Source organism: Betta splendens, chromosome 9 (genome assembly GCF_900634795.4).
Source record: "Betta splendens chromosome 9, fBetSpl5.4, whole genome shotgun sequence".
In the NCBI taxonomy this organism is placed as follows: Eukaryota; Metazoa; Chordata; class Actinopteri; order Anabantiformes; family Osphronemidae; genus Betta; species Betta splendens.
The window spans coordinates 2,724,434-2,863,361 of record NC_040889.2 but is presented as its reverse complement, the minus strand read 5'-3'; the positions used below and the strand labels follow the sequence as shown (position 1 = coordinate 2,863,361).

The 138,928-nt window shown below is 44.3% G+C and overlaps 12 protein-coding genes, 1 long non-coding RNA gene and 1 pseudogene across 31 annotated transcripts in view; 7 read left to right on the top strand and 7 right to left on the bottom strand.

Annotated features, from left to right (window-relative positions):
• Window positions 1-6,057, top strand: part of scaf11 (SR-related CTD-associated factor 11) — a 9,175-nt gene extending 3,118 nt beyond the window's left edge. For both annotated transcript variants that reach the window (XM_029160356.3, XM_029160355.3), the window contains exons 8-15: window positions 152-222; window positions 343-453; window positions 681-781; window positions 2,002-4,176; window positions 4,322-4,653; window positions 4,742-4,909; window positions 5,000-5,119; window positions 5,228-6,057. In XM_029160356.3, coding sequence (XP_029016189.1) covers window positions 152-222; window positions 343-453; window positions 681-781; window positions 2,002-4,176; window positions 4,322-4,653; window positions 4,742-4,909; window positions 5,000-5,119; window positions 5,228-5,323 — 3,174 coding nt within the window. In that variant the 3' untranslated portion in view covers window positions 5,324-6,057. The remainder of the gene's footprint in view (window positions 1-151; window positions 223-342; window positions 454-680; window positions 782-2,001; window positions 4,177-4,321; window positions 4,654-4,741; window positions 4,910-4,999; window positions 5,120-5,227) is intronic.
• A 673-nt stretch (window positions 6,058-6,730) lies between these two features.
• Window positions 6,731-14,604, bottom strand: slc38a2 (solute carrier family 38 member 2). Of its 3 annotated transcripts, XM_041072136.2 has the most exons (16): window positions 14,259-14,603; window positions 13,027-13,104; window positions 12,874-12,946; window positions 12,671-12,786; window positions 11,475-11,548; window positions 11,300-11,392; window positions 10,872-10,947; window positions 10,239-10,321; window positions 10,095-10,153; window positions 9,882-9,986; window positions 9,715-9,794; window positions 9,520-9,620; window positions 8,958-9,085; window positions 8,727-8,871; window positions 8,537-8,634; window positions 6,731-8,427 (listed from the first exon to the last, which is right to left on the bottom strand). In XM_041072136.2, exons 2-16 carry the CDS (start codon window positions 13,101-13,103, stop codon window positions 8,278-8,280), a joined length of 1,458 nt encoding a protein of 485 aa, XP_040928070.1. In that variant the 5' UTR covers window position 13,104; window positions 14,259-14,603; the 3' UTR covers window positions 6,731-8,277. The 3 variants fall into 3 exon arrangements, with proteins under 3 accessions (XP_040928070.1, XP_040928069.1, XP_029016284.1); XM_041072135.2 differs by having other exon boundaries at window positions 9,882-10,153; window positions 14,259-14,604; XM_029160451.2 differs by having other exon boundaries at window positions 9,882-10,153; window positions 13,051-13,104.
• Window positions 14,605-23,956: 9,352 nt separating this feature from the next.
• Window positions 23,957-25,330, top strand: LOC121202440 (uncharacterized). Its single transcript, XR_005898031.2, has 2 exons — window positions 23,957-24,627; window positions 24,805-25,330. It is a non-coding gene; the product is annotated as an uncharacterized LOC121202440 (long non-coding RNA).
• On the bottom strand, window positions 24,633-41,933 carry slc38a4 (solute carrier family 38 member 4). 3 transcript variants are annotated; one of them, XM_029160429.3, is made up of 16 exons: window positions 41,748-41,932; window positions 36,587-36,689; window positions 35,044-35,242; window positions 34,838-34,928; window positions 34,575-34,690; window positions 33,640-33,713; window positions 33,371-33,545; window positions 33,124-33,206; window positions 32,539-32,597; window positions 32,056-32,316; window positions 31,311-31,390; window positions 31,125-31,225; window positions 30,887-31,011; window positions 27,632-27,776; window positions 27,083-27,180; window positions 24,633-26,960 (listed from the first exon to the last, which is right to left on the bottom strand). In XM_029160429.3, the coding sequence occupies exons 3-16, from the start codon at window positions 35,166-35,168 to the stop codon at window positions 26,856-26,858; spliced, it is 1,638 nt and encodes a 545-aa protein (XP_029016262.1). In that variant the 5' UTR covers window positions 35,169-35,242; window positions 36,587-36,689; window positions 41,748-41,932; the 3' UTR covers window positions 24,633-26,855. The 3 variants fall into 3 exon arrangements, with proteins under 3 accessions (XP_029016262.1, XP_029016263.1, XP_029016264.1); XM_029160430.2 differs by lacking the exon at window positions 36,587-36,689 and having other exon boundaries at window positions 41,748-41,933; XM_029160431.3 differs by lacking the exons at window positions 36,587-36,689; window positions 41,748-41,932 and adding an exon at window positions 41,196-41,682.
• Window positions 41,934-52,222: 10,289 nt separating this feature from the next.
• Window positions 52,223-55,727, top strand: LOC114861344 (amphoterin-induced protein 2-like). Its single transcript, XM_029160453.3, has 2 exons — window positions 52,223-52,546; window positions 53,174-55,727. Exon 2 carries the CDS (start codon window positions 53,266-53,268, stop codon window positions 54,781-54,783), a length of 1,518 nt encoding a protein of 505 aa, XP_029016286.1. The 5' UTR covers window positions 52,223-52,546; window positions 53,174-53,265; the 3' UTR covers window positions 54,784-55,727.
• An 8,735-nt stretch (window positions 55,728-64,462) lies between these two features.
• Window positions 64,463-84,440, bottom strand: LOC114861299 (anoctamin-4-like). 4 transcript variants are annotated; one of them, XR_003786776.3, is made up of 29 exons: window positions 84,001-84,440; window positions 82,731-82,805; window positions 79,689-79,913; window positions 76,224-76,424; window positions 75,866-76,014; window positions 75,616-75,765; window positions 74,949-75,049; window positions 74,820-74,864; window positions 74,605-74,736; window positions 74,264-74,370; window positions 73,310-73,365; window positions 73,093-73,214; window positions 72,884-73,018; window positions 72,271-72,367; window positions 72,008-72,068; window positions 69,181-69,263; window positions 68,920-69,060; window positions 68,625-68,789; window positions 68,424-68,460; window positions 67,756-67,867; window positions 67,533-67,590; window positions 67,139-67,236; window positions 66,916-67,058; window positions 66,657-66,809; window positions 66,433-66,580; window positions 66,230-66,349; window positions 66,010-66,115; window positions 65,421-65,679; window positions 64,463-65,303 (listed from the first exon to the last, which is right to left on the bottom strand). XR_003786776.3 is itself a non-coding variant. In XM_029160361.3 (29 exons), exons 1-28 carry the CDS (start codon window positions 84,224-84,226, stop codon window positions 65,482-65,484), a joined length of 3,444 nt encoding a protein of 1,147 aa, XP_029016194.1. In that variant the 5' UTR covers window positions 84,227-84,439; the 3' UTR covers window positions 64,463-65,303; window positions 65,457-65,481. The 4 variants fall into 4 exon arrangements, 3 of the variants coding, with proteins under 3 accessions (XP_029016194.1, XP_029016195.1, XP_029016196.1); XM_029160361.3 differs by having other exon boundaries at window positions 65,457-65,679; window positions 84,001-84,439; XM_029160362.3 differs by lacking the exons at window positions 79,689-79,913; window positions 82,731-82,805; window positions 84,001-84,440 and adding an exon at window positions 78,333-78,922 and having other exon boundaries at window positions 65,457-65,679.
• Window positions 84,441-87,653: 3,213 nt separating this feature from the next.
• On the top strand, window positions 87,654-93,875 carry LOC114861332 (NXPE family member 3-like). The gene is made up of 7 exons (XM_029160425.3): window positions 87,654-87,808; window positions 89,045-89,193; window positions 89,721-90,164; window positions 90,245-90,537; window positions 90,752-90,819; window positions 92,370-92,573; window positions 92,644-93,875. The coding sequence occupies exons 2-7, from the start codon at window positions 89,086-89,088 to the stop codon at window positions 93,195-93,197; spliced, it is 1,671 nt and encodes a 556-aa protein (XP_029016258.1). The 5' UTR covers window positions 87,654-87,808; window positions 89,045-89,085; the 3' UTR covers window positions 93,198-93,875.
• Window positions 93,876-100,083: 6,208 nt separating this feature from the next.
• LOC114862663 (NXPE family member 3-like) lies at window positions 100,084-103,789 on the top strand (annotated as a pseudogene).
• Window positions 103,790-111,290: 7,501 nt separating this feature from the next.
• On the bottom strand, window positions 111,291-116,560 carry LOC114861377 (angiopoietin-related protein 5-like). 2 transcript variants are annotated; one of them, XM_029160505.3, is made up of 7 exons: window positions 116,464-116,560; window positions 116,254-116,321; window positions 116,114-116,135; window positions 115,909-116,000; window positions 115,314-115,431; window positions 114,743-114,928; window positions 111,291-114,663 (listed from the first exon to the last, which is right to left on the bottom strand). In XM_029160505.3, exons 2-7 carry the CDS (start codon window positions 116,314-116,316, stop codon window positions 114,344-114,346), a joined length of 801 nt encoding a protein of 266 aa, XP_029016338.1. In that variant the 5' UTR covers window positions 116,317-116,321; window positions 116,464-116,560; the 3' UTR covers window positions 111,291-114,343. The 2 variants fall into 2 exon arrangements, with proteins under 2 accessions (XP_029016338.1, XP_029016339.1); XM_029160506.3 differs by having other exon boundaries at window positions 116,254-116,337; window positions 116,464-116,504.
• A 633-nt stretch (window positions 116,561-117,193) lies between these two features.
• Window positions 117,194-119,384, bottom strand: LOC114861391 (stonustoxin subunit alpha-like). Of its 2 annotated transcripts, XM_041072143.2 has the most exons (3): window positions 118,896-119,384; window positions 118,545-118,591; window positions 117,194-118,310 (listed from the first exon to the last, which is right to left on the bottom strand). In XM_041072143.2, exons 2-3 carry the CDS (start codon window positions 118,555-118,557, stop codon window positions 117,751-117,753), a joined length of 573 nt encoding a protein of 190 aa, XP_040928077.1. In that variant the 5' UTR covers window positions 118,558-118,591; window positions 118,896-119,384; the 3' UTR covers window positions 117,194-117,750. The 2 variants fall into 2 exon arrangements, with proteins under 2 accessions (XP_040928077.1, XP_029016369.1); XM_029160536.3 differs by lacking the exon at window positions 118,896-119,384 and having other exon boundaries at window positions 118,545-118,875.
• A 3,926-nt stretch (window positions 119,385-123,310) lies between these two features.
• LOC114861304 (zinc finger protein 585B-like) lies at window positions 123,311-128,566 on the top strand. 2 transcript variants are annotated; one of them, XM_029160371.3, is made up of 9 exons: window positions 123,311-123,593; window positions 124,010-124,212; window positions 124,302-124,385; window positions 124,564-124,659; window positions 124,942-125,052; window positions 125,285-125,408; window positions 125,494-126,604; window positions 126,746-126,792; window positions 126,952-128,566. In XM_029160371.3, the coding sequence occupies exons 1-9, from the start codon at window positions 123,560-123,562 to the stop codon at window positions 128,199-128,201; spliced, it is 3,060 nt and encodes a 1,019-aa protein (XP_029016204.1). In that variant the 5' UTR covers window positions 123,311-123,559; the 3' UTR covers window positions 128,202-128,566. The 2 variants fall into 2 exon arrangements, with proteins under 2 accessions (XP_029016204.1, XP_029016203.1); XM_029160370.3 differs by having other exon boundaries at window positions 124,564-124,713.
• Window positions 128,306-131,093, bottom strand: apex1 (APEX nuclease (multifunctional DNA repair enzyme) 1). 2 transcript variants are annotated; one of them, XM_029160498.3, is made up of 5 exons: window positions 130,954-131,093; window positions 129,937-130,086; window positions 129,703-129,866; window positions 129,406-129,598; window positions 128,306-129,297 (listed from the first exon to the last, which is right to left on the bottom strand). In XM_029160498.3, exons 2-5 carry the CDS (start codon window positions 130,019-130,021, stop codon window positions 128,783-128,785), a joined length of 957 nt encoding a protein of 318 aa, XP_029016331.1. In that variant the 5' UTR covers window positions 130,022-130,086; window positions 130,954-131,093; the 3' UTR covers window positions 128,306-128,782. The 2 variants fall into 2 exon arrangements, with proteins under 2 accessions (XP_029016331.1, XP_029016333.1); XM_029160500.3 differs by having other exon boundaries at window positions 129,958-130,086.
• osgep (O-sialoglycoprotein endopeptidase) lies at window positions 131,072-134,499 on the top strand. Of its 7 annotated transcripts, none has more exons than XM_029160485.3 (12): window positions 131,072-131,205; window positions 131,559-131,678; window positions 131,805-131,924; window positions 132,005-132,180; window positions 132,293-132,400; window positions 132,482-132,531; window positions 132,645-132,723; window positions 132,815-132,880; window positions 132,978-133,068; window positions 133,343-133,418; window positions 133,493-133,591; window positions 133,767-134,499. In XM_029160485.3, exons 1-12 carry the CDS (start codon window positions 131,193-131,195, stop codon window positions 133,804-133,806), a joined length of 1,038 nt encoding a protein of 345 aa, XP_029016318.1. In that variant the 5' UTR covers window positions 131,072-131,192; the 3' UTR covers window positions 133,807-134,499. The 7 variants fall into 7 exon arrangements, with proteins under 7 accessions (XP_029016318.1, XP_029016321.1, XP_029016317.1 ...); XM_029160488.3 differs by having other exon boundaries at window positions 131,163-131,288; XM_029160484.3 differs by lacking the exon at window positions 131,072-131,205 and adding an exon at window positions 131,230-131,362 and having other exon boundaries at window positions 132,293-132,388.
• On the bottom strand, window positions 134,181-137,263 carry si:ch211-214j24.10 (uncharacterized protein LOC558894 homolog). The gene is made up of 4 exons (XM_029160504.3): window positions 137,106-137,263; window positions 135,217-135,993; window positions 135,097-135,129; window positions 134,181-134,986 (listed from the first exon to the last, which is right to left on the bottom strand). Exons 1-4 carry the CDS (start codon window positions 137,119-137,121, stop codon window positions 134,937-134,939), a joined length of 876 nt encoding a protein of 291 aa, XP_029016337.1. The 5' UTR covers window positions 137,122-137,263; the 3' UTR covers window positions 134,181-134,936.
• Between the last annotated feature and the right edge of the window lie 1,665 nt (window positions 137,264-138,928).

Sequence of the window (138,928 nt, the reverse complement as noted above, 5' to 3'; positions counted from 1 at the left end):
TTTTGTTGTTTCATACAAACTAGGCCATCTACAAACCTACTTATGAACCATGAATATTCAGAGCAGAGCAAATTTTTACCCAAAAGTGTCAAGTGTCATTTGTTTAATTGGTTTAAATCAGTTTTATGGTATTTGCTATGTTTTTCAACAGATGAGAGGAATCGAGTGCTGTGTGTGGTCACCGTCTTCCTGTGTCTCAATAACAGCCCCGACGCAGGATGGGTAAGTTGTGTTTTTATGAATTACAGTATACCAAATTCTTGCTTTGTGACCCTGTCAGGAATAGATAATGTTTTTGCTTTGAAACTTTAAAAACAATCGTTGTTCGTTGTCGTCCTGCAGTGTTTGGGTGACAGAGGACATAACATCAGATACTGCTCTCAAAGAATGTAAAGCCCAGATACAAGAATGTCCGTGGCGCTTTCTTGCTGCCCCTGCTGATGGCATCTTAAGGTAACAAAGCCCCAACTGACTACTAAATGTGTGAGCTCTATGCCTACAAAGCGTGTACTATTATACATTTATAGCTGACTACTGACATCACTTTATTTAATCCTGAATAGAACTTACAGACGCTTAGTCTTTTTCTCACACATTATGATTAGATTAGGTGCAAGGTCTGCTACTCAGAATTCAGGCGAACTCTTAATAGTGTTCTCGCCATGATGATGTTTTTACAGGCAGCATCGCAATCCTACAACTTGGAACCACAGCTCATTTTCATTTGGACACCTTTCATCTCCCTTCACCTCCAGCATACTGTTCGGCCCTGACCATTTTGGTGAGTCGATGATCCTCATGATTGTGTTAACTCTATGATGAAGGCAGGCATTAATGTTACTATATTCTAGTGACTAGAGTCTAGTCCAATTTATGGTTTCCACACTTACATGTCTATGACTGTATTTGTTTATTGTAGTTATAGGCATGCTTATCCTATCCTAATCTGTGGTATAGATTCCAATTAGGATTCAAGTCACTGTTCCTACAGTCTTAATTATTTGTTTCCATTACCAGATGTTAAACAAAATTAAATCATTAAAAGGTTAATTAGGCATTAAATAAAGATATGTGCCTGCTAAAGCTGTAGCATTAAAACCCTCTACTGCAGCGGTCCCCAACCTTTTTTATGCCATGGACTGGTTAAATGTCACAATATTTTAACGGACTGGTGTTTAATAAAATTTTATATTTTATTGACAAAAGATTGTAGCAATTAGAGGAAACTTATTTGGTCCTTATTTGCTTTTAGCTACTTCCACATCTACAACACGAGTAACGATCAAACTCCGTCCGATTACGGCTTGTAAAACTGTAAAGACTGTTTAGATCATGTACAGACGACAAAACATTGCCAAGGCATCGACCAAGTCAGCTAACTCGTTTTTCCCTGCTTCAAATATCTGCTGTAACTAAGAGCAATCGGTGTGGCCCATGTTTCAAGTAGGACTCCTGATATTGTGTGTTACATGCCGCTTTCTCTTTTATTTGTATTTGTAGGCTGTTCTTCTGTCTCCCTGGATCTTTTACGCTGTGCAAACACTTGTTTGCTAGCATGGTTTTTTTTTTTTTTTAGCAGTAATGTGTTACGTGTTACCGACCAGAGCAGCCCCTTAACGAAGGTAGCAGTTGTAAGACACGTGACCGAGACATGTGTCAAGACCAAGTCTTAGACAGATTTAACCAAGAGATTCCAGTAATTTTCCCAAATAAAACCGTTCAGAATTACACAAATAAAACAGACATAATGTGAGTTATTTTTCTTCTTTCGCGGTCCTGTGCCAATTGACTCACGTACCGGTCCGTGGCCTGGGGGTTGGGGATCACTGCTCTAGTGCACTAACTTGTTTTCTAAGCCAAACCTTTGATCCAACTGTATTCCATCTTTCACATGCCCTTGTAGCTTGTAACGCTAGCCATACACACTCTGTTGTATCTGAAAAAATGAGCAGCATTTTGGTAACTAATGAGCAGAACCACAACTAAAGGTTCTCCCCACAGTCTTTCAGGGTGTTGTCTGCGCTATCACATGCCCCAAAGGAGGGGAGAAGCGAGGTGGCCGAGCCTCAACCTCCAAAGTTCCTCCCAAAGAGGCCGAGTCTCTCCCAACCAGGCGATCTGGGCGAAATAGTAAAACCCAGGAGGAGACCCCTTTGTCTGATGCCTCTTCGCCGCCTCAGTCGAATTCATCAGATTGTGACTCGTCTGCCAAATTGGGCAGGACTTCTAAGATGCCAGCCAGAAGGAAAGGCAAGCAAGTAACAAACCGAAAAGCCAGTGGTAAGCGGAAAGCTACAGTGAGGAGAAAAAGCTCTCCTGAAGTTGTCAATAGCTCGTCGGCAAGTGAGGAAGAGGGTGGCGGAGGTGATGATGATGAGGAGGAAGAAATAACAACTGCACAGAATATAAGCAGTGATCAGCAACAGACTGATGATGAAGAGAGCCTCAATGCAGATCAAGACGACTTTGTTGATGAGCAAGATGGCGCAGACAGTCTGAATAATAATGTGGCACAGGACAACGTCAGTGACACCCAGGAACAATCTAATGAGCATGCAGAAGAAGACAAAACGGATGAAAGACATGAACTTCCTGGTCTTGCAGCTGCTAACAGTCCTGGTCCGTGGTCTGGAGGCAACCAGAGCAAAGGAGAGGAGCAAGACCCAGCCAGCCCTGTTTCTTCTAGCGGCAAGGACTCTGAACGAAACTCACCAGTACCCTCTGACTCTCAGAGTGCTCTTACAGAGAACCCAATGTCTCCACACTGTAATGATCAAACTGAGCAGGATGCTAACATTTGCATGGAGTTAGAGGAGGTAAATTATGAGTATTCTTATGGGGAAATGAAGGCTAAATTGTCTGAGAACTTGGCACAACCCAGTTCTCCCTCTGCTGGAAAGGTAGAAGAAAATGTAGCTGACCCAGACACAAAGAGTTCTGAGGGCACCCATGTAAAAGCACTTGGTTTACAGGAATCTTCAGCAGGGGAAGTAACAAAGGATAATGATCTATCTAAGGACGATAATGAAGTTATCCCCATGGATTGTAGTTCACCCACAAGCGAGCATGGTAGGAGTCCTATTTCGGAGCCACTAAATGACTGTGGTGATGCAGTTGCCACAGGACCCCCTCCCTCTGAACAGCTGCTTGCCAAGGATGAGAGTAGCAGCGCTCAAGAGGAGAGAGAAAAGAGCCAAGAAAGGAAGAATGGCAGGCAGCGGAGGTCTCGCTTCCACTCCCCTTCCTCCACTTGGTCCCCTAAGAGGGACTCAAAGCGAGATTCATCCAGACGCTCCAATTCACGGTCCAGAGAGCATGACAGCAGCCCACCATCGAGCCGCTCTTCACGGCCTCGCAGCAGAGAGCGAGGCAGGGCCCGGGACAATGATAGAGAGCATTCCAGGCGGGACCGTAGTCGTGAAAGGAGGAGATGGCGATCCAGAAGTCACTCCAGATCGAGGTCCCGCTCCCGGTCAAGGTCTCGTTCCAGAACAAGGTCCTACAGAAGAGGACCCAGCCCTGAACAGCGTTCTTCCAGAGAGCATTCTCCTCAGCGGAAGGAGCGTCGGGGTGGATGGAGGTCTGGCCAGGGTAGTGGGTTTGGTGGCGAGGGACGAAGGTATCATGGAGGCGCTGGCCGCTTTGAAAATGGTGAGCCTACTGATAATTCCCCTGACCGCCAGGGCTGGTCGGAGAATCCAGACTGGGTCACAGAAAAGACTTCTGGAGAATCTGAGGGCAGGAACAAAGACGTTAGCCTCAGTGGCAGCTCACGCTGGGAAGGTCATCGCAACAGTGGTGGGAGCTTGGCAGAGCCAAGGGGTCAGGGCGGCCGTGGCAGGGGGGCAGGGCGGGGCGGGGGTACCCGTAGCTTCTACAACCAGCAGGAGGAAACATCGGACAACCGCTGGCAGGCCAGAAACAACTTCTCAGGTACAAGCAACAATTCAGGGAATGACTCTTACAGCCGCTTTAATGAAAACCGAGGTGGGGGGCGGAGGAAAGAGTCGGAGCAGGGCGACTCTATGCTCGACCGGTCTGGGTGGTCCTCTGCGTCTAGCTGGGCCGTCAGGAGGACGCTGCCTGCCGATGTTCAAGACTACTATTCCAAGAGGGAGAGAGGAGGCCCAGGAGGCTGGAACCGACAGGAGGAGGAACAGCAGCCAGCAGCAGGAGGTTAGTCCTGTCTAGCCTACATAACTGACTGTCATCACAAGTCCCTCTTTTTGTCTTTTGTTTTTGGAGAGAATGATGATGATTTTTTTGTTTGTATTTAGATACAGTTTAAGTTAATTTCATGGTTTCTTTCTCTCCTCTCCAGATCCCCCTAAAAGCGAGCCTCAGCCCCAGGCAGTCCCAGGAAATGCTCCGGTTCCTGTCGTGAGCGTGATCCCCCCTCACCCCCCTCAGCTAAACGTTCTTCCCCATCACTACCCCATGCAGGGCCCTCGAGGAGCCCTGCCAGTCACTTTGCAGCCGGCAGCCCCATACGCCATGCCTCCTCAGGTTCCTGTGCACCTTCACTCGGCTGTGCCACTGTTTCAGATACCTGCTGTCGGTGCTCAGGGTCTGCCGCCCCCTCCCCCACCACCTCCACCCATGCAGCAAGGCAGCCAGACAGTAGCAGGTCAGGCTGAAGGCCACACCACTCAGGTACAGTAAACAAGCATGTTGAAATACCAACCCAATCAAACAATAATAAGCCTGAAACAGTTTCTAATGAACCTTATTCTTCTCCTAGATGGGAACGAACATTGTGAGCTATGGGAAACCCGGCCTTCCCACTCTTACCAAAGCTGGCATTGCTGCAGTGACCCAGGGCCAGCCAGCACCATGTCAGGCGCTTCCATCCTCTACAACTCAACCTGGCCACAACAAGGCTCAGGCTGACAGCTCCAAAAAAGAAAAGGTGATTTGCCACATTCTTGCCTATCTGTCACTCAAACCTTGTTGGAGTTGGATTTTTTTTCCAAAAATGAAATATCTTTATCTGCTGTAGAAACAACAGATCCAAGAGAAAGCTATAAATGAAGTGAAAACAGCCATCAAACCTTTTTACCAAAAGAAGGAAATCACCAAGGAGGAGTACAAGGAAATTGTGCGCAAAGCAGTAGAGAAGGTAAAACCTTGTAGAGCCAGCCAAAACAGTTTTCACAGATCCATGATGTAATGTTTTATGTACTTCATGGGCCATTAACCTAATCGATTGTCTGACCCATCCGCTTAGGTATGTCACAGCAAAAGTGGTGAGGTGAACTCAAGCAAGGTGGCCAACCTGGTGAAGGCCTACGTGGACAAATACAAACATGCCCGCAAGAAATGAACCCGCGCCCCGCTGTGGGCGGGGGGGCCATACCCTCATAGACCCATTCAGCTGCTCAAGTGCAATTTCCTCTCGCTGGACTCCAGCCTCCCCACATGAAAAACGATGGAGAGCTGACATTTTTGTTTTTTTTTGATATCTCTACCTTTTTATTGAATAATTTTTTTTCTATAGATTTTCATATTTTGTTAGAAAACGAATGACACAATCAGAAATTGTAATGCAAGAGCCCTTTATTTTGCATAGCTCATGTGACTACTGTAAAGAGCGCAGGGTAGTGTTGAATGGTCGATATTCAAGATGTAATGCTCAGTGAATGAAACGTCGGCACACAGTGGAGTCTCTCCCAGAGTATCGGCTTGTACCACGACTTTTCTCTTCGATGGCGTCCTGATTGCATAGCTTAATAATTAAGTATTGTCAATGTTTTTTAAATATTATATTTCAGATGAACGCCTAGTTTAAAGAAAAAAAACTGTGCATTGCCTTTATTATTCTCTGTGGGCCCCAGTGATGGGCTAGGATCTGACAAGTCAAATTGTATTCAGGGCCCTGATTGGTTGAGGAGACCCAGTGTGGGACGGCCAATCAGCAGTGAGTGTGAAATGTGAGGCGCAGATCAGATGAAATAAAACCTCATCGCCTGCTTGAATGTGTAATAAATGTTAACGTGTGAACATGAATTGTGTATAAAGCATCCAGAGAGTAGTTAAAATAAATAGCTGCTTCCTGAAGTGCTTTGTGTTTGTCGGATGCCTTTTGTGTAGGTAGCAAAAGCTAGTTTGTTTTTAACAGCTTGTGTATATATAGAGCTGGAGCGAAAAGTAATTCTTCAAGGTTATGTCCAGCTATTTTGCCAAAAAACAAGTTGACAGTGAATAAATCAGGCAGTGCTCTGGGAAATAACAACCAACCTGGGTGCGTGGTTAGTTGGTGTATTTGCTCCAGCTGTGTTGATGCATCTGGTCACCGCGAGGGGGCAGCAGTGTCTAGGGAACAAATGGTTTGTCCTTGAAACGTTTCAAACAGGCCACGTTCAGTCTGTCTATCTTCACTTGTCAGAGATGGGGAGTGACTGTTGAAACAGTTTGCATTTATAAATTATGGCAAAAATCTAAAAAGGTTTTTACTCACAATCAGTTCTGTGTACTGTAGCAATGCTATACAGATAATAACTTTTTTATATACATTACAAGAGGAAAAACTTACTTATTGTGAAATGTTTGGCGGTTGCCTCCTGGTGGTGTTAGTTGAGTTTATTAATTTTGACAAAGTCAAAGACTTGTGCCAAACGCAGTAAATATTGTAAATATTGTATATATTGTTAAAAAAGGAAAACAAATCATTTGTCTTCTAAAATACTCAGTTCAGACATCATATGTTTCAAAGAATACCCAGATCCAACACTTTAGGTTATCTCGTTTTAATTGGACATTAATTACAACATTTACATAGTGTTTCATTGAAACAAGTGGGTAACACTGGTGGGCAAAGCCCTCTTTGCTCCTGAGGTTAAGAGTTGCCTGATGTACTCTAACCATGACAGGTGAAAGTAACAGTTCGTAGGGGGGAGGGGGAGAAAGCAAAACTGCTGCCACGCAGCAACCTCGACGTGTAAAACCGCTTCTACAGAATCAGCAGTGGGACAATAATTCAGTCAGTACTAAAGGAGATGAGCAGTGATCTCAGAGCAAACTCACCAACTCTGTGGTTTTAATTTGCTCTCTCGATCCACTGCTGTACTGTTAAAAAAAAAGGAAATCAAACCAGAACATATGTACAGTGAACTCAACATATATATATATACACATATGTACACATAGACTATAATATAAATATAGTAAAAGTGATAACATTACATCAACTCACGGTCTTCCATAAATAGACAATATCAGTGTGTGATGAGTTAGGATAGTGTTGGAAGCACAGCGCGTCTGAAGATGACAGTGTCATGGCTCCGTGGGGGAACGAGTCCCCCACCATCGAGCTCTGGCTCTGTGCAGTCGCACATCCAAACACTTTGTGTACTGTGAGAGAAGCTCTCTGATGACACTTGGTTGTTCACGGCAACGAATACATGTAGTCTTTGCAAGTTTTCCAGGTAGTACAACCACCGCATGTGGTCAAATTCATAGTATTCTTCCGGTTAGAAAAACGCCCCGTGTTTGTAGCAAGGCGGGGGTCATCAAGCAGTAGTGTGGATGCTGTGCCAACATCTTCAGCAGGTTATCAAGAGTAAATACAGTTTTGGTAAGAGATTCTCTGCAGCTCCCAGTGTTGAAAACGCAGGATCTGTTTGACTTACACTTTTAGATGTCACAAGAAAAGCAGACGACAAGAAGCAATTTACAAAAAAAAAACCTTGGTGCGAGTATTGAATGAGCCGCGTAGTCTGTGAAAACCGACAAGTGTGCTGAACAGTAAGTGCTTTTTGATTCAAAAACACACTTAAAATACATTTTTGGGTACGTTAAAAAAAATCTGGAAGGAACTTAATCTTCCTTGAGGAGAAGTTTTTCAAGTCTCGAGCCTCTCGTCGGTCAGAGATTTGCACGCTTTGCTCAGGAGGGTTTGTTGTCGCTCGGCGCTGAGGTAGCAGCCACACTCAAAACACTGAAACCGTACCTGAGTGTAAGCTGCGTTCTGATCCCTAAAGACTAGCTCATCTCTGCTCTGAGGCACCTTCAAATATTTGTTTTCAGCTGTACCATGACTACAAAAAACCCCACAAACAAAGTAAAAATAAGCAAAAACTATTTACAATAAAAAAGGAGAAGAAGCAAGTAAAATGCCATCTTGTGGCCTATAAAAGCGTACTGTACAGTGTTCGGATACATTCTCTGGGAATGGCATGGTCCGTTGCTCGGCCCCCGGCGTGAGTCCTCGCGTTTTCATCTTCTCATACAACAGGTGTCCGGATCTTCCGCTCAGTCACAGTTGCCTGAGGCAGCGCTCTAGTGCCCGTGAGCCGGCGTGGTCGTGGCGTTGACTGCCGGGTGGCCGACGAGCGCCGGTCCGCTCTGGGAATTGTGGATCCAGTCCAGGATGATGAGCAACGTGCTGCCGATCATGACCACGAAGCCCAGAATTAGGAAGAGAGTGGCCTGGGGGTTGAAGCAAGCAAAGACAAGGGATTACAAAATGTGAATGTGCTTTTGTGATTTTGATATTTTCTTTAAAAGTCTAAGATCTAAGCAGGTGTTAAAGCCTCACCCCAATCTTCTGAATAGACTTCATGGACTCCTTCTTGACCAGTTTGATGTAGAAAGCTGAAGGCAGGATGAAGATGAGCATAGCAGCAGCAGAGGCTCCTGTGGACAGAAAGTGGACATTTAGGAATTATTTATATAATATTATTAACTGGTTGCTCCTTAAGGCCGTGCTGGAAGTCTTGAAAGCTCACCGATGATGCCAAAGATGTCCTTGATGTTGGGGGTGAAGATGACCAGCATGTTGGTGCAGCCCAGCAGGCTCACAGTGATGATGGTGTGGCGGAGCCAGCTGAACTCCTTGGAGGCGCAGAAGAGGTGGTTGACGGATGTGCGGATCTGTAATAAGACAGATGGAGAAGAGGTTACATCTCATGCGGTTGTCCTGAGACCCGAGGCCAGCTTGTGGGGGGGGCTTCACTCACGGGGAAGAGCACCACAGGGATGGTGAGCGTGACGGCGGTCAGCACGGCTAGGCGGACGATCAGCAGGACCACGTCGAGCTGGCGGTAGACCTTGGAGTAGGTGTGCAGCAGCTCAGACTCCACTCCAGCTGTGGGGGAGAGGAAGGGGAAGGGGATTAGTGGAACAACGTCTCCGACGCTTGGATCGTTTATGCCAATGTTCTGGCAGGACATCAAACCATTAAACACACCTAGTGATTAGTCACTCTGACTCACTCCCAGCTCTGTTACCATGGCTGACTGTTTTTTTTGCTCACTGTTGTATAACCAGTGTAACATTCCAGGAAAGTGTGTGTATATTCACCCAGGTGTTCCTGCCACGGCAAACAGGAACACAGCCGTGTTGGCACAGAGCGAAGTTGGGCGGGTGGGCGTTCCCCCCCGGCCTTGAGTCCTGTCCTGCTTCTTCCCTCCCCTCTAAAACCCAAGGCGCTGACCGCTTGTAACCCAGCGCCTCTACTGTACGATCAGCCTGGCATGTGTGCATGGGAGAGGGGTGCCAATAAACACATGTCACACTCACAGTTAAAGGTGAGGTATCCGAAGAGGGCGGCCAGCAGGTACATGATGAACATGGACAGGAAGGACACGTTGGCAACGTTCTGCATCTTCTTGCGGGACCGGCTGCGTTGAGAAGAGGGAGCGTTGCATTTACACACCCAGATCACGTGGTTTGGGGCAAACGGGGTAAAATTGATGAAGAAGAACAAACACTCACTCTTTGAGCTCCTCATACATGGGCAGGATGGCCGGGTGGCACACGAAGGCGAAGGTCAGGATGGGAACGGCGTAGACCGTCTGAGCCAAAAGAAAAACAACATGAGCTTCTGTTGGATTTGCCACAAATATCAAACGTCCATGTGTTCGCGCGTTGCAAAGCTTCACCTGCGAGTTGAAGACAAAGTATTGTGGCGTGCACTGGTCCGAGGCCTTGGTTATGTTTGCCTCCACTAACATATTGCACGTGATCTGGAACTTCTTGATGATCACCTGGAGGAAAAGACAACAACATTCAGGATCCGGCAGATATTCTGTTTCTTCATTCCAGGCGTTTCCTGGAAGGAAAGGAAGACGAGGAAGCAGGGCGCTGACACTCACCACAATCACGAAGAACACCATGCAGAGCAGGGACAGGCCGCTTGTGTAACCAAGGTAACCTGCGGGACGAGGGAACGACACATGAGCTACTGCTTCTCCGTTTCTATGAGAGACCACGGAATCCTGAGCGAACGCTCAGCTTACCCAAGTTCTTGAGCAGTGAGAGGGGCAGGATGATGGCGAGGGTCACAAGCAGCATCAGGTAGTCTCCGTTAGTGTACCATTCACTGAAACATACACGATAGCGTTTATCAAATTGTGTTCCAACACAAAACAAGCTCATCTATGCAGAAACGTTGCTTTAATGTGTTTGAGCTGCAGCTTCTGCACCACCCAGGACTGTGCCTCTCACAGAAATAGACTCAACAAAGCAGCGCCGAGGAGCCCGTCCCCATCAATTTTTTAAAACTCGGGACAGAGGTCGTGGTGAGCTCATCCCCTGCGCTCTCGTCTCGATGCGGCACTGGCTGCTATAAAGGGATCTTTGAAGGGGACGTGTGGAGGCTGAGGACTGCTTGTCCCTCCACAGACCTGCCTACTACCCCCCCCCCCATCTGATCTAATCCAGCAGAAGGACAAAGCCGCCGTTTCACCTTCTCCGACACGCTGCACTTGACAAACAACAAGCAGCCATTTTGCTTGATGTGCCACTTCACCCTAGGCGTCTCTACCAGCTGTTCATGCTTCTTTCTTTATTTTGGTATGTATTTATTCACTTTATTTATTTATATTCTGCTACATCGCAATACAATTACAAGATTTTATCAGGTCACTTACTCATCGCTGGATCCCAGAAATGCTTTGATGACGGTGGGTAATTCATATTTGATGATGTAGAGGTAGGTTGACATGGCTGTAAGAATAATTAAAAAACTGCTGGTTAGTGCCTGGTCTTCAAAAGGAAGCAAAGACTTGACCATGTAGGAAACTTGGCTGTTTAAATGGTGATGTGTAATAAATTGTTAGGGGTCAATGTGTTCCATGAGAAAAAAAAATGTTACACATGCTTGTGGGATGACTCAAGTTTATACTGGATGGTTACTCTACATTCCAAAACACAAGCCTGATCCTAAACGTCAAGATTTGTTTCTCCTCCCTCAAAAATGCTTCAAAGCTTTGTGGAACTAAACTGGTGGTGGATAAATATAGAAAAAAGAGGAAGCTGATGGTTACATAATGGTTAAAAATAATCTTTCTTTGCTGACCTCCGATGTTCTGCATCGTGATGGAGCAGGAAGCGGCAAGTTTGCCAGGAATCCCAAAGGCCTTGTAGCCGAGCTGCTCGTACACACGCGCACCTTGAAAAGAGAATTACAACTTAGAACACAACAAAACTCCATTGGCTGCATGCAGATCGCACACCTCAGCCCAGGAACTCACCTCCTTCATTGGCCGTCTTCAGCAGCAAGTGGACAGAATACAAGGAGAAGATGGCGACTGCCACAAGGAGCATCCTGCAAACAGAGAACAGAGGTCTTCTGTTAATTCAGACCTGTGGTGTGGATCTGAACCGTGATGGCCTTCTGAGACCAAAGACCTTGAACGCAGCATCGAGTTTTTCTGTACAGGATCCTCCTGGGACGCTGCACAGCCAGCAGCAGCAGAGTGTGTGTGTGTGTGTGTGTGTGTGTGTGTGTGTGTGTGTGTGTGTGTGTGTGTGTGTGTGTGTGTGTGTGTGTGTGTGTGTCCATCCGTTGGTATTAATAGTACAGGTGAAATTAATCTCAGGGCGATTTGGTTCATGGGTCTCTGATTCAGATGACCTTTCATGGCGAGTCAGTGGGTTTAAGTTCTGTCTCAGCTCTGCCCGCTACGTCGGTGTTGGGACGCTTTTGCGATCTGCTTCCCGTGGATTTGTTCACCTTCATTCATTATCTGCCGTGAGCGTACACGAGCTCCTCATTGACGTAACCCTCGCTCAGTTGGAACAGGATTAGCTCGTCTAAGCTGCTTCACCCGCCACTCCCTGCATTTGTAAACGGATGTTCTTTACAGCAGCACCCACTCCATGCAGATTTTTTTTTTTAAATCAGGTACTTTTTCATATAGAAAAGCACTTTCTTGGCTGCGGAGTGCGTCAGGTTCAATGTCAGCGACAGTAATCTGCTTAGGGATCAGCTGCCTGCGTAGTAGTCAAGTCTTTGGCCTCGATGGAGACTCTGAGACAGAGGCAGGTCTACAACCCCCCCGAAATACGAACAGTGTTATCTACAGTAAACATGACAGTCCGTACTTAAACATCAGTGGCGAGGAGCCAGCTCTAAACTTTCGACCCTTGTGTAATCTGCAGCTCAGGGTCGAGCGTCACAGAAAACACGCACACCCACACAACACTGGCAGGAAATCTCACCCTGAAGGGCTACAGGACAACATGACCCCAGACCTTGATGCAGCAGACAACATCGCACCTGCCTACGATCGCTGCCATCCACTATGCAGCATTAAACAGAAGCGTGCATGCCTGCGTCAGGCGGTGGTTTGCCTCTAATTAGAACCTCGCCCTGTTTCTTGTACATACTTCTCAACTATTTCTGACGGATGTCGCAAATGATCGCTACGGCAGAACAGAAACTTACACAAACAATGCGATGCCAGTGTTGGCCATGGCGTAGGACAGACCCAGGATGCCGCTGCCCATGATGGCGTTCCCCAGGTTGAAGACGGACATGCCGAATGAGGCGCTGCCCTGGTGCTGGGAGGAGAGTAAAAAGGATGAGCATTGAGGGATCTCTGAAGAACGATGCATCACCCAAAGGCCTGAGATGACTGAAGCGCTTACATATTCTGCCTCATACTTCTTCTTGCCCAGGTTCTGCTCATGGAGGAACATCTGGCTCTCTGGATCCTCAAAGCTAAAAAATGAAAAGAGATGATGATCAAACAGATAAAGGGATGGAACATCTGGCTTCAAAAAAACAGCATCTTAATTGACCTCCTGCTTTGCAGTCGGACTGACCTGTCCAGCGGGACCTTCTTGGTGTCAATCATTTCACTCATTTCAGTGGTCATGCTGCGAACAAAAAAACAAAACGCGACAATCTTTAACAACAATTTTCACACACCTTCACTTTGCGCCGTGTCCCCTCGCCGTCGTATTTATTTATGCGCGTTCACGTTGCCCAATAATAATAACAATAATCAGTGACGCCGCCGCAGCGTCACGTGACACTAGAGACGGAAGGCGTAGAATAAGGGGAAGGGGGGGGGGGGGGTACTTTTCCACTGCACCGGCAGTGGAAAAATACCAGAGCGCCGTCCTCTACTAAACGACATCATCCTTCCTCAAGATGATGAGAGGAAAAAAAAAACAAAGCTTACGCATTTCCTTTCATTTTAGTGAGATTAAACAAATAGATGAGATGTCCACTAAATCATTATGGAGGTGACACGTCATTTTCATATCTTTATATAGTTTACCTGTCCCGGTGGACGATTCCACTATTTATTAATTGGAGCTCTCGCAGTTTTGACAGCCCCCCGTGTTTGACTTGGCATCTCTTATAAAAACCCTATTATAAAGACTTTGTCTTGACTGAATCGTGCGCACTTGTAGATCCACATAGAGCTGAAAAGGCGTAACCCAAGATCCATTATTTCCATGGCCGGCTCCGATGGAAACAATGGCACGTGTTGTCCGTGTATGGGCATGGCCCTCGGTTTTGCGCAGCGATTCTGACTCACCCTGACTCGGTTTGGATTAAATACGCGTACAGATTACCCACCCAGTTAAACATTCATCCATTTATTCATTCATCCATTTGGACTTTTATCTCTCGAGTTTGTTCATCGGCCCAAACTGCTGCATCACAGTGACACTGCTTCATCTTTTATTTACTCGAACCGGGGCTGACCTGGTTCGAAACGACGCCTCTGGCTCCTACGATGGAACATTTCTGGGTTTTCAGATCACAGTCACACATTTGATGTGACAGGAAATAGTCTCGATACTGATGTATGAACCTATTTCAAAGCCGGCTTCTGGTTTTAGTTCAATCAATAAAGTACAAACAGATCTTTATATCACATATCTAACCTTTAAAAACGTTAAATATCTTAGAATTAACCAGAAATTTGAATATTAAAACGTAAAACAAACACTCTGCCTGCCTACATCCGGTTATATGGCCCGAGACAGTAAATGATGAAACAAGCCGGCGGTCTTACCTTCTGAAGAGGTGCAAGGAAGCGTGTTAAATCCTCTCGGTGAAATTAGAAACAGCAAAAACGCGGGTGATTTCTTCTTCACAAAACCCTTGACTGTACTTCTATTCAATCGGCACAGAATAAATATTAATGGATCGGCGTGTCCCCCAGAGAGGATAGGATGGGATGCAGATCTCTAGATAAAACAGTTCAAGTAATAAATATTAAGAATTGATGTTGTCAGAACAAACTAATCGACTCAAACAGACAAAAAATAAACACCTACAAATAATAACTAGCGAAAGCAAATTCCCAGAGATGTGGAGCGCTCGATAAGAAAACCCTGCTCTGATGGAGGAGGGGTGAGGCTCTCCCTTTTATAAATCAACGTTGCATCAGCCAGCACCAGAGGAGAGAAGCGGAGTGGGCGTGGCCTGTGGGCGCTGCGTGACGCGTGACGTTCTGTGTACAAACAACGTTGACCCAGAGCGGAGCTGACCACAGGAATCCTCCCGCAGCAGGTTAACATCAGGTGGACTGTCGGGAATATAAGTGTTTAGGTGGTGGTCAAACCTGCACCAGAGGAAGAGAATGTTCCCCTTATAATATCTGCGTTAAATATGAATCAGACTCGTTTCTGGTTGGTTTCATTTGTTTATAGAAAAAAAAAAACAGAAGGAGGCATCCACCTGCCCAGCTAAACCTCAAAGAACCGCACTCATCACACGGGCCGGGCATGTGTGTAGGGCTCAGAGTGTAGGGCACGGCTTCAAAGCAAGACCTCCCCATCTGAAGGAGATTACGCACCAGCGCAGTCAGGTGACGGCGTTCACACAGTTGGCTTTGCTCATCAGGTCAGATGTGTGTGTGTTGGGGAATTAAAGTATTAACTACCTTCCTTATCTTCATGCCTTACGTTTAAATCTGTATTTCCTGATCATGGTAATGATTCAATAAACTTCCTTTCTCTGATGAGGCAACATTAGAATGTAAACAAATCCGTGCATATCTTGTGTTGTTTCCTTCACTTTCCTTATTAAAGATGCATAAACATTCAGTTGCAGCAGAGCCCAAATAGAGTAGCGTGTCCATGCAAAGCCCCCAGTGTCCACTCGTTCTCCAAGAAGTGAATGATTCTCACGGGGTGCATGCACAAGTGAAAGGATTATTCTTCTTCATTCCCTGTTCCTCATAATCTCGGCCCTGCAACACACACTGCATATTCTGCTGCCCGGCGTTTGTGTGTATGAGCCTTTGTTTGAGGCTTTGCCTTGACCCAGTAGGTCTAAGAGGGATCAGGCAAGTGGAGCTGGGGCAAGCGGTGCTGGACAGGACCCGGTCTAAACACCGGCACCCCACCGGCACACGCACATAGAGCAAAATGTACTTATTAACGACTATGACGTGTTTGAATGAACATCTATTAGCACTTCTGGATAGTAAAAAAACTCTGATGCATACCTGATCTATTTGCAGGGCCACAACAATGACACCGAGCAATTTCACAAGGGCGTGTGAAAGTGTGTGTCAAGGCTGCCTCGTCAAAGTACAGCCAGTAAAAATTTACCAGTACACACCTATCCAGAAAGAACATGAAGCCTACAGTGGATGTACTGTAGCTGTAGGCGGATCATAACCGAGCTTGTCACAAAAAGGAAAACGTTCTGTTACATTGTCGAAAAAGAAACCACAGGTTTCTGAAGAAACAGGAAGGAGATGCTGTAAGACGAGGCCTCTGCTTTGTCTGGGGGTTCTCTCTGCTCTGTGATCAATATTTACTTGTGTCAAACCCCAGCTGGTTGAACTTGATGAGTAACCTGTTTATCATGTAGCTGTTAGGATTGGGAATACATGCAGTATTCACCGGTCGTCTTCATATAGGAGCCACCAGTGTTTTCTGGGTGTGACCTCGACCTACAATTGTTGCACCCGATCACCCCCGGAGCTAATCGCCTCCCCGGCAGCCGCCCATGTCTTGCGTAAGCCCACTTTCCCCCCGTGGTCGAACGAAGACCACCCGGGGGGCACTGCACGTAGCTGGGCCCGTCTCCCACCAAGCTCCCCTCATGTCCGGATCGCTAACACGACCGCTCCCCACCTGCCCCCTCGCCCCCACAGCCTACACTTATTATGTTTTCATTTCCACTGACTTTAGACTGGGGATTTTCTTGCTCCTCAAACCCACTCACCCCATCCCTACTGCGTGGGTTCTCAGAACAGTCAACCTCTGAGGAGGATCTTTATTACTATATAGATGGAAGACCCTTTTTTTGGTCCAAGGAGGATTTCTTGTGATCGGCTATGCTTTATTAGGAAAATAAAGGTCACTGGGTTTTTCCCTGCTGGTCTTAGGTGTGGACAATAAAGGGGGGTCAAATGGTTGAAGGGTTAGAAGGTTTATCCACCACTAACAGAGAAGAGTACGGGATACGGTAGAATAGAGGCGCTGCAGGAGTCGGAGCAGCCTCTTGGATCCTCACAAGCAGCCGGGAAAGAAGTGATGTACGTTTGTTCCTGGAAATCAGGGTCAGAGGAGAGTTCACCAACCTTGTCGAAGTCTGTGGAGCACCAAAATGACCGATACTTCAGCTTGCATTCCGTCTTAATGCACATGTCCGAGCGTATGTGTGGGTCCTCCTGTGATGAGAGGCCGCTGGGTGTGTGAACGCGGCCGCCATTTGACGCTGGCGACACAAAAGAACGCCGGTGTCCATCAGACTGAAAGGAAAACACGTCGCCAGAGAGGAAGTCAGTTATTTTTTTGGAAACCTCGTCGTGTTGGGGGGGGGGTCAGGGCTGATCCCGAGCGGACATGAGGCCTGTGACAGGGCGGGGGGGGGGTCACAATGTAAACACTTCCGAGCTAAGCGCGACCTCCTAACACAGTGGGAAAACTCCCAGGGCCCTCAACCGTCGCTGGAGTTCAACCATGAAGCCAATTTCTGCATCGTGTCTGCTCCCATGAGGATGTGTTCACTGAAAAGGCCACTTCCTCATATTTCGTTTTTATACCTTCATGGCAAAGGTATTTCAGTTAAACCCAGAAGTGCTGCAAATGACAGCCATCGTCAACGTCAAGATCAGTGCAAAGAATGTCTTGTCTCCTGCTACTGGCATCTTTATACCAAATGATTCCTTTCAATTTCTAGATGTACCAGAGCATACCTTGATTCTGGAGCATTACTTCAGTAATCCTCTTAGTGGTGGGAAAGTGGTTTAATGGGCGCATTCTTTATGACCAGGGCACAAATGGAGGGGGGGGTGATCGCGTTAGCCCCAGGAACCCCAGAGGGGAGGGGGAGGCCCGTTCTTCTCGCTCTCCCTAAAACTTTCCACCCAGGACGGGCCTTGGTCGGCCCTTGTGAACCCACTGACTCACCCCGTCGTGACACCGGCGGCTAAGTGGACGTGGGAGACACGGAAACGAACAGACGCCTACAGAGGGAGGAGGAACGTGTCAGAGGTCACACGGGCGCCATGGCACCTATCGAACGCATCGCTCCGATTACAGATTGCTGCAGAATCTTCAGACAGGGACCCCAGTGCGTGTTACAACATTAGAAGTAGCTATTGTCGAGTGAGCGGTGTGAACAAATACGGCTGGGTCCTGCTTTGCTTATGGTTTGAATATACGACCTTAAGCCTGTTTGTGCTTACCTCTTTGTTGAAAGGTGAGGTGACAAAGCAGTCGGTCTTGCCTGTGCAAGTGTCATAATCCTTCAACTTTGAAGGACATCCACTTCATTTGTTTAGCTTGGACTCTACTGTGCACATTTTTACAGTATATTATTTTGAGACTTTCAAACAAGGTGGATACATGTCAGTTTTGCTTTTTTATTGAACTCAAACTCTTTCTCAACATTCTGTAAAACAATACTGAAAGAATCACTCAGTGTCCAACTGTTTCTTCCCCTTAAAACAACTGTTGACATTTTTCACTTAGCCGTTTAAGGAACAGAAGCTCGGTCGGTACTTGATAACCCAAGTTCCTCTATATCTGCTTTGTCCCCATATGGTATCGTGCCTTTCACACAGGAAGCTGAGCCGAAATGCCTACGCTGTGACGGCTTCCTGTCTGCAGTCAGAGGTGAGGAGGACGTGGACAGTGTCGGGAAAAGGCGTCCCCATGCAGCTGTCCTGCAGGGGAGGCTTGTATGGGCGGCCTACATGTAGAGTGCCATGTAAGAATAGAAAGGATGGCGTTTGGCAAGAGCTGCCTAACGTGGCTAGAAATAGGACCAGATATCACGTCCCCCTCCCTCAGCTCACTCCGTTTTAAAAATATTACCAAAGCCTTTCAGGTAGAGCTGATGAAATTATATGTGTGTATTAAGTGTTGATGATTCAATGGTAACCATTAGAAAACTGGTTTGAATAAATATTGTGTAATATATACAGCAAAATATCTAATAATACAAAAGACAAGATAGCAAAAAAGGAGAGCATCCAAAGCACTCAAACCTTTGCACATACAACAAAGGTTCAAAGCATCTACACAATACCAGAAAATATGCAGCAGCTCCACTGAGACTTGTTGCACCAGCCGATCTAGTTCTAATAGCTAATGAAAAAAATTAGACTCAGTCACAAAATATTTCAGCCAGCTGGTATTTAAAGAACGTTAGCTAGTATTAATTATTGTTTGTTTCAACGTACCCCCCCCCCCTTTCCAGATGGTAAAACTAAAAACTATTAATGTTTTTTTATTGCCTCCATTACTCTCAATCAGCTCAGTTAACGGGGGACAGGGTGAACCGGCCAGCAAGCCCCCCTGCGGTCCACCGGTTTCAGATCACCTCGTCTCCTGCCAGCTCTGTGTATCTACCGGCTTTCTCAGGTCAAAGGTCACGCCATGAGATATAAACTACACGGCAATTGCAGGTCTTACCTTACTGAGAGTTAATACTGTGAGGAAATGTGAGCTGTTCTATTCAACTATCTCTTAGTTGGAGGTAAAGTTGAAACAGAACAGAAACATAGAGAACAAAAAAAGTGCTACACTAACATTTTCTTGTACGCAAGAATAAACTGAAAATTTAAGGCAAAGTGCGATTTGGAAACAAAGGGCTTTGCCTGCTCACTCATGCTTTGTCATCATGCCTTGCTTGTGTAATCCTAGATTTCAGCAAGTCATGTTTGTTGTTAATGGGAGGATGAAACACCTGAGGCCGACCTCACAGACCTCGCCAGACCGGAGAGGAGGCTTTTCAAAATAAAGGTATGATAGTTCTGACACTTTCTCATTTGTTCTTTCATTTGTGGCCTTGTTTCCCGTTGTTTACGTCACTGTAAAATATAAAGCGGGCCAAGGTGTGGAGACATGGAATGAGACGGCAGGTGCAGTGAGTAATGGGGGGGGGCAACCAGATGCTGAGGAGACGTTTATGTAATACACAGGCAAGCTCCTGGAATTTGAAGCGTAGTCATCAAAAACCTGGAGCCACCTGCCACAGCGCATCCATCACCATCTCCTGTCTGTGAGCGCCGTGGGAGGACAACTGGTCCACTAGGATCCATCCAATTAAAAAGTTCACTTTTGCTTTTTTTACTTATAATCCATTCCTGCGGGCCTCTGCCGAAGCAGGACCGCGGATCTTGCAGACGTCGGCAGCGGTTGAACCTTGCTGTTCTTGTCGCTTTATTAGAAATGCTCACTGTACTGCGCCACAAACGCGACCTTCCGGTAGCCTGCAGGCACAAATACCCAGGCTCAGGGGGGTTTATACATACCTTTGTATATATAACTGCATTTACAGAACAAGTGAGATCCAAGAAAGAATGGGATTTTTATAAACGATTAGCTTTTGGGCCAAGCATTTCAACCCCTTTGACTACTTGGTCTCAAATTCTTCTCAAGTGCGGATTTAGTTCAATAAATAACTACTCATAATGAATGTAAAGTGTCGAGGAAAAGCCAATAGTGTCCATCTGGTATCGCAGGTCATCTTGCTCAGTCACTGCTCCTGAAATTTTTGATTTGCGGGTTTTTTATTAGTAATGTTATAATTAAAAATGTCCAAACTTCTAAATATTAAATGCATATTGCAACAACTGTAATGCACCTGCATTAGAGCCTTGTGGCATCAAGAATTGGAGAACAATCTAACAACCTCTTTTTCATTGTTGTTGTAGCCATAATAAACACAATTTACGACTTACAGGGGAGGAGCGGTGCTTTGTTGCAATTTAAATATTCACAGCGCCTCTGACGGTTGGTTATATGACACTGGGTGAACTGTGCACACTATTACACAATGTACGGTGACAAAGAAAGGCAAATGAGGAGGCCGAGCTGTACAATAGTTTTTTTTTTACAACTTATAGTAATTTGCGTACACTCCTTTTTACAAATGGGTGTTTGCCAGCATGGTGACGCACAGGTGATGTAGTACATTTGGACCAATTGGTAAGTGGAGCCCCACAGAGCATTGATTCTTCTGATTTATTGTGGATTTCCTTTAGTTTTTTTTTGGTGTAAATCATTACACCATTATATTTTGAAAAAAGCTGACTAAACAAAAAGTCTAAGTCTGATAAATAGACTTGAGCATCACTTGGTTCTGAATTAAACAAACGTGGGAGTTAATAAAATCTAGCTTCAAAATACCAAATTATGTTCAGAAGGTTCCTTAATAAAGTATCATCACAGACAGAGTTGCTCTGTGGATTTATATTTATAAATTCCACACTGACCTTGTCTGACTATGTCGACATGATAACTTACAGATTTCCCGCTGGCTGCAACAGTCTTTGTCATGAAAGCAACACAACTAAGCCTTTTTAAATGACTGTACATTTTGGAATTTTCAAAGATATTGCTTGTGCAAATAACAGGCTTTATGATTGTCTCTGTTCTCTGGCTACTACAGGTAATCTACAGCAACGTCTGGACAAGCCTTGGAGTCACATACAGTGGTATTAGTGTATTATGTCTTTTGCAATTTTGCCCTTATTGACAGAAAACACAAGGAGAGGAAGACAAAGCAGGTGCAACCTGTAACAAAAAGCCCACAGCTGGAAGTGAAACAGAGGCGTTGGAGCGGTGTACTGTGACCTTGTGGTTACCATAGTAACCTAGCTCCTTTAATTCATTTCAAGACATATGTAAGGCTAGAATGAGTTCAGAAAAGACAGAGGGAAAGTTTTAAAGTGAAACAAGGTTGACACCCGTTCTGCCTTAATTGATATAACTTTGAAATTAGGATTTCATTACCTCATCTATTTTCTCCATAATTTGAACTATTAAGCATTATTTATTACACATTTAATTACTGTAAGTGAAAAAAGATTGAGAGAAAAAAAGAGAAAAAAAAGAGAAAAGAAGGGTAAATGTTGAAATAGATGTGTCATGGGGGTCTCGCCACACTATGCACACTTGTTTGCTCACTATGTCTCACATGGACACCCAAAGTTTTTGTTGTGGACGTCTGCATTCACAAACATAGCCAACGTTATAGGGTTTTCCTGGAAAAGATGTTCTTTGACTGGAACAAGGAGGCAAAGCATCTGGAGCTGAGAGCTTTGAAGGTACAGTTGAAAAAAAGGAAAAAAGGAAAAAAAATCTTTCCCCCGATCCTCTGCGATTTAATTAATTATTAATTATTTTTAAAAAATACATTTTAAGAAACATCTTATCCATTTTTCAAGTTTTATAAAATACAAAGACTCGCTCACCGCTAGCTGAAAAATGATTCTCCTATCTTCGAATCCTTAGGAGACTTATCTGTTTCTGTCCCAAGCTTCTAGCACAGGTGATACATCTGAGGAATGAGCTTCTGCAGTGTTACTGTCTGACATGTATCACACACTGAGATGTCCTCAGACAGCATGGTGGCACCCTCGCACCAGAACGTGGTTTCTCTCACTGTTTTGACATCTTCGCCACCGCTTTCCTGTATTATAGCGCGAAAAACAGCCACGCGGCCAACTCTGATCTCTGAACCTGGAGTGAGCCTGGGCGGCAGCCACGCGCCTGGTGGGAGCCAAGCTAGACACAGGCCACACTAAAACACAAATCAAATAGATGGCATCATAACCTGAATACTGAAAAATATGTGACTGTGTACGGAGAGAAAAGATGATCCCAGAGGTCACAGGGTCAGATGACCACACCCGCCCTGAGAAGAGCCGTCAGCCACCAAACGTGATTGTGGTCTTACGTAATCCCCTGCCAGGACACGAGTCCAGCACACACTCACACACTCAACATGGTTCAAATTGTAAACCCAGGTCTCTTTGTGTTTTTTTGGAGAGTTATCAAGGCGCTTTTGACTCCGCTCTCCATTTTCTCCATCATCGAGGCCCTCCAGGAGGAGATGGACAGCATGGCTGGAGAGAAAGTAATCTGCTGCCGCTGCTGCTCCATAACCTAGATCTGTCATCGAGGTCGAAACGCAATCAATGACAGATCAGTCTGTCTGCCAGACTGGTGCCTTTTAAAACCGTTACAATCAATATATTTAAACAAAAAACATCCACTGGCCCAAGTCATAGTGGGAAAACCCATTAATAATCATAAGGCCATAAGATATGTTGCACTCTCCCACGATCAACCAAAATGAGAACTGTAAAGCGCCTGACTTGTGACAAATGTGAAGACTGGAATAAAGTCCAATGGTGTAATGGAATAATAAAGTCACACAGGAAAAGTCACACAGGAAAGTAAGACCTGTTATGATATCTGCTCTATTATGTTTTTGAACCTTTCACATAATCTCCACACTGCTCACCAGTTTGTTTTGGATTGCCTGATCCTCTATTGTTGACTCGGCCCGTTTGTTAAGGCCCATCAAGCTCATTCTAACTTACTGTACGACCCCTCATCGGCTGAACTCAGACCTCGCTGCACACTGGCCCTGCTACGGCTTTTTTCCCACACAGATAGTAAGTTATTCACGGTGGCCGTATTCGTGGAATTCAGTGGACTGTACAGAGCGGAGCGCTTAATCCTCGTGAAGAGAAGATAGCTGAGAGTAAAAACCACAGGGAGGGTAGGGGCTTTGGAAAAGGGTGTGAGAGGCTGGGGGGGTGAAGGCAAAGAGGGCAGTAATAATCCATTGAATAAAGAAGAGATGAGTAGTGTCTTCACTCAACCAGACCTACTCTTCACTCACAGGCTTGTTAGTCTGAACCAGTTTGAATGATGATGAATCTAAAGCTCCTTATCTTATGAGGGAAAATACTTAATCATCGGCTATTTATTTAACACTGATGACTGAGTATGCACAATATGTTTTTGTCCACTATGAGTCACACTTGGGTTGGACACATCCTGTTAAACATATGCTAACTATAGAGGAATGATACAGCAGGTTATCACCCAGATTTGATGTAGTCTGGGACACATGCTGATCTTGCGATGTCTGGCAAATACACACTAATCAATCACACCCTCTCAGCCGCAGCCTTGGCCAATGGAACATGTCAACCTAACCCCTGTTGCTCAATGTGCGTTTGCATTGCGAGTTGTTTTTTCACTTGAACTTATTACAAAGAGAAAAATCTGAGCACTTTTCTTGCTAGGAGATATATAGGGGGAGCCCAGGCGGCCCAGGGCGGTCACCGGGCCATCGCAGGGCCTACAACGCACAGACAAACCAACTGGTGTGACGTCCGTGAGCATATTAGTCACATATTAATCTGGGAGGAGGAAGAGGGAGGGGGGCTGGAATGTAGCAGAAAGCTGACATGTTGGGAAAAAATGTAGAGGAAATGCAGGGAGCACAGGTAAATGTTTTTTTAAAAAAAAGGTATATTTTTTCTAAATCATTGATGAACCAGACAGAGACAACACGTCACAGCAAGGGGGCCCAAAGTCGGTGCTGAAGGAGGTCATGCAGCTATGTGAAGTATGGTCAAAGCAACATTAGCCAAAAGGCTGTGTCCAACTTGTACTTAAACAACTCAGCAGGGGACTAAATAAGACAAACATAGACATAACAGAGATAGGAACAGAAAAACACTGGAGATTATTTAAGTTCTGCAGCGTAGAAAGGGTGAGACAGTAATATGAAATCTATTTAATGTATTCAAGATGCTTTATAAACAAGCATTTAACTTATGAAGACATTGTTTGAAATATAAATGATCAATATAAATTCAAAATTCAAAATGTTACAGCCGGACACGACACAAATCCCTAATTGACCTCTCAAGGCTCATTGTGTCCGGCTGGACTTCTGACCTGACGAAAGAAATGGAAAGGAGTTATGTAATTTCTATTTGCCAGCTGTGGTTTAAATAGTGTGGGAATCCTACAAGCTGGTGCTACATGTCAGCACCAGATGCTACCTAGACAGGAACATGTGGATCTGTTTTTTTTTCTAGATGGTCAAGTATCATCTGATTGTGACGCCAGAAAAATGTCATTCCTCTCCAAATAAAGACGGTAGTAAGTAATATTTCATTTGGCATTTTTATTTTTCTTCATAATGAAACAGCATCACTGATACAAAAAAAGAAATCAATTCCCTTTAGGGAGAGTTACAAACATGATTGAAATTAACTCATCCATCTGTGGCCGAGGGTTCATAGAAAAATGTCTCTGCCTCAAAACTGTCTTTATTAGCTGGTGATCCAACGACAACCCGTGCAATATATGACAGCTCCATGCGGCTCGGCTCAATCATGCAAAAGGGAGGTGACACGCGTTCAAATGGATCCAGACGCGCAAATCGTCAGATTGGATACCTGAGATGCTAAAAGGGGCAGAGGTGTGGTGTAAAAAAACAGTCTTACACAGCGGGCAAATGGGCTCGTGCAGCACCGCAGAGAAGAAAGGTACAAACAGGTTTGTACGATTGTCCGTCTACGTGATTCTTAGAAAAAAAAACAATCTTGCCTTGCTTGAAGATATTATGCAACTGTAAAAAAAATTCAGCTTGTATGTGACTTCTGGGACAACGTGAAACCTGCATTTTGAAGTAGGTCGTTGATTAAATCATCCTGATATGACGAGTACATATTATAACAACAAAATGAATATATAGAAACCAAATTTTCTACAAATATACAAAGGAAAAAAACCTACTGTCAAACAGCAAGAAAAAAAGTCTAAAACATAATATATATCTATTTATATATATATATATATATACTAAAACAAATGGTTGATTGCAGACGACTAAGGCAAACCCCTCCAACCACCCACTTCATAGACAACAAGTCAAGTGTACCATAAAATATAGATTATTTACAGAGCATGTACAATTGTCCAAAAAGACCATGTTTGTAATCCAAAAACATGCACAATATACACTATTTCATTTGAAATATCTATTTTCTTTTTGTATGTGGACCCGTAAAGGATCTATAAATGTTCGTCGCTTTGGCTGGACGTGTTCATGACACATAACGGCAGCGGCGAATGGGTGAAGCTACCTGGAACATTGATGTCATCAGTCGTCCGAGGAAATGCACCCGATTCAGCGTCTGATTCAGAGTTTACATAAGAAAAAGCATCAATTATGTTTAAAAAAAAAAGCGAATTCAACGGTAAGAGAAACAGATCAGGTGACCATGTGTTGAACCTTGAGCTTGACAAAGCTCAAGTGTTCAAAGACACTTTTTTTTGGAACAACAAACATGTTCTCCCCTAAATAATTGAACTTTGACCATTTGGCAACAGATGTTCTAGAGCTTAAATGGAAAGAATCGTCGAAAAAGATGGTTGATGCTAATTATAATAAGGCCATGCAGATTTGGAATAGTTCCAAACTCTCTGTTCCAAACTCTTTAGTTTTTTGCTCAATCCATCAGCAGGACTAAAATCTCTCAAATCATCAAGCTGCTATTTAAAGCTATTTGGAGAAGGTTATAAAATGCATACTTTCGTGCTTTTCATACTATGACTTTTTTGCTAATATATCTGATTTGACAGCATACGTGGTCATTTCATACATCCCAGCTCTTTCAAGTGCCTAACACATCCCAGCAGGTGTCGGTAATGGTCGCTGGACTTTGTACAATCTGAGCAGGAAATGAGCCGCACGAGGTCACGTGAGATAGTATGTACAGCGCTCGTTTCTTCAGTAGAATTGCTTGTTTATGTACATTCACACAGCTTGCATGTTCGAGTCCCCCCTGTGACAGTAATACTGAAAGGGTCGCCCTCACTTCACGAACACAGACGGGACTGAAACCAGCCCAAGAGGAAAATCCACAATAGTGCGGTAAGTGATTGATTTACTGTTTGGTGGTTTTGATATGGGTGTGCGTGTGTGTGTGTGTGGTAGCTCTTGGCACATAATGCTGAAATGTAATGCTGGAAGTGCTCGTTGTTTTGTGGAGGACTATGCCCTCGACCTCCGCATGTCCTTCAGGCGTGCAGTGTGTTAAGGGGAATTGTCTTTCCAGTCCCCACAAAAACTGCAGGCCACAGATCCACGTTAGGTGAGGGGGCTGCCCAAAAGTCTGTCCTCCCTTCTCCTGGGTTTGTGTCACAGCACATCTAGGCCTAAAAATGTTGTCACATGGCTCATGGAAATATTTCTCCTGTTTTCACCCACATTCAGTCCAAGTGGTAGGTTTTGTGGTCATTGTTTGGGATTTGCAGAAGATTGTCCAGATGATAAAGGGGGGGGGGGCACCTTATGTGGATCCGAGGAGGGGGAAATGGGCCTAGTGACTGCCACCAGAGCCTGGGGGGTTGTGGACCCAGTCCAAGACAATGAGCGACAGGCTGCCGATCATGAATACGATTCCCACCAATAGGAAGACGAACGCCTGGAGAGAGAGAAAAAGATGACAATGAGAGACAGGCAGGTTCTGGAATGTGCTGTGATTCTCAGCCGGGGTCCGGGTTACGTTTTGACAAAGTTCTTTTTGCCTCAGGAGGAGACACTTACCCCGATTTTCTGCGGAGAGCGAAATGGCAGCGACTTGACCAGGCGTAGGTAAAACGCAGCGGGTAGGATGAAGATGAGCATGGTGGCTGCAGAGGAGCCTGCAACACAAGAAAAAGACGACCGATTCAGCCAAATCAAATACCAGCCCTTAACATCTTCAACATTTTAAGGAATAATAAAATGAACTATAAAACCTACATTTTTAATTTTTTTTTGCTATCGCCATGCTCTATTGTGCCACCTACTGGCATCTCTTTGTAGGTCAGCTCGTACAGAAGTGTTTGTCATTGTGAGAATCCAGTTTTGCATATACTGTATACATGTACATCAGATTCAGGAATGAGAGTTTTACATCCCGTGGTCACACACGGCTCACGCGGTGCTTTAAGCTGCTGTATTTCCAACGTCTTTACCTAATAAAATGAACTTTGACCTCCAAGTGCTAATCAGGCTCTGACTGCTGTTTGCTCCTCATTACTTTTTTTGTGACTTTTCCATTTTTTGTATCGTCCAAATAAATCTACCGCAGGAGGAAGTGACGGCACTCACCGATGAAGCCAAATATGTCTCTGATCGTGGGGACGAAGATGACCAGCATGTTGTTGAAGACCAGGATGCTGGCGGCAATCAGCATGTGGCGAATCCAGCTGAACTCTCGATTGCTGAACAGCAGCGTGGTAATGGAGGAGCGGATCTGGAAGAAAAGAAAAAAGCCAAAGTCAAACGTAGAGTTTCAGTCTGATGCAGCCACGGAAATTAACAATAACTAATAATATGTTTTTGAGACTTTGAGTGTGAGAACATGAAAGGCCCAGCTAAGACATCCAAGTCAAGCTGCTACTGGGTGAAAGGTCGCTGGCGATCAGGAGAAATCTGAGGTGAGTTGAGCTCACAGGGAACAGTTGGGGGGTGGGGGTTTTGTTACGTTAAGTGGTGCTCTCAGTCGTTCAGAAAGACAAGGGATTATCTCCAGCAGAGCAATGGAACTATGGGATTGCATCAGCCAGTAGCGAGAGGGCGGATTTGCCTGCGGGGGGGAGGAGGAGGTGCGTTTTACTGCTGTCAGTCCCTGCTCTCCATTACGGCAGAGATAGGTCGCCATAACATTTAACCGCAGTTGTGGCGCTGACGCTCTGAACACTACAAAGAGAGCGATGTGGAGGAAAAGAAGTTCAGAGAACACAACTTTTTAACAGTATGCCAGCTGTTGCATAATTAGCAGAATAGTTTTGGAAAACTTGAGCCTTGGCGCTGCATTTCTCTCCCAGGTGCCACGCTCTTCAGCATCCCGCTGTGAAATGACAGAGGACCTTTGAAGTCCCTCTGTCAGACACCATCACACACACGCATGCGCACACACACGCATGCGCACACACACGCATGCGCACACACACACACACACACACACACACACACACACACACACACACACACACACACACACACACACACACACACACACACACACACACACAGGTTGTGTATGCAGCCCGATTCAAGGCAGCAAACTTTAGTTTACTTCAGTTAAGGCCTAGAAAGTCTGGATAAGAGACAATATAATGCAAAAAAAGTTGTAAGACTTGATTTAGAGTTAGGCGCTAAAGTCCAAGATTAAAAGGTGCCCTCAATCAACTTGTCCTCGTCGCTCTCTTCATGGTCTCCCCCGCTGCAGCCTGAGAACTGGGGCATGTTTGACTCCACATAAAGCCCTTTCATTATACACTGGATCCTGCCAAAGACCTGTGTGATCAAGCTGTTAGCATCCATCCTCCACGTGACACACACACACACACACACACACACACACACACACACACACACACACACACACACACACACACACACACACACACACACACACACACACACACACACACACACCCTCTGGTCACCTACAGTCTTGGCCCACTGGAGCCAAGGATGGCAGCAGACAAAGCTAATGTTAATCTCCAACTGAAGGTCAGCAGCATATTTAACGTTGGGCGGACTCGAGGCGGGATTCAGGGAATCTTGGCTGAGTCGTTCCCTTTGGGCTCTTATTACATCAATCCTTCAAGCAAGCTACTTAAATAAACGCAAACAACGGTGATAGTGACAGTCGGTTAATTAAACATTCCCAAACCACGCACACACACACACACACACACACACACACACACACACACACGCGCGTGCAGCTCTTCGTTCCCAGTAGCATCTCCCAGCAATAACCTGCAGTGACTCACGCTCTTTCATAGGAACCCCAGCAGGTTTACACAAGCATAACCTTCAGAGAATTTGCCAAATTATGCTACATAAAACAAACAAACACATACAGCAGCACACTGTACTATTGTTATGTGTAATGCTAAGAGCTTTTATTTTATTCTGGCGGGGGCCACGCCAGCAAAAAAGACACAGTGTAAGCAGTGTTTAGTGAATGTTCCCAGGCGTCTGCTGACTTACTTTGGCAAATTGCTTTATACTGTCCAGAGCAACAGCTGTTGCTAACTAAGGCTTCATGTCATACATAAAAAGCACCATTGCACTAACTTCTATGTCATATTCTTCTTGCCGTCCCCATAAGCAGCTTCCCACACTAGAAAAAAAAAAGGTTTGAAGGCCAGAGTTGTAGTCATATGTAGTCCCAGCTATCACTGGTTAATAGATGGTTCCATGTGTAACCATAGGTTTCAACTGGCACACGTGTGAAGATCCTGCGTGATTTGACAGCTTTTTTGTCTTTCTCAAGCCACACCCCTTGTCCCCCAACCACACCCCCTTCCATCCAGCCTCTACATGACTTTACCCCTCTGTCTTCCATCTCACCTGTGCCAGCCCCACCCTGCCTCAGTATACAGATGCCACCTCATCCCCTCCAGCCCTGTTCCAGGTCACGTAATCTTGTTTTTGGAAAAACCTTTGCTATAAGTATTTTTGATTCATAGGGACTGTAACAGGTGTCCCATTCTCACATTTCTGAGAAAGCCATGTTTTGAGATTCTAATGTGCTCCCACAGTCACCACAGACATCATGGGATTATTTATCTATCTTTGACAGGGATCTAGGTACAAATTCTTAAATATCCACGTGACCCAGATTTTATGTTCTTTTCTGCCTCCCCTGGCAGCTCACCCCCCGATTCTGCGGCTCCGCCCCTCCGTGTCCCTGACAGTAATAGGGTTCAGGGTGAGGGATTTTCCACTGTCCACCCTGAGCCTGTAAACTTCCACTGCAGAGAGAAAGAGAGAGAGTGGGGGATCCACTGTCACATTCTCTGTGACAGAAAAAAAACAGCTGTGTCTGCTGAAGGGGAGGGAGGGTGGATGGGAGTGTGTGTATTTTAATCGAAGGGATGTACAGAGAAAGGAACCTCCAGTGTCTGATCCAAGATAAGGCCTCAAAATATTCAATAATGTCTGTGTGTGGGCTCGTGACAGGCAGCTAATTTAAAAGAATGTACACTATATCCTTTAAATATTTTTAAATGTGTGTGCATGTGCTGCATCATGCTCTGTCAGCACTTTTGCAGCATGACCCCAAACACCCATCAACAAAGTACTCTGCGCCCTCTTGTGGTATTTTTGTGTAAATACAACAGATTTTCTTAAATCACAAAACAATACAAACAAAAAAAAAAACAAAAAAAAAACAGCTGTTTTGTCTTCACATGAATCCAACTCTGTGTGATCCTGCGTGTTTATAAAAGATGAAATGGCAGCATGATGCCCCCCTCTGGCCAGCAGATATTAACTTCGCTTGTCAGATTTGTTCCATGGAGAGAGCGTGAACGGTGTGTGTGTACAAGCTGTGGCTGCACTCACAGGAAACAGCACGATGGGGACAGTGAGGGTGACAGCGGTGAGCACAGCCAGACGCACCAGCAGCAACATGGTGTCAAACTTATAGACCTTGGTGAACGTGTGAAGCAACTCGGCTTCCACGTTATCTGTGCAAGCAGAGAAAGAGAAAACACAACGCGTGAACTTAGGATAACAAAAGATAAATAAGTGGACAGTCTTGTACTCATTTGGCACAGTATGCATCCTGTGTTGCCCTTACCGTAAAAGGTTAGATAGCCGAACAGTGCTGATAACATGTACATGATAAGCATAGCCAGGATGGACAGGTTGGACACATTCTGCATCTTTTTCCTGCTGCGACTGAAGAAGTGACAGGCAGATGTACAGTCAGAGGGGGACAAGACACAGCAGCGAACCAGGTCATGAAGAGAACGAGCACACTCACTCTTTGAGCTCGCTGTAGATGGGCAGGACCTCGGGATGACACACGAAGGCGAATGCCAGGATGGGCACTGTATAGGCCGTCTGCGGACCCAAGACGCACAACGCACAAGTCAGTCAACTGAAGGGAGCAATTCTGCACCATCGAATGTGTAGTAGCTCAGATGTGAGACAGATGTGAAACGTGTTGCAACATTGTGGCCTTGCTCCTACTTGCAACGTGTGGGGTTTTACTGGAGCCAGAACCAGAAATGCTTACTGATGACTCCGCTCCACACGTTTGTTCAGTCACACGCCCACATTTAAAAATCTGACGCATTGCTAATGTCATACATTTGAAAGCAACCATCACTGTGGCATGGCTTGCTTTTATAAAAACTCTGCTGGATTAGAGATGCATTGAATTCACCGCACGCAGGCACACAGCATAATGCACAAGCACACCAGCGGTGTGTTGTACTTTTTAAGTGTTTGTTTAGTCAGAACTAGTTCTTCTTTGCACTTGCCAGTAAGGTTAGTCAAACTACGCCTTTAAGATTCTCTGAGGCTGTTTAAAAAACTTAAACAAATCCAAAATAATAAATATTAAAAGATACAATGACTATTAGATCGACCTGATCCCTCAATTATCTGGGTTAATACAACTCAGTGGCAACATGTCTCAGCACACAAGAGCCTGAACACGCCCTGAGCCCCCCCACCGCCTTCACCAAACAAGTCTCTGCAAACCTGCAGTCCGCCCGCTTTACCTGCGAGTTGAACACAAAGTATTTGGGCGTGCACGTCTCCTTGTCGTCATCGGGGCGGGGCTCGTAGTAGACACCCGCGGTGCGGTGAGCGTCCAGGCTCCCCTGGGCTGCCGGAGAGATGTCGGCCCGGGAGAAGTCCATGGGCGCCGAGCGGTTGTGCAGCGCGTACATGCCCGACATGTCGGAGCCGTTGGTGCTGAGGTTGGAGTTGTGGTGCAAGAACGGCAGCGGACACGGCAGCTGGGTTTTTTTGTAGATCACCTGAGGATGGGACAAAAAAAAAAACATTGAGTGATCTCATCGCCGAGTTAGACATTTGCTAAAATGTAGCTTATTGACACATCCAGTGGACACAGAGTAACATGAGCCTGAATAATAGGTCACCCAGCTCATTTATTGGCACCCGGTTCAACTTGACCTTTTCACGGCTCGGGATCAATGAGAGCAATGAGATTGATCGAAAACATTAAAAGCCGAACGTACCACACCCAGGAAGAAGACCATGCAGGAGAGGGAGAACCCACTGGTGTAGCCCAGGTAGCCTAAGGGGGAGAACACATAAGGAAGTTTAGAAACATACAAACAAACACACAAACAAGCAAGCAACAAAACAACTGCACTAGCGACAATGTAAGATATTGTTGGGCTACACTTCTGTCCTTTTTTAAGCTTTCAGCTCTGCCATCGACTTAGAACATGGTTCATGCCTTAGAGAATTTGATATGTCCCACATCCTAAAATAGACAAGTACATCACCTATGGCAGAACTTAGCTGCGGTGTAACTGATGCATGAAGACCTGAGCAGACCATGGAATAATCGCAACACGCTTGAATAGAAACCAAATCCAAATGTGATAAATCAGGCTCCTCTCAAAAGTAAGTTCTTCATCTGTGTCATTACATGATCCCTCTGACTCTCCCCATAAAACCCGTCAGGGCGACAGAGCTGACTACGGGCCTAATATCAGTGTCATGTTACTGTAACTCCAAGTTGCCAGGATTAAACTGTTGTTGGCGCTGGAGAAAGATGGTGAACAGTGAACAACAATCAATACTTGAATACATACCTAGATTTTTAAGGAGAGACAAAGGCAGGATGATCCCGATGGACACGAACACGACCAGGTAGTTTCCGTTCATGTACCACTCGCTGCAAACCCAGACCAGAGGTTAGAGTCAGAGGAGGTGACACACAAACCTAAAGGTGTATATCAATAAGAAAACACACACACACACACACACACACACACACACACACACACACACACACACACACACACACACACACACACACACACACACACACACACTTACCCGGAGTTTTCTTGTAAACCCAAGAAGGCCCTGATAACCTCAGGCAGCTCGTACTTGACAATAAATAGGTAACTAGACATAGCTCCGATGTTCTGCATAATTATGGACCCGAATGCCGCTATTTTCCCTGGCCAGCCAAATGCTCGCTCTCCCAGCTTCTCATAAATCAATGACCCTGTGAGACAGAAGATTTCAGACTCAGACTCAGAATCAGCGGCACAACAGAGTGTGAGAATCTGAGCGCCTCTGTATAGAAGTGAAACACTAACCTCCTTCCTTTGCTGTCACAAGGAGCAGATGCACAGAATATAAGGAGAGGATCGCCACGGCAACTAGGAGGATGCTGCGCAGAGAAAAAAAAAAGTAGGCATTACAATTAAGCCGTGATTGGAGTGAAACCAATAAAACAGGCATGAGAGAAAATCTGGAATAAGAATAAGAAAACCATTATCAGTCCAACAGTGGGAAAATTGCATTTAACAACAGCAGAGTACAGATGAAGTATGTGAAGGCCAGTCTGGCCAAAAGAACATTTACTAAATGGAAACAAAAGGAAGCGCTAATAATCAAATCAAATCAAGTAAAGTTGCATATAGACAAAGTGTTGCACTGGTTATAATGGCTAGTTTTACAACTGATTCTAGTGAGTGAGTTATGGTAGGTGATCATTGTAGAGTCAGTTTGAGGCAGGGAAGAAGGATCTGTGGAATCTCTCACACAGTGAAGGTAGATCAGTCTGACAATGATAACGAGGAAAGGGACAGGAAGAGGATTTATGGTCTCTTTAGCTCTTTAGTTTTGTTCTTTGACAAGTAACTCTGACTCACTGCAGCTGCTTAAACCTGTGTGTGATTTCTAGCATGACCAGCGCAGCCTCGCGTCTGGGTTTCGGACAACCGATACTGTCTACGTGTGGAGCCCCTGTCATGCTCTGAAGCCTGGGGTGGCCATGCAGCTGGGGCATGGGCGATAGGTGGGACTGACTAGTGTAAAGTGACAGCAGGGGGTGGTTTTGAATGTTGGAAGGCAGCCACGAATGCTGAGCATGCCCACACACGAGACAGACTAATGGACGGCAGGTGAACTGAGGGCGCCGAGTGCAGAGGTCATGAGGGACACCTGCCTCATTCTGTGCTAAACTGAATCCATGGGTTAAATTAGTGAGTACACTACAATTATGAATGCATAGTCAAACAGGACTCACGTGAAGAGCACGATGCCCGTGTTGGCCATGGCGAAGGACAGGCCCAGGATGCCGCTGCCCATGATAGCGTTGCTCAGGTTGAAGACGGACATGCCGAAGGAGGTGTGGCCCGGGTGCTGCAAGACGGACAGTCAAAGGCGTTGTTAGCAATGTTAGCAGTGCTCACACACACACACACACACACACACACACACACACACACACACACACACACACACACACACACACACACACACACACACACACACACACGTCGCTCTTACATATTCTTCATCATATTTCTTCTTCTTCATCATCCCATTACTTGAGAGAAACTTATGGTCTTCCATGTCGTCGTTGTCCTCCATATACTGGCTGCAAAGTCCGGGAAATACAAAGGTTCATAATTAGCAAATGCACTTGCTGTGGGAAGTTCAGACATTTTTTATGTGACGTGACACGTGATTACAGGTGTGGAGATCGTGCTGACCTGTTAATAGTTCCCTTCTCTGAGTCCATGGCCTCTGTGTAGCCGTCATCCAGGCTGTTGGTGCTGTCATCATCGGCCTCTGTCGGGACTTTGCTCAGTTCCATACGATCCACAACTCCCGGCATGGTTGCACGCAGCAAGTCAGGAGGAATGCAAGGTTTTCAAGGCTCGCTGAGTTGCAGAGTGGTGTTGGTGGGGTCTATGTCGAAGCAAAACAATGGGGAAAGAATGAGAGAAGAAGGCCACCTAGAAGTTTCCAGCAGTAGGTTTCCTGCACAAGTCAGCCTTGATAAAACAAACAGTCCAACCTATTCTTGGAACCTGAGGGGCTGCGTTTGCTGTGTTACCCTGAAAAAGGAGCGGTGACGTGTGATGCAACCGTATCAGCATTTCCTTTTGTTGCAAGTTTGCAAAGCAGTTAGGACAAATGCCTCTAAATAAATATAGCTTATAATATGAACTGTACTTCTAGCGGAGGGTTTCAGGGCAGTTTTGGCTAGCAGTGTTAACATGCACAGAGAATGGTGACTGGAGTTAAGTCAACAAAACCCTGAAACTAGATCAAGGATGTGACAGGGTTCACCTGACCACCGCCACCAACTGGCTCGTGTTTAAATTGGATTTACTCAGCCGCAGCCAATAAAGGGGAGGTGGCCAGCGGTGGCACACAGGGCCTCACACTTCACTTTCCAGCTTACGCAAGAAGGAGCTAGAAGACGGCGAGCATTACCAACGCCACTAACGTCTCAATTATTTAAGGGGGCTTGTTTGTCACACTCATACAAGGGCCGCATTGACGGAAAGATCCCAAGTGTGACGCGTTGGCTGACTAATAACTATGGCAACGGGTATTCAAGCACCAAAACAGAGGTGTCGCTCAAAATGAGGAACCTGTAGGAAAAGGGAAGCGCAGACATTCTCTTTTAAAGGTTTGTTGAAGTGTAAAAAAGTGTGGCCAGAAAAGACACTTAGGTGCAAAGTGATAACTGCTAATTCACCAGCCAGATTTGAGTCGGTGCGTTTACGTGCACCGTAAGAAAGCACGTTCCAGTGGATTCTGTCAGGTTAGGCGGCTTCTCAGCTGTCATGTAAATAAGAAAAGTTTCTGTAATGGATGAGAGTTTACAGAAAGCCAACAATTGTGGGCAGATCCGCCGCATACACGTCCACGCTGAACAAAATTTGCACAAGAAAGCAGCCCAAGTCTGAAAATGAGAGGCAAATAGTTGCTGTATAACTTCACTTGGCTTAATCGTCTTTAAAACACAACAGCACAACAGTTGCATGTCGCATAAGAACCATTTGAAACGTATTTTGAAAATAAAGCTTTCCACCCTACACCCTAATTCCATACAGTCTCCACCTAAACCAAGTCCTCTGCTTTACCTCCCAAACACGCCCTGGTGCAGCTAAGGAGGTATTTCATTCCAGTGACCAGAGGCGAGGAAACATTGAATTTTGATAAAAATTTTGCTATTTTTGGACTTTTACTCTGAAAGGCAGGAGACTTATTTACATTACCCAAAAAGGTTCAGGTACTCACTTTTACAGGACGGTTCTTTAAAGGCGTTCCAGGACTTGTCCTTTATTTATGACTGACAAGGCAGAGAGTCGGAATGAGGTGGAACTTTTGAACTCAGATGGAGCTTTAAAGAGAGGAGGGAGGACCTGTGTTAACCAATGAGAACACACACTCGCCCCTCCTTAGAGCATCAAACTATGACACACGCATGCTCGCTCGCACACACATAGACGTAGTTAGACACATTAAGATATACTTAAAACTGAGATGAATGTTGACTACATTAGACTCATTATAGTCTGATGGTGGCAGGCACCAGTGCAGTTAGTGACCATACAGTTTTAAATTACTGCTAAATATGTGTGCATGTGATTCTCTGGAGGACCATGGGTGGATGCACATGTTTCAAACGACTCAATTCTAGTGTCACTATGGGCAACCGTTCATCGTTCCAAGGTAGGCTGTGCCCAGCGTGCGACCAATCCGGCTGCGCTTTGCGGGACGTCATCGTACCGAAGGTCACGTCCATGCCACTGCCCAAATGGCGAAACGCACGCGGATCCGACGGTTTCACCGCATAGCGCTGTCGACTGTTTATCCAGATCTTCTTCAGTTGGAGGGTTCAAACAAGCTAAACAGAGTCAAGGGTAAACCATAGAAAGCCAAATTCACACTCAGTTAAACCTTCGACGCCATCCACTGTATAGCTAAAGCGGCATTCCTGCCTCTGTGTGCATTACCTGTGGCTATAGAACCATCTCCAAGCCAGTCGTACCACATACCAAACAGGGGTGGGGTCAACCTTTTGAGGGGTTTTGAGGTCAAACGACTAACGAGCAGCGATACTTAAGCGACCGTGCTCATTGTTTTGGGTGTAGTTGTAGTTTTGGATTTTGGGTGACTGGTTGAGGTGAAGAAACATGATATATGGTTTCGTTAAACTTGTTGACGAAGGAGAAATGACATTAAAGGATTTTGAATGACAGCAAAAGTAATAATAAAAGTAGGAGAAAATTTATATAAATTTTTATAAATTTATATACATTTATATAAATGTTTTATATTATGTGGACAGTATAGCTCTACATTTTGTCTTGTTCATTTAAATTCTTTCCAGGAAGTGATAAAAAGACGGATGGGTTTTCAAGAGAGAAGCTGCACTGAGGTGCCTTCACAAATTTGCTCTTATTAAGTCCTAAAAATCAAATTGAAACTCTTTGTTCACAACATGCCAGTCCGGCTCAGTTTTCAGTTTTCTTTTGAGTCTTACCAGTAAATGTTGACCACGTTTGCCATGTGAAAAAACACACCCTGTTTCCAAAACACACGGCGGGAAAGCTGTCCCTACCTCTGGACTTGCCAAAACACCACAGGGAAACGCTCCTTTTAGGTTTTGTTATTACATAGTATTAGATACAACACATCCCAAAAACATACACCATCTTTGGCTAATTTATAATTAACTGAATTTCCCAAATGACCACAGTAAATGTGGTCATTTGTGCAGCACGTGAATAACAAACAATATTGACATCTCTGCAAGAGATGTCAATATCATGGGGGGGGGGTCCAATGGGGTTCCATTGTAGATCAAATGGGTTTTTTCCTTTAATTACCAAAACAAAAGAATAACAGAGTTGGAGTTGCCGCAGCCACTTAGTCACTGATTGTATGTGGGTCTAGAGCTTGGTATCCCTCAGCTGTGAAGTACATCATGCAGCCTGTTGGTGAATCATTGGCCCAGGTGACAAAATATGACTTTTCCCTCAGATTCAGTCTACATGTGGCAAACTCTGGGAAAAAAACATGAATGCATCACAACAGAAACAATGACACGAGCTCCTTTAAGGATGCTGCAGCAGATTCTGGCTGTGGTGCGAAAGCACGCGGGATATTACACCAATAAATTTCATTGGAAACTGTTCCGACATTTGCGCTTTTGTGAATATACAAGCTAAGCTAATCTCCAGGCCGTGGATTAATTTGTAATAGCGAGTAAGAGAGAGGGGGTTTGAACTTTCCGCTGTGTCATCGTTGTGTCACATACAGTACGTGGTGGAATCTATGAAGATGCATAAACTGATCAGCCTCCCGTGGATGACCCACTTTGTGTGAACTTCCACATTGGATGACTGTATAGCACTGTATGTGGCATGTTCAGACAACTCCCTCCTGCCTTTCTTCTTCTTTTCCTCCTTGTCCCATTTTGCCTACTTCAGACCCTTCTACTTATTAGAAGTCCTGTTATTGTATTTCATGCAAAAGTTGCACTTCTCCCAAAACCTTTTTAGTGATCCAACAACATCACTTTGACTAAACCACAGTTTTCCCAGAGAAAATGCAATTTCTTTTATACTATACTGGTTCAGAAACAAAGGGGCCTTTGTAGAACTGTAAAAATCAGGCCCGTACTTTTAAATCCCCCATAATAACTCAAAAGGTACAGAAAAAAAAACTGAAGGAACAAACTGCATAGAATTCAAAGCCCAAAAAACCTATAGAAGTAAGTTGAGCAAAATGAAAGAGTGTATTCAGCAAACACAGTGTTGACCCTTTGAACAACGCGCCCTGGTGTGTCCTAACCCTGTTTGTGCACCCACCCCTCGGGGACCCCTAGTTTATCTTATCAGCGTGTATTGATTTGCAAACCCGTGTGTGCTAACGATGACGACGGCAACTGGCGACGCAACAACACGAGACGCTGTGCAAGCTCAAGGTCTCGGCCTTGGCTTCTGGCGAACGTAGGCCGACGGCGATGTCCGAAAAAAGAAGTTCTTCAAATGAATTTAAACTTTCTTTTGGCCATTTTTCCCACACAGCGTGTTAGTTTTTGATTTATAGAAATTTTAGAATTAAACAGCTTGTACTTTCCTTTATTTATTTGGAGCTGGTTTGCAAACGTACAATGACGTTATTGTTATCTGGAGACTGCTTGCTCAGCAAGTCTTTGCAGAATATAAAGTTCTCAGAAAATCTATGCCCAATGCCCAGACTTCACACCGAGTGTGAAACACGTTTTCTGTTGCATCAGTGACAATGAACCTGATGTCCTCTGATTATCCAGGGGCCCCCTCGCGGGATATTTTGGCAGTGGTCAGTTAAGACGTGTCATCCCAGCATTTAGATACAGCATTATTGACAGCATGTCTGCATATCAGCAATCCAATATAAAGACCTATAGCGTGCTCTTGAGACTGAGTGATTCCAACTCGGTGGGCTTTTGTACATTTAAAATATAAATACCACTTCTGATTACAGAAGCTATCGCAAACGGTTTTCAATGTGAACTGAGAACCTGGCGATGCTCCTCCGTCGCTGTAGCTTTCTGTCAGTCATTTGCGACCCTTCAAAACTCACTTGGAACTTATTTGCACATATGCATTTCAAGTTTCATCATCCAAAAGTGCCTCAGGAGCAGCTGCCCGCGGGGGAGGTCTGACCCAAATGTGTCATTCAGCCATTCAGCTTTTTTTTACCCCCCCCAACCAATGGGGGAGTGAAGCTCCATGAGCAACCTCTGCCCCAAAGACAGGTGTTTAAAACTTCTGCTGGTATTTTCCTCTCACCTGCAGCCTCTGCAGCTTACAGCGTTCATCCGACCAAAAAAACAACTGCAACTGTGGCCCCAATTATAACCTTAATTTATGTTAGATGTTGAACTATTAATTTGTGGCTATGCAGGGGATGCTACAGAACTGCATTCAACAAACAGGATCAACTTGTAAAAATAGTTGAATCTCTCTTCTGGTGCTCCTAATCTAATCAGTTCACATGTACTTTTTGATAGTGCAAGGCTAAACAGCTGAAGTGACCCTTGCATCTTCTACTTCCATAAAGTCCCAACTTATTTTCACATGTCCAGCAAAGCAGCCAACCAGTCTTTACTAAAGCGTCCAAATAGACACTCCAAAGCTTTACCATCGGCGTAAAACACACCCACTAATTACAATTGGCTACTTAAAATGCTTTCTAACAAAAGACATAGGTGGAGCTTCACAGCTGAATAAAAGACCTGGCTGGGTGCCTCTTATGTAAGACGCACAGTGAACACACTTGACACTCAGGTATTTTTAGCAGTCAAAGGCACAGTGCTATAAAACGAACACTCAAATTAAACAGAGATATTGTTCCCCGGGGGGTCCTTTGTTTTCAGTCAACAGCCGGTGATCTGCTGTATTTGACTCGGATTAGGGTGTGTTGCTTTAAGCGCTTCACTGAAACCAGAGGAAAGGATGGCGCTCAGGCACTAAAAAAAGTGACAACAACCGAGCACATGTCAAAAAAGCGTCAGTGGAGACACAAGATGGAAAATCCCACATCGTCAACAAGGAAATCACTGTGAGGAAAAGGCATCACGTTTCCTTTCTAGAACTTTCACAGAACCACAAGACAATCGGTCCGGCATTTAGTTAATCAACTCACCGGATGAGCCCACGATCTTCCCTTTTGCTGATCAATTCGAGATCACATCAACTGGACAATTTTGTACAGTATGTTCGAGCCAACCATGTCAACACATTTAGCCTGTGAGGGCCAGTCATGGCATGTTTATTAGCTCCCGGTGAGCCCTGCAGGCCACTGTCAGGATGCGTCTCCCTGCTATTACATAAACGAATGATCAATATTTTACCTTTGGTCATTTGCGTCCACTATTCGCCCGTTTTGATTTAGTTGATGTGAGATCGCGGCTCAGACACAGAGCCAAGAGATGCAGATGCAGCCAAGACGCTTCTGTCTGTTAGCAAAACGCAGAAAAGTCTCCCACGCCTCCTATGATCAACCGGTGAATGTATAATAATGACAAACGCGTATAATAATTCAGTCTTGAGGCGCGTCCGGTGTAAAGAGGGGGTTTATAAATAAAGACTGCTAATTACTGCACTTGAATCCAGGCACACCCTTGGAAAAAGGAAACGCTGCATCCATTCATTATCTCCGGTTATCAAACTATCAAAATTGATAATCCGTTCAAAAAGAAAGAAAAGAAAACAAACGAAACGAAACGAACCTAGGGAACCAAGCCCTCTTGAGGTTTCTTACAAGGTCTACTCAGGCTGTGAGCACTGCAGCCGGGTCGTCGCACTCAGATGAATAATCTGAATGAAATACACGCTGGTTGTAATAAACCAGCAATTCACGCGCAACGCGGGTGAACAAAACATAATTTAATGTATAGTCTTACCAAATGTTTCGGTGTGGCGCGCGGACAGCTTCGGTAGGAGGCGGAATAGTGGCGAGCCGGACTTCGAGACCCTTCCCATTTAACGAGCTACGCGAGTGGAAATTTCCATCTGCCATGTGATGGTGGCAACTCCTGGAGCGTCGTGTTTCACCGCCAAGCTTTGCTGGGGGGCTTCTTCTTCTCCCGGCGACCCCCCCAAAAAACACCCCTCCCCTTCCCTCGGGCGCTCATGTGCAGAGATACTTAGTGTGGGCTGAGTGGCTCTAATCGCTGTAATTGCTCTTGTCCAAATATTTAATCCTAAACTGTGATAATCAATAAAATGTTTGGACGATTGCAAAACTGTAGAAGATGCTAAATGCTTATGTAATTTCTTTTTGTGGGGGTGCGGGGAGTGTCTGGCATCCTTTGTTTACATTCCGACTGGCCACGTTGTTGGATAAAAGGAGCGCTTCCCTGGCAAAATGTGTTTTAAAGGGAAAGTAGGGAGCTAAAAACTAGATTCGGTGTCTTTATCAGTGGTGAGGTAGTGAAATTGCGCAATCAGCAGCCTATTTGGTAACGGTGTTTAACGTTATACTTCTACTGTCCTACATTCAACAAATGGTTCACTTTTACTCAGAAATGCAAAAATGGAGGTAAAAAAACCCGACAGTGCTAATGATTAAGCTATACCTGCAGCGTGTGTAAATGAGTTAAAATCAGATTAGATGAAGCTTTTGAAGTTTGAAGGAAGCGTTCTCAAAATTGTTACAAATAATTCTAACAAAACAGTGTAACAAACTATTAGGTTATACTAAAAATACTCAAATACTAAATTTGTGAGATAAAAGGGGGTCTTGGGGTCAGATGTATGTAACCTTTAACATAATGCTTTTTAGCTGTGACCTCATCTACAGCAGCCAATCAATTCAGATACTTTGAGCTTCTGAGGATATATAGACTGTGTAGTACGCCATGTATTCAGTATTGTAAAATTTTATTTTAGTACTTCTTCTGTTTTTTATTTTTTACTCCAGAGAAGCTGCAGCTATAGAGAACATCACTTGTGTGGGAGTTGTTAAGCCATATAATGACCTGACAGACAACGCGTTATGGTATATAAAACCAAAACAAAAACATAAGACTTCTTTTTCCTATAGGGGCAAAACATATGGATCTAGACAAAAGGAATCCCCATTTAGACTTGTTAGGTGTGTGCTGTGAAGTCTGAATTGCCATCGCGTCAAATCTGAGAGACATCCGTTTCCATGGAGCTGAAAACAAACTTAACCTGGGATCTCATTTCAGAATATATTTTTGAACCGTTGGTGTCATTTGCAATAACATTTTCACCTTAAATGAGCCGCATAAAGAAAAGTGATAATAAGTAATAAATAATAAGTGATGTATTGCATTGTACACTAAGAAACTACTATCAAAATAATATAGTATAAGTATTATTATTATAAGTAATAATTAGACAAAATTCAATTAAAATGTGAAAACATATTAGAAATAAATACCTATATAATTACATCTGGTGCTTAAAATACTTTACACATGGATATCAGTTTGAAGTCTGTAAAACAACACTATTTTATTATTTTGATTCTATTATTATTAGATTATTATTATTATTCTGCATCCTCCTTAAATTGCTCACGTGCACTCATGTGGCATGTAACAAATCGGAATGTTAACCGGCCAGATGTTCTTAGTTCTTATTTCTCATATGACATCATAGCACCTTTTTAAAAAAACGAACTGCACGGAACCCACCTCACAAAGCCTGGGTGACCCAGTTAACGCAAATAGAAAATGCCTTTCATTTACGCAGCAGGGGGAGAGAGGTGAGACGGGCTGACACTAGCAGTGACATGGTGGTGCCACACAATGTGCAGCCCCGCTTCACCTGCTTGATTTCTCTCTGCAGTAGAAAGACCGCACTTTGGGACCTAAATGATAGAATTCTGTGTTAAATTATGACAACTGCTGCCCACATGGTCTTTGGGTTTATGCTTACTACTCATCCGTTAGTGAAAGACAGCTATCTTTTCTGACACTGATAAATTAACTGGATGCTCTACGTGCCTGAGGTGGCAGATACATTTAGTGACTAATGCAGAGTTAAACGTCTAGCTAATGTTAGCCAGACTCAAGGACCCAGATATTTCTCTCAGGAGGTGATTGAAACCAAAGCAGCTACAGTAAAAGTGGAGTAAATATAGGGCGCGTGCGTGTCAGGTGACAAATGAAAGCTAAAGGCCCAGTGCAATATAAATTTCTGTACACTTCAACTGCTAAGAGCCTGTTTAACATAGCGACTTACCTTAAACAATACAACAGCTTTTTTCAGCTCAATTCTTGAGATGATTGAGGTGATTTCAAATTCAACACTGCAAGGTGAAATGCAATAAAGATAATGAATATAGTGAATTTAGGGTTTTGAAATGATATTTGACCTGCATGATAGCACATGATAACTAAGCAATAAAAACATAGTAATATATGTTATATTGTTCCTTTTACATATAATACAATTGGAATGTTGTGATAATATATATCTTAATATTGATATATATTAATATTGTTAGTCATACATGACTTTTAGTTTCATATCTCATCATCATACACTATGTTTACATTTCCATCATGTGCTAAATCAGTTTTGCTTCAGTAACGTTGAAATGCAGTAATTAGCAGCACATTAGCAGATCTTTAATAGAACTTACACAGATTTTCAGACTAGTTATTACTGCAGTTGCAGCACTCGTCCCATCCCCTCTGTTGAAACCCTGCTGAACTTGACACTCGAACACTGACAAACACAGGTTACATAAACCCCTGACGGCATCATACCTGTCGCCGAGAGCAACCCCCCATTGAGCAAACCAGTCAAACAAATGCCGCCGTTATGCAACAGTACAGAAGTCGCACAAGAAGCGCCCCGACACACTCCTGCTTCGTGCTCTTTATTTAATAATTGGTAATCGATGGAGAAAAAAATCCAATTTATGTAGAATTTAACGTCCAACTGTGGCAGCAGCTTGCTCACAAGCCAGGGATGCATGCGTGCAACCCCCCCACTGTTTCCAGGGGAAAAAAAAAACACATCTGGGCTCCGTTGCTGTTGAATGTCTGATGGACAAACAAAAAGAAAAAAAGAAACACAGCATGTGTGTTTTTATGAATCCAACATCTGCCTGCTTGATTTAGCATAAACCAAGTCCTGTCATCTGTTAGAAGGAGAGCGCAGACCCTTCACCTCGACCAACGGATGTTTACCCAGATGCATGATTTTTTTTGCTTTTAACTCTTACATGGTATTTGTGGGAGAAAATGTGCATTTTGACCCATAACTGCCGCACATTGCAGTGAATTTTTGTTTAGTTGTTCGTGTTTCCCAGAGGATAGGTTTTCTGACCTTTTCTAGTTCTAGCATCAGGTCAACAGCTCTAGCGACAACCATATCTGCTAAGTGTACACCTAACTAGCCAAAAATGTTCTAAAGTCAGCCTCTAAAGCTTGCTTTCTCACGCCAGGTCTCGCTGAATGTAGCTGATGAGGTGGGGGTTTCCACAGTTGAGATAAAGACAAGAAGCAATTAAAGTCTATTCAGTTCCGATTTGTCCCATTCGTCTGTGTTACGGCATGTTGGGCAATCTAGACTTGTTAAGTGCTGAAGCATCCTCACCAGCTTTTTTAGTGGTCTTGAACATTTTATGCTTTCTTTCTTTTCATTATGATCATCTTTCAGCTGCGTCCCTTGAGTGGTGCTTCTCTGAACCCTCCTGTGTGCCTCCTCATGCCACACAAAACACAATACTGATAGGCCTCAACATAATTTGCCAATTCTTCCGCTCCTCTGCTCCCCTTATTAATTTGGGACACGTGTTATGTAAAGCATTACGTAATGTGTTTTTCGGACATCTATTTTTCTGGCCCCTGCCCGCTAATGGTTCTGGGGCGGGGGCAGGTCTTTTTTGGCAGGCCTAGGTTGCTGTTGATGTGCACATGCTCATGAAAGGAACCCCCCTGCTCCTCTCCCACCGTCGGGGTCTGACTGCATCAAACCCCGAACAGGTCAACGGTCGAGCCGGCTCAGAAGGGACCACCCCCCGTGACGCACACGTGTCCCGGAGAATTGGGAGAAAACAGGGGACACGTGCAATTTACTGTCAATAATCTGTTTTGATGAACACAAGTCACACTCTGCTCTAACAACAACTTGATGAAGTTAATACGTAGAACATAAGTCCAGTTTGAAGTTAGTCGTCTTCAGCTAATTACTTTTTAAACAGTTTAACGGCTGACTTGGTGAGTTGGTGAGAAGTTGGTGAGAAACCTGTTCTGGTTTCTGGGAAATGACCTTTGACCTCCTTTCCTATCTGGTAAATAATGTGATGCTGCTTTTATTTTGTCATCTCAGTACCTGTTGCAGCTGGTTGACAGTCCAACGTCTCAGCAGCTCCAGTCTAGACCAGTTTAAACTACCACTGCCGCTAAACAAAACAAATCTGTGGACAAATACCACAGTCATTCTAACATAACAGTAATATTCCGTCTCACAAATACCAACACATATGCCAACAGCACATGCATACAAGCAGTGCTATCTGTCTATCAGTGACATAACCACTTGAGTAAACCATCCTTAATATAAACAGCTAAATATAACCACAATAAACATTTTAACTGATGGAATAGGAGCCAAGTAACATAAGAATACTTTCTCATTCATAGCTGACATCTTAACATCTGGAGTAACTTTTAAAATAATCAGACATACAGTACCTATCTAAATCTGTAGTTTAATGAAGACAAAAAGTACAGTATGTATCACTTACATAACTTTGGTACATGCTTGACTGTACACAGTGCATTACTGGCTTGTTTATTTGCCGCCGTGTCACCGCTCATGAAAAGGTGTCCCTCGTGAACGTCATGCGCCAGTTGTTTTCCCAAATTGCTCCAATTTAACACACGGAAGAGGTGGCACCCTGCGAGCGGCTGGGTGGGGTGTATGGGTGACTGGGGGGCTCAGAGCCAGTACTTTTCCATCAGGCACCAGGACGAATGAAAAGGCCGTTTGAAAAATTCCTGTCTTATCAAGGGACATTCTTTTCTTTTTCTTCTTCTCCTTCTCCTGGCCTGAACCGTCCAAAGGAAGGGAACTAAAGAAGTCCCTGGTTGAGAATGTTATTGTTTCCTGAGCTGCAGATGACACGCTTTTTAGTGTCAAAAGAAGGATTTGCCAAGTGTGAGGCAGAGGCTTTATTCCAGTGCCTGCTATAGTACAGTACCTGCTCCCTGCCTGCGTCCTGTCAACAAGTTCTTTTTTTAAGGGGGAGATTTGACACTTTGTTTGTTCATGTTGCAGCAAAAATGTCTGTGCATTAAAAACTGAGACTATACTACAACTCACACACAATAAAATCTACTGTAGCAGAACAGTTTCAGCATTGAGTGTTACTTTGAGGTCACGGTCTCTACCTGCACTCTGTAGCTGCCCAGTTGCTCCTGTATTTGTGTTTTGGCGTGTGTTTTGGAGGGTGTAGGGAGGTGCGATTGTCTCTCCATTCTCACACAGATGATAGCAACTATGTACGACACGCAGAGGCCCTTTTCATCTCTCGCAGATGTCACTGTGAGCGCACGTGCGTCAACATGGTAGGAAAAGAAAACTGATCCCCAACAGGATGGGCCACACACACACACATGCACACACTCAAACAGGATCAAAAAACTGACAACAAAAAGTTGTGTAGACAACATACAGCTACGTAAACGCAAGATGGATGTGAAGCACAGTGGATCTGAAAATAGAAGAAAACGAAACACACATTTTCCGCAAAATGTTTTTATCACATGGGTGGCATGGTGGTGTAGTGGGTAGCACTGTCATCACATGCATTAGGTTCATTGGACACTCTAGATTGCCCAAAGGTGTGAGTGTGTGAGTGTGTGCATGGTTGTCTGTCTGTGTGTGTGTGTTGCCCTGTGATGGACTGGCGACCTGTCCAGGGTGTACCCTGCCTCTGGCCCATAAATAGACACCAGCAACCCCCGCGACCCCACATGGGAACAAGCAGTAGAAGATGGATGGATGGATGGTTTTTAATCACGTAAACATGTGTGATGGCCAAATGAGCAGCCGGACAATTTTACTGTTAAATTGGATTTGCTCTCTCCAGTGTTTACCCCTGGGCAACACTGCTGAGCTGATGCAATATGTCAGCTCAGTTACATCAACAGTGACACATTTCTGTAATAGTATAAGTAATTAAGCTTCAATAAATAATATTGTATTTTTGCAGTACACAATTACTTCTCCATCATTAATAAAATAAAAGCTGCATGTGGAATACAGATTGCAGATTCATCCTACTGACGAAAGAACATCGAACAGTAAGAATGCAGCATTGCAAGCCAACAGTGAATCTGCTCATTGTTTACAGCTAAAGTGTTAAAGTACATAAGTTGCTACTCAAGTCCGTGCAAAACAATTTGTGGAAACCTAAACAAAGAGCTTTCTTATACTGACTAATAGGCCAAAAATGCTTTTAACGGCATCCTGGCATCGCTGTTTCAAGTATTGTACTGCAGGTGTGGCAGCCACATCTAAGAAAGGCACAATGCCTTCTGTCGATGAGTCATCTAATCAAAATATGGCTCTCAAACACTCCTAATATAAGGACGCACATGTTATGATGTTCAAATCCAGAAGTAACAAAAAGGAGGATGATGCGTTTCTATTAGAGGATATCCGAGTATTGCATTTTGCTGTGATGGAGAACCTCTTAGTTGCAAAAAACACTCACCTTCATGTTTTCGTCTTCTGTATTTGTTTTGATGCTAAATAAGAATGTAGTGTCAAGCAAAAGGAATTTGTTCAGGCAGGGCATTAAGAAAACGAATATAAATAAATGAAATAAGATCTAAAAATCTACTTTCAAATCATTCGTATGTATTTTTTTATTAAACTAAATAAATCACAGGGGTTTAGTATAAACAATGCTTCAGAGTGCACATGTTGATGTGGACACTTGAGGGCGCTGTTTTCCCACAGTAACTGCTAATTGATCGTGGAGCAGATGTTGACCATCCACACGTTCATATTGTGTCGTAAAAAAAACTTACTTCTACTAATACTTAGTCGATTGATCCACAGTGCGTAAAATACTTCTGGAGAGTTTTGTTGCCCATGGTAACAGTTAGTTAATAGTTTTAATCCAAGTAGAATTTGCGGTCTATTATGTTTCTTTCTTCTCCATTTCTAGAATATATATTATATAATGTTTTCAAAAGAGCTCAAAATCCTTTCCAAAACCCCCAAAGTGATCGTTAAATGTGACAGAGAACTTAAAATAAGAATGTTCTTTATTTTTGCTCTAATTGGCGCTGGATTGAAGGATCAGAGCAGCGTGCGCCTCCCTGGGAAATACGACACACATCAAATAGAGAGTAAGAGCCGTCATTGTTAGCCGCCGTCACACAGACCTAAATCTGTCAAATGTATTAACACATACAGTGGTGGCGGCAGCAGCTGGAAGATACTTTTATCCAAAGAAATGAGCAGCGCTAATGGAGGGACGAGTCATTTTCTATTCCTATTCATTATGGCCTTCCTGCTGCTTTTCCCCACTTCATTAACCAAAAAAGTATGAACATTTCGTTATTTCACTGCAGTGCACTGGTGATATGGGGATGTTTTATCCTCCTAGTTAATGACTCTGCATAGGGTGTGGGATTTAACTTACATGGAGCATGTGCACAAACCTCATTCTGAGGCCTCTTTTGAGGCTAAATGTGAATTTCCACACACATTTAGACATTTGGCTGCTCCACTGGAACAGTTGAGTTTCTAAATAATGGGATCTTTGGACTTTTTACATAAAATCAGAGGCGTAGTAACACTTTGCAAATGCTCCCTATCTCCCCTGTCTACATGGAAGTTATTCAGTAAAATAAAGGCAAGGGCTTCTCTTTGTTTCCAGCGTGTTCTGCTGTGTCCATATGTGGGTCACGCCTAGAAGCTCCATCCATCTCCACCTGTAGTCAGTGTACACAAGTTAAAATTATGACTCCACCTAAAGCCTCACAGTCACAATTAACACAGACTGAAGACATATGGACCTCGCCTGCTTTCAGTGAGTCTGTTTTGGTTTCTACAGGTTGGGTCATTCCTAATTATAGCTCATCTCTACTCAGTGAATGGGGGCAGATTTCTTATTATACAGAATAATTTAATTTATTCATAAATGTCAATACAAAACTGTGCAATGTTCCTATAATATGTTTTATGTTATCAAATATTTTAATGTATAATTGTGTTTTTTGTCTGTATTCAAATGTGTTTCACTTACAGGTTTGAAGTTGGATGGGGATGGACAGCCTTCTCTCTCCACTAGATTTATTCATTTCCACCTGGTGCTGAAGCTCTCTGTTCAGTCCTTAATGTTCAAGTGCTAAAGAGGAGACGCTAACGCGGGTGGATGCCCACTTATGAACAGTGGGGGGAACACTAATGCCCAAAATTAGAATGTTTCCAACCACAGCAGCTCTGAATGTCATCATTATGCCCTCAAACGCCATTTCTGATGATTCGTTTTAAAAAGTAAATTTGTACGACGGATGCATGTGAAAGATGTGGCGCAGCAGGCGTTCAACGTGACAAATAGGAGTAGGCTTGGCACGGCAGAATGCAGGTACAATGTCTCCATTCTAAGGTTGAATAAGAGGAATGAGTGAGAACATTATTTCCTGGTCTAGAAATAAAAATAGTTACCTTATGGTAGCATCAGAGGCAATATAACAATGTGGCTTTACTGTGGCTCTCTAACCTCCTGATAGAGAACTACTTCTGAATAGTAAACCAGCTCCAGCACTGACACTGGACAGGAGTGCTACTGTCACTGTCCACTATTCCAGATCAGTACAGTTTCCATGGGCTCTTTGAAGTTATTCCAGTGATTTCTTTCAAAGCAGTCCCACATAGTAGAGGCCGTCTGTTTTACAGCACGTGGAGTGGAGGAGAGTAAAGGCCTTTAGCCTTCGAGCAATGCAGAGGGTCACTATGGCAACACCCATGTAACAATAAAAACATTGTTTATTTCATATCTGGGTCAAAATCCAGAACGGATGCAGTACCATGCGTTTCACTGCTAAGTGTGACCAGTAGATCCTGAGGTGAACCATACGAGATGGAGGTGATGGTCGTGTGGGAAGATGGACCCTGGCAGAATCCCCAGAGACCATCCCCTTTGATGGCCGGCACCATGGAAACATCCAGTGATTTGTCAGTCACAGTCTCCCTGGTAGGAAGCTCATAATTAGGAGTGTATTGTGACTTATACAACAACAGGCCTCGATCTCACTTCTCTCTCTCCCACATAATGGAATTGACTCGTTTACAGAGATGAGAATGTAATCGACTTTCTCCCTCTCTCTCTCTCCTTCCCCATCACATATTGTATTAGTTGCCTATTTGTAGATCCGCAGGAGCAAAAGGGTGGCAATGAAAAGCTTAGGACCTCCATGGACCGGCGAGGCGCAAGAGAGAGCACTTTGATGCTTCGAGAAACAACATCTGCTTCCTGTAAACAGACGCGTGCCGCATTAAGCAGCTTCTGGAGCGCAGCTAGACGTCAAACTTTATTATCATTGTAATGACGCCAATATGGCAGCAGTACACTGCTATGGGGACACTATGGGGATAAATGGTATGTTGAAAAAAAAAGAGGGGGTTTTATGTGGCACAGCATTACGACGTTGGCAACATTCTGCCTAAAGTAATTCAGTAAATCCTGAAACGTTGGGAATGGGAGTTTCTACGGGCGTTTCTTGGCTTGTGTTCGTCATTCTTGCCAAAGTAAACAGATCTTCAGGGTCACAGATGTTTAATTACAAATACAAATGATTGGTAATGAACCAAACTGTCTGTGTCAAGCTACTACTAACAGCATAATGCAGAAATACTGAAACGCAGTCTCTGCAAGAGCTAGGATATATCAATCTTAAGCCAATACATTAGACAGGAATTAATAATTTTATAACATTTTAAGGACAATTCCTACATAAGCACACTGACACCAACAAGTTAAACAGGACAGATACCATCACTTTTAAACTCCCTATGGGTCAAAAACAGCTCTGATGACGTCATCGAGCTGAGCAGCGCTCCCCTTTAATAACAACGGTGTGTAAAATCCTGACTATCTATCTATTCCAAAGCCATAGAAGTGCCTCATTTAGGAAATGCTTGGGACTAATGTAGACAGCATGGGCCGTTTTACTTTAAGGGGTCCCTATTAATTTAGGTGGAATATGTGAAAATAAAATGTATAATAAATTCACTTCTTGGATCTCTTTTGGTCTCCTACACCTGTGTGGAAATTTGGCTCCTAATTTAATCATGATTATTATTGTAGACTAAGTTTAACCAAAGGTAAAAATACCCCCCCCCCCCTCCAGCTTTTAGCGGCACCCACAGCCCCTGTCATTAGTGCAGCCTGTGTTTACGTTCGGGACGACCCCTCCCACACGCGACGCGCGACGACTCGACCTCGCAGGTGAAGCGGTTCAGCCTCCGCTCCAGTGGCTTCCCGCTCGCGTTCCGCTCCCAGCACGCTCTCGGTGGATCATTGTTATGTGCGCGGCCGGAGACGATGCGCGTCACTTCCCAACGAGCGAGGAGTTGCCTTTAGAAATTAAAAAAAAGACACGCGGACGGAACGGCGGCGCGTCCGGAGAGCGGGCGCCTGGATGTGGAGGAGCGGGCGGGAAAGACCTGACCGGGCGGCAGCGTGGGCGTGAAGGTGAGTGCTTCTCTGTTATTTTGCTGAAGTCGTTGAATGCTGGATGTGATGTGAGCATAATCACGCAATACAAGCATCAAAACTTATCATTATTTTATTCACTATATAGTTTTTCGATGATCTTACATTTCACTCTGTCTACTGTTTTTACTTCTGGGTTTCAACTAAGTTTTCACAAAAGGGTCATAGTCAAAACAATGGGTTTAATGTTTGAAACCTAACAATTAATTAGTGCTTCAGCCTCAAATTTTATCTTTGGCCCAATGTTTTCCCTTTCTGCATTATAGTTTGCTGTCAATCTGCACGCTGCAAAGCACTTTTTAAACAATAATGGACATCTTGACATATTTGATTTGTTACTCAGTTACACGTGTGTGCAGTGTAGAATGTATGGATTTATGTTTAAGCGCTACATTACCAATGCTGATGTGCAGATGATGTAAGCACCTATTACTCTAATTAAATGAGGAGATGAAGGCTTTTTCCTGTGTTACTTCTATAAGTTGTGTGTGTGTGTAATTGTTCTGGTGATTGTGTGCCGTAAAGCCTTAAGAGAAAATAGTCAGGCGAAACATAAAGGGATTAATTTCCTTGTTCGATGTTTCTTCCTTGTTTTCCTCTCCTCAGCTCATTAACCTGTTCATCAGAGGCTCGCAAACCTGACATGTTTGCACCCAGCGGGACGGTAACCTGAGATCCCATGCCGAGGGAACACCAGGATGCGTCCCTTTGTGTCACCACTTTCAGGAAAGACCGGTGTCGGGGGAGGCTGTTGCAATTGTGCCGCTTTGGTCTTGCAGCTCCTGCTGTGTCTCGGTTTTCTTCCCTCCATGGGCGCTTGCCCACGTGACTGCCTTTGTGCGAGTGATATCATCTCCTGCAGCGGCCGCAATCTGTCCGCGCTGCCCCTTGATCTGCCGAGCTACGCCACGCGACTGGACCTGAGTCACAATGCCCTCACTGCCCTGCCTAGCGACTGGATTCCCCGACGGTCTGATCGGCTCACTACGCTGGTCCTCAGCAGGAACTCGATACGTCAAATTGAGGCAAAGGCGTTCGCCGTGTCTCCGCATCTCCTTCATCTGGATCTCTCCATCAATCAACTGACGTTGCTGAACGTATCCATCTTCACTGGGCTGGGTGAGTTGAAAGAGCTGCTTCTGTTTGGGAACCAGATTGTCCAGATCGACCCAAGGGCCTTCAGCGGCCTTCACAGCCTGCAGCGGCTCTACCTTTCTGGGAACAGACTGACGGTGTTTCCACTGGGGCTCTATTCGGAGCCCGGAGGACCTCGTAACCTGACCTTTCTTGATGTGTCAGGCAACAGGCTTTCAAAGGTGCCTGTGCAGAGCGTGCTGTCTGTCACACGCCAAGGTGGAATTTATTTGCAGGAAAACCCATTGGTGTGTGACTGTGCATTGATGGCCCTGTTGGAGTACTGGATCTGGAAGCAGTATCAGCCCCTGGTCGACTTTGGAGGGGAATATCCATGCAGAAATGATTCAAGAACGGGGACTATTTGTAGCCAGCAGGGAATGTGGGACACGCCCCTTGAGACACAGACTTACCAGGTGGAGCCTGGTAAATCACTGTTAGTGCCATGTCCAGGGTTGACGTCCTGGACCCAGGATGGGCTGCTGGTTTTCTGGGTGACCCCGAGGACTGTGGTGAATTCATCAAACTATGACCCAAGTGCCCACCTAGCAGTTCTTCCTAATGGCACCCTTGAAATCCAAGAAGCACTTGTGGAGGACTCTGGTACATATGGGTGTGTAGCCGCCCGTGGGCGACGCTATCACCTGCATGAGTCCGTGGAAGTCGACGTGGTGGTCGGCAACTCGAGCACCGCCCTCTCCGGCGGCACGTCGCATCGCAGCGGCGCCGAACATTTTAACACCGCGTTCACCACCCTTGCCTCCTGCGTGGTCAGCATCATTTTGGTGCTGCTGTACCTCTACCTCACCCCCTGTCGATGCAGGGAAGGCCCGGGCGGGGGAGCGAGGGGGTGCGGAGGAAGGGCCATCGTCCTGTGCTCGGACCCAAGGGACGTGGAGTCGGAACAGCGGCGGTCGAACGGGAAGAGGGTGGCGTTCCTGGAGCCTCAAGCAGAGAACTCAGATGCCGGCAGCCCCAAAACACCAGCAGTATACTTGGGTCATGTCACCACTGAGGGAATTCTAAAGAATGGAAGTAGGACAGTGGGACAGAGCATCACAGACCCTGCTCACATGGCATAGAAAGAAAATTACCTTTTGCACACTCCTGTGTCTGTACACTATGAAGTGATTTTTTCTGTGTCTTGTTTCGGTACATAATGAAAAAATCCCTTTGATGTGCAGTAGTGTACTGTGATTTACTGTATATGGAGTAGTTATGCAGTATAGGGGTCAGATCTTAAGTAGAATTTTAACTGTCTCTACAGTACGTGGTGTCTTTTTTCACAATAATAAGAGCTTTATAGGGAAACACAAAGATGGATGGATGGATGTGTGCTGATAAGCTGCTAGAGGCACTGGTAGTTGTAATATCCTATCTGCATGATGAGTATAGCTATGACAGTGACCCCTGATATTTTTAACCATCAGTCTCATCAGACACACTATGCCCACAACAAATGAGTTAAAATATGTTCATCCAGTAGAAAAAAGGGAAGAAACAATACAATACTATAAATTGGACTACAGTGTCGGTACTGGATAAAAAGAAAGAGACAAATACTTGCAGAAATAAATATAACTTATTGATAGACAATTATGAGATGATGTCAGACACTTTGACATATTTGACCTATTTCATCGATGGATAAAGGATGAAGCAGGAAATTTTACTTTGAAAACCAGAATCAAGTCACTCAAATCCACCTGTGTAAAGGGCTCTTCTTTTTTGGAGTATCCAGGCCGAAATTATTAGTGTGTGCTTGAAATTGAAGGCAGAGGAAGGCATATGAAGTACATGTCTTTATTGTTATTTAGGTGTCTCCTTTAAGATTGGTTGTCCAGAAAAATCAATAAACTGCTCCTCTTGGATATAATCTTGCATTTTACCTGCTTTGGTTTTTAATGTGGATAAAGCAACAGAATATAAAAGCCATCATAAAAAATATGATAATAGTGAATTTATGCAGAATTATTGTGGTTGGACTCTCCCTAAATTTTGAGCAAACAATAAAGAGGAAATGGCCGGTGGCATTATTTATTTGCGGGTCCCGTTATTGTAATAATATCATTCCCATAACAATAATCATTTGGAAAAATCCGATATGTGACAGCCCCTATCTAAGCCACGCGAGCTTATCTTGGGCTGTGTGGCTCTTTCACGAACAGGCTCGCTAATCTTTATTGATGATAGAAGGCGCGCTGGCACGGTAGCAGCAGGATGTCTGATGGAAAGATACACCTGTAATACTGCTTTTGGTTGTTTGCATCATCATGCCTAGCACCGGTTTCCCCCATGGGGAAGAGTATAATAAAACAGATTCACTAAGGTGATTCAGTAAAACTCGGGCTTTAGGTGCACAAAAGCGGACACTTGTCAACCTGATGTCTGTTGCTCCTGCTATTTGCCTTACCCTCCACCCTGTTGCACACGGGCTCACCGACAGCAGATTCACACAGGAATTGATCTCTATGTGTTCCGACAGGAGGGGGAAGTTTTGCTTTGGCAATGAAGTCTCCGTCGACCTAGATCAGTGTCACAGAAATCAGAAGGAGGCTGGCCGGCTCGCCTCCAGCCCACACTGACCCACATTGCTTTGTCCTCTCTTGTCGGCTTTCTGTAGGTGAGCGCAATGGCTTCCAAGGTGCCGAGAGGTGTGTTACAGTTTTGGAATTGTAGAGCCGTTAGCTTTTTGCCCTATATTCGTCTTTTCTCTAAAACACGGCATACATTTTAGGTGAGTGAAGATATCACTTTTTGAATGGCGAGTGTGTTTTGTTCTGTTTTCACCAGTAACTACAATGATGATGCTCTTATTTAAACTTAGCAGTTTCATCATTTTTGGTTCCACTCTCCTCTAGATTGGCGCTGAACTAAAATGAAAAGAGGCAGTTTGGGTAAAAATGTTACATCAGAAGGATTTAAGGATGACAACCTCTTAGCGAGTCAACAAATCGCATTTTTAAAAAATCCTCTTACAAGCCTTTCCAGTGGCTACTAAAAAGAAAAATGAAAAAAGCCAAAGCCTCTAAAAAACCTTTTTATATCTTATGCACTTGTTGGTCAGTACTTTTGCAAGGGCGAAGACATTCTTAGCAATATGAAAGCGTTGCGCTGTAGTTGCAGCAGGAGCCTCTTTCAACAGCTTCGCGCTTTCATAGGGCAACGGGCCAATGGCAGCCGCTGAATAGAGGCTTCGGGTAGCGATGGTCCCAGTGGGGCTAATTTAAACGTCCCTCACTGACGGTCTGACAAGGTGCTTTTCACGGGTCAACGTGGGGACAAGAGTGTTGCAGCTGTCGCCGGTCCGTCAGGGGAGAGGGAACAGTTCCTCCTAGATTAGTAGGTGGTCGCTTCAGTAAATACCACCTGATTTTGATTGCTGTTAATGATTGTGTTCCTCCATTTTGTGCCCTGACTAGAGAGGTGACCCTGATCGTGATCTCTTGATGACCTCACGTTGGCTTATGTTGCAGGTTCAAAGTGCTGGGATTCAACCAGCCTAGAGTTCATCCACGGTCAAGTATCATGCAGTCGGTTGAATTACACTCAATTACACTTTACGAGGTACCTGTATTGTCAAATTCACACATTGCAACTCTGCCATTAAATCTACTTTTACAAGGATATATTTGCTCAGTTTTGACGTTGTAGCAATTGGAAGGGTGATAATTCTACCATATGTTTGCCACAAAGGTTACAGTGGAAGCCAGGAGGTGGTACAGGAGTGCCGCTAATGTTTTTTTTCAACCCCTCGCTCATTTCAACACTGCAGCTAAAGCACAACCTCCTGAACTCTGATAAGCAGCTTAATGACAGATGTCTCCAAATTCCATTATCAGACTTATAGGAGGCAGTGTGTGAGTTTGAAGCCTGCTAGACAATAAGAGGTTACTGTTTTACATTTAGCTCCATCCCTAAAGTCACACAGGTGGTTTTTGACATTCAAAAATAGTCCTGTTCACATGGGGAACTGTGTCCTGCTGTGCAACTAAGAAACCAGGAAATTGCATCATGGGAACTGCGCCGTCCACTGTGTTTATGGCACACTAGGAGTCCTAAAGATGAATTTAACCATATCTCTGTATTACTGTAATTGGCTCTACTAGCAATGATGAAGCAGCAGGTGTAATTTATACAGGTTCTAATAGAAATGTTTCTCCAAGTTTTCCACACCAGCGCAGTCCAACACCATCTTTTCTGTGAATTATTTTTTATGAATGTAGTCATTTTCTAACTATCCATAATTCACATGCTGGAGAAGTGTAATGGATGTGTGGGTTGTAGCTGAAATAGAACCATTAACGTGAACACATTCAGGACATTTAGCAAATTTAATTAACACTGTTTTATTAATGGTGGCCTCTCAGCATACGTGCAATCAGCCCAAAGGAGAGTAATGCGGAGATCCCTGGGGGGGATCTGACAAACCTAGTGTTTCAAATGTAAACGGTACCGACAGCAACAAATGCTTTCAGGTTCATCAAAGGTGGTGCAACCCACCTTTTCCATGAAATCATTTCCCTTTGGAACCACAATCAAAATGATGAAAAATCTCCTCCTCTGGTTCTGCGCACACAAAAGGAGCAGTGTACCCCCCCACAGAGTAAGCTTCCATGGATGTGAGTGAAACTGTGAAACTGTATATAGGGAACTACAAAGATCATGTGGATGGATGGATGTGCGTTGATAAGCTGCACTGGTTATTGTAATATCTTATCTACATGGTGAGTATAAGGAGAAGGTCCTTATACTCAGCATGTAGATAAGATATTACAATAAGGAGTGTGTGTGTAAATGGTTGTCTGTCTCTTTGTTGCCCTGCAATGGACTGGCGATCTGTCCAGGGTGTACCATGTACCCATAGCCAGCTGGGATAGGCTCCAGCCCCCCCGCGACGCCCTCACGTACAGGATTTCAGCGGCAGAAGATGGATGGTGAGTACAGTTATTACAGTGACCTCTGTTATTTTTAACCATCGGTCTCATCAGACACGTTATGCCCACAACAAATGAGTTCAAATATGTTGGACCATTCGAAAAAAAGGGAAGAACAATACAATTCTGTAAAGTGGACTATGGTGCATATAGGGAAAGGCGGATTAATGAGTACCCATTAATTTGCCTAGACATGAATTACAAAGCTATAGCATAGTTACGAGCATAATTGGATCACATAATGGATGGATGAAAACGTATCTATTAAATGCACACATGCCAATTGTTGTTTTTTTCCTGGCAGAATATCTGATCAACAGCATCCTCTATTTTCTTTCCTGTAGAAAGCCTGTCTTGCAGTTCAGTTTTGTGACTCTGGTGTTATCCGTGTTGTATTCAGACACTGGGTTGAGGTCAGTGACCGTGCATGTCTGCACGGTCACTCCAAATCCAGCAGCTTTGTTAAGATTTGAGTGACCTTCCTCTAACCTTAACCAAGGCGCTTGCTCCCCTGCCTGAACCCAGCCTGACACCTGTCTCGAACCTCTTTGGCTTGTCTGTGTTGTGCTTCAAACATCCTCCATTCACTAATGCTGCCTGCGTTTTTGTATTCACCTTCTTCGTGGACTCAAACAAAATGCTTTTACATGAAAAACATGATTGGTTCCAGAAGAACAAAAATAAAATGCCTATTATTAGACTTTGAGTTTGAGAGTTTGACTCACCCCGGAGTCTTTCAACAAGACAATAACCCAAAGCACATGCAGCGTCTAAGTGGGTCAAGGGTAATGTCCAGTTTTCTGTAAATCTTGGACAAGCTGGTTGAATGAGCTCAGCTGCCTCAGGACACATGTGCCAACATCATTAGGAACATAGAGGTTGTTGTTTGCTGTGAGTCAGAATATCATGTTCATGGAAAAGTTAAGTTTGATTGAATTGAGGGTCTAGTCCTTAAAACTATACCTGTATAGAAATACGGGTCTTAGTAATATTTAATTAAGGAAACTTCTTCAATTAGGAAGCATCGATTTCAGAGACAGTGGGATGTAGCAGAGTGACCTCATCCATTGCTTTTTATGAAGGCAGTATAAATATGTGACCAGTGAGGTCAAAATCATTTTTGTTTGCTTGGTACCGTGCGATTGTATGCATGAGACTAAAAACACTAAGAGCGCATGAGGGGAGGTAGAACGGATGCTTCATCAACTAATGTGCTTTAAGGATTAAATGAGAGCGAGAGCGAGAGAGAGAGCGAGAGAGAGAGGAAGAGGCTGACGGAAGATGGGGATGGGAGCTATTTGCTGAGGAGGAGCCGAGTGTTCAGGTGCACAATAAGATAGGGAGTAATTCTAATGTTATGAGTGCAGGTTAGAGCCAGTCCCACCTAATACTGGCCAATATGGAAAGCAATCTGTTTTAAAAGCCTGCATGTGGTTGGAATGGCTGGGGTCTCACGTTGCACTTCCTTCAAAATGTGCAATGGCACATATGAAGTTTACTGTTAATTTGTGGTTCTGTACTGAAGCAACGGTCTCTCTTCTCATGGGGTTCTTGCACTGAATGGCAAAGCGGTGCTTATTCAAGTCAGAGATGGTGTCAACTCTAGGTTTTATGTCAAGCAGAGACATCAAAGCCCTAAAAAAATCAACAGTCAGGAACTGAAGGAAAGCACCAGATGTGTGTTCACGCGGAGCTCATGTTCTAATGTACGGAGTGATCATCCAAAATGTGTTGGCTAATTTATAAGCACATGAATCCTTAGTAGGTGCAATGTAATGTATTTTTTGATGCTTTTATTTATTTTTAATTATTTGTATCACATTTGAAGACACTGGAATTTGATATTTGTAAGTTTTACCTGAATTAGTTTTGTTTGCAAGGCCGGATATTAAATATAAATCATTTAGTTTTGAGATCTCTGAGGTTAATTTTCTTACGTTTTAAGGTGAACATGTACTGCGAAAGCTCCTGTGACTGGGCACATAAAACTAAGAAGGCTCGATACTGCTCCGCTGGTTAATTTAATAGCAGCACATTTTGTTTTCACTTCACGATTATTGTGAACAGGTTGTCATATTTGAAGTCACTGTCAACAGCAACATTGCTGTTGCTGCCTTTTTTCCCGGCCAGACCTAATTGGCCAAAATGTAATAAACAGACTTCCTTGCCCAGTGCCAAACAAGCAACCAATTAATGGACACGAGGGGAGAAGTCACTGCAGGAGAGGCCAAAACTAAAACAGCGGCGGCAGAAGGGTTTTACATGGGGCATGGGCAAAAACTGCAGCCACCACCCACCCTATTAAAAGTAACAGTTTCAGCAAGATTTCAATGGCGAATAAAGTCCAATTTAGTATAGAACCACAATGTGGTAAACAGCTATGTGGGAAGCTGATCTGCACTAGTACAATATCTTGTCCTTTTTTTCTTATCTAAATACCTTTGCTTATGTCTCTGATGGCCATTATACGAAAGGTTATGCTCATCACATCTTTTCACATCCATGCAGTGCATGGTGGTACACATGACTTTGTTTGCTCAGTATTCTGTTATTCTCTCTGTTATTAGAAAGTCACACTCGTCCAGCAAAGCCCCCCAATAGCTGACTGTTGGGACTATAGGAGGAGATGCAAAGCCTTGGTCCTGAGGAGACACAGACACAGCAGATGCGGCCGACCCACATTCCAGCAAAGGGAAGGTGAAAGGAAAGAAGCTGTATTGTCTGCTGTAATTCTCTGTGTCTCTGAGCCAGGCGATGCCCCTAAAATATGCCTCATTGAACATTACGGTGTGCATGGGGGGGTTAGGGTGAGGGGACAGGGGCGTCTGCCTGATTTTTCACCGCATTATTAGCCTTATTATCAGACCACTTTTGCATGGTGGGAGTGAATAAGACACAATTATGACCAAGCGGATATCACAACGGTGCAGAAGAGTTAACAGAAGAAAGGAAATTTAGTTTAGGGGTGATGGAGTTTTAAGACACAGGGATCAGATCCATTAGCGTTTGTCTGAACTTGAGCTGAGTATCTGAAGAGTTTTCTTGATAAATCCTCAAATGCCTCTATAATAAATTTTCATGGAACAAATCCATATTAACTCCCAGGGTGGGTAACAAATTGTAACCAAACTTCGAAGTGTTCTGTTATCAGGGTACAGAGAGTCCTCTCTGTAATTACTTTTGGAAAGAGGACTCCTGGTTTATTGCATAATTTATTTCACAGGATCACATTCAGCAGATGCGTGATGCCTGGACTCCTACTGTAGCACGATAGGAATCAAGCTTCAGCTTCATCAGGGTGACCTTATTAAATCTAATGAAAAGTAGAGCCTGTTTTGGAACACAAACAATTTTAGAATCAACATTTAAGAATGTTAAAGAATTATATAGCAGTAATGTTATAAACAAGACAGTGATGAGTCATCTCTTAAAAGACAGTTTTTTTATATTGACTTTCATTTTTGACCTCTAAGTCCACAAGTACAATTTCAAAGTGACACTTCCCAGTCGGTGAATGCCACAAAAAATCTCTTGCAGCTGTCATGTCAGAGAAAAAGTTATATTTGTGTTGTTTTTTCCCGCTAAAATCCTCTGGCTGGTAACAATCAACTTTGTTCCCATCAGTTCAGGGAAGAAATCTTAAAAAAGGGAACGAGGAGCACTAATGAGACTTTCAGACATACATGAGAATGAAGAGGGAACCAGAGATTGACCTGTCAGGTGTGTCGCCGTGGCAACTGCAGCCTCGAAGCAGCGCGAGCGTTTTGTTTCTACGTGTTTTGGTGAAGATTCTAAGACGTGACATCGATACCTCGCTTGTCTAACATCTGTGTGTACAAATAATACGCGGGGCAGTTTACAAGTGGGGCTCGTTTTCTCAGACACGGAGCCAGGCGGCGGAAGCCTTGACATTTAAAGCGAGAGCAGCACTCTCTGCGTGGAGCTCGGGTTACAAAGTGCGGAGCAGTGCAAATATTCTCAATCAGACTAAAAAGAGAACAAGGTTATACGGAGCTTTAAGTAAACCTTGAATGGACACGTCATCACATAATACAGATGATAGCACCTTTCATTAGAGGGAATGCACGTGTAATCAAAGATGGAATTGTGAAATGTCAGTTTATCGCTTCCCTTCAATGAAACCCTCCCTATTTTAACCAGTCAGGTCGGGTCAGTGGTGCGAGTTTACAGCTGTCAGTTATTATGCCCAAAGTCTAAAAGTCACTACGGCCGAGATCTTCCACATTCCTACGTTAGCTCCAATGGTGAGGGATAAACACAACAGGCGAGAAGTAAAAGACTTGAGTTTAATTTTAAGCATTGTATGTTGAATGCTTCATCAGATGTGCAGCCGAGGAAAGGCAAACGTATTTTAAAATAGAATTTCTCACTGCTTTGCTTACAGGTTTTCTTTCAGTCGTTTGACTCCCAGATGTTCCCCAGATGTTATTAATACACTACGATGTTCACTTTACAATTGACTAATCAAAGGACTGGTTATAATTCTGTGTAATATTGTAAGCATTTGTTGTAGAAGAAAATCTTAAAATTACTACTAATATTCTAAAGCAAAATTTTTCGATAGAGGAAAACGTTCAAATGAAGCAAACAAACAGTATTGAAGTTTGAGCTTTATCACTTTGCAACACGGGCAAAAGTGTTCTCCTGAATTCAGCCGCACCACATCTCGCGTCAGAGTTCAAAGAGCTGAGCTGCCAAAAGCCGAAATGAGGAAACGTCAGATATTATCCGCTGACAGCCTTATGTAACTCCTGCGCGTGTGTCAGGGGGTAATCCTCTTAGAGGGGAGGCCAGTCGCCGCAACAGGAAACAAAACGGCGTTGCCTCCTCTGCCCCCCTGCTTTTCATAATCAAAATGGAGTTTGTTGTTGAGACTGGCCCCACCGGAGTTAATCCATGCCGGACAAGCCCCCTCCCTCTAATCTATGATTATTTGTGTTCAGAATGGCCAGGCAGCGATCGACATCGGATAAACAGATGTGTTGGAGTATTAAAATGCATCTGCGGGGATTGTTAATCACAGAGGCATTGTGCTTTTGGACAAAAAGAACAAATAAGGCATTGTCACCTGTAGAAGCTGGTGGAAATTCATCCATATATTGAAATATTAAACACAGACCTGCATTAGGAGGAATGACGGGCATCTTGGCCCCGATGCAAAAAGTGCGTGACAAAAGAAAAAAGGTAGCGTGAGCGTCAATATTATTTAATTTTGGTTATTTGCACAAAATTATATTCATATCAATGAGATCCTGATTTAACAAAGCTTAATCCAAAGGTCGTCTTATTACAAATATGAGGAATAAATTAGAATAAAATATTTTGGGCATTAATTTAAGCATAGTTGACCTAAACGGTAAAGCTGTAACGAGTTGTAACATACCTCCCTCTGGTGGTAAGAAAGAAGACATACGTCTTTAGCTCATTTATGTCACTGGTAACTAACAACCTGACATCTTAAAATCAGCTCTGTAATCTTTCTTGTCACAAGCCTTCAGTTAGTACAGTACAAAGTGTTGAGGGCACACAGCTGCAAAAACAAGCTTTTTAAAAACATAAAGTATTTACTGTGATCTCATTTTACATTTTTGCAGAGCTGCAAAATATTCAACAGCAGAATAATAATAGTATATATAATAATAAATATAAGACTACATTAAACATACTTGTAAAGCTTGTACATTTGCCAGTAAAACTTTGCATATAAGTGTAGGATGTTAGTTATACATCGCTCAACACAGTACGTGTCAACCGTAAGACACGTTTTCTGTAAATATATATTAAGTAACACATAAGGTCAAGATTCTTTACAATAAATAATGTTTATTAAAGCAATTATCAATCTAAATTCAAATGGAAAGCATTTGTGTTATAGGCAAATTGTGGACACGCTGCCATGGCTTGGATAAAATACATTTTGTTTCACCAGCTTTTTTTAACTTCAAACTGAAACACATGCTGACATCATCTGGAGGTGACTCAGGTTAGGTCATCTGGAGGAGTAACCTTGACACCTTGATGGAGTAAAACATAAACTCTTCTAGATGATGTCATTTTCAGGTTTTCTGGTAGAAGCAGAGACACATATTAACATAAAGTAAATAAAAGCAATATTAAATACAATTAATACATCTGTGCTACTGACTAACAATAGGAGGCTTGTAAAAACCTTTGACATTGTCCTTTGAGTCATTTCAGTCTTTTGTTGCACTACACTTTAGCAGAGCAGATGGCCTGGCATTCATTTAAATATCTTTTATTTACAATAATGCAAAACATGAACTCAACAATTGAGGAGAAATGTAAACAGAGTTTAATGTTCAGTAAGCTTGAGAGAGTCTAATTCTCTCATCTAACACAATAGTCAAGAGTCTTGCTTGAAATCTACATTCAGCATCTGAAGATGTACACTTATTGAGAGTCCAGAGAGAAAAGTGATGGGCAGCAAAACCTGCTAAGTGTTAAAGAATACATCCGTTCAGAAGGGGTCTGTCCATTCTGCAATGCTGTTGGGAGCACTTTTACCACTGTCCACGCGGGGGCGCTGCTCTGACATGACATGAAGAAGATACGAGGATGATGCGGACATGCGGGAGACCCAGCGCCTCTCTCCTTCCTGTGTGCAGCACACCTGAGCGGACAAGCTGGAAATAGGAGAGATTTATGATAAAACATCCATTATTGTATTGTCTTCTGATGTGTCAGAATTTAAGTGGTCCTGCATTTATTGAGTTTTAATGTTTATAGTTAAATTCACTCGCTTTTGGAAACTCCGGGCATAAACAGAGCTGAGTAACCTTGAACCGGAATGGTTGGGTACATTCAGGGCCATTCCTTGTGATGGGGCCTGTCTTTCTTCTTCTTCTTCTTTTCATTTTTCTCCTTCTGCAGCCTCTCCAGCTCGGCCTCATACATCATCTCCTGGATAAGGTACTTCTCCCTGCGCATACGGTCCCGCAGGTCTTTGGGAAGGTCTGGAATCAGGTACGCAATCAGGGTCTTGATAGTGAAGACCATATGCTGCAATGGAAAGAGGAAAGTTACCTGAAATTGTAATGTTGTTGTTTGTTGGATAAGATTACTTAATCCGATTAATCAGTTAATCACACTAAAGGTTATTGTAATCATCCATGCATCCATCCATCCATTTTCTAAGCCGCTTATTCCCTAACGCGGGGTCAGGGGGGTGCTGGAGCCTAACCCAGCTGGCTATGGGCAAGAGGCTTATTGTAATCATTTAGGGTAAAAAGCTAATGTCTAAGAAAATATACAAAGATTAAATTCACAATTAAAATTAAAATTCCAACCCTTGCCTGGTGCCTAAAGTAAGTGATCAAGACAAGATCTGACCTCAAACACAATGATGAATGCCAGCCGGGCTGCCAGTACATGCCAGAACTGCAGCGTGTATGAGTAGGGCTCAGCAGAATCTGGAGGCTCCCTGTAGTCACGATACCTAGGGTGTTGAATTGTCAAAGTTCATCACACACTGCTATCTAACCACAGAGCGGATTTAAAAGGCTCGGGGAAAATCAGCTTAGAATCCCCAAAACACCTGTAGGAACTCTACCTGCAGTATTTCACAGCCTCTCCGAACAGCTCAGTGCCATTTGTCCTGGGCTCTGATCTCTTCTCAAAGTCAGACACTCGGAACACCGACAGGCTGGCGTTGACATAACCCATCATACAGCTGGGGAACACAACACACAACACGTCTATAAAAAAACCCAATCCTTTAATTAACAACATGATCGGCGCTTAATCATCACTCACCCCTCCCCGGCCCGGCCCTGACCCGCACACGGCCCGTACTTGTAGGCGTAAACAAGGCGAGGGATGAAGTCTGAGGTAACGGCGATGACGAAGGCGTTGGTGATGACGGACAAGATGCCAATGCCCTCCAGAATACCATACCAGATCCCTGCAGCACACAGCGAGGCGTGTATCAAATGTACGCTTCAAAACGGTGTTTTTAATGGGTAGATCGTTTGACTTACCTATGTCTTTGGCTTGCGTTGGCAGAGGTCGCCGCCACTGCGTGACAAACTTGTAGGCGTCCAAGCGGATCTCGATGATGTTGTTGAGCAGCGCTAAGAGCGGGGCCAGCGGGAAAGCCGCCACGAAGATGGTGGTGAAGCCAAATTGTAAAACTGTAAAACACAAGCACACACACGCAGTGAAGGTCTTTGGGTCCCGGACGCCTCAGATGCCGATGAATTGAAATGAAGTGCTCTGCTGAATAAAACGGAAACCTACTCATCTCTAAGTATTCATCGAACAGCCCATAGGCGTTCATGGGCTGCAGGTGGTAATCGCGCTCCCACTGAGGGAAGCAGGCCTTGGCGTTGGGTCCGTGCTCTCGCCTCAGTTTCCGCCGTGTCCACCAGTTCTGGATCAGCCTAACAAAACAAACGGCAGCGTTTCCAGGTGCTTTCCTTTACAACAGTCCTTTCCTTTTTGATCCCCTTTGCTCACTCACGGGCAGCCAAGCTCCATGAAGTTGTTCCACGTCTGCTTCAGCACCATGATGATCCCCATCTGCATGCAGAGGTCGATGAGGCAGCCGCTGGGATGGCACTGCAGGGACATTGGTATCAGTTCGCTGTGCTTCTTCATGTGCGACCACAAAAAGGCTGACAGCGTCTCGAACACGCTAAATTAAAAAGGGAGTTTTTCCCATATTCTTTCCTGTGTGAGAGCACATGAGCTCAGCACCTAAAAGCGCCGACTTTTGTTATTTCCCTGCACATATCCGTTGCTTTGCTGCTGATGGGGGTTAAATGCATTGTTGTCGGACATCTACCAACAGCATAACGTCCTGTTTAAAAGCGGTCGGACCCGAGAGCCCTTTGAGACCCAAAGCAATTACTCACTTCTTCCAGTTTCCAGCGATTGATGAGGCGTAGATATGCACCAGGCCTGCCTGTAAATCTGTCAAACACGGAGGCACATCAGTCATCTTTCTAGTTTAGAGTTCAGAGTTTTCAGTTCAGAGTCAGAAAACAACAACTGTCATCAAAAAATGAATTCACACTGTCAATTCTAAGCAAATTGATTTGGCACGTGCTGAATTGTGAGTTGCTGGACTTTTCTCACCTTCCCAAAAAGAAGGCGATGTAGAATGTTGAACTGTTAAGGTTGACAAACTGAAACAGGAACATCTTGAGGGTGAAGCTGTTCTCCCACTCGGACTCTGTCCTCGGTTGCTCTGCAGATGCGAAGGACCGAGACGGGGCGTTAGCCGTTGTGCTCCCGGTCCTTACGGAGGTGCTTTCATTTCTTAAATCTGTTTGAGAACATTTCCTTTTCCCTGACAGACTGGTCTAAGGCCAATTGGATCCACCTGTACTCTGTCTACAAGGACTTGATATTTACACCGTGTTTGTGGTGTTATCTCTGCTGGTCTCTTCAGGGTTACGTGCCGTCTCTTACCTGGTACTCCCTAAAGTAAGTTTGTTTGGTTCCTAGTGTTTCTTAGAGATTTGTATCAAAGCGTATTACTTCTTGTTTGCTTGTTTGATTGTTATTAGTTCCAATTCAGAAGAAACCTCCAGCAGAACCAGGCTGAATGTGGGCGGCCATCTGCCTTGGGGTGAGGGGATAGAGACAGAGAGAACTATCTACGTTTTCACCGTAGGTCAGTGCAAATTTTCCTGCCCTAGAATGAATTTCTCATGGTTATTAGTGTGTCTTCTTGGTTCACCTTCAAGTAAATTAACAGCAGTGTGAAACGCTGAGTTGCTGTATTGGTGCAGGCAACTTACCTAAATTGGTGAGCAGGAGAGCAACCTTCTCATAGAGCTTAAAAAAAGCAAATGGTATGTTAGAGGTGAAGGTACTGTAAGACCCTTTTATAAAAAGTAATATAACATGATCTATAGAGCATCTTGTGTTGTTGGCTGCTGCTTTTGCTATGAATGAAAGTTGCCTATTTATACACAGCTGACGGAAAGCGGACTCCTCACCACGTTCAGGAGCATGATGACACAGAAGTTGATGCAGACCGCCGTGCCCGTAGTCGCCACCTGAGAATTGTTCCGGATCAGAGCCCAGCCGAAGGCGGCGAAGGTGCTGACGGTGATCACGCGGTAAATGACGATGCCAAACACAGCAGCAATCACCACCAGTATCTGGTATTATAATGATATGAGAACCTATGTCGTTATACTGTCTTTTTAATGCTAGATTCTATTAAAAATTACAAAAAGGAAAATGCAACATTTAAAGGTGGATTTGAATTTTGTTTATTCTGAAACTCACCATGAAGAAGATCCCTGATGTTGAGACAATGAGGCGACTGTATTTGTCAGTGAAGGCCTGGTATGGCTCTGGTTTTCCAGATATGGGGTTCATTCTCTCCTTCTTGGAGTATTTTGCCTCAAACTGAGGGCGTATTTCATCCTGAAAGCCAAAAAAATATATATCACAGCTACAGCTAAACTGTGCAGTGATTCTACTGTAAGTCTAGATACACAGTGGCTTTCGGTGCATGTCTGAAGGCAGCCAAACTAACTCCTTCACCTCCTCTTCCTCCCAGTCGATGAGGTCCCAATCGTATGCGAGGACGGCTCTGCGTCTCTTCCAGAACTCCAGGAAGACTGTTGCTGGAACACCAGTGAAAAGGACATAAACAACTGTACTACTCCCATAATTCTCTCCAGTTGGGGTAAGAACCTCAGACTTTGTTGTTTTACTGTGTCTTGTATTGTATTTGACTGTAACAACAACACTTCTTTCCACTTTACTTTAGCAGTCTGAAATATGTTGGTTAAAGCACATGTGCTTAAAGTTGTGGGCTGTGTTGTGAAAGATATTTCACAGAATTTTTACTGTACAGTACTGTAATAATCTCATCTTTTGTTCCTATCCATTTAACATTACACATAATAAATAAAAAAATAAAATAAAATAAAATAAAATAAAATAAAATAAAATAAAATAAAATAAAATAAAATAAAATAAAATAAAATAAAATAAAATAAAATAAAATAAAATAAATATTCAAGTGCATCTTTGCAACATGGTACTTTACAACTTTACTACTTCTATAGATACCTGTAAAAAATGCCTATATTACTATTTCAATAAATATCATGTTAATTGTTTTTATTAAAATATAAGAACTAAGCTATAAAATAAAAACGCGTGACCTACAGATGACAGCATGCGGTACTGAAAACATTCAAAGGGCAGAAGCCAAAGTCCAAACAGACCATAATGGACTGGCTCAGGCTGGTGGTGACATGTAATGGATAATTGTACTGCATGTGACCAAGCATAGTGTGAGAAACCCTTTAACTGTGTTTATAATGTTTGTGTATCTGTTCTGCTCAAAGGTAGCTTGCCTCCAAAGCTTAATGGGACACATTGATTGTCGTGTTTGGCATAAAATGAATCCCTTTGTCTCCAGCGAACTTACTATGTCACGGTCAGTTATGAAGGAGATGTTTCCACAACAATGCCAACCTTTGCAATGAACAAATAGAGTAGAGATACTGCTGAACAAAGTCCTATTGATAGCTTACTTATTGCACGTCACCAATAGCAAAGTCTTCACTCGGATCAGACGCTTCTAGCCTCAGTGCTGTGTTTTTTTGGTTCATTTTGGTTATTTATTATTCTATTGAATCAAAGCCCCTTCTTAACATACAGCAGAGTAAGATGCTTTGATCGGGAAGGAGGCTCTGCTGCGAATGGACGCCGTATCCCACGTGAGGCCAGCAGGGGTTCGTTTTTCTGAGGAACCTTTTAATGAAGGGACTGGAGCTTTACTCTGAGCTGCAGTTGAAAGCAAGACGTGCTCTGGCGGCAGCAGGAGGAGCAGCTTCCACCGCTGAACAGCTGGCACTGTAAGGTCAGTAGATTCAAGCAGTATTAGACTGACTTTTTGACGGGATCTAACGTAAAATCACAACAAACACATGGGCTCTGTCTCGTCTGAGCACCTGTGAAAACAGCTTTTTACAGTTTTCTATTATGAGGGTGTCCCTTTGAGTTTCTTACATTAAAGCAAATATTTGTTTTTAATACATTACTAGTTCAGTAAAATGTGTACAGAGGGTTGAGGCTAAAATGTAGCTTCCAGTAGAACTCTTTTAATGTTTCTCCAGTTTTACTAGCTAGAAGTCAATCTGCTCTCAGCACAGACTCCTGTTACACATCACATAAACGTACAGTTATAAAACTGATGTACAGAGGATGAATCCCTCTCAGAACCTAAGTTGATGAACTCCTCTGTCTGGCTGCACAGGGACTCTCCTGACTGTCCGATGGGGATTGTACAGAACCTCACTCTGGGATCTGCTCAGCTGGAGGTCACCCACTGGGAGTCAACACCACTGCTATCCTCATCTGGTACTAATATTACTAACCCAAGTGCTTTTCTTTAGATCTTAAAAAGGCAAAGATCTGAATTCTTTTAAGGATATCAAACTGTAATGTTTTACTTCCAGTTACTGCATAAGGGTAAATGTAACAGTGGGATTTGATTGATTGTGTCACTTTTTTTCCTGTGCAATCACAGCTCTATTTAAAAATATATATTTACCCCATTTTTCATCTTTTGCCCTCAACAGTTAACAATTCTGTTATTGCACTGGGTGTGTTGACCTTTGCCCTCCAGCTGTGTTTAGTTCTGCTCTTCATGCTGAGATGTTGGAGATCTGACAGCCGAGCACAACACCCCGGTGAGAAACTAATTGGTGAGTAGTTGGCTTGCTTTGTCTGAAGTTCATGTTAGAGCACATTTAAATGCAGTTTTGTTTAGACAATGAAATGAATCATGTAACCAACACAAAGGCAATAAAATATAGTATTATGCTACAGTACCTCTCTCTTTAAATATATAATGCAATGTTGCAATGAGCAGCAAGCAAAACTGAAAATGGGGAACATTTACATTTGGTGACTAGACAAAATATGAATGGGTGTAATGGACGCCTCGCTGTTTTTTTTTCTCCAGAAGCTTCGACGTCTCACACAGACATGTATAACCAGCCGTGCTATGCGGCCATTACTTCGTCATCTGCAGTGTCTTTAAGTGACGAATACGAATATGAGCCCAGCACAAACTCCCTGTTTGCACCTTCCATACCCTGGGACCTCGTTCAGCGCTGACTTAGTCCTGGTCTTTTCCATAAGTAAACAATATAACAACTGTAATGCAAGGTTTTTAATTGTAGCTATACCTCTGATTTAATTTTCATAACCTTTTCCATGTATTTCTTTTTTTTAATAATTAAAAAAATTTAAATTAATTTTTTTAAGAAAACCTTGAAGCTGCACTCCACATCTGTATGACAAAGAAGAAACACAACTGTTGCCTGCAGACAGCGTAAGCTTGACTCACCCCAAACAGCCATGAATACGGCAAAGAAAACTGTCGCCCCATTGTCAAAAAGATGAGTGACCTGAAATAAAGAGGGGCAGATGGGTCATTCATATTCGTCACACTGTGTGAGTCTAACACCCTTTGGCATAGGGCTCGTCTTTAATTGACGGCTAAAAGGATGAATGATTTACTTGCTCAGTTACGTTTTAATTCAGCTCGGTTGCACATTTTCTAACTCGTGAGGCCGAGCGCACACGGCTCCCTAATTCCCTAAACCGTACCTTAGCGTAGATGCAGCTGTCGGACAGCCTCAGGTAGGGGCAGTACTGGTCGCAGATGGGACACATTATGACGTTGGTGGCCTGGCAGATTTCTTTACTGGAGGAAAAACATGGACACAATCGAACCCTTAGAAAGCTCATGGTGTTTATCGCCAATCAAACTCTAGCAGAAACAGTAGAAGTTATGCTCTTCTGAGAACACAGTGCAATATTTCAGACAATAAAAAGGTAACTCCTTCCAGGTTTATCCTATCAGAGGTCGCTACAGCAAATGATTTGAATGATAGATTTGTCAAGTTTTTATGCCGGATGTCCTTCCTTGCGCCACCCCTCCCTGAGAGGATTGAACCCACGATCTGGCAAACGGACAGGGAGCAATATTTCAGCCAATCTTATATAAAAATTATTAAATTGCCACAACTAGTGTTCTATTCTATCCTCTAAACTGAAAAACAAATATTTCAGATACCTCAATCATTGAGCCAATTGAGGCACCACTTTAGAAGGTGAAAATCAAGTGTTCATCTAAAACCATATTGATTATTTCTCTGTCCCAGATAATAATAGTATATAGTAATAAAATGTCTGATCAGCATAGAGACGGTGTGTTTACCTGACCTGGCAGTGCTCCAAAGTGAAGATGCCGTACAGGAATACCAGAAGGCCAACCAATGCGGCGGGAAAGAGCATCCCCGTGTACCAGCCGAGCCACGCGAAGTACAGCCCGATCTTCTCCCCGAAATATCTCCTGCAATGGCAGCACACACTCGTCAGCAGCGTTGTCCCGCCGCTGAGCAACTGCAGTGGGTTTGCCGTCGCTACCTGATGAGGTCCAGCGGCTGGTATTTGTACCAGACCCCCCACCAGGCCCAGCACTCGTACAGCAGGTGACGGTGGTTCTCGGCGCCGTGCGTTCGGACAGGATTTTTGCTGTGGTAGCTCCCCTGTCGCAATGTGGCCGTGGAGAAAGTCAGTGTCAGTGCATGGAAGGGCCCCGAGACAGGCGTGGTTACAGGAGGACGGGATCTGTTGGATTTACCTCATGAAGGGGGAAAGCCGCTTCATAGGAATTATTGCTCAAAAGACGGTTAAGCCCTGGAATGAAAAAAAAGAGAGCGTCCTAAAAGAAGAGCAGCACATAATAAGTCTGATGTTGCCACTTAGACACACCTCATTGATATAGTCTGAGTACCTTCCATTTTCTTCTCTAAACCCACCACTGCTCACGATAGGCCCCCATTCACATCACCCACAGGGCTCAACCACCCCTACAGTACCTCACACACAATCACCACAGGTCAGGTGAGAAAGGAGCTGAACAAGGGTGCTGAAAGTCTATGCTTCCCAGCTACAGTATGTGGTGTCCTCCAATTGTGCCAGTGAATAAGACGCCACGTCCCAGAGTCCTCAATGAATAGAGACCCGTGGCTCTGACCTCTTACTGTACATCATGAAGGCTTTTGAGAGGCTGATCCTGGACTCCATGCGTTCTCTGGTCAAACACTCAGTCGACCCCCTCCAGTTTGCATGTCAACCCCATCTAGGAGTGGATGACGCCGTCATACTCATCATCATGCTCCATCATCGCCATTATGCTCCATCGCACCTACAACCATCTGGACAAGCCTGGCACCTCAGTGAGGATCATGAAGATCAGCACCTTCAGCCAGAGGCTGATCAGTATTAGGTGCTCCACAGAACACCACCCGAGATCCTTTCTACCGGGGCCATCAGTCTGTCCATTTCCTCTTTTCTGTAAGGGTTGATCTTCATTTGTGCAATAACATGTATAATAAAAGTTAGTAATTAGATGTGAGTGTGTGTAGATTTGTTAGAATTCTTATTTTTAATCTCCCGACCTTCTTGTGTGTACCTGCAACTGTGACAGCGATCAAAGTGTGCAAAATAATTTCCTTCTGGGATTAATAAAGTCTTTTGAATCTTGAATCGTAAATCTTGAATTTTTATGTCCGTGTCCAGATATCAAACTCACCCATCTTATTCTTCCCTTCCTCGTATCTGACCCTTTGGAGGATGTGATGCACGATCCGACTTCTCGTGGCGTTGCTGAAAAAACTGTCTTTGTTGTGGATGATGAAACTGCAGTGAAACAAGACAGTTAATGTGCTGGAGTCCTGTCAAGCTGCAAAAGAAAGTGTGTGTGTGTGTGTGTGTGTGTGTGTGTGTGTGTGTGTGTGTGTGTGTGTGTGTGTGTGTGTGTGTGCGCGCGCGCATTTCTGACAATTTGTAAGAAAGACAACTGATGTCAAGTGGCAAAAAGAACAGAAGGAGGAGAAGATCAAGTTCTATGATCATGAGGTCTGTGGAGCTCACTGATGTATCCTCGACCGACTGAAGGGGGCGGTGAAGCTCTCGTTCTCCTCCAGGTCCGGCAGAGTGTTGTTGTCGAACTTCATGGGCTTGCGGGGAAGCCAGCCGCGAAATTTGTTGATGCGCTTTTCCATCCTGCAAATGAGATTTTTCTGTTAAAGCCGCCCCGTCAGCTAATTTCCTCCCGCCACCACCCTCGACCCAAACCGGGAACCCACCTGCTCATAAACTTGTGCCGTCTGTGCATGTAAAAAATTTTCCTCCTGGAGTGCGAAAAGTAGAGCGTTCACACTTTTATCAGACTCCGTTTTAAGGCTGGGTCTGTGCTGATTTCTTGATGCTCTCACCTGAAAGGCATCCGGATGTTCATCAGCTCCGCGTAGCGGCACAGCACGTCCCACGGTGCGTGGAGCTTGAGAAAAATCACGTCGCTGTTCGTTAAAGACGCCTGGAGGACAAGCAACCACAAAAGCAAAACGGCGTTGACACGCTTTGCACTAGTGATGCGGGCAGTGGGGTTGGCCTCCTTCTCACCTTTTATGCCTGAATGTCTGACAAGAGTGGGAGTCATGAATCAGCAGCTACTGTAACTGTAAATAGACCTGAAAATAACAGAATGACTCAAGGAACTAAAACAAGCGGGCTGTTGAAGGAGACAAGAACCATTGTCTTCCCCTGCATGTTCCAGATAATGACCTCAACACACACACACACACACACACACACACACACACACACACACACACACACACACACACACACACACACACACACACACACACACACACACACACACACACACACACAAAGCAATATAGACATTTTCTCTTTAAGTGGCACTTTGACTAAACAAGAAGTCAACGTGCCACAAGGCAGGGAGACAACTTCCATCAGCACGTCTGTTTTGTCCATGTGATGTGTAGCCCAACAGCCTCTCACTCAGCTATCAGTGCATGAAGGGTGGCCATGGAGGTGATGTACATGTTAGCGCTGAGCATTAGTTTGCTTCTTTACCTCCTTTTCCATGTGTAGGCCCTCTGCACGGACATTCCTTTCAAACACCTCCCTCTTCTCGGACTGTGCGCTGGACTTCCTATAGACCAGGATGTAATCGATGCGACTCTTTCCATCACTGAAGCAGAGACCACTGTACCTGCTCCTACCCTGGAAAAAGACCAGCAAAGCGATAATAATGAGTGGATGTGAAGGGATTACTGTATGTGGGGACGAAAAACAGAGCGATGGCTCAGAGGCTGAGTCTGACCTCGGGGACGCCAGCGTCTGACTTTGTGTTGTCGTCCAGGATGCTGCTGTGGGTCGCCGGGTTCAGTAGGGTGGAGTCGTTGTCTCCGGTCGGGCTGCTGCTGCTCACCGTTCTTTCCCTCTCAAGAAGCACATTAACGTCCCTCGCAGCTGGAGGAGAGACGCTTGCTTGTTAACCTACATGTGTTATAGAGTTAATGACAACTGAAACAACAAATAATGTCTCAGTCTAGTGCAGGTTTCCAGAGTCTGATCCACAGACGCAGGTGCGCCCTGTTTATTTTTTTAGATCCACACACCCTCATTTCAACTCTTACATGCATCCCAGTGTTTCACTGTAGACCAACACGGGGTCTCACCTAGGGGAGGCCCCTCATCCTGAGTGCTTGAGTCGGGCGCTTCAGCTGAGGTGTCCTCCATGATGATCGCCTTCGCACGGATGGAGAAGGCAAGGGGTCTGTCCGTCGCCTGGTAGCCGGAGGCTGAGGACTGCAGCGGAACGTTGCGTCGGTGGGGGCTCTGCCGCTGGGGCTCAGACCCATGTAGAGATAAACTCACACCTAAAGGGCACAGGGAACATTCTCTGACTGCATTTCCGAGTCTTAATACACAATTTGAAACATTGCATCACAGACCGGAGCTCACAGTGAAAACTGCCCATGAGGAGCTCTGAGCACCAACAACATCAGCAACTGGCAAAAGCATTGACTGAGTCGCTGCTATTGATTAGCCAGTCTGTCAATCAAGGCTGATATATTATAGCCCCCCTCTAGATGCAGAGTGTGTTAACAGAAAAGTTGTAAAACCTCTTGCAGTTGCCAAATGCAACTTACTGTCACACACCATTTGAAATGTTGTTTAAAGGAATATTTAAATTTAAAGACTCACAGCAAATTTACAAATTGCGTTTGTGACACCAAAAGTGACTCAGGTACATTTTCTCTGCTGATACTGATGAAGCTTGCAGAAGCATCTCAGCTCTTAATCAGCCATTGATACTGTGGAACATTAACATAAGCCTACGTGAAGGGGCCTGTGCTCGGTTTCCATGGTGAAAACATCTTATCATGTTGGAGATTAGCTATCCAAACCGGATCTGTGGACAATGCCGCGTAATTAAAACACTTGAACCAGAACCTAGTATTACTGTAGTAATTTTTAATGAATAGTATGAATAACTCCACCTGGCTGTATTCAAGACGCACCCCACCGCTCCTTTTCGTCTGCCTCATTAATGAGGAGAGACACTGCTTTCTATTAATATGGGCACTCATAGAACTATATACAGCCCAGCCTACATGACGATGCTGTGGCCAGAGCAGGGACGGACAATGCGTCCATCAAACTTTTTGGCGCTATGGACAGGTCTGCAACCGGAGCCACAACCGAGGTACTGAAAGCTGCGGAGGCAGAAAAGCACGAGTACAATATTTGCCAATAACGCTACTTATTACAGTCGCTTTAGTGAGCTTCAGCTTCGGATCTTCAGCAGCTAACGCCAAGATGTAGATTAACAACCCAACAGTAGGTCACCATCGTCTGCAAAGAGTCATTTTTTTCCTCATCTCCAGCGTTAGATCCAATTCTTACAAAGCTTGACCCGTGCTTGTCACTAAAAAACATCACGTTTGCATCTTATTGATTCATTTAGTCTGCAGTAGCACAACATAAGCGAAGGCGCATGACACAATATGTAACATCATCTGGTGGCGTATTAGTGATAGTATTAGTAATAGTCAGATGAGTATGAGATGAATTGGGATCTGGGCAAGACAGCATACAGCAGCTCGCTGCATACAGTATAGGTCACAGAGTGCTGTGTTTATGCAGGTAAAGAGACCTATTGTGTCTACAACAAATAATTATGTTCTTTGCTTAAAAACATTATATGGTTCTTTGCTACACAGGACCCCCCTTGGAGATGAGAGCTGCCTCTGAGGATGCTCTAAAAGATTACAGCTGGAGATAGAAAAAGGAAAAGGATGGAAGGTGGTGGGGGCGCCTAATGCGTTGCCAAGGAGATCCGGTGTCACTCACTTGTAGGGAGCAAGCGTTCGTTCCATGTGGACGTACCCGTCAATGCTCCGAGGTGAATGGGGAGAGTTGCGTGTTCTCCCAGATACCAAGAAAAAGAGATTTCACATCCGCCAACCCGCTACCGGTGCTCTCGATGACACGATCGCAGAACACACACAAACACACACACAATCCTCACAGAGACATGACCCATTTCTGTGTCTTAGAACTCCTACATTATAGTGGATGAAGAAAAGAAAAATCACATTTAAATTGATGAGAAAGTGGGACGTCTCAGAGAGGAAATGAGAATTTGAAGGTCAAATGTTTGCGTGGTTACAGGGACCCGCACGTAAGAGATGAAGAGAGACCCATGCATTAGAACGCAGCGGCAGGTGAAAGAGTAAAAAACAAATCTGCCTTTTTCGCAAAGGCAACTTGAGAACACTCACCCCGCAAAGGTGAAGAGAGGTAGCATCAACCCTCAAAGGGGAAGAGATAAGAGGGGCTTTCCAGTGGAGCTGCAGCGGACGCCAAAACAACCAGAAGTCTCTTCCCCGTGTGCACACGCATGAACACACACTTGGCACTCAGCCCTCCTTTCCCCAGCATCAACGTGGAAATGACTTCACTGAGGGAAATAAACAAACACAACGTCCCACGAGGGAAACCAGCATCCCTACTTTTCACTTCTCGCTCCTCACCACTGCAGCGATCCATCCAGAAATCACCCTACACACGCGCGCACGCAGACACTGACGCCATTAAATGGCAGGAAAAACGTCTGTCAAAGTTGGTGTCTCAAAAAAATACAAGAATGAGCAGGATGTTTACACAGATGGAGAGAGAGCAGGAGAGAGAGGGGGAGAGAGAGAGAGAGAGAGAGAGAGAGAAGACGTGCATGCAGATAATCAGCAGCCAGGCTTCCCTGACAGCCAATCAGAGGTCAGGTTGCTCTGGCAGCAGCCAATCAGAAAAAAGGTCCAGTTGTGTCAGTGTTGCTGTAGAGCAAAACAATGACAGTTGGCACGGGTGACAGCGGCAGTGTGTACCTGGGATGATGAACACTCAAGGGCACACACACGCACACGCACACGCACACGCACACGCACACACACACACACACACACACACACACACACACACACACACACACACACACACACACACACACACACACACACACAAATAATATGCCCTCACTGGTCTCCACCCTAAATCCGGTATCCTGTAACAATTGTGGGCCAAAATACACAACTAATCTGTCACGTATATATATTGAAATTAATTTCATTAACTTATGTACACATTTCCTTTTTGTGTTACTGCTTCCCTTCCCCTGCATAGGGAGAACACCTGCAACGTGCCGTCATCGTGTACACAATGACATGGGGGTCACCATCCCCACAGACATGACTTTCTTCACGACACACTTTTCACAAATGGGCGAGAACTGCTTCAACTGCTTCCAGGCTTTCGTTCGTATTCATCGATGGCAGTCTACATTATGCGGTCTTGTCTGTGCATACTGGACGGAGATGACCCCTGTGCTGATATGCTCAGCTCACTGCTCTGCAGTGGAAAAACCGTGCATTTCATGCAGTTGAACCCTTTGACTTTTGTGAACAGCTGAATTGGCCTCTTTCGTGACATATCAAATGAAATTTCAATCCTAATATTACAAATACTTAAGTGGAGTCTAAGGGTATAAGATATGTGATATATGATCCACGGTGTCTGCTGCAGAACACATTTTGTTCTTGATTTAATGTATGAGTGTGACACCTGGACACTTTTAGTGCCTTTACTTGTGCTGCTGTCGCAGAGCGTCTCCTGGCTGGCGCTGCAGGTGGGCAGTGGCGTGACGGACAGCGACGCCGGGCACGACACCGGCTCAAGGTGCTCGCTGATGGGTGGGACAGCGGAGGCCTCCGAGCGAACGCAATCCGGGCTTGGCAGGTCCTGGCCATGGGCCGCCATGGGACTCTTCCAGTGGGAGAACTCGATGGCCACTTGACCCCCAAGGTCGATCCCTGCATAGGGACCACAGTTGAAAACGGAAATGTCACACAATCCTCAGAGCCCTGTGTGAGAAGCTATTATCCTACTGTAATGTTGTCCTCTAATGGCAAAATAGGTCAACAGCAAGTTTAAAATGGGCAAATGCTGTATGACAAAGGTGGCCCTCTTATTGCAACATCTGCCTGAAGACCCAGACAGACCACCATGTTTCCCCCTCTCTTCTCCTCATGTTTCTTTACATGTACCTGAAGACTGCTGAGCCAGCTCGGCTTGCCTCCGGCCTTCGATTTCATCTCAGCAGGCATCGGTTTTCACCAGGCAGGTAAGCTCAGTTTCCCTGGCTGTTAGAGCACATTATCTCGTGGTGATCTGAAGATCAAGGCACTGATATTTATGGCTCGTTTTTTTTCCCCGACTTTCCAATTGTTGCAGAATTTGAGAGAACTAACTCCTGTTTAGAGTCCCTGAAAATAGTATATAAAGTTTTAGTAGTTTCTTCTGCCTACCGCCCATGCATCGCTATGTACAGTAGCGCACTGGGGACGGGTGGAACTGGGGAATGCACCCCCCCCCCCCCCCCCCCCCTTCGCCTCCCCTATCCCGTATAGCCCAGCAGATTTTGGAGGAACATCAGCAATGAGCAAACACACTCAGATCAATACTAGAGCAGAGTAGAGGAATGCCTGGCAGTCCCTGAGCCTCCCAGCTTCCTCTTCACAGAGCACTTTCAGCTGGGGAAGGGGGGTCTGGGGTAAATCCAGGCCATAGTTATCAGCTGTTCTGCAGCTATGAGTTCTGCAAATAAATAAAAAGTGGCTTTCACTGCAGAAAGTGAATGTTTTTGTTTGGGCATATCAGCTCTCATTTTAACTCATTTGCAGCAGAGAGACTACTCTGACACACCAACTCGTCTGTGCACATCTTGAAATTCAAAGTAAAAGAGAGTTGTTTTTCCTCCATGTTCACGACTTCCTGCCTAATCGAATTAAACTGGCGCTGTGAGTGTTCGGGCTGTTTCACACCTCATTTGAACCTCATTTGATTGATTGGTCATGGCCTCTAGCCCATATTCATCCTGTCTGTCCTACTTTGCATACTTACAGTAAAAAAACCTTGGTACAGATATTGGCCTCTGAGTTCTGAGGGTGCTGTATGTATTGGCGCCACCTTGGCTGCAATGCCTGCTTTTGCTAAGAGTTACTACTTCTCTCCTAACGATAAGTGCAGCTGAATCTGCACGTTCACCAGGTCAACACAACTCACAGGTACCGCCCATGTGCAACCAAACCAGCCAATTACTGGCAGCAGCATCCAGTTGATGCCCGGTGAAAGTCACCTGAAACACTAGCGGGGCTGAAAGGCCGGTAATCTACACCTGGCGTTCCACGGAACGACCTCCAAAACTCATGGGTGCGGGCAGTCTTGTCGGCGATAGTGTGTTATAAGCACTATCTGTGTCGCAGTCATCAGAAAAAAGTGCCCGCGTGGCTCTCAGAGGAGAGGCAGTCCCAGATATGTAGCACCTCCACTTCCTGACACCGGAGGTAAGAAAACAAACGCAGGTGCAGGTATCTGGGCCGCACTGAACTATTAACATTGACTACAGTAGTGATGGACTAGTGGTAGATGGAAGGCCTATGTGGTGGGAAGAAAATCCTCCACCTAAAAAGACTACACTATATTACTATACTGTAGGAAGGTAACCAGGGGCTATTCTTTGTATAGTTTCATTCCTGGCACCCCAAGGCAGAAATCTGAATCACTTGTAGATGTAAGTGAGGACAGCACTGACCCTCTGAAATTAAATATGAAACTACCTGGACGGCCTGGACCAGCTAGAAGATGATGGTTTTTCCAAATGTGTCAAGCTACGGCATTTTCAAAACTGACAATTAACGCAAATATGTAAATATCCAAGCAACGCTCATTTCAAGGGATGCAGGAAAATTGCAGTAAACTCCTCCAACGACGAGTGAAGAGTGGAATAATGGAAGATCCTAATCGATTAGCACTTTTAAGATCCTACGATGCTGACTGGTACTTTCCTCCCAAACAAGGCCAGGGCTTTTAAATCACAGACGGCACTCTAAGTCTTTTTGATGAGTGTGGGGCTATAGATCCTTTCCCCTTTGTAAAACCATAAGGGTGAGACTCCAAACTCCACAGCTCTCTCCCTCAGCCCTTCATTACACAGTTGTTGTTGGTTGCACGGAGAGAAGTCACCGACTACAGTCCTTTCAGCTTGTTTTCTTAATCAGTTGTGGCTCTAAATAAAAATAGAAATACTGCAAAGCGCAGGAGTTTGCAGTATTTTGACAGATAGGGAAATTATTTTAGACACTTTATCAACAATGCACTATGCAGCAAACAATGACTGACATACAGTAGAGTACAAACAAGACTGCATGTTAGGAGGAAATCATTAATTTGCTTACTTCATTCTAAATCCAACCCTTCCCATGTGATACAGAACCGTTCTATAATGATGGCTTTCTTAATGAACAGTACTTATTTGTTACGACTTCATAACGTAAAGACAATCTGAACAGAAACAGAGAGACAAACCTTTACTTGCCATAAAATGTTTATGTATTTTTAAGTAATATTTGGCCATCTCTTGTCTGACAGAGCCGATAGCCATGTTGTTCCATGTGACGATGAATACAAAAAGTCCTGTGTTGCATAAGTATGTTTGAGCACTGCACATGTCGAAATTTTGGCAAGTTGGCTCAGCTATAAGGTAAGAGGGTAAGGTGCAAATTAATCCTACCACATAAACAAGAGTCTTTATTCTCAGTGAGTCAGGACAAAAAGTGAACAGTACGTACCAATGGTGATCTGACTGACACAGCTGTAGAAGGTTCCTGAAGAGACATTGTAGCTGCTGCTGCTGGGCTCGCGGTCTATAACAGAAGCGTACACACATAACTCATAATATACTGTATAAACTATGAGCCCACACTCTTATCTGAGCTAATTCACAGTGCAGCAGTGCCATTGATTTATTTTTTAAATCAAGTGACTATTAGATTTAAAGCAACTTCTTCTTTAATGGATGATTTCTGGACATTATATATTTTACAGATACAAAAGTGCCCACTAAGCCCCCAAAGCCATGACCCTGCAGCGTAACAGGAATGAAACTCCTAATCCTGCAGGGGTTAGCGAGTGCCCTGCGCCGCACTTACAGTACTGCTACATGGAGAAAATCTCATGACCTTGGCAGAGTTAAGGGAGTAAAATCCACAAGCCTGGCAGCTTTAGGGCCTCGATGCACTCGTTTATATAGAGATGCAATGAAATCGCCCTCTGTGGCAGAGTAACGCCTGACACCAGCAACACGATGAGATCGAACCCACGACACTGGAGAATGTACAGAAAAAAAAGTGCTTTAATGGAACAATTCTATAATGAGAGTTTGTGTGTCATTTCCTGAGACTAATGCATCCAGGTCTAATGCTTATTTAAACTTATGCTTACTATCAATGCATTATTTTAAAGAATTTTACTGACCTGAATAAAAGTGCTTCCGCTCATCTAACAGCCTGGGGAAGTTTTGCTCTCCCTTATTCTCTAATCTAACACCTACAGCTGCATCGCAGAAGAGCAATGACAGCACAGAGAACACATTTATCACAGGCTGGGGGGGATTACCAAACCTATAGCAAGCCCCCACCCCCTGAAACTGTATCAGTGTCCTCAGTGACACCTGTAATTTATCATCCTATTGCACTTTAAATTGCCTTGAACAGTATTTAAGATGTGAGCTCATTTCACTCATGTGAATGTAAATGTGAATTATAAGCTGTGTGAGAGAGAGTCTTTAACTTTTGATGTAGACATTTTAACACAGAATATGTCAGAGGTTTTAATGCAAATAAAGGGAACTTCATCTTTTGTGGGCACTGTCATCACAAAACGCATCTAACTCCTGATAACTGTTAATTAATTACAAAATTAATTAATTGCTTACACCCAATCTAATGTTTTAAATGCACTAAACTGCACTGATTCTGTGTTGGTGACTAGAGAAGCAAACCAGTGCATTCCAGTGCTTTATCCCTTTTTTTTCTCGTGCGCAGCATTCGACGCCGTTACCTGCGGATCCGGAGGAGAGGCGCGTGGCGATGGCGCGGCGCGGACTGCGCGGGCTGCCCGGACAGACCCTCAGCACCTCGTCCTGACACTGCAAACAGATGACCTGGCTTTCCTGGCTTTCGCCGCCCTTGCCGGCGCCAATGTGCTCGCCCCCGGCCTGGATCTTCATAGCTGTGCTCAGCGGATGGACCGGTCTCTTGTCCGCTCCTGCCTCATCCTCGAGCATCCTCCTCTCACCGAGGGCGGGTCACGCTTCCTTACGCATGGCTCGGTGAGCGAAGGCGACAACTTCTCCAACACCCAGAGCATCTTTTCAAGTAACTCCACCCACTGCTACTTCACCCAACCACCGTTTATTACAAATCTGCTTCAAGCGAACCACCCCGCCCCTCCTATATCCCCATATACCATCGTGGCATCCTCTCTCTTCTCGTGATGTTGCAGTCTTTACGCACGAGTGCGGGCGTGGCTGCCTCGCGGTTGCGAAGTCTCACAGATACGCATGTCACAAAATCATGGTGCTCTGTTAAGACGATGTGGAGAAGCCACAGACATTTTAAGTCCCCCAGACCCCACTACCATTGAAATGTTTGGGGTCACTTAGAAATGTCCCTATTTCTGACAGAAAAGCTTTAAACTAATTAGAAATACACTGTATACATAAAAGACTATTTTAGCTGCAAATGTCTGGTACAAAATATACAGTATATATATATATATATATATACAGAAGATATATATATATATATATATATATATATAAGTAGGCGAGAGAAATATATAGAGGAAAGATTAGAGAGAATTAGAGAGGTAGAAAATATTAGATAGACTCTCTAGTAACATATAGATTGATCTTACAGTCTAATAATATATACAGGAGAGATATATATATATAGATATATAAATATATATATAGAGATATAGATAATCCTATAGAATATAAGAGATCATATACTCCCCTATAGATATATATATATATCTATATATATATATATATATACAGTATATATATATATATATATATATATATATATATATATAGGAAATGTGGCATATACCAAGGAGATGCACTGTCCCCACTGCTGTTCTGCATAGGTCTGAACCCCCTCAGCCAAATAATAAACAAGACTGGCTACGGATACCGACTCCGGAACGGGGCCACCATAAGTCACCTCCTCTACATGGATGACATCAAGCTGTACGCCAAGAGTGAGCGAGACATTGACTCGCTGATCCACACCACCAGGATCTACAGCTCGGACATCGGGATGTCATTCGGACTCGAGAAATGTGGGAGGATGGTGACAAAGAGAGGCAAGGTAATCCACACAGAAGGGGTCTCACTCCCAGAAGGAACAATAGCAGACATTGAGGACAATTACAAGTACCTTGGAATACCACAGGCAAACGGCAACCTTGAACAGGCAACAAGGAATGCGGCAACAGCCAAATACCTCCAACGAGTAAGGCAAGTCCTAAGAAGCCAGCTCAATGGCAAGAACAAATCCCGGGCAATAAACAGCGACGCTCTGCCAGTGATCAGATACCCTGCAGGAATAATAAGGTGGCCAAAGGAAGAGATACAGACCACAGATGTTAAGACACGAAAGCTCCTCACCATGCACGGAGGGTTCCACCCCAAATCCAGCACCCTGAGACTGTACGCTAGCCGCAAGGAAGGAGGCAGAGGACTAGTGAGCGTGAGAGCCACTATCCAGGATGAAACATCCAAGATCCATAAGTACATCAAGGATAAGGCCCCGACAGATGACGTGCTGAGTGAATGTCTCAGGCAGTGGAGAACAGAGGATGAGATGCTGGAAGAGGGACCATCATGGGAGGACAAGCCCTTGCACGGGATGTACCACCGGAACATAACTGAAGTGGCTGATCTCAACAAATCCTACCAATGGCTTGAAAGGGCTGGGCTGAAGGACAGCACAGAGGCACTCATCCTGGCTGCACAGGAGCAGGCCCTGAGCACCAGAGCCATAGAGGCCCAGATCTACCACACCAGACAAGACCCAAGGTGTAGACTGTGCAAAGAGGCCCCAGAGACGGTCCAGCACATAACTGCAGGGTGTAAGATGCTGGCAGGCAAAGCATACATGGAACGCCATAACCAAGTGGCTGGCATAGTATACAGGAACATCTGCGCGGAGTATGGACTGGAAACCCCAAGGTCAAAGTGGGAAACACCTCCCAAGGTGGTAGAGAACGAGCGAGCCAAGATCCTGTGGGACTTCCAGATCCAGACTGACAGAATGGTAATGGCGAACCAACCAGACATTGTGGTGGTGGATAAAGAGCAGAGGAAAGCCGTAGTGGTGGATGTGGCAATACCAAGCGATGGCAACATCAGGAAAAAGGAACATGAGAAACTAGAGAAATACCAAGGGCTCAGAGAAGAACTGGAGAAGGCTTGGAAGGTGAAGGCCACAGTGGTGCCTGTGGTGATCGGAGCACTAGGGGCTGTGACCCCCAAACTGGAGGAGTGGCTACGACAGATCCCTGGAAAAACATCCGAAATCTCAGTCCAGAAAGGTGCAGTCCTAGGAACAGCAAAGATACTGCGCAGAACCCTCAAGCTCCCTGGCCTCTGGTAGAGGACCCGAGCTTGGAAAGTGGATGAGACCACCCGCGGAGGGTGAGAATAGAGTGTGTGTGTGTGTATATATACACTCTATTATCACCCTCTGCGGTTGGTCTCATCCACTTTCCAAGCTCGGGTCCAGGGAGCTTGAGGGTTCTGCGCAGTATCCTTGCTGTTCCTAGGACTGCACTTTTCTGGACTGAGATTTCGGATGTTTTTCCAGGGATCTGTTGTAGCCACTCCTCCAGTTTGGGGGTCACTGCCCCCAGTGCTCCGATCACCACAGGCACCACTGTGGCCTTCACCTTCCAAGCCTTCTCCAGTTCTTCTCTGAGCCCTTGGTATTTCTCTAGTTTCTCATGCTTCTTTCTCCTGATATATATATATATATATATATATATATATATATATATATATAAATTAAAACAAATTAGAGACAGAGATGTTGTTTTGTGGCTATATATATATATATATATATATATATATATATATATATATATATATATATATATATATATATATATATATATATATATATATATATATATATATATATATTGAAGAATTGCTAAAACTGCACATAATTTATTTTTTCTGACCTAAAGCTGAATACATTTTACTTCCTTTTATTTTATTATATATATATATAGCCACAAAACAACATCTCTGTCTCTAATTTGTTTTAATTTAATTTAACTCTCAGTACAGCAGAAATAATCATGCCATGTGTGACAATGCTCAGCCCAGATTTTGGATTTTTGCCTCCTGCAGAAACCCTTGAAGGGGTTCCACATTTAAACTGAAGCGTAAACTGAACAATGTCCAGTCTGTTATCTAATAATTGACTAATAATTGACCAGCATGTGGTTTAAGACCAGTATTTGCTTATGCCAATTTCCATTAGATTAGCAGTTCAACTTCTTTAATTAAATTGGTTGTTCAAATGTTGTGTTTATATATACTAAAAACCCACAACATTTAGTTTATTTAGTAGAATTAGTGCTTGTTCCAATCTTAGTGATGAGCTAGGCTTTTTTCAGATTTTTCCTGTGTAGGACACAGTGTGGGAGGGCTTGTGGGGAAAGGCAATGAACTCAGGCACGCTGCAGCATTATACTCAAACATTACAGGAAAAGTATGCAAACCAGCTGACTGGGAATAATATTACACCACAGGATAAATCAGTGTGTTTGGTCTAAATAAGTCTCTGCTGAGGTACGTAGGTGGTTGTATGATTTCAGTTTCTAATTTTAATATTATTATAAGTTTGTTTCAGTAATGTCGTTTCATGTAGTTTCAACCAGTAACTGCTACTAATTATTTGTCATTACATGTTGTCAAAACACGACAACAGAAAACCCTGGAAGCAGTGGATTAATAAATAAAAAATAATAATATAAAGTGAGTAAGTAAGTTAAGTCATTACATACTGCTCTTATTAGAGCCAAAGATATGTTTCCTGCATTAGAGCTAACACCAACACTCTACCAACTGAGCTACCAGGCTAACAACAACTGAGCACTATGTGATGTGTTGAGTGCTACAGTATGTGTGTTTTCATGTTTCCATGAGAAAACCAAAGCCTAGTCCGTGACAGGGCTGATGAACACAGACTCACACACAAGATTCTGGGCTGCCTTCTGACAGACCTGCAAATTTTTTTACTTTTATGTCAGTTTTTTCCACAGAGAAACATACAATTATTTTTACAGACAGTCAGAACTTTAATGTGGCCCATTCCACCGCTTGAGAGAAGCGGTGGAATGAGCGGTGGACAAGCGGGCGCGCCCTCCTTTCTGTAACAGATACACACAGGAACACACAAGATTTTTTGCTGCTTTCTGACAGGCCCCACAGTACCAATGTTGGTACTGTGTGTTTTCATGTCACCGTGAGAGGGGGTTTGGATGACCACAGCACATCACAAAAGCCTGAATGCAAATGACATTTGATTGAGCATCACAAAACCTGAATGCAGTTTGTCCGACACAAACTCACATTCCTAAATATATTGGGCCCCACAGTACCAATGTTGGTACTGTGTGTTTTCATGTCTCCATGAGAGGACCACAGCATAGCCTGTGACAGGGCTGATAAACAAGTGGCTTAGCGTGCCTCCCCGCTGTGGTGCGCCGGTAACAGCCCCGTTTATAGAACAAAGGCTCAAAGGCTCAGGTTCAAATCCACTGCCTTGTAGGCAGTCCTCCCAAAAAGCCATTTTGACTGCTCTGTAGGTATGTTAGTGATAAACACCTTTGTGCAATTTGATTGGATTTGCCAGAGTAATGTAATATTCACAACCCACAGAACAGGTTTTGTGACTTACCAGCAGCTATAGTACTGTGGGCGTTTCTCTCTTGACACTTTCTTTCCACTGCATCATTTTTTTGGCTCACTTTCCTTGGTCATCCACTGGTTCTGACTGTGCTACTCTATTATCTTTATATCCAGATGAACAACACAACATAAGAAACAACACAACACAAAGGACGATGGCCAGTATCTGTAAGAACAGACAGGGAACTATCTGTTATTTCATCATCATTTGTTTGTCTATGATCACTTTAGTCTACATGCTATGCAGTCTGGATGTCTGGCAGGTAAGAACTTTGAGTAAATATTGTAGAAACCTATACTTTTTCATTGCAAATTGTCCGACTAATCAGTAGAGCAGTTGTTTGCAATTTATAAATCCATACAATACTACACCACATTGTTAGGATTTTGTTATTTATTCATAATAACCACTCTAAAAGGCATTTGCAGACTATTTTTTAGCTTATTTACTTGGAAAATATGTAGCTGAAAGTTTCAGTTGGGATAGGGCACTGCTTTCCGGTAACTTGAATCAAAATTCCATATAGTCTCTCTAATTTATGACGGAAACTCTAGATTTTACAGTATATTCAGAACCGTTTTACCACATTTTTCCATTACAAATAGATACTTCAACATAAACTTCAAACTGCCCAGGTGCACCTGTTTGACTGGTTGGTTTACATTGCTGTACTATGCACCCAGTACCAGTTCCTCAAAGTCTGCAAAGACTTCAAGTAAACTGGTGAGCTAAGATAAGAATAACATGTTTTTTAAAATTAATTCATTTACATTCATTGTCATCTCTCAGGCTCAGAATAGAGTTGACTACATCACCACTACCTCAAGAGATAACACTAAATCTAAAATGACACAGAGTTTCTGCAGCTTCCAACCACTGTCTCCTGAAGACGCCCTGGAAACACAGCTCCTGTTGGATTCCACTGCTTGGCCTAAAGACCCTCCATTGTCAGTTCCAATACCAGTGGATCAAATCAGCAGTGCTGCTAAAAGCACCTTTACAATACTCCAAGGCACGGGGCGAGGACAGTGGCATGTGGGAGATCAACTGAAAGTTCTAATCACAATGTATGACCTCCGTGGCCGTCCAAAGAAATTTGGAGGAGATTTCATTATCGCCCGGCTTCACAGCCCAGCACTTGGTGCAGGTGTGGCTGGACAGGTGGTGGATCATCTCAACGGCAGCTATTCTGCTGTATTTTATTTACTTTGGGAAGGAACCGTGCAAGTTGAGGTAACTAAACTATGTTAATCAGCCAGTCTTGTTTTTTTGGATTTTAATATTTAAAATTTCCTAATATGAATTTCCATTAGGTGACACTGGTTCACTCTAGTGAGGCGATCGCGGTACTTCGCAACCTGACCAACAAGCAGCCAGACAGGATTTACTTCCAGAGCTACTTTCGTTCAGGCTCTGTCTCTGAGAAAACCATGTGTAACGTCTGCCTGAACATGACCCAGCCAGTGTGCAACTACACCGACCTCCACACTGGTGACCCTTGGTTCTGTTACAAACCAAAGAAGCTGAGCTGCCATGCCAGGATCAGCCACTCCAAGGGAGGATTCAAAGAAAACCTCAAAGACTGGGAGAGGAAGCTTTTTGATAAGTAAAAAACAGGATGTCAGCTAATCACGTGTCCATTCAGGCATGCTAAAATTAGGATTGTGTAGACTTTTTATGTATTTATCACTGTCAGATATAGTAAACAAAAATAGATTGAACTATTATTGTTTTGTAAAGTTTGTAAATGTGGAACTTTTTCTTTAATTCTGGTGTGTATAGTGCACCACTAACAAATATTTCATTCTATTTTTTAACAGGTCTGTCATAAAAGTCGCTATTCAGGCTTCAACATATCCCAATGTTACTGTGCTGCCTAGCAAGTCAGGTAAAGAACCATTTTAGTAAAAGTAATGACCTAACACTTGTTGGGTCATGTACTTGGTGGTGGACGCCGGAGGTAAGGGGCTGAAGAAGGAGTCCTATCAGCTCTGGTTGACCTGTGGGTAAACTCCTGAGGCAGCTGATGGGTACCGACAGGCCAAAGGTGCTGCAGCCCGTGCCGTTGCAGAAGCAAAAACTTGGGTCTGGGAGGAGTTTGGGAAGGCCATGGATTCTGGCAAACGCTTCGTTCGACGCTTGAACGTTGGTGTCTGAGGGTTTGTGGGAGTTTGCCCAACCAGTCTACATGTATTTTGTAGACTTGGAGAAGGCATTTGACCGCGTCCCTCGTGGCATCATGTGGGGGGTGCTCCGGGAGTATGGAGTCCAAGGCTCTTTGCTAAGGGCTGTTCGGTCTCTGTACAACCGGAGCAGGAGCTTGGTTCGCATTGCCAGCAGTAAGTCAGACCTGTTCCCATTGCATGTTGGACTTCGGCAGAGCTGCCCTTTGTCACCGGTTCTGTTCATTATTTTTATGGACAGAACTTCTAGGCGCAGCCAGGGGCGGGAGGGGGTCTGGTTTGGGGACCACAGGATAGCATCTCTGCTGTCTTCATCGGGCCAGGACCTCCAGCGTGCGCTGGTGCGGTTTGCAGCTGAGTGTGAAGCGGCTGCAATAAAAATCTGTTCATCGAAATCTGAGGCCATGGTTCTGGACCAGAAGAAGGTGGCTTGCTCCCTCCTGGAAGGAGAAGATCCTGCCCCACGTGGAGGAGTTCAAGTATCTTGGGATCTTGTTCACGAGGGAGGGAAGGAAGGAGCGTGAGATTGACAGATGGATCGGTGCGGCGGCTGCAACAATGTGGTCGGTGTATCGGTCCATCATGCCGAAAGGCAAAGCTCTCAATACAATCTATGTTCCTGTCCTCACCTACGGTCATGAGCTTTGGGTCATGACCAAAAGGGCAAGATAACTGATACAAGCGGCTGAAATGAGCTTCCTCCGTAGGGTGGCTCAATGCTCCCTTAGAGATAAGGTGATGAGCTCTGTCACCCGGAAGGAGCTCAGAGTAGAGTCCTGCTCCTCCACATTAAGTTGAGGTGACTAAGGCATCTCGTTTGGATGCCTCCTGGACGACTCCCTGGGGAGGTGTTCCGGGCATGTCCCACAGGTAGGAGGCCCAGGGGAAGAACCAGGACATGCTGATTGATTCCTCCAGCTCATTGATGAGCTGGAGGAAGTGTCTGGGGAGAAGGAACTCTCTGCTCAGGCTGCTGCCCCCGCGACCTGGCCCCATATAAGCGGTTGAAGATGGATGGATGGATGGATGGATGGATGGATGGATGGATGGATGGATGGATGGATGTTAAGTTGAATTCTTCTTATGACACATTTGCAACAAACTCAAAGGCTGAGAGAATAAAAGTCTGAAAGTTTACAAAATTTTTACAAGTGTACAAAATCAGCACCACCGTCCACTTGAACTTGGTAAATGTGATAATTCACCTGAGAATTCTTTGGAGTCATTTTTCATGACCTCCTGTCATGACTCTCAGGTCAAGCTGAAATGCAGAAGAGCAGCGTGAACTCTGAACCCTCTGGCTACTACTATCAGGGTGTGTGGCGAGCACTGGGCTCCACAGTTCTCCAGTTTAACACCTCTTCGGCTATGAGTGAGTGCCTGAAGGAGAAGGTGGTCCACCTGTACGGAGACTCCACCATCAGGCAGTGGTTCGAACACCTCATCGCAGCAATGCCAGGTACTGGATCTGATTGAACACTTTGTTGTTGATTTTGACACTGAGTGCATTTCTTTTGTGATTAATTTAGATCTCAAGGATTTTAACCTGCACAACTCTAAGCAAAATGGACCGTTCATGGCCTTCGACTTTGCAAACAACATCATGGTAACATACCGTTGCCACGGCCCTCCTCTGCGTTTTATGGACGTCCCAACCGGTGACCTGCGCTACATTGCTAATGAACTGGATGGCCTTAAAGGAGGCGCCGGTACCACTGTAGTCCTTAGCATCTGGTCTCACTTCAGCACTTTCCCCATTGAACTCTACATTCAGCGGCTGCGGGGAATTCGCAAGGCCGTGCTGCGCCTGCTGGACCGATCCCCAGGCACACTGGTCATTGTCCGCACCGCAAACCTCAAGGCACTGACGCTCTTTGAGACGCTGACGAACAGCGATTGGTACTCACTGCAGCGTGACAAGGTGCTGAGGGCTATGTTTAGGGGACTTAAAGTGCACCTGGTGGATGCCTGGGAGATGAGCCTGGCTCACCATTTACCTCACAGCCTCCACCCACAGCCCCCCATTATCAAAAACATGATCAACGTCCTCCTGTCATACATATGCCCTCCAAAAGGTGGCTAGATGTGATTGGGGGCCAAATCAAACGCACCCGCTGTGTTAACGAGTTCTCTCTTTGCTTTTTTTCTACCTCTTGCTGTGTTTCTTTCAGTTAACCTGGAACATACACAACCTATGTTGTACCTATGTAACAGTTTATGTGAACAATGGTCTGAAGTGGGATATTTGGGTTGGGTACATTTTTATATTGGTTATCTTTTTTCTTTTTCTTACTTAGTTACATATTAATGTTTGTTTCAGTGCAGATGTTGGTTGTTTACAAAAAAGGGTTTTATCCATAAATCATAGTTTATACATTCATACAAACATTACTGTCATTTTGAGACATATGCTGTATAACTGACAATAAACACAGACAGAGGAAGGTAAAAAAGACAACAAATGACACTCACCATACAAACGTTAAAATAATACACAAGTTGATACATGCATTGCTCAATAAACTTGGTTAAAATAACTCATTTAACAATTGAAAAATATTCACATTCACCTTTATTGATTTATTATTATTTATTTGATTTGTGAAGAGTGGTTGCAACCAATTACCACACTCCGGTATACAGTATAAGCTACAGTAAACAGCCAGAGCTCTGCCTTTTGCCGGCAGCTGCCACAAGAGGAGGGCAACAAACAATTTAACCATGGTAAATAAAATTTATACCTTTATGAAGCAACATACAGTATATGTCTCTTAAGAGTCTTCATTTGAGAAAACACATCCGGAGGGTAAACTGAGCCCTGGGCTGAGGCCCAGTCTGCTGTAACCAGCATGCAGTGTAAAACAGTTGAAAACACTTACTAATAGTTAATTCCAAATAATTCCATTAACTTAATAGATCAATTTCACCCATAAATGTTCATATTTTATTGAAGATGAGCCAAGCTTTTTTGGTATTATCACTTTTTGCAGAATTAAGTAATGCTCCTGATTATCAACTATTTGCAACCCTGTGTCAGGGACTCGGGCAGATGGCGGACCCACATGCACAGCACGGAGACGATATTATAATCAACAAAAGGTTTATTCCTCAAGGCACGGTCAGACGGTCCAGGTCAACACAAAAAGGCTCGGCAAAAGTACAGGCAGGGAACAGGCAAAAACTCACGGTAAGTAGATAATCCAGGATCGGGCAGGATACACGATGCGAACAGGAACAAAACACGAGAAACACGAACACTCAGGGAACACAGGAAACTAGGGACGCTCAACTCATTCTCAACTCATTCTCAACTCAACAATCTGGCAAATGACTACGGGAACAGGAGGTGACTAAATACACAGGTGGGTGATTAACTGATTCAGTGCAGGTGAGGATAACGATCAGGTGGAGCAGGAAACAGCTGTGACAAAAACCCGGAAGTAAAACTAAAGCAGGAACAGAAACCAGGAGACTATCAAAATAAAACAGGACGTAGTGTTACACAGGACATGGCGTGAAATATGACAAGCAGGACATGACGTGAAACAGGGAACAACTAGAAACAAAGACACAGATCATGACAGTACCCCCCCCCCTATGGCGCCTTCCACGGCGCCCACGGAAGCCCCCCCCCCCAAACCAGGGCGGGCGGAGGGTGGTCCCAGGCGGAGGGACCGAATCCCTACCCCTCAAGGTACATGAGCAGGGTGGGTGGAGGGAGGACCGGGGGAGGGCCAAAACAAGAGTCCACATAACACTACAAAGGTCCATGACCAGGAAAAACATGAAGTTCAGGGATTCCCTCACGGAGGGTGATGGCGTGGCGAGACCCTGCCCAGCAGCCGCTGAGCCAGGGTGGCACTCTTAGTGCCCTTGGGCTGGACCGATGTCCCCGGGGCCACCCCGAATGGCAACGTCCTCCAGGCGGACGCCGATCCGATGGGCTGAGGAGTCGAGGCGGACGTCGCCGCAGGAGGCAGCGCCATCCGGGCAGCAGGAGGCGCCGAGGGCGAGGCCACCAGTCCGGCGGCCGAGACAAGGACGAGGCAGGAACCAGCGGCGTCCTCCTTGGACCACCGCGACGAGAGCCAGGAACCAGCGGCGTCCTCCTTGGACCACCGCGACGAGAGACAGGAACCGAAGCAGATGCGGTCAGCGCCGGACCGCCAGGAATCAAAGCAGATGCGGTCAGCGCCGGACCGCCAGGAACCGATGCAGATGCGGCCGGAGCCGGACCGCCAGGAACCGATGCAGATGCGGCCGGAGCCGGACCGCCAGGAACCGATGCAGATGCGGCCGGAGCCGGACCGCCAGGAACCGATGCAGGTGCGGCGGGAGCTGCGACGGGAACGACCCCCTCCTGGAGGTCCGCCGGGACTGCGACGGGCGCGACCCCCTCCTGGGGGTCGACAGGAACTATGACGGGCGCGACCCCCTCCTGGGGGTCCGCCGGGACTGCGACGGGCGCGACCCCCTCCTGGAGGTCCGCCGGGACTGCGGCTGGCGCGACCCCCTCCTGGAGGTCCGCCGGGACTGCGGCTGGCGCGACCCCCTCCTGGAGGTCCGCCGGGACTGCGACGGGCGCGACCTCCTCCTGGAGGTGCGCAGGAACTGCGGCTGGCGCGACCTCCTCCTGGAGGTGCGCAGGAACTGCGGCTGGCGCGACCTCCTCCTGGAGGTGCGCAGGAACTGCGGCTGGCGCGACCTCCTCCTGGAGGTGCGCAGGAACTGCGGCTGGCGCGACCTCCTCCTGGAGGTGCGCAGGAACTGCGGCTGGCGCGACCTCCTCCTGGAGGTGCGCAGGAACTGCGGCTGGCGCGACCTCCTCCTGGAGGTGCGCAGAAACTGCGGCTGGCGCGCCCTCCTCCTGGAGGTGCGCAGAAACTGCGGCTGGCGCGCCCTCCTCCTGGAGGTGCGCAGGAACTGCGGCTGGCGCGCCCTCCTCCTGGAGGTGCGCAGGAACTGCGGCTGGCGCGCCCTCCTCCTGGAGGTGCGCAGGAACTGCAACTGGCGCGACCTCCTCCTGGAGGTGCGCAGGAACTGCAACTGGCGCGACCTCCTCCTGGAGGTGCGCAGGAACTGCAACTGGCGCGACCTCCTCCTGGAGGTGCGCAGGAACTGCAACTGGCGCGACCTCCTCCTGGAGGTGCGCAGGAACTGCAACTGGCGCGACCTCCTCCTGGAGGTGCGCAGGAACTGCAACTGGCGCGACCTCCTCCTGGAGGTGCGCAGGAACTGCAACTGGCGCGACCTCCTCCTGGAGGTGCGCAGGAACTGCAACTGGCGCGACCTCCTCCTGGAGGTGCGCAGGAACTGCGGCTGGCGCGACCTCCTCCTGGAGGTGCGCAGGAACTGCGGCTGGCGCGACCTCCTCCTGGAGGTGCGCAGGAACTGCGGCTGGCGCGACCTCCTCCTGGAGGTGCGCAGGAACTGCGGCTGGCGCGACCTCCTCCTGGAGGTGCGCAGGAGCTGCGACTGGCGCGACCTCCTCCTGGAGGTGCGCAGGAGCTGCGACTGGCGCGACCTCCTCCTGGAGGTGCGCAGGAACTGCGGCTGGCGCGACCTCCTCCTGGAGGTGCGCAGGAACTGCGGCTGGCGCGACCTCCTCCTGGAGGTGCGCAGGAACTGCGGCTGGCGCGACCTCCTCCTGGAGGTGCGCAGGAACTGCGACTGGCGCGACCTCCTCCTGGAGGTGCGCAGGAGCTGCGACTGGCGCCGCCTCCTCCTGGGGGCCGGCGGGCGCTGCGGCTCCAAGGGTGACGGGGACTGGAACGACCGCTACAGGGCCGACAGGAACGGGGACTGGAACGACCGCTACAGGGCCGACAGGGACGGGGACTGGAACGACCGCTACAGGGCCGACAGGGACGGGGACTGGAACGACCGCTACAGGGCCGACGGGAACGGGATCAGAGACAGGGGTGACCTCTACTTGGCCTACGGGAACGACCTCTACTTGGCCTACGGGAACGCCCTCAACTTGGCCTACGGGAACGCCCTCAACTTGGCCTACGGGAACGCCCTCAACTTGGCCTACGGGAACGCCCTCAACTTGGCCTACGGGAACGCCCTCAACTTGGCCTACGGGAACGCCCTCAACTTGGCCGACAGGGACAGGAACTGGAACGACCTCAACTGGGCCGACAGGGACAGGAACTGGAACGACCTCAACTTGGCCGACAGGGACAGGAACTGGAACGACCTCAACTTGGCCGACAGGGACAGGAACTGGAACGACCTCAACTTGGCCGACAGGGACTGGAACTGGAACGACCTCAACTTGGCCGACAGGGACTGGAACGACCTCAACTTGGCCGACAGGGACTGGAACGACCTCAACATGGCCGACAGGGACTGGAACGACCTCAACATGGCCGACAGGGACTGGAACGACCTCAACATGGCCGACAGGGACTGGAACGACCTCAACATGGCCGACAGGGACTGGAACGACCTCAACATGGCCGACAGGGACTGGAACGACCTCAACATGGCCGACAGGGACTGGAACGACCTCAACATGGCCGACAGGGACTGGAACGACCTCAACATGGCCGACAGGGACTGGAACGGCCGCAACATGGCCGACAGGGACTGGAACGGCCGCAACATGGCCGACAGGGACTGGAACGGCCGCAACATGGCCGACAGGGACTGGAACAGCCTCAACATGGCCGACAGGGACTGGAACGGCCTCAACATGGCCGACAGGGACTGGAACGGCCTCAACATGGCCGACAGGGACTGGAACGGCCGCAACATGGCCGACAAGGACTGGAACGGCCGCAACATGGCCGACAGGAACAGGAACAGGGACTGGAACGGCGTCAACTCCGGAGCTGGCATGACAGCTTACAGCTGCCGAGCTCGACGGGGAAGACGTCGGGCCTGATTGGGTAGGACTAACAGTCGTCAGACGGACGGTGCTCTCTGACTGGGACAAGGACTGAGCGTGACTGGGCTGAACTGGGATCTGGACTGGGCTCGACTGGACTGGGGCCTGGAGACGACAGGGCTGCACCGGGGCATGGGCATGGCGAGGTTGAACTGACTGAGAGGTGGGGCATGAAGCGGCCGCTGGCTGCAGGCCAGGGAGTTGCAGGGCCTCACGCAGGACAGGCTCCCTCAGGACGAGAGCGGCTGCTTCCTTGAACAGTTGTTCTCTCGCGCCCTGATCGGCTGCCGAATCGGCGGTGTTCATGAGGTGGGCGAAGAGAAACGCAACTGGAGGAGAGCAGAGGAGGTGGACCCGTCGGGCGACGCTGTCTGGGATGCCTGTTATCAGAGGGACACAGTCAGTCAGAGAATCAAGGGGCTCCTCTGTCGGAGAAGGAGACGGCTCGGTCCCCATGACCGAGACCGCGGGACCCGGAATCCTGGAACCGCGCCGCCGCCGTCGTCGTCCGGAGCAGCTGCGACTGTCCGTCGTTTGAGGCGCTGGGAGCGGTGTGGACCGGACCTCTGTACCAGGACCCGCATGGTGAAACGGGACCGCGGCGTCTGGAGCTTGGGCTGGAGACTGGGGAAAACACGACTGAACTGGGGTCTGGGCAACACACGGCTGAACTGGGGTCTGGGCAACACACGGCTGAACTGGGGTCTGGGCAACACACGACTGAGCTGGGGTCTGGGCAACACACGACTGAGCTGGAGACTGAGCAGCGCGCGGCTGAACTGGAGACTGAGCAGCGCGCGGCTGAACTGGAGACTGAGCAGCGCGCGGCTGAACTGGAGACTGAGCAGCGCGCGGCTGAACTGGAGACTGAGCAGCGCGCGGCTGAACTGGAGACTGAGCAGCGCGCGGCTGAACTGGAGACTGAGCAGCGCGCGGCTGAACTGGAGGCTGAGCAGCGCGCGGCTGAACTGGAGGCTGAGCAGCGCGCGGCTGAACTGGAGGCTGAGCAGCGCGCGGCTGAACTGGAGGCTGAGCAGCGCGCGGCTGAACTGGAGGCTGAGCAGCGCGCGGCTGAACTGGAGGCTGAGCAGCGCGCGGCTGAACTGGAGACTGAGCAGCGCGCGGCTGAACTGGAGACTGAGCAGCGCGCGGCTGAACCGGAGACTGAGCAGCGCGCGGCTGAACCGGAGACTGAGCAGCGCGCGGCTGAACTGGAGACTGAGCAGCGCGCGGCTGAACTGGAGACTGAGCAGCGCGCGGCTGAACTGGAGACTGAGAACCGCGTGAGAGCAGGAAATCCTCCCAGGGGAACAACCATGGAGCTGGGCAGGTTGGTGCAGGCACGACGATCCGACGAGGCGGAGAGGAGGAAACCGAAACCATACTTCCGCGGGAGAGTTATATTTGCCGTAAAAAACAAGGAAAAACAGTCACTGACCTGACCGGAGGCTAAGTGCTGGCTGGGTCCAAGTTTGGCCAGATTGTTCTGTCAGGGACTCGGGCAGATGGCGGACCCACATGCACAGCACGGAGACGATATTATAATCAACAAAAGGTTTATTCCTCAAGGCACGGTCAGACGGTCCAGGTCAACACAAAAAGGCTCGGCAAAAGTACAGGCAGGGAACAGGCAAAAACTCACGGTAAGTAGATAATCCAGGATCGGGCAGGATACACGATGCGAACAGGAACAAAACACGAGAAACACGAACACTCAGGGAACACAGGAAACTAGGGACGCTCAACTCATTCTCAACTCATTCTCAACTCAACAATCTGGCAAATGACTACGGGAACAGGAGGTGACTAAATACACAGGTGGGTGATTAACTGATTCAGTGCAGGTGAGGATAACGATCAGGTGGAGCAGGAAACAGCTGTGACAAAAACCCGGAAGTAAAACTAAAGCAGGAACAGAAACCAGGAGACTATCAAAATAAAACAGGACGTAGTGTTACACAGGACATGGCGTGAAATATGACAAGCAGGACATGACGTGAAACAGGGAACAACTAGTAACAAAGACACAGATCATGACACCCTGTGCTCACGCAATGTGGACTTATCTCTACCACAAGCGCACATCAACATGAGAAACATGCAAAATGTTCTTAGTTGTTAGTTGTTTTAAAAATCAATTAAATATTTAATACAACATTATTCAACACCATCTCTTAGTTTTAGAATAGATCTACGATGAGTCAGAGCGTCTGTCGCTTCCAACCACTGTCCCCTGAAGACACCCTGGAAATCCAGCTCCTGTTGGATTCCACTGCTTGGCTTGAAGGCCGCCCGTTGTCTGTTCCCGTCTTAGTTGAAAAAAACAGGAGTGCTGCTAAAAGCACCTTCACAATACTCCAAGGCACGGGGCGAGGAGAGTGGCAGGTAGGGGATCCACTGAAAGTTCTGATCACAATGTACAACCTCTGGGGCTGTCCGAAAAAACTCTGGAGGAGACTTCATTATCACCCGGCTGCACAGGCACTTGGTACAGGTGTGGCTGGACAGGTGGTGGATCATCTCGATGGCAGCTATTCTGCTATGTTTTATTTACTTTGGGAAGGAATCATGCAGGTTAAGGTGACTAAGCTACATTTAGTCCATGGAATATTCATTTCTAATATTTCGCTTTTCATACTTCACTACCATTACTTAACATTACTTGTATATTAAGTTATTATTATTTATTTAATAATAATTTATATTAATACAATTGTACAACTTTCCTTTAGGTGAAACTGGTTCATTCCAGTGAGGCGATTGCAGTGCTCCACAACCTGACCAGCAAGCAGCCAGAGTAAATCCTGTTTGTTCGAGCTACCGCTCTGAGATGACCACATGTAATGTCTGCTTGAACCCAACTCAGTCACTATGTAACTACACTGACCTCCATACAGGTGACCCTTGGTTTTGTTACAAACCAGAGAAGCTGAGCTGCATTGCTAGGATCAACCACTCCAAGGGAGGGTACAAAGAAACCCTTAAGGACTGGGAGAAAAAGCTTTTTCAAAGGTAAGACAGGATTTCACTTAACCATCTGTGTCCATTCATGCATACTACAAAAAAAGATTGTGTACTCTAGGTTTAATGTTTATGTACTTATCTATTTGTGCGATTCTAGATTTAGCAAACAAACATATATTTAAATGAACTTTATTTGTGTACTTTTACTTGTAATTGGTAGAAGTAAAAGTAATTTGGATGTCAGCAGCAGAGGGAAACACACATTAATCTGTCAACTTTGTCAACTAGACAACTTTGGTGTGAAAATTTGCAGTTAAATGTTTTTAATCCTCAGACAGGAATTCGGAACTGCAATCTTGTGTAAAAATACATCCTCTATTGCGTGAAATTATCTCTAATTACCAGTTATATGTAAAAAATATGTAAAAGACCTCCCATGGTCAGGGCGCATGGATACAACTTTAATAGGAGAACACAGAATTGGACCTTGATGTGTCAATAAAGTGTGTGTAAGTTTTCATGCCAAAAAGCCCTGTTGTTTTGTCACTGCCCGTCTCGAAGTGTGTATTTCCAGCCCCCTGGTGGAAAACATTAAATTGATTGCCACACCTCTTAGCGGAAGCACGTACAGTATGACATCATTTGGGTCTCAGGTCACAGCATCCAGTTGGTTGTTTTTATTTTGTTTGAAGCTAGCGCCTACTTGACATGCTAAAGACTACAGGATGGCAGTTGGTTCTGTGAGGGTTGTACGAGAATCGTAAAATGTGGAACTACATTTGGTCAGCTCTGTGTCTTCTCAGAATAGGCTCTGGCCATGCAGCTACCTCTATTGACAGCTTTTCTAACTGTGTGCCTGGGGTACTAACCGGGTTAGCTAGCTACTGTAGCGAGCTGATGCAGCACTCTAGTCATGCTCCCCCTTTACTGGCGGGCCCTTCAGCTTTGTTGGCTTCTGCTGGTTTTGTGGTCCACAGGGTCTGCCTTCTGCAGCTCGCTCTGGCATGGCGTCATTGCAGTGTGGGCCGTGTCCATGCTGACTGCCTGGCATTTTCTTGGCCTGTGCCGAGAGCATGTGCCTCTGGTTTGGCAGGCACTGGTCTCTGGACTTGTTGGCCCCTGCCATTGTCAGGCCAGTATTCATGGCAACTGCCTTTGGTCACCTCGTGTGGGTGTGGTGTAATCTCTCTGAGTACTGTGAGTAGGCCTGTGAGAACCATCTCTGTGTTGACTGCCTGGCGCTGCTTTTGGCCTGTGTTTGTAACATGTGTCCCTGGATCGGCGGGTGCAGGCTGCCTCTCTTTGGTCAGTCTGCATTACTATACCAACAGTGCTCTGGTCATGTTTTTCCTGCATGCTGTTGCTCGGGCTCTCCGAGCTGCTTATGTTGGGTGGTGGTGGCGCCAGTGCGTTGCTGTCAGAGACAGTTTTGGACGTCTGTGTACACTTGTGTGTGACTGTTGTCACCTGATATTGGGTTTGGGTTGCCTGGTCTCCTTGTGGTGTGACTTAAAAAGTTCCTGTACATATGTAATATGTAACTGGAGAAGAAAGATCTCTTGGCTCAGAGAACTGGGGTTAGATCTGTAACCCTGACTGTTACCTTTTGAATGAAAACAGTACACCACTAACAAATATTTCATTTTATTTTTTGTGAGTGATGTCATAAAAGGTGCTTCAGTAGCATCCAGTGTCACTGTGCTGCCTAGAAAGTCAGGAAAAGAACCATTTTTCTAAAACTAATGACTAATTAAGAATTTTGGCTATGAGTGCCTGAAGAACAAGGTGGTCCACCTGTACGGAGACTCCACCATCAGGCAATAGTTCGCACACCTCATCGCAGCAATGCCAGGTACTGGATCCGACTCAGTTCTTTGTGTTTGTTGACTCCGAGACTTGAAATGCGTTTAGATCTCAAGAATTTTAACCTGCACAACTCTAAGCATAATGGACCGTTCATGGCCTTCGACTTTGCAAACAACATCATGGTAACGTACCGTTGCCACGGCCCTCCTCTGCGTTTTATGGACGTTCCGACCGGTGACCTGCGCTACATTGCTAATGAACTGGATGGCCTTAAAGGAGGCTTCGGTACCATTGTAGTCCTTAGCATCTGGTCCCACTTCAACACTTTCCCCATTGAACTCTATATTCAGCAGCTGCGGGGAATTCGCAAGGCTGTGCTGCGCCTGCTGGACCGATCCCCAGGCACACTGGTCATTGTCCGCACCACAAACCTCAAGGCGCTGACGCTCTTTGAGATGCTGACGAACAGCGATTGGTACTCACTGCAGCGTGACAAGGTGCTGAGGGCTATGTTTAGGGGACTTAAAGTGCACCTGGTGGATGCCTGGGAGATGAGCCTGGCCCACCATTTACCTCACAGCCTCCACCCATGGCCCCCCATTATAAAAAACATGATCAACGTCCTCCTGTCACATATGCCCTCCAAAAAGTGGCTAGATGTGATTGTGGCCGAAATCAAATGCACCTGCTGTGTTTACAAGTTCCTCTCTCTGTGTTTTCTTCAGTGAATCTGACTCAGAATCAGATTAAGAAAGAGCTTTATTGCCAGGTCCTGTAGAGTGCACTTTACAGAACTAGGAACTTGTCTTTGGTGTTGGCACACCTAGACAGTCGTCTATGGCGCCACGTCCCATCTGACAGTGGAAGCAAGTTGCAGTACAAAAGAACACAATCCAAAAACACATGGACACACACAGTGGCACACAGTACAAGTAAAAACCTTGCTGGAATATTTTCTTGGATACATCAGGACAGTTAGATAAGGACAGAGAGCAGATGGTGAGACTGTAAAGTGGGGTGGGGTGGGGGGGTGGGGGGGTATCTGCATCAGTACAGTGAAGTGTTGTTTATAGATGTATGACAGAGGCCAACCAAGATGTTTACAAGCCAGTCCAACAGTCCTCACAGCTGGTGGGCTAGATTGGACCTAGGGAAAGAGTAATACAAAGCCAGCCTTTAACAACCAAAGAGCCATTTGGACCCGGCTTACACGGAAAAGAAAACACTGGGAGCCGTGGGGGTGGTGGGGTAGAAACACACTCTGAGGACAAACAAGAGAAGGCACAGGCATAGATGCAGGGAAACACACCTGAGGACGCAAGAGGGACACGAGGAGAGGAACCAAATGGAGCAACGCAGCAAGGAACAGGAACACAGCAGAGATGACACGTTTGGTTGTATTCTGGCGGAGCTGTGGTATCAACAAATCCATAGTCTACATATTGAACAGAAGGTGACATTAACACTTGTTTTACGACATTGATTACTGGTGAGACACTCTGCCCTAACCGTCCCCCAAGGAGAACAGGAAAGACTTTCTACTACAACAGGACTGTTGCTTAAAACAACAACACACATATGGTTCCAGAACTCTTAAGTGCAACATCAAAAGACCATGGATGCTCTAGGTTTGAGACTTTTTAAAATCTTAATGGAATCCCCCTCTTTATTATCCGTAGCCAGACTCCTAGACTGTCACATAACTCCTCTACCAAAACCTGGAATGCAGACTAATAAAATGGGAAAAACTTTCAGTTGGACCCAAGGTTCTGAATTGGACACACCAGAACCTACAGGTATCATGAAACTGACACCATGTTGGTTAGTGGACAATATGGTTCCTGTGATGTGACTTTGATGTCATGTGACTTTGAATTCTGTATGATGAGTTTTCATGAAGTTATATGTTTCCAGATTCACCACATTCCTTGTTGTATTGCTTATAAAGTTGTTGTGTTTTTCTATTTATTCTGTACGCCATGCATATATATTTATGTCCTCAGGTAAAAATCCATAGACATAGTAATCAAATCAAAATGTAGGAAGTATGTGAATAATTCCTGAATTTGATGAAAGATAGCTGAATGTATCTGTGGTGGAAATTTCCCATAAAGACGCAGATGTAAGAGTTGTCTTTTTTGAGTGTGTGTATGTGTGTGGAGATGTTTACATTCTCACACTTGCATCACTGGTGTCTGACTGTCAGAGAGGAAGGAGCGCTTAGTCTCAACAGACAGAGAGACACAACTCCCCAGCCTTGGGTTTGGGAGCTAGAGTCCAGAGTCAGTCCAGAAATCAGGCAGAGACAACCATTGAACAATCTAGGTGAAATGTCAAATACATAAAACAGAAGTAAGACAAAACACAAGATATTAATTGCAGAATATAAGTCATAAATCATATAATCAGATAAGATGTTTCACACATGACTAGCGAACGACCTGTTGCGGACAGGTTTCAGACTAGGAATTCCTGCATCAGAGTAAGGCTCCTTAGCCACTCAACCACAATAGTTGCTTAAAGCACTGCTCAGAGGAGCAGTATACATAATAATGGAAAAGCTAAAACTTTCTAAAATTTCTTCATCTATGATGATGATAGATTACTAATATAGTAATACCTTAAGCATATAACTCAATGTATCTAGGAAATACATATATTTATGTTATAATGTAATTGCATAAACATGACTCATACAAGTATTGAACCCAGATCTCCTAATACAGAGTCAAGAATTTAGGCCATTGAGCTACAAGATATAATAGCTGAAAGACAACGTAGCTAAAGAGCTTCCTCCAGATGGAAAGAAATTCTTAATTTTAACACATTTATTTTATTAAACGTAGACTTGAATGTTGCAACAGTCTCAAAGGCGTCAACCTAAAAACAAATGTAAATATTTTAATACAGAACAGAATAGATTACTCAAACAAGTTCTACCTTTAATTAGCTTGTCCATATCAAATCAAATCAACCAATCTTTACTTTTAGGCTATGTACCACAGGCTTTTAATGTGGCTGTAGTCAAACCTTTATTTATTTCTAAGATTCTTGAAAAATTTGTGGCTAAACAATTATCTGACCACCTGAGTGGGAATAACCTGTGCAAAGATTTTCAGTCAGGATTTAGAAAACATCATAGCACAGAAACAGCTCTGGTGTAGCAATCCACGTCTGGACTGAGGTAACCTGACCTACATGTGAACTTAACTCCCTCATTGAAGAGCCTCTACATCCTTTCCAGTCCCCAGAGATAAGGGACCCTGAATTTTTCTCCACCACAGGAGACTGGTTTCCATCAGGCACCAATTGGCGCCAACATCTTAAATGTCCATATCAAAGAACCATGAGTCCACTTTGTTGATCTACCTTTAAATCTCACAGGATTCCACCTCTGCTTATCATTCCAAAAGGACAGGCTGTCACATTTATCACTGAGAAGCTGCCTCTCCCAGAACTGGGACCACCAGCCATAAAATGTGGAATGTGCTCATTAAGAGAACTAGAGACTTCATTTGAACACACGTTCTGGTTCCGATGCACCAGAACTTGCAACTTCCATGAAACAGATGCCATTGTATTCTGTGGACAAAATGTTTTAATTTGATGTTAGATTGGTTTCTGTGTGATGTTTAATGCCTGATCTACAGATTTGCCAGAAAATTCGTAAAGTTACAAAGGGACTTCAACTTATCACGATGCTTTCCTTTGTGTGAAGACACAAAGTTGAAATACAGATACTCACCTTCTTTACTTCTTTAAATCTGTGCAACATAGACTATGTCCACCAGCTACAATTAGGTATCCTCATTATTGTATTACATTTTTAAGTGTTACAATTGTTTAATTAGTAATGTCTAGATTAGGTCATTCATAATTTCATTTTGCTTGCATATATTATTCGTGTATGTTTCAGTGTTTACTGGCTGTTACATAAGACAAGACCAGTCATTATGAATAACATTTCATTTGTTACAGCGTTGTAAGGGACCACGTATAAGACCTTAATGTTCTATGCATTTAATATTGCTGTTTAACCATTCTGACTTCTCTGCTTATTTGAGTGTCAAAGTGATCATTACATGTTTATTGTGTTATGGTGTGATGGAACTTTGAGCTTGATGAAAAGAGGAAAGCTTAGTTATTGTCACGGAACGGCAGAGAGAGGACCCAAATGCACAGTGCTGACGCCGTAGACAGATGAAAGTAAAAGGGCTTTAATACAGAAATCGTAGTCACAGTCCAGGTCATGCACGGATAAACAAACGGATTGAAGTACAGGAGGGGCAGGCGTGATCGGTTCCAATAGCGTTCGTGGGTCAAAACCAGAGGACTCAGATTTCCAGGTTTGAATCGACAGACTAAGTCGTGACTAAGGCAGTTCCAGTAACAGGCAGAGTTTAGCAACAGAGAGAACAGGTTTACAGGACAGGTGTGGTGCCAAAAAGTGACTGTCTGCTAGAAATTGATTTCCATACGCGGGAGCGCGCACCGCCTCGTTAAGGCGTTTAGCTTGGTTTGTGTAGGACTAAAGCTGCTTATTTCGGTTTCAAACGGCCATAACTTGTAAATATGATCCGCTACACGTTTTCTATTGGACGTAGTAACGCCACGTCTTTTATATTTCGTGTAAACGACGGAAATAATCATCGTAATTCTCTTTACAGCGATCGTAGATCGTGACTGTTTAACTCTTAAGACATGACGCTAGGACTCAGATCTACGACCCAATATTGCTGCAACATGTTTGTTCTTCACATTTTGACTCTGATTGAAACTGTACGAGTGACCACCGAGTTGTTTCACCACTTTTAACTTCCTGTATGGGACCAGTTAAACCAGTAAGATGCTTTCATGTTGCCAAAACGTGATTATTAGAGCCAAATCTTTTGTTCAGAAGCTTAATTATGTCTTATTTTAAATACACTGAGCTCTGCTTTGTTATATTTACAGATGTAATACACCAAGACCAGTAAAACCAGTAGCATGCTGGTTTTATGTTGCCACAAAGTGAATAAAGCCAATATCTGTTTACTGAAAGCTTCTTTCTCAAGTTCATGGAGCTCTGCTGGATTATAATAGATTTCATGAACATCCAGTACATCTTATCACTTTCCACACCTGTCTGAGACCAGTTAAACCAGTAAGATGCTGTGTTCACGTTGCCAAAATGTGATTACGCCAATATTTTTTAATAAGAAGCCTATTTCTTCCTCATTTTAACTTCATCAATCTCTTCTTGGTTATATTAACAGATTTAATAAACATCCAGTTCACTTGACCACTGTCTGTACCTCTGAGACCAGTACAACCAGTAAGAAGCTGTTTCCACGTTGCCAAAAAGTGATTCATGTAAATATATTTTGACAAGAATCCTATTTCTGCCTCATTTTAAGCCAGTTGAGCTCTCCTTGTTAATATTAGACAGATTTAAGTTAACTTGACCTCCATCTGTACCTGTCTGAGGCCAGTAGAACCAGTAAGATGCTGTCTTCACATTGCCAAAAAGGGATTCAAGCCTCTCTGTTTTGATGAGACACTTATTTCTGCCTCATTTTAACTTTAGATGTGTTGTGTTTACTGGATCAAACTTAAGATTTAGTTAACATCCAGTCCATCTGATCACTTCTTGTACCAGTCTGAAATCAGTAGACCCAAGTAAAAGCTTATTATCATGTTGCCAAAAAGTGATTCTACCTCACAGGTGCAGACTGTGGTCAACTGAACTTAAATCTGTTAATATAATCAAAAAGAGCTCTGTGGACTTAAACTGACATAGAAATAAGCTTCTTGTCAAAATATATTGGCATAAATCGCTTTTTGGCAACATGGAAACAGCATTTTACTGGTTGAACTGGTCTCAGAGAGGTACAGACAGTGGTCAAGTGAACTGGATGTTTCTTAAATCTATTAACATAACCAAGAAGAGATTGATGAAGTTAAAAGAAGAAATAGGCTTCTTATTAAAATATATTGGCTGTGATCACTTTTTGGCAACATGAACACAGCATCTTACTGGTTGTACTGGTCTCTGACAGGTACAGATAGTGGTCAAGTGAGCTGGATATTCATTAAACCTGCCATTTTAACTTAATGAAGTTAAAATAAAGAAGAAATAAGCTTCTTTTCAAAAGATACTGGTTGTAATCACTTTTTGGCAACGTGGAACCAGCATTTTACTGGTCATACTGGCCTCAGACAGGTACAGACGGTGTTCAAGTGAGCTGGATGCTCATTAAATGTCTTAAAATTAACAAGGGGAGCTCTATTGACTTAAAATGACACAGAAATAAGCTTCTTGTCAAAAGATATTGGCATGAATCACTTTTTGGCAACGTGGAAACAGCTTCTTACTGGTTGTACTGGTCTCAGAGAGGTACAGACAGTGGTCAAGTGAACTGGATGTTTATTAAATCTGTTAATATAACCAAGAAGAGATTGATGAAGTTAAAATGAGGAAGAAATAGGCTTCTTATTAAAAAATATTGGCTGTAATCACATTTTGGCAACGTGAACACAGCATCTTACTGGTTTAACTGGTCTCAGACAGGTGATAGACATAATTAAGCTTCTGACCAAAAGCTTTGGCTCTAATAATCACATTTTGGCAACATGAAAGCATCTTACTGGTTTAACTGGTCCCATACAGGAAATTAAAAGTGGTGAAACAACTCGGTGGTCACTCGTACAGTTCTAATCAGAGTCAAAATGTGAAGAACAAACATGTTGCAGCAATATTGGGTCGTAGATCTGAGTCCTAGCGTCATGTCTTAAGAGTTAAACAGTCACGATCGACGATCGCTGTAAAGAAAATTACGATGATTTTTTTCCGTCGTTTACACAAAATCTAAAAGACGTGGCGTTACTACGTCGACTAGAAAACGTGTAGCGGATCATATTTACAAGTTATGGCCGTTTGAAACCGAAATAAGCAGCTTTAGTCCTACACAAACCAAGCTAAACGCCTTAACGAGGCGGTGCGCGCTCCCGCGTGCGGAAATCAATTTCTGGCAGACAGTCACTTTTTGGCACCACACCTGTCAGGATCAGACAAGAAGCGGTCGTCAGGAACACGGAAACAGGTCGGCAACGGGATGAGCTGAACGAGCGAAATGCTGGAACGCGGAGTCATGGATTCACTAACGATGATCCGGCAACTGGCTATGGTAAGTACTGGTGTTTAAATACAGAAGAGTGATTAGCTAAATTACTAACAGGTGTGCGTGGTGAACCGGGAGTGACAGGAAACAGCTGTGATCTGGGGAACACAGGAAGTCCATCAAAATAAAAGACCGGAACGAGAACATGACAACATGGATAAAACTCAGACCTTTCAACATAAGACTGGAAACAAAACCAAAACCTGACAGTTATCCCAGATTTAGGAGCAATTCAAATCCAATAGTTTGATACTTGATCTAAAGAGGTGGAACTTTCACCACTGGTTGAACTAAATTCTCCGCCCTGCAGTGACCACTGCCCCAGGGGTATATAAACCAGTGACACCCTAGTGAAATCGGATTTCCCTCTACCTTCAAACTTCTTTCACCTTTTCTTTTGCGTCGCATTACTTTTCTCTAATTTAGATAGAATAGAAAGTCATCAAGAAACTCTGCCAAACTGAAACTATTACAACCAGTCCTTAATTGACTCGCTAATTATGATCGAACTAATTAAATTAGATTCCAGCCCGTTTCCTTTTTGGGCTAGTTTAAGCAGCGCTGACGCTTTGAAACACCTTGGACAGTCCAGCCTGGCTGACTGTTACTTCGCTGAACCCGAGCCGTCATCACTGCGGGCGACGATTCCTGGCCCAGAGGCCGTGGCACCTGGACCAGAGAGGGCACGCCTGCTCCACCAAGCCGGTAACGGGAGACGCTGCACAGCGGCCGACAGCTCGATCAAAGCCATCACACACTCAGGTCTTGACCATTCTTTGTGTTTTCACTCATTGACTCATTCACTGTTCATCATCTCATTCTGACTGTTTTCTCATTTTCTGTTCTGTTTATTTGAGTATTCCATATTATGTTATTCATATATCCAGTAGTGTTAGATTAATAAAACGTTAGAAGGAATCTGGTTTTGTGTGCATTGTTCTTCAGATTTAAGCAGAGGTCCCTGAACCGCGACAAGAATTCACGGCATAAGAGACTGATTTGGTTTTATCACAAGAAAGTTGTTATTGTTGTCCATAACTGGTAACTCATTGAAATGACATCTGGCGTTGACTAGATTGATACAAGCGTGGTTTCAGCTTTAAAACAAACCTGGTGCCCCAACTTTGAGGTATATTAATGTTTCTGCATTAATATCAAACTATTAATAATTTGAATCTGCTACACTGGTTAGAGTCAATAATGATCTTCTCTTAGCTTCAGACACTGGTCTAGTTTCTGTCCTTGTCCTATTAGATCTTAGTGCTGCGTTTAATACAATCATAACATTCTAATACAGTGTCAGGTTGCGGCAGAGAGCGGACCCACATGCACAGTGCAAGGACACAAGGTAGATGGTGAAAAAGCAAGGTTTTAATCCAGTAATCGATAATAAAAGACAGTCCGGGTCATACACAGCCAGGCTCAGGTTTAGGTACAAAAACAGCAGGCATAATCAGGTCCATAGACGGGCAAGGTTCAACAACGGATTAAACACGGCTACGGTGCCAGCCAGGGTTAAGCAGGAGTCGGTGGTCAGGAGTATGGAACACGATCAAAACGAGGTGAGCTGAGATGAGAAAATGCTGGAAGGTGATGACTTGCATGCGACGATCTGGCAACTGGCTTGGGTGAATACTGGTGCTTAAATACTTGTGGGGTGATGACTAATCTGAAACAGGTGTGTGTAATGAGACCGGGACGTGAAGCGGGAACTAACAAGATGAAAACAAAAACCGGAAGTACTAGAAACTAAAACAGGAAACTGGAACCAAAACATGACAGTTAAGTGAAAACAGAGAGTCCTTCAGAATAACACAAAAAACAAAAACCCAGATCGTGACACAGAGACTGGAGCATAGAATCGGAATTAAAGGAAAAGCACTGGGATGGTTTAAATCCTATTTGTTGAACAGATTCCAGTCATGTTAATGACAAATTCTCCACATGCACAAGGATTAGCTATGGAGTAGGGTTCTGTGCTTGGTCCAGTTCTGTTCAGCCTATACATGTCTCCTCTAGGTGAGATTATTAAGAAGCATTCTATTAACTTTCATTGTTATGCAGATGGTACTTAGTTATTTATGTCTTTGGAACCAAATAAAACAGATCAACTAGTCAAAATTCAAAGTTGTTAAAAGACATCAAATCTTGGATGTCCCCAAACGTCCTTCAACTAAATTCACATACAACTGAAATTCTTATCGTTTTGCCTAAAAATCAGAGGGAGACATTATTGAGTCAGATAACCACCCTGATTAGCATAACATTATCTTCAGATTCTCTACTATTCTACTACTAGAAACCTTGGTGTCATCTTTGACCATCTTTGACCTCTTTTACATCATACATTAAACAATCTCCAGAACCGCCTACTTTCATCTTAAAAATATAACTAAAATCAGAAGCATCCTCTCTCAGAGCGATGCAGAGAAACAGAATAAGGCATTTGTTACCTTTAGGCTGGACTACTGTAACTGCTTACTCATAGGATGTCCTAACAGCTCCTTAAAAAGCCAATAGATTATTCAAAATGCTGCAGTCAGAGTTCTGACAGAACTTAGAAAGAGAGATCCTACATTAGCTTCTCTGCACTGGCTACTGGCTATAGAATTTAATATTATCCTACTCAGCTACAAAGTACTTAATTATAAAGCTCCTTCTTATCTTACAGTTTTTCTTAGTCACTTTAGTACAGTTCTAAGATCAGAATTGAAGTTTGCAAATATGTGTGTGCATTTCTCAAAACAATTTGTACAAACAGCAAAACACTGGATTTCTTGTAAAAGCCTGTAAATTGTTCAAAATCTTTAGTTCATCTCTCGAAACTAAGTTTTTATGTCATTGAACGTGTCAGTGGCGTCAGAATATTAAGTCCTTGTGTCATTGTCTACGAACAGGACAGTCAAATTACTTAGTCATGTTGTCAATATAACGGTGTACTTTGGAGGGAGGTTCTGACATAAACTATGGCTAAAGTTTCGATGAAAATTACTGTAAAATGTAAGTTACACCTTTTTGTTTGATTGCAAGAGACTGAACAATGGCACCCAGGAGGGTCATTTGTTTATGTGGCTGGTGATCATAAACTTTCCATCCTGATGCCTGATGGTGTTGGAGTGATGAAAACTCACATTGTCCCAAACTATCACATATTTTGGCAGGTGATCTCCACTCCGACCCCTCTCTTCTTCAGGGATGAGATCTCTGTAGAGAGTTTCTAGAAAGGTGATAAGATGCTGTATAAAGATGTTGTATGGACCAATTATGGGAATATGAGTAAGCACACCATTGTCAGACATAGAACATTGTGTTGTGCTCCAGCCATTCATATATACTTTCCAGTTGATGGTTAATGATATGCACCTTTGTTAGAGAAAGTCAAGTCACCTGAGAGCAATTTACCAAATCAGGACAGATTTAGAAAAAAACATATAATGGAGATGTATAGAAATATGTTTGTCACATTATGACAACTTGATCAACCATTTTGCAGTTATAGACTACGATGAACTACTGAACTACTGTACTAAAGCGACTGAGAAAAACTGTAATTCATACACCGAGCTCCTCTGTTTTTCTTTATCTCTTCTGTCCAATAACCTCCCATCATTGCTCCATGTTTAACTAACCTTGCCTCTTTCTCTCCAGTATAATATATGCTTCTCCCCTGCTCTCTCTTTCTCCTCCATTCTGTCCTCACCTACAGTGTACAGGTATCATTGGACTCAAAGTTTGGTGTCTGTGATGGGCAGCTGTGGATCCAACCATCCTGCCTGTGTCCAGTCCCTGGTCCAACCATCCTGCCTGTGCTCTGTTGTTGCTTGTTGTTGTTGCTGTGCTTTGCTCTCTCTCTATTCCCTCACCCCAACCGACCCATGCAGATGGCCACCCACATCCAGCCTGGTTCTGCTGGAGGTTTCTTCCTCGTAAAAGAGGGAGTTTTTCCTTTCCACTGTTGCTGTCAAATTAAAGGCTTGCTGTATGTGGGATCTGTTGGGTTTAGTTATGTATTTCAAAAAATTTCAAAGATATGAATCTGAAAAATAATAGTCAACGTCTCCTTAAAAAGCTAAATATTTTGATATTTAAATGGTTTCCGTAGCTTAAACTATGTGGGAGACATCACACATATTTTGGATCAGCTAAAAAAAAACATTAAATAAACCATAAATCAAGAAGAGTATATATATTTTATAAATACTCCTCTTGTCGAAGCAAAGCTGTCCATCACAATATGGCATTCAGCGTAAGATATGCTGCTTGTTAAACTGCTGGACAGAACAAAAAAAAAAAAAGCCAAAGGCAAAGCTATGAATGTTTACATGTTCTACTGAGTTTATATTTGTATTACACTGTATGTTAAGCTCTTACATTTAATTTTTTTAAATAAATTGCAACATGGGGTTAAACACAGGTGGACTTTTCCGGTACAGACTTGATCATCATTCTGGTGGCCTTGAAGGAATACGCCTCAGAAGACTTCCAGGTGCGCCAGTGAAGGCCTGACTCCCAACCGATGTGGCTTCCGCTGGGGTGCCACTCACCATTTAGCCCAGCGGAGCCACAGCGGCTGTACCACCAGCCACCTCCTTCGGAAGGGGCGCATTCGTTCTCCATAACGTCCCCGAAGATGCAGGGGGAGCAGCCGTCGTTGTCACGGTCGGCCGTGCTGAAGCCATGGCCGTTTTGATCGACGCCTGGATAGACCCCACGGATGGCGTCGCCTTTGGAAAAAGTGGGAAACTGGTTCTCTGTACAATCGGACCAAAAGAAAAGTCAAATCAACAACAAAGACCACATTACCTGCATTTCCTCTGTATGGGCCAACATTAAGTTTGTATGCGGCTTTCTCATTTCCCAGTCTGAAGTTCCTGTACTCAGCAAAAGCTGTGATGTCGCTGTGGTCCCACAGGTCAATCCTCATGGTCCACTTTTTAGTCTTGTCCTTGGTCAGGGAGAAAACCTTTCCCAGACCGAGCCAATGATCCTCTAAGGGAATTGGAAGGGCACAGAAAGAAATTCCCCTTTAAATACCATCTGATAAACAGTTTTTTCATGACCTGCCGAGACATAAGCTAAAAATTCAGGCTCAGTCTGAAATCAGATTATTGTAATTTGGGCCTCAAGTTGTAGATGATGTGTCTGTTTGCTCAGACAATGTTTTCCTCCAGGTATAATTTGGATCAGAGCTTGATGCATGTATTGCTCTAACTTAATTGGAAAGCTGCTGTACTGTAGCTTTTAGTGCTGGGCTCATTGTCTTGGTGAATTGCTACCTTTGTTTTTTTAGGGTTTAAGGGACTTTGGCAGTGTGTCACATTCTTTACAAAAAGCATTAAAATTGGCTGAATTTAAATTCCTACGCTTAACTTACGTGTCAAAGTTCCAAAACCACTTTTATATGCTGCCCAGTTCCTTTTGAAAGAAACTGCTCCTCCACTGCGCCTCTGGAACACCGTCCAGCCTCCATCTGCCCTCATCTCGCAGTACACCTGAGCAGGTATTGTTATTGTGGCATTGCATATTACTTGACTAAGTACAAGAAAAAAGCAATAACAATCATGATCATGTGTTATTTGGTGTCAATCCTAAAGCCAGGTGTCTCCCATACAACAACAAGTGCATCATCTACTGTGGGTTAAGTCAGTGGATGAGCAGTGTTCATACATTTATAATAACAGTGCAGGACTGTAGTCTGTATAACTGAAGCAACATGTTGTAATGTCTGTGACTAATATGGTGTAATACTGTGTGACTATGACACAACGCTAAAATTAGTTGTATTTCAGTTTAGAGCAATGGTGTGTTTCTTTTGTCATTTAACATTCTTATACAGTTAAATATCTCATGAGGTGCCTACACATCATGAGAAACCTCAGTGTGTTTTATCTTTTTTTTCATACTGCACATTCATGCAACAGACGTCCATTTTCTTCATCTCTGTCTACTTGTTTTGTACTCAACAATACCTTGAATGGTGTCTTCACTCCGACAGGCTGAATGACATAAAGCCCACTGGATGCTTGGGGTGAGAGAGCCTTAATCTGGGTGCAGTCTGTTCCTGATGATGGAAGAGAATAGCCGACATTAAGTGTAATTCACCTGCATTATCATTTGTATTATTTTTTTATGAAATAGTTCTTGTACTGTAAACAATGATAACATGCTTCATACCTCGAGGAGAAACTGCTTTCTGCTGTTGTGTACAAAAGAAACATTTTTTTACAAAAGTAATGAATTTAAATATAGATATTTTCTCTTACAATAAAGACAATAAATTAGATGTATTATTGTTTCATCTATTTATGTTTTACCTTAGCTTGTTTTGAGCAGGTCAGCACTAATGCCAAGAGGATTCCACAAAAGCCAGTCTTCATTTTGTCTCCAAAGCCAACAGACTTGTTAGTATATTAATAGATGATCATATGTGTCACAAACAAACCTGAAGCCTACAGCTTGTCTTCTGTGAGGTGACAAACTAATGGTCACAGTAAGTAAACCACTGTTCCTCTGCAAACACTTACCTGCTTGCTGGACGGCCCTTGGTTCTGCTCAAACTCCTCAGGAGACAGCACTGACTGACTATTGTACCACACCTTCCTTATGTTTATTATAGGTTGAATGCTGCAATTTCCTGTTAAGCCATGTAGAGTAACTTCCTGTATATTGCTGAAAGAAAAACAGCTATTTCTTTATACTTAAAAACAAAATTTCCTTTTGCATGATTTTTGTAATTGTATGGCTTACCTTTTTTACCCTCTATGGCTGGGTGTTGCCTTCAGAATTCTTTCTTCTAACTGAATTTGTTGGGGACCATACTTTTCTGTTTGTTGCCTCAGGACTATATTGCACAGTCAGACCACTCTTGTTTTGTTTGATTCAACAATAGCATGCACATGGCTGGAAATTTGCAATTTAGTAGAATTACATTACAAGTAGTAAGATAAGATAAGGATGCCTTTAAAAGATCACAGCAATAATAATAATAATAATAATAATAATAATAATAATAATAATAATAATAATAATAATAATAATAATAATAATAATAATAATAATAACTCAATGTCTCTGTTTATAGCTTCTCTTTAATCACCCGATGTTGATGACTAGCAGTGGCAGAAATAGTCCCACAGAGGGAGGTCTAAGCTGAGAATATTAGAAGCAGTTGTAGTTGCAGTATTTGTTGCTCCTTGTTGACCAAAAATGAATGAATATAGGAAAAAGTAGTGTACTCACAAAATAAATGCAAGATTCAACGTTAAACAGCTTTAGTGGTTTATTTTTCTTACTCATACAGTACCAAACTAATGTTTGGAAACACTTACTGAGGTTTTTTCACAGAAAAAATGTGTTTCATATTTTTGATTCTTCAGTGTTTCCACTGTTTAGCATGATGAAACTTTGTAGACGCTAGAACGCGTTAAACATTAACCGATCGCTCTTATTATTATCATTAGTGTTACATGTGAAAAAAGGCTAACTGATGATGCATCAATAAATAAAAACATGATGGTCAACCAGCGTCACAGACTTCAAAGCCATGATGACATTCCTTCATGAAATGCTCCGTAACAAAAGTTACACCAGCTGTGGAGGTCAGATTTGTGCCCACGTTAACAGGGCACAACTATTTTGCATAGACTACGTGAATCAGACCTTCGAAGATGAAATGCTGCAAAGAAACCTGAGTGAAACCAATCTGTAATTTGGGCTGATGTCTCAACATGATAATATCCACTATTAACTGTATACTACACCGTTGAACTTAACTGAACTTAATCTAATGATTAAAACCTTGCTTGAATTACTTAAAATTCATCAACTCTCTCTGCGCTAGCAGACCGGGAAAGTTGTGACACCCTCGCTGGACAGATAATGACAGAACAGTCATGCCCCTGCATCGCAAACCCAGGGTAGAACGGCTCAGTGAAGGTGCTGTGGAACGTATAAAGGTGACTGAGAGTCCCAGATGAAACACTGTAGAAGGACAAGGTGCCTCCGGGCCAGTCTAGGTACCCTTCAACCCTGTGGGAGTGGGACATGGGGTTGGGTATCTCCATAGACAGGTGGTTGTGACGGGCACTGTAGTGATCCTCGAAGCAGTACAGGCACCAGGATTCATCTGTGTTGCCAAATCTACAAACCCTCGCTGCCACAGCAACGTCCACCCATGGCCCTCGCCACTCCACCTCCCAGTAATGGCGTCGGGTGAGACCTTTGTCACAGAGCACCTCGGCAACGCTCTCGAACCTCTCCGGGTGATTTGGATACGGCTTTTCCTCTCTGACCCATATCATCTGGGTTCCCCCATCGCTTAGGAAGACAGACTTGGCAACTGTGTTCATGTCAAATTTGACTGTACATGCATCTGAAGGCACACATAACAACTTCGCATTAGTTTCCCACAGTTTCAGATTTCAAACAGATGTCTGTCCTGCCATCTGCTTTTGGATTCTGTGCACAAATTAATTTTATTTAAAAAATTAAATTAAATTAAATTAAATTTTGTTGCAGTATTTATAGATTGAATTCAGACAATCTCAAACAAAACTATTACTATAATTATTACTTCAAAATAACAGGAAACAATCACGCCACTTACAGTTTTTCAGCATTGATTTCAAGCAGCACTCAGCGTTGTGTTCCGTGCTGTACACAAGATGGTGTAGAGTAAAGTAAAGTAAAACCGAGTCGTATTTACTAATAAACTTTCTCTTCCCAGAGGTTTGTCATGTGTACAGCACATGTTTCGCAAAGTCACATTAGTGCACAAATACAGGAACTTGATAATGAAATGAAACTGCGAACCACGAGGCTCTTCTCTCTGAGAGTTCTGAGATTCTGAGAAATCATGGATGTATGGATTTCTGCTTTTGTATTTTATCAATTTTGCCTCGAGTCAACACAACTATGAAACTAAGCCACACATATCACCAAACACAAACTCTTTTACCTGAGCTTTTCCAGTCTGCGCAGTGGGTTGTCCCGAAGAACTGTTTCAGTCCAGAGTCCTGCAGATAGTTATATAGCAGAGATCCAGGTGTTTCAGGTAGGAACGCCTACATACCTGCAGGTCTGGCTGCAAAGCATCATGTAAGTGTGAATGTGCAGTGAAATAAAATCAAATTTCTCCTTCACTTGCTTTAGTATTTCTAGTTTGCAGTGTGGACTCATCAGGGCAGCAGCAAGCAGCGATGCACCATAATCACTCAAACTGTTGCCGAGGCAGACGAGCCCGAGCCTAAAACTGAAGCCACGTCTGCACAGCAGCTGTCTCTCAGCTTGCACCAATCCAGCCTGCAAATAAACATAAGTACAATTGATTGACAGTGATTATAGTCTCCCTGATTTAATTTATGTTGAAGGATCTGGTGACCTAACCATAATGTTTTTAGTTTGCAGTGTTGTCTACATAGCCCTACACACAGAGTCTTAATTCCTGCCTCCTGGAAATCATTAGCATTCAGGTCCAGTTGTGCTGTGCTGAGAGCAACAGCCAGCGCTTCAGTGCCCCTCCAGATTACACTTACGTAATCTGAAAATGGACAAGAGAATGCTGTAAACATAAACAAGTACACATGCCTAGTAATTGATTGGTATTGTATTGTGTGAAACAGTGACACAGGGGTGTCGAAGTCCCTTGCTGGTTTTCCAACTCTCCCTTTCCCAGAGCCTGCTGATTATCATAACCAAGTGTGTTCAGTCAATCAGCAGCTAACTCACACACTTGTACGAGGTAATGCAGGGTGAGTTGGAAAACCAGCAAGGACACCGGCCCTTGAGGACAGCAGTTTGACACCCCTGGTTTACAGTGTGGACCCACTAATCCAGCAGAAAGCAGTGTCAACCCGGAACCCTTCAGGTTGTTGATGCTCAGGGTTTAGCTCAGAGATTCTGTCAAGCGCAGAGGCTACAACTTCACAGCGGCTCTCTGTTAAGTTGCAATGATTTAGCCTAGAAAATGATAAATTGAATATTTCCAACTCTCCAAATACACCATACATCGATTGCATCATAGAAAGCTAGTAGAATAAAGGAGGAAGCTATGTCAGCAGCTTCACTACCCCTTCCTCTGACCTTATGCGGCTGCTCCAGCTGATGAAATGCCAGCTCCGCTAGCTTTAACACAGCACTGTTACTTTCTATTGTGTGTTGCCTTTCAGCCATCATATGCGTACATCGCACCCAGTCCTTCCATGCCTTTCATGTCAGGGAAGAACTGATGCAGACGTTGCATCAGACTACAGTCCCTCGCTCCAATGTTAGGATTCAGTTCGCAGAAAGGAAGTGGGAAGAGAATGGCTATGTCCTGCTTGTCTGTCCTTCTGCCCAAGTCAGGGTGAACTTCTGGGCCCACACTGTTTTCCCTACTCCAGGTAAACCCAGGGAGAGAACAGTTCTGATATGCTTGTCTTAATTGAGCTTGGCTTTGAAAATGTCAAGTTTTGACTGAGGTTTCTTTTGTTGTCACATGCTTGGACATTTGCTGTCTGATCACATGCTCCTCGCTAAAGCTTCCCTCTGCCCCTTCAATCACATGCAACTTAGTGTAACTTTTATGATTCTGGGGTGGCCTCTGATGTCCACTACGCTGTAGTCTGCTATGTAGTCTGTCTGTCTGTCCATCCATCCATCCATCCATCCATCCATCCATCCATCCATCCATCCATCCATCCATCCATACATACATACATACATACATACATACATACATACATACATACATACATACATACATACATACATACATACATACATACATATTTTATTTAGGTAAACACTGTCTCCTTCATCAGCATTTCCTTCATAAATGTTTTGGTACTTTTCTTTAGGTACTAGTTCTTTAGGACTTTAGTTTAGTTCTTCCTGGATAGCGTTGTGATTAGTCTCTGTTCAAGAAACAAATAGAACAAACAAATCCTTAATTTCTAAATTTTGTTTTGTGTATGGATGTAAGAGTCTGTTAGTTGATCTTTTTGTCTTACCTTTGGTATCTTGGCTTTTTGAAACTGGAATAAAGAGCTCAGTAGAGGCAGGAATTTCTATATTTTTTGTACTTTTATTTAGCAATTCTTTTTATACAAATTCTTCAGTGTTTCCACCCACAGTTTGAGCTTCATCCTTGTCAGTATATCAGGACCAGCACCATCAAGGCTGTATGTCTGCACAAACAGGTCCACTGTGCCTGGCCTGTCAACACTCTCTACACGAGTCTTTGGAATATGAAGGACTTCGAGGACATTACTTTAAAGAAACCACTGGAGGATTCTTAGCTGTTGGTCAAAATATCCAAGAGCAGCTCTGGGACAGATGCCATATCGCTTCCCTCCCCAGATTATATAATCAAACATTACACATGTCTGTCCATTAACATGTGCTAATTTCACAGGAGCAGTTTGAGTTTTGAGTAGACATAAACTCAGAGGGCCATCCTTGCATCACACGATTCCTGCATCCTTTATTTAGAGCACATGTTGTGTTTGCTTTTTTTTTGTTGTGGTGCACTTATTTGCGTGCCACATGTGTTGAAACAATTTAACCTTATCGTCTATTCCAATGACGTATGCAACAGACCGATATGGGGGTGAATTTGAAAGACACACTGCACGGCTTGTCACGCTATTATTACTTTCATTCTGTGATGCATGCAGATCAAGGTTCTTGCTTTTGAAACTAGAGAAACCGAAATAAGGACAACCTGAAATGCTGAACTAGACAAAAAAAATGACTGTAAACCACTTACAGAAGACACAGGTCAGTGTGTTTTAAAATATTTAAAATAATACATTTAAAATAAACACTCTTAATCACACTAGTGATACATTAACATAAACAGTGAGACTTGTTAGATTTTGTGCCAAATAATACACTGAATCTAGTGTCTATAAAATATTATTTTCAGGGTGTTCCTGGTGTTTCAAACCTACGCAGGCCACTGTGGGACCTGAGCCTAGCAGCAACACATCCTGCACACTCAAGCTAAGCAGGACCAGCGCAAGTTGTAACAGGAAGCATTGCCTGAAGAGTCAGAATTCAGGAGAAACATGCTGCTGGTACCGTCCACGACCCGGTAGAGGCCTCCATGAAGACTGGAGCTTACAGACTTAGACCCAGTCACTTGGAATTGCGTAGTGTACAGTTCTTACAGTATATACTTCTGTTAGACTTCTGAAGAAACTACAATAGTCTTTATTTAATTTTATTTTTTAATATTTAATTGAATTAAATGGTCGTTTGAAGTAAATTTTAGAACAGGCACTTTTACGATTAAATGCTGTAATAAAACAGTTTTTCTCAGTTGCTTTAGCACAATTCTCAGATCAGAATTGATGTTGCAAATATGTGTGCATTTCTTAAAACAATTTGTACAAACAGCAAAACACTATGGATTTCTTGCAAAAGCCTGTAACTTGCTCAAAATCTTTAGTTCATCTCTCAAATCTAAGTTTTTATGTCATTGAACATGTCAGTGCCATTCGAATCTCTAATCCTTGTGTCATTGTTTATGAACAAGACAGTCAAGTACAAGTATTGTAAATTGTTGACAGATCATGTCATACAATGTAGAAAAAAACCCACTGCAAACAGTAACACAACGAAAAAAAAGATAGGACAATATTCTGTAAAACAGTACAAGCAGTGCTGTAGGATAGGACAATATTCTGTAAAAGAATCTTTTAGAGTGTCTTTTCCAGCCTCTGCAGGTGTCTGCTGTGATGTCATCACACGCTGGAGGGTCATGTGTGTGTGCCTGGCGATCATAAACTTTCCATCTCCATGCTGACAAAAAGTTCCTCAATAGGGTTAAGGAATGCACCTTTGTTATAGAAAGTCAAGTCACCTGAGAGCAATTTACCAATTCAGGAAAGACTTAGAAAAAAACATGTATAGAAATATTTTTGTTACAATATGACAACTTGGTCAACCATTTTGCAGTTATTATAGACTTAGACAATGAAGTAATGACTAGATGTTTTGAGGAGTAAGACTATTGCACAGTGAACTATATAATACATTTTGATCAACATGAGATAAACAATTGATAATATAGCAAATAGCAGGAAATTGTACATAATTATTTGAATGCATGTACCAAAGCAGTTGCAACTTGTTCAAAGAAGTGAGAAACTACTTATATGATGTGCACAAGTGACATCATGATGTGATTGAACAAATAGTTTTGAGTATTTCATTCTGATCTGAGAATTGTACTGTATCTGAGAAAAAACTGTAATAATAGTTGATAATGTATTTTTACCAGTGTTTTTATTTCAGTGCAGATGTGAAATATGTCCACAAGGTGGCAGCAACAACACAATCATCGCGTGGGTTCAATGTAAATAGAGACGAAGAAGAATTAAAGCCGTCTCTGATAGTTATTTGCCTAACGCCAGAAGAAGAAGGACCCAATCTAAGTACACCACATTTGACTTGTTTATCTAACGCTATAACGCTCTAATGCGTCTCCTCGTCTACATGTTTTGCAGCTACTACTATAATGTTGGTCTAAATGTCTATAAATTCATAAATCAATAGTAGGAGTCAACTGTGATTTAGTAGCTGTTAGCTGCTAACTAGCAAAGGCCAGTCAAAACTTTATAACACCAGTACGAGAAAATGGACACGGGTGCTTTCACTGTCATTTCCAAAGGTTGGTGAGTCGGCTGACAGTGAACGAAATAATGATAACATGCTAAGAGATTAGCTTAGGCAACGTTGACTTTTTTATGCTAGTAAGATAGCCCAGCAAGCATGTACTGTATTGTGTCACTGTGCATGTATATTATGTGTGTGTCGGATTAGTGTATAGCCAGCAAAACGCAAACGTTAGTCTAAGAAAGAAATTGTACTTATTGAATAAGCACTGATCCAATACTGGCTGCATTCAAAACACGTCACGTTAACTAATGGTAAAGTTGAACACTATAGTCATCAATATGTAGGTTATCTAATCCAGTATAATTTACTTTATACCCTGTTATTATTTAGATTATTGTATGCCATTTGGAGACCGGTTTGTTTATGATTTTATTTTGCTTGAATCGGAGTGTGTTCTGTTCTTTGTAGATGTTCCCTTACCTCTGGCATCACTGCGCCTTTTGGTTCCACCTCTCCAACTTATGACAGCCTCAATGTGGCAGGTTGTCAAGACACAAGATGTCGGCAATTACTGGAAAGTGGCAGAATTTGTCTCTTTTGTTATGGACATGGTCCCCGAGCTCCTTATGTACAAGCACAGGACACATCTTAACCTGGGATTAAGAGCGAGAGTGAGTATATCTTGATGCCATAAGGGATGCACTGGGATATTGGGATATTCAGTTTTGTTCAGTGTCTTTCTTATTCTTTATTTTGGCAGTATATCCTTGAGTTATGCCGAAATGAGTCTGTGGAGCCTGGTTTTGTTTTGTGTTACTTGGACAAGATTAAATATCCCTCCAAGGTACAGTAGCTCTAATGTAGTGACTCTCAAATAGCTACATTATCCAAATTTTAAGAGTTGAAAATGTTTATAGTGTTTAATTTTTAGTTTTTAGTTTTAGGTCAGCATTTATTTATTTAAAATAACGTTGTTGTTGATTGAACTACAAATTGATTAGCGTCACTTGTGTGTATTGCAGATGGAAGAAACAGAAAAGGAAGAAGCAACAGATCACTTTCTGGAGCTAATTCAGACTCTGCTTGAAAATCCAGAAGCGAGAGAAGAGTTTTTTCTTGTAATAAGATATTATCTACACCTCATGCGTAAACCTACTTTCCTTTTTAGCAGTGTAGGTCAAAAACCCTGGGGTGCTAGTGGTAAAAGTGATATGATGTGATATGATATGAAATGGCTTTTAGGCACGTTTAAATTTGTTGTAGCATCGTAATGAATTGTAGCATAAGACAGCAATATTTATAAAATTTTCACTAACCAGCTGAAATATTTGCCAGTTTTGTTTTTGCACATCAGTAACAGTTGGTACTGATGAATAAGAATGGTACTTATTTCTTTATAGGAGGATTTTCCTGCTGTGTTTGGAGCTCAGTATGCCAGTGACCTGTGTACACTGTTCTGGGAGTTTCTGTCTCGCCTGGCCCAGCTGTTGCCAATTCCTGACCTGGAACAGGTGAATATTAAACATTCAAGAAAACAAAGAAATAATTCACATAAAAACCAACCTTGGCAGTACTTTTGCCACTCATAAGAATATTTCCAAAGAAGTTGTATACTGGGGATACTGTATATCTAAGATGAATTCCATCAGTCCTTTCATAATTGGTTAATAATACAACCCAGTGTGGGTAAATTGTAATGATAAGGCCTCTAGATCAGTAACTGTTTTCATACATCTCTCCCAGACTGTTTCATGGCTTGGAGTTGAATGTTCTATGCTGGAGGACTGTGTGCAGTCACTGTCTAAACCTACAGACCTGAAGAATTTGCTACAGCACCACAAAAACCATGGGCATTTAGAGCAACACTGTGAGTCACTGTCTAAATCACTGAATCACTGTCTTGAAGTCTGATGTTACAATAACTCATGAATGCTCTTGTTTTTTTTCTGCAGTTCCACCATCCAGCATGGGCGACAGTATTATTTCCTCCCTCTCTGCAAAGCCTCTACACAGAGTGTCAAAAACTACTTATCAATTCAGCCAATCAGAGTCACTTGATGTTGGGAATGTGGGCACACATGCTGTTTCATTTGTGGATGATGTAGCTGAAATAATTGCAGTGACAGACTACGCTGAGGTTGAATTGGGTGCAAGCACAGAGATTGAGGTTGTAATGGGAGAAAGCTTCTATGAAAGAACGGATAGTAAAAAGGCTGATACACCAGTAATAACTGAAGAAACAATAAGGCAAGAGAATGCAGAAATAGCACAAGAACAAACTGAGATAGTTTCCATGGACGTCATCCACCCAGAGGTTAACAGCGGCAAAGTCGCTGCTTCCTCTCAACTCAGAGTCTCTGTAGGGCCCCATGACTGCCAAGACTGTGAGAAGAAATTTAAATTTGCCTCTTCATTAATCGCCCACAGGGTCATCCACACGGGGGAACGCCCCCACCGGTGCGAAGAATGCGGCCGTTGTTTCTCCTTCAGGCAATCCCTTGACAGGCACAGACACACGCACAAAACTGGACGCAGGTATGTCTGCGCCCTCTGTGGGGAGACCTTCCGTTCCCTGTCAGCCCGCACGGAGCACAAGCAAATGCACATGGAAGATGGAGTTTACGCCTGTCAGCAGTGTAATAAGACGTTCAGCTGGGAGCTGCCATATGCAAGGCACCTAAAAACTCACACAGAAAATCAGCACACAAACAATAATACAGAGAACCATGAGAACGGACAAGAGGTGGTCCTGTGCGATAATCATGAGAATGCGGCTCCTGTTGAACCTGTTGAACCAATTTGCCTAGTACAGGTGGATGACAATGGCGACCCAGCTGACATAGACGCTCAAAGCAGCAACTGCACCTCCTCTGCGCCTGGAGGTCTCGTACCTGACCTCGACAAGGAGCCCATTTCTGTGGTTACCGTTCGTACAAGTGGGCGACTACGCAAACCGACCATGAAGGTCCAGGTGATCAATTTCCAGAAGCGGATAGCCTCTAATCGAAAAAAAGAAGTCACTAAGGCGAACCCACCCAAGCTTAAGCTTTTACCTTTTGCCAGGTAAAACATCTTTACCAACACTTCTGAGTTCCTTAGTTTTGGTTTTCCTTGTTTAATTGCTTTACAGATTTGCTAAATAGAAATAGAAAATATTTAAATGCCATTAGTAAGACTAATTACTAATTTTTCCTTTCCTAACAGTGCTGAGCACTCCTATGGGTCACCAGTGGTCAAAGACAGCAAGGAAAGTAGGTGGAATTGTTCAATTTTCCCATTGGACCACATTTCAGTAGCATAATTCTAAAATAAAATATGCCACATCAAGATATGTTTTGAGATGCACTTCATCACTGAGATAGTGAGAAATTGTGACTAGTTCTAGTTTCTCATAGAAGGTTCTGTTGCAGACGGGTCATCGGCTGCTTTCTCCTGTCCAAAGTGCTCCTTTCACCATTCAGAAGAAGCATGGGCCCAGAAGCACATTGACAGCGTTCACTCTGTTGAGACGAAAGAAGACAACCCATGTCTGCAGCCTCCGGAAGAGCAAGAAAAAAGTTTCAGTTGTTCAGACTGTGAAAGAAGCTTCAAGTTCCAGTCCTTACTGAAAGCACACCAGCTCATCCACACGGGTGAGCAGCCCTTTGTGTGTTCTTCGTGTGGGCGGCGCTTCTCCTTCAAGCAGTCATTGGAGAGGCACAAGCAGACGCACAAGTCTGGACGTAAATATGAATGCTTGATCTGTGGCGAGTTCTTTAAATCCCTGATGGCTCAGAGGGAGCACCAAAGCACCCACATGAAGAACGGCGAGTATCTGTGTTCTGAGTGTGGACGGGCATTCGCCTGGAAGTCAGCACTGGTCAGGCATCTAAAGACCCACAGCGAGGATGAGGACAAGTTGGAGCATTCATATAAATGTCCTCGCTGTAACCTGAGCTTCAGCTGTGCCAGCTATCTCGGCAGGCACCTCCAAAGTCACCAGGAGAAAAAAGATCACGCCTGCAACTGCGGCAAGAGCTTTGCCTACAGATCGGCTCTGGCGGCGCACCAGCGCATTCATCAGAAAGAGCGGCCGCACATGTGCGCGCAGTGCGGAAAAGGATTCCTCTACAAGGGGGGTCTGCTGAACCACATGAAGATCCACTCCGAGGAAATGCCGTTCATGTGCTCCCACTGCGGCAAGAGCTTCAAGCGGGAGCGCAACATGAAGAAGCATGAGCGCTGCCACACCAGGGAAAATGTCTTCAGCTGCTCGCAGTGCGAGAAGACTTTTGTGTATAAGGCGACGCTGATAAGACATGAGCTCACTCATTCGGGCGAGAGGCCTTACCTCTGCTCCGACTGCGGGAAGGGTTTCTTTTCCCACGCCGAGCTTTTGAAGCACGAGCGTTTTCACACGGGCCACAAGCCCTTCCAGTGCCCCCACTGTGGAAAGAGATTCACCCAGTCCTGCTACCTAACCATACACTTGCGGTACCACACCGGAGCGCGGCCCTACACGTGCAGTGAGTGTGACAAGAGCTTCCTCAGCGCCAACCGCCTGAAAAGACACCAGCTAACGCATTCAGGGGAAAGACCGTACCTGTGTGGGGAGTGTGGAAAGGGATTCAGGCAGTCGTACAATCTCAAAATGCATCAGCGAACACACATGATGAAGTGACGCTTTCGACTGGGACAACTGGAGGCTCATTGTGGCTGTATCTATCATGAAGTGCAAGGTAGAACAGGCTTCCTAATGACGTGAAATAATTGTATAAACAAGAGTTTTACATAAACAGACTTTAATTGAGACATTGGGCAGGTTTTACAGAAATGTAACATTTGTTTGGAAAACATTCTCACAACTGATACATTCTTTTAACAGCAGTAGCTTAAACTGGGAAAAAAAGCACCAATGTGTCTAAGGTGAACAAGTAAGGAGGAGCCACACTCAGATCAGCTGAACATGTTTTAGTATATAGTGTTTTATTTGTATATTTTAGAATTGAAAGAATGAATTGGGTGTATAAACTTCAGCTACAGGAAGGGGACTTTGTGTGTGTAATTTCATCACATTTACGTGAAATGTACCACTGATCTACTGGACGAGTGAACCCCTCTGGTGAGAGACTTCCTTGACTGGATACAGTAAATGTCGCTTTAACTAACGGAGCACACACGAAAGGTCAGGCCACATTGGAATGGTATTATGAAGCCAGTGTAGACTATGCAAAGCAGTACCCTTCATGACCACACAGTGACCTACACTGCTAAGTGCAGAGTGATGGGGCAGTGGTCGCTTCCCATGGCCTTGTTGCGGATCTTGCTGTCACACAGGCCTGGCAGTAGAGAGGAGGACAGCACAAAGTAATCAAGCCTCCAGCCCACATTTTTTGCGCGGGCATTCATCATGTAGGTCCAGAAGGTGTAGGCGTTGGCCTGGTCGGGGTAGAGCTCGCGGAAGCTGTCGACGAAGCCGGACGCCAGCAGCTGGCTGAAGCCCTCCCTCTCCTCGGGGGTGAAGCCTGCGTTTTTCTTGTTGCCCTTGGGGTTCTTCAGGTCGATCTCCTGGTGCGCGACGTTGAGGTCACCGCACAGTACCAGGGGCTTCTGCATGTCGAGCTCGCTCAGGTACGCGCGGAAGTCCACGTCCCAGGTTTTGCGGTAATCCAGCCGCACAAGGCCTCTGCTGGAGTTTGGCACATAGGCCGTCACCAGATAGAAGCTGGGAAACTCTGCAGTGATGACTCTGCCCTCTTTGTCATGGTCCTCTTTGCCTGGAGAGTTGAAAGCAGCAGACTTTGATGAAACTAAATCTATGAAAGCTCCAAAGCCTGTTTTCACAGGTTGTTTCAATTGGAACGGAAACTTAAAACACTGCTCACCAATGCCATAAGTCACTTTCAGGGGTTCAGTCTTGCAGAGCATGGCCACCCCACTGTAACCCTCCTTGTCATCTGACACAGCCCAGTACTTGTGAGGGTACTCGGGCATTGAGGTGATCTCAGCAGGTAGGGCCTTTTCTGAACACTTGGTCTCTTGCAGGCACAAGACATCAGGATCCTCCTCCCGCACCCACTGGAGAACACAAAAGGCATGAAGTGAAATTTTCATGATCGGTTTTGACTTTCAACTGGTCTTTCATCAACATGGCAACCAACGAATGTTCATGCTGAACTCACATCGAGGCCATTCTTTTTCACCCAGGCCCTCAGACCGTCGACGTTCCAGGACGTTATCTTCATGTTGGCGCTGCGTTCGTCTTTACTGGTCATTTTGTCAGGAGGGTCCTCGTACAGTATCGGGGCCTCTGGTTCCTTTGCCTTCTTTGCTTTCTTCGTGGCAGCTGTGAATGGACAATTGAACCTGTATTACAATAGTAACAGCAATTTGAATACATTTTAAAGCTACTTTACATTTGTTACTACAAACTCTACCGGCTCCCGTGTCATTTTCCCCGTCTGCAGCCGCTGCCTCCTCTGCTTTCTTGCCTCTCTTCATACTGGCTCTGAATGCCGACACACTGCGCAGACACACAACACGCACACACAACTGCGCACACACCCCTGCAAAAGCAAAGAAGCTATATCAGTGATGAGTGTGACAAAATAAAAAAAAATAAAAATGACTTAAAAATAGAAACCGGTAAAGTTTTGTGGGAATGACAACATGTGGCTAAAAAAACTTTTTTTCAACGGTAAATCTAATGAATTGCAATGGCTATTTTAGGGAGACAATTAGATTAACTGATAACTATAAAACTAGTACTGAGCCCTATGTATAATGGATGCGTTATATTTACTGGTGAATCGATTATTTTCTCCTTGCAGAATAACGACTTCCGCAAACATAAATGTTCAGTAACATCCGTACAGACGCGCATCAGGAGTATCGGCCTGTCGGAAGCTGCCCTAATCCCAAATAGTACACACCTTAGAATAAAATCCATCAGTTTCACTGTATTTTTAAGAGTTTGCAAGGAAGTGAGTTTCTGAAGATCTAAATGAATTCTGAAACCGAGTGGAAGCATTTATTTTGATGCGAGTCGCTGTGGAGGAAGATGTGACACATTATACCAAATGCTAAACTACGCTAAACATGAATCTGTGATCCGCTGCATGCAATAACGATCCACACGCATGCAAACTAATCAAAGCGAATATCCGACGCGACTTAGGGAGATTTGCGTGTTACACAACAGGTTAAGGAGCTACTAAGCTATGCTAGCTAGCTTTGTATCCGTGACAAAGAGCATCGAGCCAGCAGGAGACGGCCCGCACGCAGAATCAATGGAGGGTGACCTATCGGCTAACTTTACTTCCTTTGCAACTTATTTTTGCCAACAACAAATGCAAATGTGGCTAAATAATGTTCGCGGTTCCCTTTCAAACAGGAAAACGAGTCCCAGACAGAAAACATGCAAATAATATTACTTGCGCTCTGACGACAGGATGCAATGATCAGACAACTGCTGCTTCTCAGTCACTCCCCCCAAAATTCAGCTTCTACACAAAGCGGGGCACGGATTGCCTGACCACATGCTCGTTGTACGTAGCGACTGTCCCAATACGTGCCTGATTAAAAACAAAAAAAAAATGTTTTAGTAAAAAGCAATTGCTCTGGACGCGACAGTAGCTGCTTTGATGCCCTTCCCTCTGCACACCGAGGTACCATGTGTCTACAAGGTAAATAAAAGCTGTGAGGAGGCAAAAGCTACAGCCTCCAATGTTTGGGTCCTTACCACCTCCTCGTTGAGCAGTTAAACGAGGTAAAATTAATCGGCTACAAGTCTCTTGTGAATTTATATGGACGTGAGTTATCTGAGACAACAGAGTGGGGTTGGTATGTTCTATTATTAAGTACAGGCTGGGGGAGGCGATGTTAATGACGTGTAGCATGGTAGCTCCAGAGCTAAGTGCAGTACAGTGCTCGAGTTTGCGCATCAAAATGTGAATCCGTGTAACTATTGTACGCTTAAGTGTGGGAAATAAATGATCAGATTAAAGTTTATATCAAACTTCTATTAAACTGTTTTCAGCTGCAATGACTGTCATAATTGGCTTTGAGGGAAGTGCCAACAAGATCGGCATTGGCATCATCAGGGACGGAGAAGTGCTTTCCAACCCTAGACGGACCTACATCACGCCCCCTGGTCAAGGCAAGTCAGGCGTCTGCTAAAAACGTGAATGTGGTAGCATTAATGTGTATCCCAAAACATGCATAATTTAGGTCATACCTTAACAACCTTGCGTGTGAAGTTAATGGCATTTTGGTAACCTATCAGGGTTCATGCCCAGTGACACAGCCAGACACCACCGTGCTGTCATCCTGACTGTCCTGAAGGAGGCCCTGGAGGAAGCAGGGCTGAAGCCTGCGGACATTGATGGTGTTGCGTACACCAAAGGTAAGCTTCCCTTTAATTGAGGTGATGCTGGCTATAGTGTTCTATCAAACATGGACTTTTTGACTTTGTTTTTCTTTTAGGCCCTGGTATGGGTGCCCCCCTGGTGACCGTGGCTCTGGTAGCCCGGACGGTGGCACAGCTTTGGGGGAAGCCGCTCCTCGGTGTCAATCACTGTGTCGGACACATCGAAATGGGCCGACTTATCACCAAAGCCAACAACCCCACTGTGCTTTATGTTAGTGGAGGGAATACACAGGTTTGTTTTTTGTATAGGGGTCTCAACTCGACTGCATTAACTACTGTATTACTGTTATAGTTATAAATGTCCTAAAATACTCTTACGTGTTTGTGCATTTGCTCATTTACAGGTTATTGCATACTCAGAACGGCGATACCGAATATTTGGAGAGACTATTGACATCGCTGTTGGCAACTGTTTGGACAGGTTCGCCCGAGTTATTAAGGTTAAATCAAAGGTTTAATTTTTATCTTCATTACAGCAGTTAGTTAGTTCAGGTGCATTGTTACGATTAATCAGTGTGTAACTTTGTGTCCAGATATCCAATGATCCCAGTCCAGGCTACAACATAGAGCAGATGGCCAAGAAGTGAGTGATGTTACACACAAAAATATAATTACACATTAGGTTCTACTGTTAATCACAAAGCTGATTGGGAATGTGTTATCTGCCCAACATTAGCATTTCTTGCTTCTTCTTAGAGGGACTCAGTATGTGGAGCTGCCTTACACAGTTAAAGGGATGGATGTGTCATTTTCTGGAATTTTATCTTACATTGAAGTAGGTGTTTTGAAAACACTAATCATCAGATGAATACACAGGCATGAAACTCATTCTTTATGCAAACATTAATCCTGCTCTTAATTAATAGGAAGCCGCTCATAAGATGCTGAGCTCGGATCAGTGTACTGCAGAGGACCTGTGTTTCTCTCTGCAGGTCAGAACCAGTTATTAAATTGCTTTGCGTAGTGCTATCCCTCCCTTCCATGTAGAAAAGTCAGTATTGGCCAGCACTGATGACGCACTTCCTGCAGGAGACAGTGTTTTCCATGCTGGTGGAAATCACAGAGAGGGCCATGGCTCACTGTGGCTCCCAGGAGGTCCTAATCGTTGGGGGCGTTGGCTGTAAGTACATCAAAGATGGACGCTTAAAGAACAAACCTGAAATATTGTGACCTTAAATATTTTGATATGAGATTTTTAAGCTTTTGCTTTTGTCTTTCTTTTTGGTAAATTGATTAGTTTTTTCTTAGCTTTGCAGTAGCCATAATGTGTGATGTGGTCTGATTAACCTAATAAACTTTTTAACAAAAAGTTTGTGGAATATATGTAGAATATAAATCCACACTTGTATGCAAATTGATATTTTAAGTATTGTAAAAGTTTTGGCCTTTTAAAGGTAACCTGCGTCTGCAGGAGATGATGGGGGTGATGTGTAAGGAGCGAGGTGCTAAGCTGTTTGCCACAGATGAAAGGTAAGGTAGTGTGGATGTCAGGAGCTGAGTATTGCAGGTTCAATCCTTATAACAATTTGCCTTTTATTCAAAAGATTCTGCATAGACAACGGAGCAATGATCGCTCAAGCTGGCTGGGAGATGTTTAGGTCAGGTCAGGTAACCAAACTTGAAGACTCGTGGATCACACAAAGGTAAATGCATTAGTTACTCAATAACAGCTTATTTATCACTTATTTATCACTTATTTATTTATCACAAATATTGCAAGAAGCAGAATGCAGTTGTCTGTCTAAATTACAATCAGGATGTCTGAAGTGAATGTTCTGCATTGTCATTCTTTGCTCAGTGAGCTTTAACATTCCATAGGTACAGAACAGATGAAGTAGAGGTGACGTGGCGAGACTGATTGATGGAGACCCATCTTGGCGCTAATGGAGCTGTTGTAACAGTGGGTGTAGTACTCCTAGCCTCTGACATAGATACAGCTCTGTTGCATTTGAGAATTTTCATGCAGAGTCCTGCACACTCCTTACTGTTCAACCTGTAAACACATCTGAAGAGCTCAGAATGTTAGTCTCACATTTAATTTATTGTATATTTGTTTAGGTTTTGTCAGACAAGCTATGGCTGTTAAAAACAGGCTTGTTTTTTCACATTTGAACACATTATGAATTTAGATCAGTCTTTGATTATGCCTAACAGGAGCAGTGTGCTAAAGTAAACAAGGCCAGAACAGGTTCTGTATAGTAATAAATGTATACTTGATAAAGAAAGGCAAAAGATGTTTATTCATTTTTATTATGCAATACTGTTCACTTACATTTCTCCAGTGTATTTTTATTTAAATTGTCCTCAAAAATCAAATACTAATATGATGACAACCAAATAAAAGGAACACAGCATTAAGAACTGGTAAAGGGTAAACTCCATTGTGCCTCTAAACCGAAGAGACATACAGAAATTCTCTGCATACATGAACCATAAAACTTGAGCAGGAATAAGACACTGCTCTGCTTCTAATTTGGGGCAGGGGAATAAATCACTCTGGTGAGGGTTTCTTGCACACAGGAATTGGTCACAGATTTTTTTTTTTTTTTTTTTTAAACAAAGTGCTTGATTGACCACTCGCTTTACAGAGGACAGAGTCTGATAAAATTGCAGTTTTCAAAAAAAAAAAAAAAAAAAAAAAAAAGGGGGGGGGGGGGGGGGTTGCATTTAAATTACAGCTTGTCAGATGTTTAAAAGAAAAACACAGAACAGCTCTACGCGAACAAGCTAAAAATAGTAACAAGGTGTTGAAAACATGATTATTTATATTGTATATAGATTACTTAAGGCAGGCTGTAAGGCGTTTAAGTCCATTGCTGTAAGATCTCAAAGGAGTTAGTTCAAAGTGTCTCAGTGTGGCTTTGCGTGAAGACATCATCCTGAGTGCAGTGTGTGAAAGGGACTCAAAGTTGTCCGACTTTACGTGTTTTCATGTGCATGTAGGTGTGTACTGTATGTATTTATATATACTTTGGGCTTCTTGTGCTGCTAGGCTGGGTGCTCCTGGCTGTCCTTGTACCAGACAACCCCATCTGGATCTAGAAAACAAAATGACATTGCCTTAAAATGTAAAGCTCGATTTGAAGGAAAAAAAAAACAAAAAAAAACAAGACATTACACAAGTTGTTTCCAAAATATATAAGCTCACCTTTTTTCTGTCTGTTACGGGTAGTATTCCATTCTGGGAAAATAAATAAATCTCACTGTTAGAGACTTTGCACAGAAGTGTCACCTGACATTGCATGTCTTGGCTGCGCTCAGCCCTTACCTCTATTGTGATAGTTGAATGCCTCCACTAGATGGGGACAGCTGAGCAACAGCTTTCCGTTGCTCTCGTCGTCCTCTGGATGTGCGGCAGGGTTGACAGAGGTAGCGAGTAAAACGGGCATTTCTTCGGGGGGCTGAACTGTGAGAACTGTGTTGGACTGTGGATCTGTTGACTGCTTAGCGTCTGTGTGCTGAGTAGGGAGGACATTAGCAGTGGGACCCTCTGTGACCGGCCTCGCCTCGCTAATAAAACTTAGACCCCACTGGTTTTGTAGCAGCACGCCGATGGCAGGCCGATCCTCATCCAGCCCTCCGTTTCCTGCACCCGCCTTCACCTTGGAGGCGTAGCTGACAGCAGGCTGCAGTTTGGCTGGGCTGTCCTGCACTGGGAAAGCAGGAGGGAGCTTAAGCAGCGACAGACTGTCCTCCACCCACCTCTCCTTTTGGCTAACTTTCGTTGGGCCACCAACTCGACTGAAACTCTTCTGGCTTTCCCTACGGAGGCTGCGCCCTTTGTGCTGCTGACCCTTGCGCTCCTTTTCCCTGCGAAAGCTCAAACTGTGTGTGTGAACAGGTCCAATTAGGTCGCCTTCAGGTAAAAGCTGCCGCTGGTCACTTTCAGAGATGCAGCCTCCACCCCCACCACCGCAGTTTCCTGAGCCGGGAGACAGGCGACGGTTGCGAATGTGTGGCTCCGAGTTGGTGGCTGAAACGAGGACTACTGCTTGATCACACAGGGCATCCGACTCACATACAGTGTTGCTGACGTCCCATGTACCTGGAAAAGCAGTGTTAACACCTCAGTCAAAGACCTTCTGATTGCTTATAATATTATACTTGGAGTACAATTACTTCAAAGAATCTTTGCGCAACCTTTGGTGGTAGTTAAATTGAGGCACAACCGTTCCCTGTACTGTGGAAAACTTGCAAAATTGTGACCTAGTAGTAAAGCCTCGTTTTCTGCAGGGAACACTGAAATGACATTGTATCGTTTGTAACTTAAGCATAGATCTTAATGTAATCTATGAATGATTTAGTTTAACATCTTTCTATAAACCACCTGAACACAATAAGCACAAAGACCGGGACATAACACCAGGCAAGTCGCTAACTGAATTAGTGATCTCCCTTTCATAATTTGATGATGAAAGATTATATAAAAAAAACATTACCCATAAATGTCCTAATATACGTCAGCACAAAAAAGCAGCATTCGAAAAATAAACCAGCGACTAATTTAGACAATTACTGCCTACAACCATCCGTATTTTATACTGGGATTACTGAACTTGATGGGTCAACGAATTAGGTACACACTATAAAAAGCGCGTTTACGGGACCGGCTGGCCTGAAGCTCGAATCTTCTCCAAGGCGCCGCGTTACTAGGTCGAGGAGAGTTTCATTCATCACGAGAGACATTTTGAGAGATTTTTTTTCTGTTGTACGTCGTCTAACTCTAACGGCAACTGTATTTGTAGCTTTTTGGATGGGACAATGTATTATGATACATGGAAGTTACACGGTGCTAGCTGCTAACAAGGCAGCTATTAATACGCGCTATCACCTGTGTTAGCAAACTTTAATTAGCCATGACTAGCGGCATGGCGCGGAGAATTAAGATCGACGACTTTATTCACCTTCCATCACAATGGCAAAGGTGGATACGCGGCGTTTCGAGGACAGCTATCGTGGATGACATGGGTTCATTAGACCATACGACGAGAATTAACAGCTAGCTAGCGTGGAGTCCAAGTTTCGTAACCCCCATTCAAAGCGACAGGCTGGCCGCTATGGTCGTTAGCAGCAATGCTAACACCGTGGTAATAGGTTAAAACACCGCTGAACATAAAGTATTTCGGTAACAGTCGTCAAAAAGCTAAAGAAACTCACCTGTTTTGATATGCATTTCTCTTTGTTCAATGTGTCGCTGGGGCGAAACCGTTAAGTAACTTTTGTTTACAGCGTTTGGATAACGTCGGCTCGCTGGATGAGTCTTGACTGGCCACGCGGAAGTGACACGAAATGCGGGTGGGACAGGAAGTCCAGGCAGATAAGCAGTCCGGCGGGAAACGAAAAGTAACAGTTATTTGACGCAAGCCGATTTGATGGACTGGGAGCACAATGAGAGACTCTGGTGTACTGTTTGTATTTACAACTTGGGTTGTATAACATGATTTCAGTAGGGTAGGTGGCGGTAATGCACCTTCTAGAACGCCAACCGCCGTTAAATGCTACAGAAGAAAAGTAGTAGAAGAAGAAAAAACTGACGAGAATGTATATGCTACGTAGAAGCGATTAGGATATCCAAGACAACTTCTTGGATACAGTAATACCGGTTTTTCGATACCAGTTAACAGTTAAGGTACTGGGCGACAATGTAATTGCTTACTAGATAATAAAATGGGCAATTACGTCGATTTTCCTGTTTGTATGAACAATTTATATGGAGGGTCTGGATGTCAGACAACCATTTGATTCGTGCTGTAGGGCTCCAAATAGCAAGTCTTTCTTGCATGCTGCATTCAGAAGAACCTGTTCTCTATCTCTAGATAGTCTCTTCGCTCCGAGAACCGGGGTTACACCCGTAACCGCGACGATCACCGATTCTGAACCTATCACTCAGGATTTGGAGGTTCCTGAGCCTTTGTACGCCGAAGTTAATTTGAGCACATTCTTAAAACATGAAAAGCAATGGTGGATAAAGTAAAAGCTCTGTCACGGCAAACTACTGGCCGTTTGACTAGAAAATACTGATTACCGTTGGAGGTTATTTTTCTCTAGTATTTGGGGAATCAGAGCAGTGTAGCTGGGACCGACTTAAAATAAATAATGAAAAGTAATTTTTGGCCCCTAAAATGTCATTCTACAAAGTGAAAACACATTGTCCAATAGTAAAAGGTGCAATGACAGGGACCAGAGAGGAGGTGAAACAGGTCAAAGTGAGTTCTCACTATTGTAATCGGCTGATGAAATTATTTAATAATAGCTGTATTATTATTATTGTTGTTATTATTATTATTATACAGGAGGGGATTCTTAAAAAAGTCAGAGAACATGGTGGTAAGCATTGAGATCTCAGGTGGGGTCACGCTGTCTGAAGTTTCCAAATGTGAAAGTTAGTTCTCTATCTCTGTAATTGTTGCTTAGTCTGGATGTGAAGGACCGAGACTCGGAAAAACCTTTCCAAGACACCCGGAGATAAGAACAGAACAAAAGGAACTTGTTACTTTGTTGTTCACAGATTTATTCAATTAAAAAAAATTATGCACGGACCCCTTAGCGTGATACAGTGACTGGCTGATCTTCATAATCACTCTGGTCTCAGAGGTAAGCAGCATACGTTCAGGTGAAGACACTAAGCTCATCCCCGAGAGCGTCGGCAGCGCGCTGTGGCGTTCCTGTTATTCGACATTTTCATCCAGACGAAGACGGACGGAATTCAGGTGCAAATGTTTACTTTAAGTCTATTCAGTTTGTTATGTTTAAAAAAGTTACTATAAAATGCATAAAATTAAAGATTTCTTGTTTTGCTGTAAAATAATTTTTGTTTCTGTCTTTGCAGATTGAACCAACTGAAGACAGGTGCCAAGAAAGTGTCTACTACACTAATCTGTATTGAAGTATGTCACATGTAGCATCTGAAATTGAGATTTCACCTCCACATTCCAGACAATTGTTTTTTGATGCAATACACAAGGTCTTCTATATGCTGG

Coding starts and splice junctions, on each gene's coding strand:
- apex1 (XM_029160498.3), bottom strand. CDS start 130,021: ATGAAGAGAGGCAAGAAAGCAGAGGAGGCAGCGGCTGCAGACGGGGAA. Junction 129,867..129,936: donor TAGAGTTTGTAGTAACAAAT/GTAAAGTAGCTT, acceptor GTCCATTCACAG/CTGCCACGAAGAAAGCAAAG. Junction 129,599..129,702: donor TGAAAAAGAATGGCCTCGAT/GTGAGTTCAGCA, acceptor TGTGTTCTCCAG/TGGGTGCGGGAGGAGGATCC.
- LOC114861299 (XM_029160361.3), bottom strand. CDS start 84,226: ATGCTCGAGGATGAGGCAGGAGCGGACAAGAGACCGGTCCATCCGCTG. Junction 74,865..74,948: donor AACATCCGGATGCCTTTCAG/GTGAGAGCATCA, acceptor TTCGCACTCCAG/GAGGAAAATTTTTTACATGC. Junction 67,591..67,755: donor ATCGCCTTCTTTTTGGGAAG/GTGAGAAAAGTC, acceptor CGTGTTTGACAG/ATTTACAGGCAGGCCTGGTG.
- LOC114861332 (XM_029160425.3), top strand. CDS start 89,086: ATGGCCAGTATCTGTAAGAACAGACAGGGAACTATCTGTTATTTCATC. Junction 90,538..90,751: donor GAGAGGAAGCTTTTTGATAA/GTAAAAAACAGG, acceptor ATTTTTTAACAG/GTCTGTCATAAAAGTCGCTA. Junction 90,820..92,369: donor TGTGCTGCCTAGCAAGTCAG/GTAAAGAACCAT, acceptor CATGACTCTCAG/GTCAAGCTGAAATGCAGAAG.
- osgep (XM_029160483.3), top strand. CDS start 131,326: ATGGACGTGAGTTATCTGAGACAACAGAGTGGGGTTG. Junction 132,401..132,481: donor TTATTAAGGTTAAATCAAAG/GTTTAATTTTTA, acceptor CTTTGTGTCCAG/ATATCCAATGATCCCAGTCC. Junction 133,419..133,492: donor CTGTTTGCCACAGATGAAAG/GTAAGGTAGTGT, acceptor TTTATTCAAAAG/ATTCTGCATAGACAACGGAG.
- LOC114861304 (XM_029160370.3), top strand. CDS start 123,560: ATGGACACGGGTGCTTTCACTGTCATTTCCAAAG. Junction 125,053..125,284: donor CAATTCCTGACCTGGAACAG/GTGAATATTAAA, acceptor CATCTCTCCCAG/ACTGTTTCATGGCTTGGAGT. Junction 126,605..126,745: donor AAGCTTTTACCTTTTGCCAG/GTAAAACATCTT, acceptor CTTTCCTAACAG/TGCTGAGCACTCCTATGGGT.
- si:ch211-214j24.10 (XM_029160504.3), bottom strand. Junction 135,130..135,216: donor ATTCAACTATCACAATAGAG/GTAAGGGCTGAG, acceptor TTATTTTCCCAG/AATGGAATACTACCCGTAAC. Junction 134,987..135,096: donor CCGTAACAGACAGAAAAAAG/GTGAGCTTATAT, acceptor TTTGTTTTCTAG/ATCCAGATGGGGTTGTCTGG.
- slc38a2 (XM_041072135.2), bottom strand. CDS start 13,103: ATGACCACTGAAATGAGTGAAATGATTGACACCAAGAAGGTCCCGCTG. Junction 9,086..9,519: donor CGGATACCTCACCTTTAACT/GTGAGTGTGACA, acceptor TCTCCCCCACAG/CTGGAGTGGAGTCTGAGCTG. Junction 8,428..8,536: donor AGTCTATTCAGAAGATTGGG/GTGAGGCTTTAA, acceptor TTCAACCCCCAG/GCCACTCTCTTCCTAATTCT.
- LOC114861344 (XM_029160453.3), top strand. CDS start 53,266: ATGCGTCCCTTTGTGTCACCACTTTCAGGAAAGACCGGTGTCGGGGGA.
- slc38a4 (XM_029160430.2), bottom strand. CDS start 35,168: ATGCCGGGAGTTGTGGATCGTATGGAACTGAGCAAAGTCCCGACAGAG. Junction 32,598..33,123: donor GTCTCTCCTTAAAAATCTAG/GTATGTATTCAA, acceptor TCTCCCCCTTAG/GCTACCTGGGCTACACCAGT. Junction 31,226..31,310: donor ATCTACAGCGAGCTCAAAGA/GTGAGTGTGCTC, acceptor TCACTTCTTCAG/TCGCAGCAGGAAAAAGATGC.
- LOC114861377 (XM_029160505.3), bottom strand. CDS start 116,316: ATGAAGACTGGCTTTTGTGGAATCCTCTTGGCATTAGTGCTGACCTGC. Junction 116,136..116,253: donor CCTGCTCAAAACAAGCTAAG/GTAAAACATAAA, acceptor TGTACACAACAG/CAGAAAGCAGTTTCTCCTCG. Junction 116,001..116,113: donor GAAAGCAGTTTCTCCTCGAG/GTATGAAGCATG, acceptor TTCCATCATCAG/GAACAGACTGCACCCAGATT.